The sequence below is a fragment of the Girardinichthys multiradiatus genome, chromosome 9 (assembly GCF_021462225.1).
Source record: "Girardinichthys multiradiatus isolate DD_20200921_A chromosome 9, DD_fGirMul_XY1, whole genome shotgun sequence".
NCBI lineage: Eukaryota > Metazoa > Chordata > Actinopteri > Cyprinodontiformes > Goodeidae > Girardinichthys > Girardinichthys multiradiatus.
Genome location: NC_061802.1, coordinates 19,739,544 through 19,883,722, shown reverse-complemented (window position 1 = coordinate 19,883,722; position 144,179 = coordinate 19,739,544). Strand labels below are relative to the sequence as shown.

The window sequence follows — 144,179 nt, the reverse complement described above, 5'->3', positions numbered from 1 at the left end:
TGCTCTTCACAGATGAAAGGAGGTTCACACTGAGCACATCTGACAGACGTGACAGAGTCTGGAGACACTGTGGAGAGAGATCTGAAAAGATAAATGAACAAGGACATAACAAAAATAAACAGAAATAAAATTCTGATGGACCAGGACAACCATACATTTTTATGCAATTTTTTATTGTAATATAAGGAATATGTTGAAATCTCTCAGTGCTCCTTTTGTGGGTAGTGATCTAGAGTATTTTACTTTGCTAGAGCAAGATATGGTGTGGAGCATAAAATGAATAAAATAAAATAAATTTTAATTGCTTTCTGCAGGTGAATTTATTTTGTTTTTCTTAGAATTTAGAAAAAATATAAAAAAAAATAATAATAAACCCAGTTTGAATTTTTGTTAATCAATTTTCATATGACAGCTTTGGGAGGATATAATAAAAAAAGGAAAATACTTGTTCTTTTGTTTTGTCATTACTGGTTTCTGATGGCTAAATCCAATTTACTAAACATTCACTGACAGGTTCCAACTTTGTACTAGAATTATCATCGTTTTCATGAAGACGATTAGGAAAAAGTGAATTTGTAAACCATTCATCCATCCATATTGTATACCCGCTTCTTCCGTACAGGGTCGCAGGGGAGCTGGTGCCTATCTCCAGCGGTATATGGGCGAGAGGTGTGGTACACCCTGGACAAGTCGCCAGGGAATTTGTAAACCATTATTAAAGAATCAAATCAATGTATTCATTAAAATGCAGATTGAATGCAGAGATAGCAAAAACAAAAAAAACAAGAAAGTGTTTCTTTGTTTCTTTCTGATTTTAATGTTGCAGTATCATTTCCTTGGTGGGAGGACTTCAAAAAATTCACGGAGAGGTTGTGAGGAGTCTCCAATGTTAATCACTCTGTTGTTCCTGCACTGGCTCCGAAACAAGTACAGGAAAGCAGATACAGTCCAATGACCTTCTTACCTCCCCTCACTATCCTCTGCAGGACCCTCCCTTCTGCCAAATTGCAGCTGGACTACCATGTTGAGATGCGGTACATCAACGCAATCTCCACCACAGCTCGATAGAATGTTTTTGTCGTGCTGAAAGAGAGTGATGTTTGTTAAAGTTTCCTCATAAGTTCAGTCTCTGCTGGGCCTGTTTCACGATCCCAGTGGCTTTCTTCTGCCAGGTAAGATAACTGGAGATCTGTACTAAGAAGAATTTAATGTTATCCACCCTCTGCCAATGCTAAGTGTGTGTGTGGTCAGTTTATGATTTCTGGAAGTTGATCATCATCTCACCTTTCTTTTGTAGATTTGTTTGGTCCTGATAATGCTGTCATTCACCATTACATACGTTCCTAATAGTCAAAGAGCAAAAGGTTTAAGACTCTTTACATATTATTGTACAATGTGGCTGTAATAAGTCCTGCTATACCTAACCTATCTTCAGATAGTATCTCCAATATCTACCTGAAAACTGAAAGAAAATATTTCAATGATTGAATCATGCTACAGGGAAGGCATTGGAAAGGTCAACATTTTATAGAATTAGACCATATAGTCTTGTTGGGTTCAAACTGACCTATATTCCTAGACCCAGGAAACTGCAAAAGCCAGCACAAACTTGTTGGGACCCCATCCATGGGTTGCAACACGGATGAACATGGACTCTGGACTATACATAAGGAGTCATAGCTGACTCCCTGCAACGTCACTGTTTCAACAAATACACCGTGTTCCAACATGGCGGCCTCTACCATATGGAGAACCGGATGGAGGGACACAATGCGCGAATGTCTCCTTGCCAGTGAGCAGACATTACTCTTCAACCTGGATCCAAAAGTGACTACAATCACACTGATCGTAAGCAAATCAGCATTTCATTCATAAAAAGGGTGTAATAAGATCAGACTTTTCTTCTGAGGTTTCCAGAAGCAGCCCTAATTGAAGTGGATATTCCCCACGGCCTGGAGAAGAAGGCATTAGGGTCGCAGCATCGCACGCCTTCCTACGTGTATGTCCAGATAGCGAGAGCTAAGTTGCCGCGACATGCCTTTGTTGTACAGTTCAGTCCATACGTGGATGACCGGACAGGTGAATGAAATGATCTAAATAATGTTCGTTTAATGACATTTGTTCTTTTGTTTGTGTTGAGAAAACTCAGCTAAGTGCTAGCAGACTAGCTCCTCATCTAATGATGTGTTCTGTTTTTAAAGTTAAGATCAACTTTAGGTACAAGGTGGATTTTAAACACAGATCACGTAGGCTATAGGCTTCCATTTTGTTAGCTGAAACCGCAAATGGCTAAGGCTAAACACATGACACATGCTGTCTTATGAATCCATTAGGAATCACTTATTCTGAAAGGCTGTTAGTTTCTATTCTAGGAAAATAATATTTCCCTAAATATTATTTTACTAAATAAAAGGCAGCTAATTAAACACCATTCAGAATCTGCCATCTAAAAGGTTGATTTACTCAGCAAATCATTCTTGGAAATATTATTTTATTAAACTAAGATTTTATATGATGTTGCTGTGTGATTGGTGGTTTAAAGGTACCAATTACTACATAAGTTAGTTCCAAGACTAACTTAACCCCATTTCCTGTTTCCTCAAGGTAATCATAGTTTCTCAAATATGAATAAGATTGAATAGTAATGTGTGTAATCTTTGATTCACTTGTTCATATTGTATATAGAGTTCATTGATCTTCCTTATTCTTTCATTTTGCTTAGTAGTTTTAGTTGCATTGTTCTAGGATAGAAAATAGTTTGTTTGTTGAAATATGTTTGACTTTGCGTTGACTTATTTTTGTTAATAAATTCTTGTATTTTAGGAAACTGTAAATCTATTCCGTGTATGTTCAGAGTTCTGCTGTTCAATAATGTCAGAGCTTTGCGCACCCCTTTCACTACTGTCCTAATGCCGTTATTGGGCTGGTATTCACAGGACAACACTTAACAGACCGAATTATTATTTGATCAAATATTTAAATGTTAATATCAAATATTAAATAATATAACCATGATAATGATCACAACAAGCTGGTCAAGCAGTCCAATCCCAAACATGTTTTGCGGCCTATTGATCATGATCCAATACGATCTGGTGTTAATTCCCTGGTGAAAGCCACCCAGTCAGGCCAGCGATTACTGAAAACTACAAGGTTAACATGAACAAGCTCTGCTCCAGAGGAGAACCCAGGAACTAGGCCGGTAATAACAGACCTCTGGAAAAAAAAAAGAAAAAGAAAGAGTTTGACCAAAAGAGAGGGTAGGGAATAGACACTCACCCCATTCACACAGTCATTTTTCTTTCTTGCAGGTTTTGGGAGAAAGCTGAACATGTTTCATGTACAGCTATGTAGTATCAATTACACCCTACATTTTTTATGGCCGGGGTCATCTAGCCTTGCTGTCTATTTATTCTACAGGTCAGTTGCTACATTAGGCTTTATTTCAGGGCCAAGAGAGGAAACGAGGAACAAAATCTAAAAAGAAGGAGCTGAATTGGTAGCAAACAAAAAGCTTCCAAACTGCCCCTTGGTCCTTATGCGTTTCACGTGCGATGGACTCACTGTACTCCAAGACGTGCCGACTGGTTGTCTCTGAAATAATATTTCAACAGTGGTTACAGACGCTAAACCGGCGCCATCTCTCAGCTTGGGTTATTCCCACTAAAGTACCACATAAGGGATTTAGATTTTTTTTTTTTCCTAGAAATGATAATACGTTTTAGTGGTGATCAGAAGGTGAATAGAGACTCATGACTAATAGGCTTCAGGTTTGACTTCTGCTTTGATCATTTCTGATGGTGTGAAAATGAAAAAATAAACAGTTAAAAAGCCTGTGAGGGTTGTAAGGCCCTGAAACAATGGTCACATTTTCATAAGAAACAATTTGAAAACGCACCTACTGATAATGAAAAACAATTTACCAATATTATAGTGACTCAGGTCAGCCATTTTTGAAGAACAAATTTTCTTAATGTTTGAGATTAGTGCTTCAAAGATGCTTTCGTTGAGGATGAACTTCGTTTCTGCTGCAACTGAACTCTGAATGATGAGTTTGACCATCTAATTTCCATTTAAATGGCTCAATGGAGTCCCATTTGCTCTCTACATTCCTGCAGCCAAACAGGCTCAATAAAAACCAATGAGCTGATACAAACAGGAAAATCTAGTTGTTTTCTTATACAAACAGCATATGGTTTACTCAGAGTGGCTGCACACGGAAGCACTCCTCAACTTCATTTCCTTCTTGGCATCAAGTTTGTCCTCTGGCCATCTGCACTACTAATGTTGCGTCTAACTTTCTTTTGTGGCCAAGTTTCTTTTTATCAGTTCTTCAGATACCTCATTCAATAGTCATCCGTGGCATTTATGTAGAGGTTGTTGTTAGTTAAACAGTACATTTGAAAATTGCATGTCCATCATACACTTATTTTGAGCTTATTATGTGTCCTTCATGTTCTGCACATAGTTTTTTTTTTCCTTTGAAGATTGTGGGTGTGAAATGGAGGGCATGTTTCAAATTGCAAGTCTGTTATCATAGCAGCCACCTCTGGAACCAAATATCACATTTAGCGAAATGATGCTTTGCTAAATTATGTTAAAGTAAATCAATCAGTCCCATTTGACTACAAAGAAGAAATACACAAACCAAACATGAGCACTAACAAAGAGGAACAAGGCTATTTAGTTATGTCCAAAAGGTGATCAACCCTCTGTCACTTGGTTGGTGGTTCTTGTACTTGATGATATTCAATCAAGCATGGAGGAGGGGAAATAATGGTCTCATGATTGCAGGTGTTTTGACCATTTCAAACATTTAATCATTCAATTGAATAAAAGAGACAGGTTTCCATTCAAAGTCTGACACGTTAACAGGAAATACTGAAATTTATGGTCAATTAAGAATTATTTAAAATCTTTCGAGGTTTATAAATTTGCCCAATATATTACCCTCAGTATAATATCTGAAGTGAGAATTATTTCATTTCAGTTCTTTGGAAACTATTCAAAGTGATCTGGAAAATGATAGCTCCTATATGTGAAAGGTGACATCCAAGGTGTGTGCGTGTGGACCACACACATTAAATATTACCTTCTGCATATTTGTCTTCAACACATTTTCAGTAAAGGTGCTTTTGAGCCCCCAAAAAAGATAATGATATGATCAGCAGTTGTGAACCTTGAAGTCAGGACTCTGTAGTTCCTTAAGGAAATGCCCCCTTCCCCAAGGCAAAGTGAAATTAATAATTAATCTATTTATAAATGCCGATCATGCAGATCATGCAAAGCACAACAGCTTTGAGGAAGCAATGTCTTTTTTTTATTTCAGACAGTAAATCTATGGCTTTTCCTGTGGCTAACCAAGACCACAAAGGTACAATCATGAAGACAATACATTAAGTGTATATACAGTCAGTCAGTCATTTTCTACCGCTTAATCCATTGTGGGTCGCGGGGAAGCTGGTGCCTATCTCCAGCAGTCTACGGGCGAGAGGCAGGGTACACCCTGGACAGGTCGCCAGTCCATCGCAGGTGTATATACTGTTTAACACTAAATAGTAACTGGCTGTCAAGATTCTGCAAACAACAGACTTTTACCTAAAGAGAGAGAAAGGTTTCTCTCTCTTTAGGTAAAACACTTTACATCTAATATTGCAGGCTATTGCATTTAAGTTTAAAGTTCCATGTTAGAAAACTGCAAATGAAACAACCCAGAGTTGACACCAGAAATGTGTTTCTTATAGATACAACATTCACAATTATCTAAAGAACTAATTCATAACTATCATTGGATGCTGCTATGTACACCCAATAAAGAAAAATGTGATTTCACTTTCTCTTCATTTATGCCATGACTGCAGACTATAGGGTCCATTGAGTAATATCTCTGATCTGTGGTTGCTGAAATCTGATGTTTGTCTGTTGTTTTGAAGTGGAACGTTCTCCTAGCTTTACTCTCTATCCACGCCAGTGAGTTATTAAAGATGCAAGCTTTTGTCATTTTAGAAGTTGGGAAAGTGTGATTATGTTCAGTAAGGTCAGGAATCACATTTAAACAGGTTTTTAAGTCATTAAAACTAAACACCTCAAAGTTCTCTTTATTGAATCATATTTTCTACACAATGAAACCAATGCTTTAGAGACGTGGGTAAGAGGTTTGGCCTCAAGCTCACAATGCTAGTTCATCCTCTCAGGCTCATTCTTAGTAAATGATGCTGTGTGAAGACTGTCATTTCTCTATGAGTTTTTGAAAGGGAAAGTTTGGGTGTGAAGTTAAATATGACTCATGCATGCATGAATCAAATCTCCCTCTGAGAATGTGATACAAAAAGCTCTTTGTATTCATTAAAATCCTTCCAAAATTTTGTTGTAGAAAGATTGATGTTTGACACATGGGCCTCTTCCATTATGGAGCCAAGCCAAAGCAGCTCTGCTGCCTATTCATGATTGTTTGGCAGATCAAACAAAATAAGTCAGGAAGTCTATATCCATTTCTATGAATATGTCTGATTGCTTCCATTGTGAATTAACAGGAGAGATGATGGCAGTAATCTCAGGTTATTGAGGTCCATTCCTAACCTTAGATCCATAGTGGTGATGTTCACAACGTCACCACTAGGAGACCTAAGACTAAGAAAGAATATGCACCATTTTCATATTCTATTGACACTTCTAAAATGCAAGTTGGCTCATATTTAAGACATCATTTGATGTAAGATCACTGCATTTCAAATTTTTGTTGTTAGTGTTTATATATATATTTCAAAGCACATTTTCAGGATTTAGATGATGTGAGACTGAGCATCACATAACAGACTCCTTTTTAGGGGTTACTGTAGCCATCCTGTTGTGCTTGTTTGCAAACATTCACTCAAAGTAAATTAAGCTGATCCATTAAGGAAACAACTAGAACAACCAAGATTTAAGAGATCATCACTGAGATTTTTCACGTCATAGCTGATCAGCACTTACTATTAAGTGTGTTGCTGCCCTCTGCCTGATGAATGCCGTTACTACACATGCTCGCCAATTTCAATCGTAATAGGATTTTAAAACAATAAAATAGTCTGAAAGACAATATATTTTATTTCAATTGTGAGATCAAATATATCAAAAGAAAAGCACAAAGCTGTAAAAAGGGTCACATATGAAAGAAACTAATAGTAGCATTGATGAGTTCTTTCAAATTAATAAACGCCCTTGGAATTAAAGACAGGATGGAAATTGTTAATTTAAAAAAAGCAGCTGACAATGAGAGTACTAACATCTACAATGTGATACTAACACAAAGACTTGTATGTGGTTTACAGCTTTAGTATAAACCAAATGCTTATATTGAAAAAAGCTGTTTTTTTTGCAGTGCAGCCCCATAATTTAACTACTAAACCATAAGTAGATTTAAAGGACTAGATTCCTTTTAACACCAAAATAAACATCAGCACCAAATCATTTCAATATAGGAATGAATGGTTCAGATTTGACCTTTTACTAGACTGAAAAACATAAGGAGGACATAAAAGAACAAAATCTGCACGGCCATTGTCCTACATTATGTGTGCAATCTTTCCCTTTACAAGACTTGAAACTTTGCACTGACGCACAAATGATAGAGAAGTGACACTAAGTGAAATTAAAATTATTGGTCATAAATATTTTCAAAGGATGATGAGTCTGGAAAAACAATGCAAAGCTTTTTAACAGCATGTTGTCTGGTTTGTACCAGCTTTTGAGAATCCACAGTGAAGGATGATGCTGACATATTGTTATCATCTATAGACCCAGCAGTGTGTGAACACAGGTTTGAAAAGAGATGATCTATACAACTTGTGTACATGATCTGCTTATTAAATATGTCAGACATGTTTTACAAATTTGGTGGTTCAGTCACTTTCTGATGATTCAGTAGATGATGAAGAAGAAGAAGAGGAGGATTTGTGTTTCCTTATTCTCTCTTTCTTTTTGTGATGTTTCCCATGCTCCTTTTTGTTCTTTTTGCTTTTCTTCTTGTGACTTTGTTTCTTTTTCTTTCTCCTGTCCTCCTCATCTGACGAGGAGCTCGATCTGCTGCGCTTCTTTCTCTTTTTTGGTTCTTCATCACTTAATGATGAGGATCTAGGAAAAACAAAAACACATTAAGGACTGAATGAAATAGGTAGCAGGTAACAGTTTAATTATTATTCTAGTACTGTATGTACTTAAATAATCTTACAAAATATTGTTGTGGAAATACAGGTACATTTAAAAAAATTACGATATTGCAAAAAAAGTGCAATATCTTTGTCAGTCATCTCTGAAAGTGAAACTCATATTAAATAGAATCATGTGACATATCCCAAGCCTTTGTTTCTTTTAATTTTGATGATTCTGGCTTACAGGTAAAGAAAACCCAAAAAATCTGTGTCTCAGAAAATTAGAATACTACATTAGAGCAGTCAAAAAAGGATGTTTTAAGCACAAATGTCAGGATTTGGAAAATAATGCCCATTTCTATGCACTCAATACTCAGTTGGACATCCTGTTACATAAATTATTGCATGAATGCGCCGTGACATGGAGGTGATCAGCCTGTGGTACTGAGTAGGTGTAATGGAAGCCCAGATTGCTTTGATAGCTGCTTTCAAGTCATCTGCCTTGTTGGGTCTGCTGTCTCTCATCTCCTTGACAACAGCCCATGGATTCTCTATGGGGTTCAGGTCAGGGGAGTTTGATGGCCAATCAAGAACAGGAACGCTATGGTCACTGAAGCAGCTTTTGGTACCTTTGGCAATGTGGACAGGTGCCAAGTCTTGCTGGAAAATAAAATCAGCATCTCCATACAGCTTGTCAGCTGAGAGAAGCATGGAGTGCTCTAGAATGTCCTGGTGGATAGCTGCGTTGACCTTGGACCTCAGAAAACACAGTGGACCAACACCAGCAGATGACATGGCACCCCAAACCATCACTGACTGTTGAAGCTTCACACTGGACTTCAAGCAACGTAGTTTCTGTGTCTCTCCACTCTTCCTCCAGACTCTGGGACCTTGATTTCCAAATGAAATGCAGAATTTACCTTCATCTGAAAACAGGACTTTAGACAATTGAGCAACAGTCCAGTTCGTTTTCTCCTTAGCCAAGGTGAGATGCTTCCGACGTAGTCTCTGGTTCGGTTAGTGGCTTGACATGAGGAATAGTTCAATCCACGTGAAGCTCCCCCACATTCTTGAATGAATTTCACTTGACAATCCTCTCAAGGCTGCGGTTCTCCCTGTTGCACCTTTTCCTTCCACTCAATTTTCAGTTAATATGCTTGGATACAGAACTTTGTGAACAACCAGCTTCTTCAGCAATGACATTTTGTGGCCTACCCTCCTTGTGAAGGGTGTCTTCTGGACATCTGTCAAGTCAGCAGTTTTCCCCATGATTGTGTAGCCTTCGGACCCAGAGTGAGAGATCGTTAAACGTTCAGGTGTTATGAGTTGATTAATTTATACACCATTAGTGTCCAATAATACATTTTTCACAGTATTCTAATTTTCTGAGACATTAGATTTAGGCATTTCTTTACCTGTAACCCAAAATCATCCAAATTAAAGAGAAACAATGGCTTGGAATATATCACTTTATGTGTTATGACTATGTAATATATGAGTTTCACTTTCTGAGATGACTGGCAAAAAATATTGCACTTTTACGCAATATTCAAATTTTTTTACATGTACTTGAATACCACTGCATCTTTCTACCATCAAACTAAGAGAATTTAAGTTAAGATTTTAGGCTAATTGAAACTGAAAAGTGATTTTTAAAACAAAGCTTACCTTTTTCTTGATTTTCTATCTTTACTCTTCTTTAGCTTACGTCTCTTTTTTCTGTCATCTTCACCGTGAGAATCTAAAACATATGAAGATTGTGCTGAGAAAAACTCTGTGCTGGGAAAAAGTTCATCGTCTAAGTAACAGAGCGACTGTATTTCAGAAGGACGACTCACGGAGGAACATTTTACTATTAAAAGCATTTATGATACAAGACTCGCCATAACTCCTGTTGATTTAACTGGCCAAACTGTACATTAATTAAGGTTCAATGGTGTTTTCATTTTTGTGATCCAATAATAAAACCTCAACAAATACACTAAAATGTCATTTAAAATTACAATACTAACAGTGTGGATTATTTGCATATTTTTCTTTAAAAAATCTATATGAGTTTGTACTTTAAATATGTTGGTTACATGCAATCTGACCTTTACGGCGCTGTGCACTTCGACCTAGTTTCTCGTTGTGCTGAGAAGCAGGCACGTCGTCTTCACTCTCCTCGCTGCTGGTGCTGCTCACATCCAGAACAATGTCTTTCTGGGGGTCAACTCGGACAAAATTTCGGCACTCGAATGTTAAGTGTCCCGCTGCAAAACAGATGAACAGAGCACTAGCATTAATGAACAACTGGCCTCACAACCCAGAATTATTTTACAACCAACTTTAAGGTTCCCCACATGCAAGTTTAAAAAAAAAAACTGAAAAAATTGTTATACTGTGCTACCAAAGCAAGTACCAGTCTACTATTTCTAATAAATTTATGGATTCAGCACAAAAAGTCAATAACAAAGGATCATCTTCAAAAATCGATGTTGTACAGAACCATATTTTGGGTATTTATCAAATGAGATTCAAATCATTAGAAGTGGAAGTTGCTAATTCTAACTTTAGAGGTCGTTTCTCTTTGTTTTATGGCTTAAAAGGTGGAAATTCTGACTTCCGCATACAAATGATACCTTTTGGTATCGAAACAAATTAGGTTTTCTAAAGATAAATATTGCCCAATTTTATAATTTAAATGGTAAAACTCTGAAGCCACCATACAAATGTGATGATCAGTGTTGAGAAAATTTGTAAAAACAATGTTTCTGCAAATAAAGATGCAAAAGTAAAATCTGAAACAGCTCTTAGCTTTAAAAAAACTACTACATCAAAACCAGATTACGGTTTTAAAATAGCAAACAGAGCTCAATCATTTAGAAATAGTTAGAATATTTGCAGGCAGCAAGACGTGGTTTCAAAACAGAACACAAAAATTGACTAAACAAGAGTGACACGAAATGAATAAGACCTGCACAATTTGTCAACTGCATCTTCATGATCATCAAAACCCTGCTGCAGCGAGCCTGCAACACATTTAATACAGAAAACGTGTTCTGTAATTTGTGGCTTGAAGCTTTACTTACGATATCCACATTTCTTACATCCAGCTCTTATGTTGTCCTTATTAGGGCCTGTAAAAAAAAATACAAGTTAAAGAAATGAATACAGACCAGTGGTCTTTAGCATCATTAGGTGACGATGTAATATATTGACATACTATAGTGTACCAGTGGAACTACGAACAAAACGTTTCCAGCAAAAATTTTATTTTTTATTTATTTTTTTTGGTTGGTTGGTTCATTTATAAACTTATACAGGACAGATACCAGTGCGCAAATAGAAACAGTGCTGTTTAGGGGGAAAAAAACCTATCCTGTCAGGAATAAATTATGATGTTTAACTATTTGGTCCCTAATATTAACAAGGATATCTTAAGGTTAGCAACAATTTGATTAACTGTATTGTTATTTTCCAAGCCTTTACCTAATATCACTTCATAGTACTAAAAAAAGAATTTACATAAATGAAGTACATACCGGGGACCGCCATTACGCTGTCTGCGATAAACTCCAAACGGTAGAAAAATTAATGTTGTTTAAGCGCGAATTCTACTATCGAGAAGTCCGAGGCCAAAATACAATCGATCGGAAACACTGTTCTAGAAACTACTGAGTTCCTCTGTCTTCTTCTTCTTGGCCTTCTACATCGGTAGCTGACAACGTCGTGCACTACCGCCACCCCCTGGTCCGTGTTGATTATGCCATGGTTTAAAGTCTACATGTACCTTGCATGCAAGCCAGGAAAAAAATAATAAAAATAAACAATAATACTGTGGTATGTACTACTCTGGTTGTACTTAAAAAGTCCAAACTTTTGAGTTTTACACTTATAACCTCTTCTTTAGACCCTATTATTGTTTTTTCATATTGTTCTTATGGGTCAGTTTTTATGTAAACTTGATATAACACAGCTGACATTTTAATATTCCATCCTCAAACGCCATTTTTAATTTTTTTGAGCCTTCCCTGTGATAGACAATAGTTTATTGTTATTTGGAATGTGGCTGAATCTTAAATAAATGTATCTCTTTATAATACAAATACAACCTCTACAGATACTATTTCGCATTTGTATTTCCTTATTACTTTTGCTTATGACTCCCACTACATATTTGCTCTTTCAAGATATTATATATATCCAGTCCCATGGTTCCCAGATTATTGTACAAGTACCACTGTTGTTACTTAGGCTGAGTTTAGTGATACTCTGAAGAAAAGTTAGTATTAATTATTTGCAAGATGAACTGTAATTTAGAGCTAACGATCACCTACAAAGTAAGAAGGTTGAGCAGGCACATTGATCAAAAGAGAAGTGTAGTGGGGAAAATTTCAAGAACCTTCAATGTGAAAGAAGGCGGGCGTTTATCAGGAACAAGTCCTGCAATCGGAACTTGGATCTTGGAATGACATGTAATCCAAATGAATTTTGCTCATGTTTCAATCCAGAAAACCCGTGGGTTAAGTTATTAATGTGTTTAGAGAGAAGGCAAACTACTTTTAGCAATACTGTCATGATTCTAGGTAAGATTTGACCCACATGCAGACATACACTAAGGAGATCACAGGAGTGATTATGGCGAGAGAACCAGGACCGGTAGATCACCAATTGCACAGAGAAGGGGAGAAGAAGTAAGTCCAGAGTGATGATATGAATATTGTTACTAAAGTAATATGTGTCTCTTACAGGAAGAGATGACTGAACCGCCAGGGGGAAAGAGAGATGTAGAGTCTGGGAGCACAGGACTGGAGATGACTGAGGAGGTAAGTTAATCCAAGGTAAGTTGGTCTACGGATACTTGAAGGTGGTTCTCGGGAAGTCAGGTCAAGCACAGTCCATGGTGTATGAGATGGTGGTGTGGAGCGCCGGTTGGAGGTACTTGCACGAGAGCACGTTGGAGGGTGAACAGGGTTCGCTTATGATTGAGGCCGGTTGATCGCGGAGCGAGGAAGCTGCCAGCTTGACGTTTGTCTGGAGAAGGTAACTGGAGGCTTGAATCTAGATCCAAAAGGTTCTTAATCCAGAAGTCAGGAATCAAACTGGAAACTGAGCCAGGGCTTAAAAGCAACCACTGTTGGCTAACACTCAGGCAGTGAATTGCTGGCAGCTTCCTGCTTAAATACTCCCAGTAACAATCAGCAGATGCGGAATACCTGTCACCTCAGTACCCATGAGGTCCAACGCCATCTATCGATAGCAGGTAAAAGCAAAGCAAACAGAAACTCCCAGACCCCGACAAATACAAGATTATAAATGTCTATTTGTTAACATTTTACACATTCAAACACAGTGGTAACATGTTCACAGAATGAGGTTATGTAGTGCCATGTGAATTAACAAATTAATATTTTACTGCAGCTGTCACTAAGCTTTGCAGTCATGAAAAAAATAAGGACACTCCATTTTTTATTAAGAAATGTGAACATATAAACATCTAAGCTTGTGTTTATTTGTTTTTATGAATGAAAGTAATTTAATTGCAGGTAAACACTTCAGATGGTCTCACACTTTCTATTTTCTGATAGATGGTAGAAATCATAGTGTATTCCATGATGGTGAGTTGGCTAGGTCCTGCTGTAGCAAAGCATCATAAAACAATGATACTCCAGCTCCATGTTTCACAGCTGACATAAGGTTATTTTCCCAAAATGCTTTATTTGGTTCACACCAAATATGTCCTCTGTCCTGCTGTCAAAACAATTCTGTTTTATGCAATGAGATTTTAGTGGTTTTGGTGGCTTCTTTTAGCATCATTTGGTCAGCTGTTGGTTTAAACTTGATTTGATTGACAGACATAACAGTTTTTTTCATGACTATATGTGAATGGCAGCCATATTGGATTCTCAGGTCTGGAGGAGGTGAGAAGCCTTTGACTTTCCTAATCCAAATTTTAACTTATGTAGTCAAAAACTGAACATATAATTAGTTACATCACTAATGGATCAGAACTTCTTTATGTGGTGGGTTGGTTTATGAATGATATGACACACCAAACTGAAAAGATATGAGTTCAGTTGCAACATTGTTTTAAAATGTCAGGATTTAGGTACTTGGATAACTGTTAATAAACTTAGGTTGAACTTGTTATAAAAACGAATGTTTGAGATCTATTGCTCTAGTCTTAGCCCTCTTTGCATAATAATCTCAGTGTATTTCCAAAATATTTCATGACTTAGTATCCAAACAAACCTCCTTCCATTGTAAAGTCAAAGCTAGTGCTGTAGTTCCTGCAGTAAAAATAAATTAACTGGTTTGCATTTCTTGCTGAAAACATTACACCAAACTTGAGAACCACATATTCAACTGACAATTTACAAGTCCCTGCCTTCCTTCAGCCATCTGCAAATAGTTGCAGATAATTTAGTAATCTCAAATATACCTTGTAGTCAGTTTTCCAGAGCCTACATCTTATTTACAATTGACAAATCTACATCTGGATAAGGAAACAACCCTGGTGGTCCTTTCTTTGCAGGTCATACACAGGGGTTTGAAAAACAAACATCCAGAGTGTGACAGAATCTCCTGCAGTTCTTTTAAAAATAAAAAGACAGGAACTTTCAAAAGTTGGAAACTTTGCAGTCAAACCTAAATCTAACAATGTAGGTCAATATGCTAAGTTCATGTTTTGAGTTTGATGAGTGTTTTAAGGTACCAGGTGGGTAGGGGTCGACATCAGGACAACGTGCCAAAGACTTCAAACGTAAGATAAACAGTATTAGTTTTATAATGCCTAATCACTATACACAGTAAAATGATTTTTTTAGCAATCACTGCACCTTTTCATGATTGATTTGTAAGAAGAGCCCAGTTGTGGTTTTTTGTCAGGGGTTAATCGACGACTGCCAGTCTGGCAGATGGAAAATGCTGACAGATGTGGGTCTCCTAGACATGCTCTCATCATTATGTCTGTGGCTGTGACACAAATTTACAGACACACACACACACACCCACCCACACACACACACACACACACACACACACACACACACAATTTCAACCTTAGCCAGATGTTTATACAAAAGCTAATAATTGATTTCAGCTGTAAGAAAAAGGGAAATCATTAGTGTCCATAAATCCTTTGACTTCTAACAAACTGCATCCTATCTCCTAAGATTAGCTCAGCCAAAGAACTTTGATCCTTTACATTTTATCTTTTCTTGTGCTCATAGACTTATAAAAATAAACATATCCGAGTTTCACAATTGTTTTCATTCAAATGCTTCATTCAAATACTTGAATATAGAAAACTATGTTTCACTTTTTAGTAACTTTGTCTTCTTTCACTAGCTCTTTTTTATCCTGAAGTCTTTAGATGCACCACATGAATGGCACACCATTTTTGTATTTAGTTTGAAGTTGAGTGTTTGGTTTTATTGATCCTCATATTAACATAACATTTTGGGTCATGCTACATAAAGGTAGGGTGTGGTTTGAATCAAGCATTTCTTTGAAGAGTTACTTCAATTTTAATCTTACATCTTTATTCTTTGTATAGAAGTTCATTAAACAAACTCGGACACAGTTCAAAAGTACATGCTTTATCTCTCCTGATTTACTGCCTTGGATGAGAGATTAAAGCAGCAACCATTAGTCAGAAACATACAGATGTTTTCCGAGATTGGCTTTGTTTGTGTGGAGCTGTGTGGAGAAAGGTTGCAGCAAATTCGTTCTCTATTACTAGAAAGTGCACAGAATATTTTGTAAGATGCTAGAAACTATTTCAGGTTAAAATCCTGAAAACATTGTCTGACTAGTACAAGATAATTAGAATTATCAAAGCAAATGATTAGAAAGTAGAATGAAGGGAACAATAAAATATGGATTCACTGTTTAAATCTGACAAAAAACAATATATTTTCTATGTCAGAACATTTGATGAAATGCAAAGAATATTTCTGAAAGGGATGATGGTACTCGTTGGGACCCCAGCCATGGGTACAACATGATAAGACATGTTGTACCCAAACTGACCTCTTCCAAGCAGGTCCCCAGAGGAACTGGACTGAGGGACACAGCGCGCTAATGTCTCTTTGCTGGCAAATAGATATAACTCTTCAAACTGGATCCGAGAGTGTCATACGATCACGCGGTCATTTGCACTAAGTTAAGTAGGAATGAATTACTGTTTGTGTATCCGGTATTCATTCATGAACGGGGGTAATTAAGGTACAAGCATTGCTTGACTTTTCTCTCTGAGGTCTACAGAAGCAAACTGTGTTCCAGAGAGTTCCCAGCAGAGACCCTGTCTCTACAACGCCAAATGGAGCAGTTTTCCCAGTCTGAAGGAAGGACAACGGGACCGCATCACCGTGGTTACAGCTGTAACGTGCAGTTCGGCCGGCCGACAGAAAGAGCCGCCCCACCCCACAGCTACGGAGGTTAGCTACAGTTAACTCTTTGTTCTCTGTGGATACTTTCTTCAACTTCGTCGCCTCGGACAACTTTTCCTCTGCACGGTTCACGTAAGAGGTTGTGTTTTGGGCAGAGAGAGTAGTTTAGAGTGAAATTACCTAAACATTTTTTGTTTTATGACGTTTGGTTTTGTTTATGTTGAAAGCTCAACTATCTTAGTGCTAGCAGATTATCTGCTCAGCACATGTGCTCAGTTTGTGTATTCTGTGTTTGTGTTTTTTTTTTTACTTAAGACAAACTTTATTTAAAGGGTGATTTTAAACACAGAAGATCGGCCACAATGTGCCATCCACGCTTATGCATTTTAACCCTTCTATGAATGGTATTTTAAAGGTATGTGTTTGATTCTGATGATAAGCTATAAGCTTCTTTTGTTAGCTTCAACCGCTTACAACTAAGAACATGTGTTTGCCTGCTAAAGATCATTTACCCAAAAAGGTTGTTAGTTTTCAATCTAGGAAATAATATTTCCCTAAACATTATTTTACTAAACTTGAAAACTAAGTAAACACCATTAAGCCCCATTTCTCCAGAAAGATTTGGTTCTTGTTCAGAATAATATTTCCTTAAATATTATTTTAATAAATTAAGGCAGCTAATTAAACACGGTTGAGAATTGGTCATCCAGAAGGTTGGTTTTATTCAGCAAATCATTCTGAAAATATAATTTTATTAAAATAATAGTTTATCTGATCTTGCATTGTGAATGGTTGTCTAAAGGTATGCCAATTATTGCCTAAGTTAGTTCCAAGACTAACTTAACTTCAATTCCAGATTCTTCAAGATAATCCTTGGTTCTGAGACATAAATAACATTGCATGGTAATGCTGCATCACTCTTTCGGTCATGGCTTTCAACCTTCTTTGATCAACTTGTTTATATTGTACATAGCCCATTAGTCTTCCTTATTCTTTCATTCTGCTTGGTAGTTTAGCTGGGTTGTTTTAGCATAGTAAAGAGTTTGTTGACTGAAATATGTTTGACTTGAGTTGACTTATTTTTGTTAATAAATTCTTGAATTTTAAAAAATTGTGTGAATTCATCCCATGTGTGTGCAGAGTTTTGCTGTTCAATAATGTCAAAACTTGGCTCATCCCTTTCTATTTTGTCCTAATACCACCGCCTTATTGGGCTGGTATTCACAGGACAACCATTAACAGACCGAAATATTATTTAATAAATATTAAAGTATTAATATTAAATATTTTATAATATATTCATATTCATAATTACAACATACTGCTGAATACTGAGTATTACCTTAACTTTACCATGGCTACTCTTTAATGCACAATGAATACGACATGTCTTTACATTTTCTCAGTAGTATATATATTTTTTTCTTCATACCTTTATATCAATCATATCATTAACTATTTACTTTGTAAAGAGTTATTCTGCTTGCTTTAAGCCAGGGGTATCCAGACAAACAATTGTAGCAAATGATTCTTTACATAATAGTATCAGACCTAAAATACATAGGCTTCACAATAAAGTCAAATTAATAAAAGATACTTTAATAAAAGCAATTTTATTAGGTATCAAACCAGTAGGTGACACTGTTTCCAAATAGGTCGTTATAAACAGAAATGTTTTTGTCTAATTCAATCTGACTGAAGACCACAAACTTGCTTTGCATTGAAGAACATTCATATATGTTATTATGATGAGGCAAACTGATCTTCCTTAGATATGGTGATCTAGTTCAATATAAAATTCTTTAAAAAGTAAATGTTCCTTTAAAAATATGTTTTACTTCTGACAGGCTTCTTGCTCTTGTCCAGTTTTTAGCACAATAGATTCTAAGATTCTACTCTAAGATCTAAGATACTCTAAGATTTATAATAAGGCACAACACACTTCAACTTTGATTGTTAAAAGTGTGCACAGCTTCTATTAAAACATTTAAGCTTTCTGAACCTTAGAAAGCTTTGGACATAATTTTTCATGTTTAACATGACATATCCTCTACAATTCAACTGAAGGAAAAAAGAAAGATAGAACTGGTTAGGGGAAAAATATAAGAATGACAAAAGATGCAATAAACCTGTTTCCATAAGAGTGGACACCCTTAAATTAATAATTACAAAACACCTATTGATACGTAATTTCAGATTTTAGTCCTCTTTAGTAAATACCTATCAGTTAAAGCGAAACAAGTTAAATAAAGTTCAGTTTTTAATGTGGGATTTTTCTAAGTAGTTTCAATTCAACTTCCACCTCCGGGAGAGCTTTGACCGGATTCCGAGGGATATTGGAGACATAGAGTCCGAGTGGACCATGTTCTCTGCATCTATTGTCGATGCTGCTGCCCGTAGATGCGGCCGTAAGGTCTGCAGTACCTGTCACGGTGGGAATCCCCGAAACCGGTGGTGGGCACAGGCAATAAGGGACGCTGTCAAGCTGAAGAAGGAGTCTATCAGCTGTGGTCGGCTTGTGGGACTCCTGAGGAGGCTGACGGGTACTGTGAGGCCAAGCGTGCCACGGCACAGGCTGTGGCAGAGGCAAAAACTCGGGCCTGAGAGGAGTTCGGTGAGGCCAGGGAGAAGGACTACCGGTTGGCCTCAAAGCGATTTTGACAAACCATCCGGTGCCTCAGGAGGAGGAAGCAGTGCTTCGCCAACACTGTTTACAGTGGGGGTGGGAGGCTGCTGACCTTGACTGGGGACATTATAGGGCGGTGGAATGAGTACTTCGAGGATCTCCTCAATCCTGCCATCATGCATTCCCTGGTGGAAACAGAGGCTGGGGATTAGATTCTTTCATGACTAAGGCTGAAGTTACCGAGGTGGTTAAAAAGCTCCGTGGTGGCAGGGTTTCGGGGTGGATAAGATCCGCCCTGAGTACCTCAAGTCTCTGGATGTTGTGCGGCTGTCATGGTTGACATGCCTCTTCAACATTGCGTGGCAGTCGGGGACAGTGTCTCTGGACTGGCAGACTAGGGTGGTGGTCCCCCTTCATAAGAAAGGTGACCGGAGGGTGTGTTCCAACTACAGGGGGATCACACTCTTTAGCCTCCCTGGTAAGTTCTACGCCAGGGTATTGGAGAGGGGAGTCTGGCCGATAGTCGAACCTCGGCTTCAGGAGGAGCAGTGTGGTTTTCGTCCCGCCCGTGGAACGCTGGACCAGCTCTATACCCTCTACAGTGTACTCAAGGGATCATGGGAGTTTGCCTAACAGGTCCACATGTGTTTTGTGAACCTGGAGAAGCTGGGGCAGTTTGCAGCTGAATGTGAAGCGGCTGGGATGAGGATCAGCTCCTCCAAATCCGAGGCCATGGTTCTCGTCCGGAAAAAGGTGGCTTGTCCTCTTCAGGTTGGAGGGGAGTACCTGCCTCAAGTGGAGGAGTTCAAGTATCTCGGGGTCTTGTTCATGAGTGAGGGAAGAATGGAGCGGGAAATCGACAGATGGATCGCTGCGGCTGCCACAATAATGGGGGGCGCTGTGCCGGTCCGTTGTGATGAAGAGAGAGCTGAGCTGAAAAGCAAAGCTCTCGATTTACCAGTCGGTCTACGTTCCTACCCTCACCTATGGCCATGAACTATGGGTCATGACTGAAAGAACGAGATCCTGGATACAAGCGGCTGAAATGAGGTTCCTCCGTAGGGTGGCCGGGCATTCCCTTAGAGATAGGGTGAGGAGCTCCGCCATCTGGGAGGGGCTCGGAGTAGAGCTGCTGCTCCTCCACATCGAGAGGAGCCAGCGGAGGTGGCTCGGGCATCTACAGGTCCTTCTCAAAATATTAGCATATTGTGATACAGTTCATTATTTTCCATAATGTCATGATGAAAATTTAACATTCATATATTTTAGATTCATTGCACACTAACTGAAATATTTCAGGTCTTTTATTGTCTTAATATGGAGGATTTTGGCATACAGCTCATGAAAACCCAAAATTCCTATCTCACAAAATTAGCATATTTCATCCGACCAATAAAAGAAAAGTGTTTTTAATACAAAAAACGTCAACCTTCAAATAATAATGTACAGTTATGCACTCAATACTTTGTTGGGAATCCTTTTGCAGAAATGACTGCTTCAATGCGGCGTGGCATGGAGGCAATCAGCCTGTGGCACTGCTGAGGTCTTATGGAGGCCCAGGATGCTTCGATAGCGACCTTTAGCTCATCCAGAGTGTTGGGTCTTGAGTCTCTCAACGTTCTCTTCACAATATCCCACAGATTCTCTATGGGGTTCAGGTCAGGAGAGTTGGCAGGCCAATTGAGCACTGTGATACCATGGTCAGTAAACCATTTACCAGTGGTTTTGGTACTGTGAGCAGGTGCCAGGTCGTGCTGAAAAATGAAATCTTCATCTCCATAAAGCTTTTCAGCAGATGGAAGCATGAAGTGCTCCAAAATCTCCTGATAGCTAGCTGCATTGACCCTGCCCTTGATAAAACACAGTGGACCAACACCAGCAGCTGACACGGCACCCCAGACCATCACTGACTCTGGGTACTTGACACTGGACGTCTGGCATTTTGGCATTTCCTTCTCCCCAGTCTTCCTCCAGACTCTGGCACCTTGATTTCCGAATGACACGCAGAATTTGCTTTCATCCGAAAAAAGTACTTTGGACCACTGAGCAACAGTCCAGTGCTGCTTCTCTGTAGCCCGGGTCAGGCGCTTCTGCCGCTGTTTCTGGTTCAAAAGTGGCTTGACCTGGGGAATGCGGAACCTGTAGCCCATTTCCTGCACACGCTTGTGCACGGTGGCTCTGGATGTTTCTACTCCAGACTCAGTCCCCGCAGGTCCCCCAAGGTCTGGAATCGGCCCTTCTCCACAATCTTCCTCCGGGTCCGGTCACCTCTTCTCGTTGTGCAGCGTTTTCTGCCACACTTTTTCCTTCCCACAGACTTCCCACTGAGGTGCCTTGATATAGCACTCTGGGAACAGCCTATTCGTTCAGAAATGTCTTTCTGTGTCTTACCCTCTTGCTTGAGGGTGTCAATAGTGGCCTTCTGGACAGCAGTCAGGTCGGCAGTCTTACCCATGATTGGGGTTTTGAGTGATGAACCAGGCTGGGAGTTTTAAAGACCTCGGGAATCTTTTGCAGGTGTTTAGAGTTAACTCGTTGATTCAGATGATTAGGTTCATAGCTTGTTTAGAGACCCTTTTAAAGATATGCTAATTTTGTGAGATAGGAATTTTGGGTTTTCATGAGCTGTATGCCAAAATCATCCGTATTAAGACAATAAAAGACTATGTCTCTCAGCTGGCCCCAGAGGAGCTGGAGGAGGTGTATAGGGAGAGGGACGTCTGGGTGTCTCTGCTGAGTCTGCTGCCCCCGCGACCCGGTTCTGCATAAAGCGGAAGACGACGAGTACGAGTTTCATTGTATAAAGACATCAGTCAGGTACAAAAAGGTACCAAAATAAAAATCCAAAGCATTATGTAAAACTATCACAGTACTGTGAACACAGTCTAACAATTAGAGGAAATTACAGACCACAGTGACAAACACTGGCCCTTTAAAAAAAAAAAACCTGGATTGAAAAATGCAAGACAGAACTAAGGTAGGCTGCCATGAGGTCAGCAGTAACACTGAAGGAGCTCCACCAGTTTCCACCAAGCACTGGTTGTGTTCTACATGTGACAACAATCTGCTGTATTCTCCATATGTCTGGAATAAGGAGTAAAAGTGAAAGACATAAGGGCTTTCTTGACACAATGTATTAATTTATCAAAAATCCATCAACTCTTCAGAAACTATCTAATAATGACATTTTGTAGAGCATTTGAAGTAAAATATAGCATTCAAACACTGTGGACACTTTTGGAACACATTCAGTTTAGAATGTATTACTGGTCTGGGAGCCAGCGTTCTGATTTATTTTTCACATCTCTGCAACGAAGACACAGCTACAAACTGTGGCTATACATAAGTAGTCTGGTGATTTCTCAAATCCCTTCTTCCCCAACTAGAATGTTATTGTTGCCCGGTTTTATGTTACTCTATCAAGCGCCTGGAGAGCTGTACTGTGAGCAGCAACATGATTAAGAATGACAGGGTTCCTTGCACCAACACAAGACAAATCCTGATACTTTGCCTGTTAGACTTTATTTAATCCCAAAAATATTTGGAGTTCCAAAATTATAATTAATTTGTCCTGTTGAAGAAATGTAAGAGTAAGCTAAATTTATTAGCAATCTATCCAGTGGCCTTTTAGTCAAAACTGAAAAGCTCTGACTTAAGGATTTATTTGGGAGCAATAAAATATCTAAACATAAATATTGAAATAGTTTTTTGGCTTACTGCTAACTTTTAAGCTTTTGTACTTCACGAAAAGTGAATGACTAATAGCTCATCCCACATAAAATGCCCACCCATCTTATTGTCTTTGAGGTAAATGTTGCTTTTTAGGCATGAAAGTAGAACAAAGGTGCTGTTGAATTTCCTGCAAAGGTTGGAAAAGTGGGTAGCATGCGTTTCAAAGCAAGATCTCATTTTAATTTATCCAACTCCTTCAGATACCAGTAAAAGAGCCTAAGTGATTCACTGAAGAAGTGAAATTAAAAAATTCTTCAGCAAAATTTCCAAACTGCATTTTCACTATAACAAAAGAGATGACGGGAGGATGTTGTTAACACCTGTTGTTAATATTATATTACACACAGGTCATCAGTAAAGTCAGCGGTTCACTTAATTACAAATATCTCCACAGTACTATGGGTGGTCCATTGTGGTTCCAACAAAAAATGTCTGCAGTATGTCTTAGCGGTAATCCATATGTGTGTGTGTGCTACTTAAATCCTCAGTTTGGAATATGAAATGAACAGCTCTGTTCTAGTTGAGTGAAGTAGGCTTTTCGTCTCACAACACCTCTACCACATTCACTGCTAACACTCTTTTAAGTCAGCACCTGGAAACTGCAGAGGATGTTTTTGGACAGAAGCTTGGCTGGGTAAATAAAGCTATGTCTGACCTCAAGCGCCAGTCACAGAGTCTCCTAACTTCACCACCTGACAAAGTGCTCCCACTTCATGCCTGGGTGGTCATAAAGGAGAGGGGAAACTACTTGGATTCTTTCAAAATGGGAAAACAAAAGATAAGAGGAAAAGAGAAAAAGACTGACTGGACTTTCGATTTATTAGGACTCATCCTTGTCATCATTTATGTCCCTTCAAGATTGCTAACAATTGAATCGTTTTCAGTTTTTTCTGTGGATTACAATGTTACGAAAATAGCATCAATATTAATTTGTTTGTTCAGTTTTTCCAGGTTCTTTTAGACCAAATAAAAATCCTTACTTCTTTCATACAATTCTTTCACACGATTCCAGGGTTTCTCTGTGGCAGTGTAACAAATGCATTTTGCATTGAAACTACAGCCTGGTGAACTTGGCTTTCCTCAGCTGCCCAGAAATCATATGCACAATTTGAAGGTGTGTGCACCAATTCTTAACTTGGAGCCTAATTCACGGGAAGCACAGGGCACACTGATCTTTAAGTTCAAGGGGCCTGAGGATAATCTTTTTTTCTTTTTTTGGGGGTGGTTGGATTACTGATTTTAGGTGCATCTTATTGTTATCCTTTTTGTTGCTATCTTAGAATCAGCTGCATCAAATACAACAGCCAGGATCCCATGATTGTAATAGCTGTGGTGCAAAAAGTTACAATAAATTAAGCAACTTGGGGCACTAGCAGCCTCCACTTTTTAAAATTCTTAAATGACAAACCCATATATGTGCATGTGGGCCATAAATAAGGGCTAAGCATCAATTTATTCTAAGACTCTTTAACACAGCAGAAATGACTAATATATGTTGCCTTTATGATAATATACCAACACAATCGTCTGCGTTCTCAAAAACTGTTGAGGAACTCTCATGCTCCATCCAGAGTAGAAGAGAGACAATGACCTCCCCATGAGCCTGTTCTAGCCCAGTGCAAAGGGAGCCTTGATGATCCCTGTAGCCAACAGCCTTAACCCATGTAAGCTACTGGCAGCGATGCATCCTCAATTGAAAATGAAACACACTTTCATTCAGTGCTTTGTAAAAATATAAGAGGGGCAGAGCATAAAGGAAAATGGATCTGCTTTCTGATTTTGTGAATATTTCTGACACAAACCAATTAAAAATCTTGATGTGTTTCCACAGTACTCTCCTGTCTCTCTGTTAAAACAATCAAGCTCAGAACACATATCAATTTCTCTAATTTGGAGCAAAAGACTCATGAACGCTGTTTGTAAATAGTTATTTGTACATCACATCCTCAAAATAGTTAAAAGCTTTGTAAAACGTCAGATATTTCTAGGATACCAGTTTTTGTTATGGTTTGCCAGATGCAGGACCCCAGAATGCAGACCAGAAGGCAGCATGACGGTAAGTGTAAAAGATTTAATGACAAAAAACAAAAACTCACTCACAGCAGGAGGCAGAAACAAAACAACGGACGGGCAGGCGAGACAGGCATGGCATGATCTGAAAATAAGACTTGAGCATCAAAACTTGACATGAGCATGAAAGTGAAAAATGTTTCCGCGATGACTAACTGAACAGGTGTGTATAAATGGAGCATGGTACAGGTGGAGCAAGGAGACAGATTAACTTGGACAGGTGAACCGAATAAACTTAATTGACAGAGAACACAACGTGACAGGAGCAAAACATGGCTTGAACAGAACGCAAATCCAAGGAAACAAACAGAAATATAACTAGAAAAACATGAAACAAAAGCATAACCAGATCCGAAAACCAAACTTGACAAAACATGAACAAGACGACAAAACAAAAGCATGACCAGGAAAATAACAGAAGCATGATTCAAAATCTAAGAAGAATAATAAAAGAACGAGTCAAAACCGTAACTGTGAAAAACATAAGAAGAAACCCGAAACCAAAAACCAAACAACCCTACATCATGACAGTTTTAACAAATATTTTCTTTTATATAGCCTCTACATAAAATTTAAACATGAACTGAAAGTACTTTGAGGAGTGACATTTATATCACCACCATAAACTTTATTTTTATGTTATGTTTTGTTTTTTTGTTTTTATTAAAGATATATTTGCCCCTGTGTTTTTCTGTGTCTTTTTCATGAACAAAGTTACTAATGACATTATTGGTTGAATAACTATGTATGAAGTATATTTTTCTTTCCCTCCTGACTTAGTACCCCTGACCCAGTGCTTCTGTGTATAGCTGTGTTTTTTGCTTTGTCATAGCCATTGACAGAGATATTACTGTCATTACCTATGTGGAGTTACTTTGTTTTTCTTTACTGTAAAATGTACATCTGAAACAGCAATGTGTGTGTTATTTCTGTCTCCCTCCTGTTCTCTCAAACCCTGACCAGTTGTAGCAGATGTCTGCTTATGCTGAGTTTGGTTCTGCTGACGGTTTCTTCCTGTTTAAAGGGAATGGTTAATTTCCACCGTAACCAATACTTGCTCAAGATGAGGGATTGCTAGGAAGTCAATGACTCAATGCAATTGGCTAGGCACTTTGTTACCACTTGATATTGAATGATCAAATTAATATGACTGTATCAGACTGAGTTGGACTACATGTAATTGGATCAAAAACTGATCTCTTGCTGAGTTCTTACTCTGCTCTCAGTGGAGGACACAAGTATTTTCTCTCCCTCCCTCTTGCCTGCTTCTGCATCTGTTTTTGTCTGTGTTTTTCTCAGAGCCTCACTTTACATATCTTCCAAACTTGCAAATTATGAATTTGGTCAGCTGGTCTCTCAACGCAATTGATCAAGTTTTTTCCACGGGAAGACAGTGTAAAGGAGAACCCTCTTGCCCAGCCGGTACATTCTTCTCTGGTTACACAATGGATTCCTGGCAACAGTGGAAGATTGTGTGCTTGACTACAATGTCGTTTGAGGACGCAGAAGACGTTTATATATTTGGATTTTTGATAACAGGATTTCTGCTTTTTGGAGCCGGGGTTTACCTGACTTATCGAGTGAGCAAAACGTGGGCAGCTGTTCAAAGCATCCCAAAGCTGCCTGCGATGCTTGATGGAATCTGCAGAGCAATCAATGCTCAGACTGAATTGTTAAGAGAGCTAAGCTGCAAGCTGGATACGGTTCTTGAACAGAATCATAGACTGGAAGTGGCTTTTGGACTCAGAGGTGGAAGGATTTAATCATGGAGAAGGTTGTTCGCTCGAGAACTGTGGCAATGACCCAGAAATTTGGATATTTGGATTCGCAATTGAGAGATAACAGTAAAAACTCTTAAAGTGATTGGAAATCCACCTAATTGTTTGATTTCATAAATTTTTGATAGATTTTTAATTTTTTCAGAAGGATTACCCGCAAAAACCAAAAATTTTTAGTAATAGAAAATTTGGACTATAGCTGCTCTTACACCAATGATCCAGCTTTCTTAGACTACAATGGACTGTTATTACTTAGTTCAACTTCAGTACCAGTAAAAGCAATATATTATTAGCACCTGAAAATGTGGATTATAGCTGTTTTGTACAAGTGACTCAGCTTCCTTAGAATTCAGTGGAATGATGAGACTATCAATATTATTATCTTCTTTTATGCTTTATTATTAAGAGTGGCTTGGAACCCTTTTCTACCAGTAAACCCAGAAGGATTATTAATTATTATTACTCCCAAGGATTATTAGAGTCATTTGATTTGTTTTTCTGTGTTTGATTTTCTGTATCATTGTAATTACTGTACATGCTTTTCCTCATGTACAGCGCTTTGAGTGCCTTGTTGCTGAAAAGCGCTATATAAATAAACTTGACTTGACTTGATTATATGATTTGTTTTTATTAGAATGGGACTGGACGTCCAAGGTATACTTTCTCACCTACTGAGCACTAGAGATGTGCACCAACCCCCACCAAAAACACGAATGAACTGGGACTGTTAACCTTATGCATTTTTTTGAGATAGCATTTTTGAATTTGTGCTACATAACGAAACCTAACTAAAATAACTGTTGGAAATTATTGATGTTGCCCTCTTGGCATGAAATATTTAGCTTATTTGTCCTAAATGAAGCAGCTTGTAGGTTGTTCTAAATGAAAATACTGTAGATAAATGAAAGTGAACCTAAATGGTTTAACATGCATTTATGAAGGGTTATGAAGAAAACGACAAACCCAGGCTCTTTAAATTAGGATATTCAGGTTTTTAGAAGAGGTTTTTTCATCACTTTAATCTTCTTTCTCCCTTTGACTTTTTTTTTAAAATTAGTGACATCCCTTTTCACTTGGACATATTTGGACACATGAATATTTAATATTTAGTTTAACTATGATAAGAAACTCAGCCAATATACATAAATAATAAAACTAGAATCATACACCTTTTTAAAATCTTATAGTAAAAATATATCATTTCTGGTGATGCATCAATTAGAACAACCTCACTTTTATTCCTCTAAAATAAATAAAATTACACATAAAAAAATCACATTAGATAAGCATGGCAACATTCTGAGTGTGTTGTTCCCTGTTTAAACCTCACACATTTAGTTTGGTTTGCTCCTGACTGTTGAAGTGAGAGTAAGAACCGCTGTGAGATCGAAAGAGCTGTCTGAGAAAGAAGACGGTGGCACCTTATGAGTCTGGTAAGCGATTAAAGTTATCTCAGAGAAATTTGAAATCAGTCGTTCCATTGGATGGAAAATGGTCTATAAGAGGAGGACACTCAAAACAGCCGCCAACAGTTGCCAACAGTGCCAACTATAGTTTGGGGAGCCTTTGCTGCTGCAGGACCTGGCCAGCTCACCATCATTGAATCCACCATGAATTATACCACGTATCAGAGGGGGCTTGAAGAAAACATAGCTGAAGGAAATCCACCAAGGACTTGCAGAAAATAAAGAAATGGGAAGTCCTGGATTGATTCGAAACCCTGGTCTTCATCTCGCAGAGATGTTGTGGAATGACTTGAAAATATTCAACCCACAGTAATTAAATCACTTTCTTCTCAGGATAAATAAATAGAAATATGTAAACATTTATTTTGAACAAAACTGATTGTTTAATAGGTTCCCTATTTTTTTTTACCTCATGTTTTTCATAAATACAAGTTTCTTAGCTCCAAGCAGTGCTTTATCTTTAATATGTGCCAGTTTGTTGGATAAAAACAAAATGTGGATTTTTTTTTTTATTAGAGATGTTTAAATAAACCTATTAGTTACACAAAAACAAAATATGTTGTTTCCTCATGTCCGGGATTCAGCAGATACATTTCTGCCACTCCTTTATGTTCAGCTTATGGTTATGCAGTCCTTTAATTTACTCAGTCAATTTACTTGGTCAACATACACACTAATCCACACAAGCACTGTAGCTTAATTGGAATAGCTCCATCTTTCTTTTATGACGCAAATTAAAAAATAAGAGGCCCCTTTTCAAAGTTGTGAGCGTGTTTGATGTTAAGGTAGTTGCCTTTGCTATAGCTGATGTGAGTAGGGGATGGGGTCTTGTGGTTCTTCAACTTTAAGTGCTCCTCTGCTCATTTACATGTCAGCAATACAATCTTTATGACTGTCTGTCAAAATATTCTGAAAATCTCAGTGTTTCTTATAAACATAGCTTTTTGTTTATGGTACTTCCTCTTAAAATGAGCTAAATACTGTATATTGTGCCACTGTAATGTGGATGTTATTCTAAGAATGTTTTTGGGACAAACCCGGAACAGATTACCAGCATCATTGCAGATGTAGTTCCACAAGTCCTTGCCTTGGTTTTATTCTCAGATATCTTTGTCATTTGAAAAAAAAATATTCTTAAAGTTTTCTGTTAATAGTTAAGGTAAAAGGTCTCCCTTGAAACTTTTTTTTAAACTGGGGCTGTGTGGTCTGGCCTCACCCACACTTGTAACCTTGCTTTTGACAACCTGAACCTAAATATTTCCCAGCATGAACTGTAATGTAAATGCGAACTCCAGCTAACCACTGTAATTTACACAATCTATAGTTTCAAGGAGCCTTGCATGTTACGCAGAGGGAGGGGGGGAGAGTATAGCAATTGTAAGTCCTTTCTGAGAACACAGTAACAAACAGTGACTTGAATTAAACTCAGTTTCAGTGTTAATATACTCAAAGTGTCAAATTGAAAGTGGATCAACATTCTGTAAAGTTAAACATGCCACTACATGACTGCAGAATTTTATGCTTAGGTGATTAACTCTACTGTTAGAAAATACTTTCCTTATACTTGTAACATTCTACCTAGGTAAAAATCTACTCAGCAGACACTTTGTTAGGTACACTTTGCAAGAATTTAAGCAGTTCTTTTGCCTTCAGAACTGCATAAATTCTTAGTGGCATGGAATCAGCAAGATGTTAAAAAATACTAAGATATTTTGGTCTATATTGATATTATAGTGTCACACAGTAGTCACAGATTTGTTGGCTGTGCATTTTTGATGTGAATCTCCAGTTCCAATACATCTCAAAGGCGCACTATTTGATTCAGATATAATGACTGTGGAGGCCTTTGGAGCACAGTCAACTCATTGTCATGTTCAAGAAACCAGTTTTATGTGATTTTAGCTTGTTAACACAGTGCATTACAGGTCCTTCTCAAAATATTAGCATATTGTGATAAAGTTCATTATTTTCCATAATGTCATGATGAAAATTTAACATTCATATATTTTAGATTCATTGCACACTAACTGAAATATTTCAGGTCTTTTATTGTCTTAATACGGATGATTTTGGCATACAGCTCATGAAAACCCAAAATTCCTATCTCACAAAATTAGCATATCATTAAAAGGGTCTCTAAACGAGCTATGAACCTAATCATCTGAATCAACGAGTTAACTCTAAACACCTGCAAAAGATTCCTGAGGCCTTTAAAACTCCCAGCCTGGTTCATCACTCAAAACCCCAATCATGGGTAAGACTGCCGACCTGACTGCTGTCCAGAAGGCCACTATTGACACCCTCAAGCAAGAGGGTAAGACACAGAAAGAAATTTCTGAACGAATAGGCTGTTCCCAGAGTGCTGTATCAAGGCACCTCAGTGGGAAGTCTGTGGGAAGGAAAAAGTGTGGCAGAAAACGCTGCACAACGAGAAGAGGTGATCGGACCCTGAGGAAGATTGTGGAGAAGGGCCGATCCCAGACCTTGGGGGACCTGCGGAAGCAGTGGACTGAGTCTGGAGTAGAAACATCCAGAGCCACCGTGCACAGGCGTGTGCAGGAAATGGGCTACAGGTGCCGCATTCCCCTGGTCAAGCCACTTTTGAACCAGAAACTGACCTGGGCTACAGAGAAGCAGCACTGGACTGTTGCTCAGTGGTCCAAAGTACTTTTTTCGGATGAAAGCAAATTCTGCATGTCATTCGGAAATCAAGGTGCCAGAGTCTGGAGGAAGACTGGGGAGAAGGAAATGCCAAAATGCCAGAAGTCCAGTGTCAAGTACCCACAGTCAGTGATGGTCTGGGGTGCTGTGCCAGCTGCTGGTGTTGGTCCACTGTGTTTTATCAAGGGCAGGGTCAATGCAGCTAGCTATCAGGAGATTTTGGAGCACTTCATGCTTCCATCTGCTGAAAAGCTTTATGGAGATGAAGATTTCATTTTTCAGCACGACCTGGCACCTGCTCACAGTGCCAAAACCACTGGTAAATGGTTTACTGACCATGGTATCACTGTGCTCAATTGGCCTGCCAACTCTCCTGACCTGAACCCCATAGAGAATCTGTGGGATATTGTGAAGAGAACGTTGAGAGACTCAAGACCCAACACTCTGGATGAGCTAAAGGCCGCTATCGAAGCATCCAGGGCCTCCATAAGACCTCAGCAGTGCCACAGGCTGATTGCCTCCATGCCACGCCGCATTGAAGCAGTCATTTCTGCAAAAGGATTCCCAACAAAGTATTGAGTGCATAACTGTACATTATTATTTGAAGGTTGACGTTTTTTGTATTAAAAACACTTTTCTTTTATTGGTCGGATGAAATATGCTAATTTTGTGAGATAGGAATTTTGGGTTTTTATGAGCTGTATGCCAAAATCATCCGTATTAAGACAATAAAAGACCTGAAATATTTCAGTTAGTGTGCAATGAATCTAAAATATATGAATGTTAAATTTTCATCATTACATTATGGAAAATAATGAACTTTATCACAATATGCTAATATTTTGAGAAGGACCTGTATATTGCCTGAGTGTACCACTTGTTTTTCCATATCCTGTAGCAGCATTTCAGGCATAACATATAAGGTACATGTAAGCAATCATCTTGTCTGATGATTGCTTACATGTACCAGGGCAGATTTGCTCTTCAGAAAGAATATCTCAAGACAGAATCCAAATTGTGTGATTGGCTTTATTAAATCAAAACTGGATCCAGCATCAATGTAGGCAGGCTACATTGATGTAATAGTAATCTGTGTCTTTATGATCTGTGTATCTGTGCATGTGTCTGAGTGTGTCTGTGTGTGTGTGTGTGTGTGGTGTGTATGGGGGGGGGGGGGGGGGGGGGGGGGTTGTGTAAGCATATGTATGATATGTGTGGAAATGTGTGTATTGCCCCTTTTCCACTAGCTCTTTTGAGTGGCTCCACAGAATCTGTTGTGTTTCCATGGACCAACTGACAGCTGGAGCTATTACTTGAAGCCCGCCTCCAGCCGTCAGTCCAGTGCGCTGTGCCGCTGTTAATGTTTCTGGCCGACATTGTCACATTAAAGCAATCTGCGAGAGACAATAAAAAAATAGAAAATAAAAACATAAATAAAAAAAATACAAATAATTATTGCATTATATGCAGGAATCTCTTATAAATATTTTTTCATGTATAAAATTATCCACCTTGATAATTATCTGGAACACAGCCCAGTCAAAATGAACCACAGGGTTTCTGGGGTTGGGGCAGGAAAAGCAGAGAGGAGAGAGCTGCTGTCAGGACTGGTAATACTTCAATGTTTGCCTGAATAAGTTACTTCGGCCTTCATAAAGAAGTTTTTGTCTCAGCCTTGGCAATACCAAGGACAAGGACTTTAAGGCGCAAAACTGCAGACTTTTGACAGCAGTGAAGTTAGTTTTAGGTTGGATATTTGTGCTCCGCGGATCCAGCGGGATCTTCCTCCCGTTTAAACCGATGAAGACAGTCCAATTATGGGCAGCTGCTCTTTGTCTGTTCCCTCTTTCTACAGACGGTGGTTCTCTTAAGTACCGCCAATAAATATCTGAACCAAACACGCTGTTTCATGGTGGTATAGTTTCGTGTGTTTTGCGAAAATTGTTTGAGCATATGAACAGCTGGTTTTATGTGTGATCAGCTGGTTTAGCATATTAAATACAGCTCGTTTCCTGCATGTAATTTAGAAAGCTGAGATGACGTCCTTTTTCTTTTCTTTCAGCCTTCAGGCATGGTTTACAATTTGTAAATAGTAAAATTATATTTCGAATTGGCCCACTATGGCAATTGTGGTCTTTAATATTTTTGTAGTCACTCATGAGTTTTATCAACTTTTCCGGACACTACCTCAGCGAAAATGTCATTTCTCCTGTTCCCATGGCCCGTTAGTGAACAGGATTCTGTTCCCGTCACATGAAGCCCCACTCAGCCCTCCCATATCTTTCCAGGAGCAGGGACCAAAACAATAGGTAAACGCTCACAAACCATGCCGAGTGGAGTGGAGCCGGGCTAAATGGAGCCAATGCAAAAGGGGCATTTGTGTTCAGTGGGTGTACGTGAGCGAGTTTTGTGGAGTTGTTAAAGTGGCAAGAACAGTAGAAAGCCTGCAACACACAGCACCCAAAAGCAGCAAAGGACATGTGGATTCGGCTCCGGAAGGCCACACCAGTCCCAGGCAGACAGACACAAAGCATCACCCTATAGGGCAGCCATATGACCCACACACATGTAGGTCGTCAGATAAGCACAGGAGCAGCAGCCCTGAGGCCAAAGAGGGTGAGCCTTAGGGCACTTAGCCCCCACGACCCGGCCACACTGCTGTCTCCAGTTGCGCATACCAAGCCTGGGACCTATGCCTGCAAGGTCCATCGTCTCACACATTAAGACCCTACTGATGTGTCGTTTTGCATATGTTAGAGAGGGGGGGGTGGGCACCAAGGTGCCAGCACAAATCCCCCTGGGAGGTAGTTCCCAAACTGGCCTCTCTCTAGTCCCGCCCACACACATGCAAATACCGAGGCCAGGGACCCCCAAGATCACTAAGAACACCAGGAAGGCGTCCCCACAGAGCGGCCTTTCCCAGGGCAGGAGCAGTCTGGGAGAACCAGGGCCAGCTAAGTGAAGCGAATACATCACCAAGTGATGTATTTAACTATTGGAGACCAAACCAATTCCAATTTCTTCCTTTGTTTTTTTCTTACAAGCAGACATTCTCTCCATAAAAACAAAACCTGATTACAAACGTAATGATATTTTAGACTGTGTATCACTGCCCAGGATGGTCATTTTGTACTAAGGGGCCCAAAGTGTGAAAATATGCCTTACACCACCACCACCAGCCAGAATTCCTGGCCCAAGGCAGGATGGATCCATGGATGTTGTTTATTCATATTCATATTTCAGCAAGATGTTTTAATCATGTGAATGGCAGACTTGCTATTTGAATAAACAAGCAATTGAACAGGTGTACATAATAAAGTGGCAGGTGAGTGTAGAAAAGTCATCTCAGACACTTCAGATCTAAAATCCAGAAATCTGTTGAAAAAGAAAAGGTGTCATGGATTCAGATAACAGGAAAAATAGTAAAGATAAAATGTATACAAAGCAATATGTGTTTTAGATTTAACATTAGAAAAACATGGAGATCATAATCTCTACTAACTCTTTTGCAGTTTTATCCCACTGCAACCTAATGCTTCATGCAAAAATCCTTCTAAAAACTGAAGCTTTTATTTCTCATCCTCTGAAATAAAAAGTAAACTTTTAGAGGTTAAACTCTTTGTATTTAATTTGAATTTGTGATTTTTCAACCCTATTTATCAGCATAAAAAAAGGATGCAATAGTTTACATATCATGAAAGTGTGGCCTGTATGTTGTTAGAGTTTAAAACAAATCAATTCTGTTCAGTCTTAGAACTTAAAGGTTTGTTTTGGCTCATTCTTTTCATGCTGCATTCAAAAATCTAGTCACCATATAAAACACAGTTTTAGCAATAGTCTGCATCAGTTTTCATGCCAGAAAAATAATTACCCTTATGGGGGCAATATTTCTTACACATATGGACATGTGCTGCTTGTGCTATAAAGAACAGGAAGCTTACCTAAACCTGCTCCAGTTTGGAGGAAAGCTTCCTTCTGTCCAGTTTCTGCTGATTTGTGGTCTCAGTCAGTAGTGAACACAAGTCACCATCTGCTATGCTATAAATATACTCTCAGTCTTCACCAGGAGCCAAGTTAAATAATCATAATTTCTCTACTTTGTGTAAATAAATCACAGTTTCTGCAATAGAAAAATCATCTTTTGAAGATAGCAAGTCAAAAATAACAAAAAGTTAAGAAAATGTTACAGATTTAGGATGCTGTTTTGGTGTTTTACTCTGTTTTAAAAATCTTGTTTTTTTTCCTGCTTCTTTTTAGGCTTGCCATTTACAGTTGAAGCCAGATGTTTACACACTGTATGAAAACAACTCACAGACAGTAGACTAAAAGTTCCTTGTTTTGAGAAAAAACACCAAAACTGTTTCTATTTCCTAAAAGCCAGAATTCTGAGAAATATTATTTCATCTATTTTTGACTCTGAAGTGTACATCCATTCCACTGGTATGTGGTGGAATTGCCTTTCAAACTGTTTGACTTGGGTCAGACATTTTGGGTTTGCCAGTATTTTGCTGGGGTCTTGGTTTATTTCTTCTGACAGAACGAGTGTAACTGAGTCACATTATGTCTTTCTTGCACACACCATTTCAGCTCTGTCCACAAAGTTTCTGTGGAACTGAGATTAGGGCTTTGTGATGGCCACTTAAACACCAAAAACATTGATTTTGTAGTCCTTAAGCCATTTTAATAAAATCGTCACTGAGAGCAAAGTGTACCAGAGTCAAATTCCTTGTTTGTCTGTAAAACTTGGCAGTAAAGCTGATTATGATTCTGATCATCCATTGAGAAGATCCATTTGTGATAGTGTTCTCGCGCTTGAACGCTCTGTTTTTGGTCATAATGGCCAAATACAGGACATTTCTCAGAATTTGAATGGCTTTGTCCCTGTGTTTGCAAAAGTATTTTTGTGTGTGTGAACGTCTGGCTTTGTGGAAATAATTTAAAAACCTGTCATGATTATGGCATTTAGCAAATAGAAATAATGTTGGCAATTCTAAGTGAACTAAAACTGTAAAAATTTAGTCCGATTTTTTTCAGACAGTAAGAAATATTTTTTTTTTCTCAGTGTATGTAAATGTCTGGTTTCATCTGTATGCAGCCAACAAAGGCACCACAGCGACTTTTGTTACTGACAACAAAAATAGCCCCCAGATATTTACACTTGTCATAAAGGAAACAAACTTTTACAACATATTCTATACTTTCTCTGTGTGACAGAGCTGTATAACAAATGAATAGACAAACTGAAAACCAGGCCTGTTCAGTTTGCGTGCTGTGGGCAACATCACATAAGGTCAATTCAGCCCAATCGCTTGTATGATTTTACTGCAGCCTTGATTAGACACATGTGACTGACTGGAAACCCCTGCTGGCAATACATGACTGGCTGGAGAAAAGTATCTTCCAGAGCTCTGAAACGTAACAAAGATTGAACCTTGTGGGTTCACGAGGCAAAAAGGCATTCACCAGGAATTTGATTCCCCCTTGCTGTGTGGAACAAGTTTGGCTTAGCTCACCTCATTTCATACATTAACTGCTGTGTTTGTGTAGAAGAGAAGACATTTTTGTTTTTGCAAGTGAGCTCAACTACCTCACAGAATAAAAATGCTTCACTTCCCACAGAAAAAACCAACCAAGATGAGTTGGTAAGGGGAAGATTTTGGGGTGTTTTACACAGCACAAGAATTCAAAGAGGGGGATAAATGGAAATGTGACCGACTGACATAAAAACACAGCGCATCAGGATATTCTCTAGAATAGCTTGGACATCCCCCCCCCCTCTTTTTTTCTTTGGACTCTTTTTCCAGGGAATGGGGGCAAGAAACTGAAAGAGTCCAGTTAGGATTTAAATCATGCCGACATAAGCTGGGTGCCCAATTTTTCTTTTCCAGTGAGATAGATTACTGCATGCTAGAATATTTGGACTTTTACCACATCAGAAGGCCATTCAGATCTCTATCATACATAGAGTAGGAAACCAGAGAATGTAGGGAAACCACAATTAATTCAATACTCAAAAACAGTTAAGAAGAGCTCGGGCATTTCTGGAAATCAGCATGAACCGAGGGTCTTAGATGGCACATAGATCTTGTGTGGTCCCAAATTTTCCAATTCTTTTTCTGTCTCTCCTCTGTCTCTTCCTCCTTCTCTTACATTTCACCGCCCTCCTTCCTTTTTTTTCATGGCTCTGAGCCTATGAGCTGGCGCAGGCCCTTCCTTGTTACACACCCCAGCGGGGCTTTATAAAGCAAGGCCTGAGGTCTCAGGAGCCACACAGTCTCTGCCTGTACCTCTGCCTTTTGGTCTTTTTCTTCTCCAGTTTCCAGGTTGGACCAGTGATGCCAATGGAACGCTGCAGGACCAACAGATTTCAGGTTATACTTTTGGGCCCCATCATTATGGCTGGCCTGGTCACTATGGACAGCCAAGGTGAGAAGATGACAGGGTCAGGATATTGTTAGTGTTTTATTGGCAGACTAAAGCATACAAGCAGGTAACCACAACCTGGAAAGTGTTGGTTTGTGACGCAGACATGTTGTTAAGGCATGATCACAGCTCAGGTGTGTGGGTGTCATGGAAAGTCTGAGAAAATGAACAAAACCTTGTGTGAGAATATTTATGCCTGTGTCAACCTGTTTATGTTAATTGTGGGACTTGATGTTTGTCTTTCCGTTGTTCTTTTTTTAACTTCACTGACTTTAATCTTCTCAGTGAGAATGAATGGGCAGTATAGATATTTACTGTCCATGCATTTATTTCATTCTTAGCCTTTGTATTTATTTCTGTTTTTGGAGCAGTGTTGCATGAACTTGAGAAGGACCCATCCTACTGGGATGCAAAAGCAAAGGCAACACTAGATGCTGCGCTGAAACTCTGTCCTCGAGAACACCGGGCTAAAAATGTTATTCTGTTTCTTGGTGATGGTAGGTAAATGCTTCAGTTCTTAAATGAAATGAATTAACTGATTTTGTGCTAAAGCAATGTCAAATGCATTAGGTATTGCTCTGACCTGGTGTATTATATAAGAATTATATACTGGATGTATGCAAAAACAGTGTTATCAAACATTTAATACTGTTCAATTAGATATAAATGCTGATAAAAGACCAATTTGTAGCTTCTGTACTGTTCAAAACCAAGAATATCATGTGAAACATTATTTAGACTTATTGAAAGCATACTTTTTATGAATAATTAGTTTTGACCACCACTGAAAGCTCCCTTTGTACTGATAATAGCGTAATTGTTTCATAACCTCAAGGTAATTGAACTTGACATTTCTCAGTGTAGTGGACTAATACAATAAGGTTAAGATTTTTTCATGATTATTACAAATAATTTTGAAACCACAACAAAACCAAAACGTTCCTCAGTGTTCAGAGAACATATAATATTGCATGGTAATTTAACACATACAGTTGCGTGTTTTCACCTACTGTCTTTGAACATTAAGTGGCTCTCAACAGGTCAGATGTTTCTAAAATGTTGTACAAAGGTATCAGTGAAGAGAAGGGTACAAAAAATACAAATCAATATATTTGTACCATGGAAAATAATTTGAAAAACTGGAGAAAACATGGGACAGCAGGAACACTACAAAAAATGGGTATTTCTCAAAAGGTGAAAACCTGCAAAGAGCCTGTCACTAACAATAAACGAGCTGCAGTGTAGAGCTCCATACAAAAGCATGGTATTTCAAATAAAATGTCTAGGCAGGGCTGAAACCTCCCAAAACCTTGTTGCAGAAATGGTCGGATGAAACCAAACTTGACATTTGGGACACAATTTCAAAAAGTAAGTTTGACACAAAATTAACATCATCACCAAAATAACACAATATCCACAGTTAAAAATGATTGTGACACCCTCATGATCTGAGGTTAGTTTCCTTCAGGTGGAAGTGGGTTTTTTGTCAAGGTGGATGAAAATATGAAAATGACCAAATATCAGTCAGTTTTAAAGAAAAACCTTGAGGTTTCTGTTTTTAAATGCTGCATAGATTTTTCTTTTTTAAACATATTTGCAAAGCAATTCGCAATTTGGGTACATTTGTTTTGTTTTTGGTACTTTGCTACATTTCTTGGCAACATTTACTGCTGATTAGCTGTGAAGTAAAGAGTATGAAGGTCTTAGCAACAACTCCTTTTGCGTGTGCATGAACGTTTCCTTAATATTGAGTGATTTATAAACGAAGTTGCGTCATAAAGTTTTATAGTTTCCAGCTTAACAGGGCACCTTTGTGCTGTGTTTTCTGACTTGTATAGCCAGTGGTGAGATGTTAGCCTTGTCCTCCAGCATTCCACAGTCAGTAGAGACAGCTTCACCCAAAGGGAGACCGTTTACATCTGGAATGGATAGAAATCCTTACTGTGTGCTTATATTTACAGCCGGCAAGGCATTAAATTGATCTTTGCAGGAGAAGCTGCTTAAAGGCATATGGATTAAAGAACAGTTTTCCAGTTAACTACTTCAGTATCTGTTTTTAATCAAATCCACTTAGTCACATTTCCGGGTGGTCGGTGTTCAGTTTTCTTTGTGCATCTCCCGTATGCCGTGCCCAGAGCCTGTTCTTAGTTTTACGACTGTGATTTTTGATTTATATTTGCTTCAGCTGCCTCAGCAATAATATCTTTCTTTTAAAGTGAGGGGCAAAGATAAAGCACGTCCATTAACTGTTTCCCATACATCACTAAGGGGATATTTGTTTCATCACAACAGAAATTAAATATATCTTTTTCCCTGAACTAAATATTTCTCAAGTGTTTTTCTGCCCTGGAAATACACCTATAATGTGAATTCAGATTTTATTAATTGCACATTTTTCCTAGAAATCCACAGCTTCATATATTCTGCCTTTTCATACCGAAACTTGTGTTTCATATTAACAAATGGGGAACAGCTAATTTGCCAGGAATGTGTTGTGACCTTATGTAACCTCAGTAGGCGATGAAAACAGATGTGTGAAAAACTGCTTGCTAAATATGTGATTTATTATGTAATTGTTTTGAGATAGCAAAGACGAGAAAAGCAGATGGAACATAAAAGTGAACTTTATCTTTCATCCTTTCGACAGGGATGGGCGTATCCACGGTTTCAGCAGCACGTATCCTGCGAGGTCAGAATGAGGGCGGGTCAGGTGAAGAAACAATGCTGGCCATGGACACCTTCCCATATGTTGCCTTCTCTAAGGTAACAATACAAAGCAGGACTGCTGACATCCTGGTTATCATCCAAGAAATTATCAAAGCTTCATAAAATTTCAGTTTAAGCATGTTTGGGAGGTATGATCACCAATCTGTGATGTCATCAATATTTGTAAGTGAGTTGGGAGACCCATTTCTAAGAGAAAGTAATTAATGGTCTTGATGATTTTGACCTTCTATCTTAATGTTCTTTTTGTAGGCTGAAACTTTGTTTTTAGTTTCAAAGTAATTTTACACATCCTCGTAAAGGAAATTAACAATCTTAATGGATTTCTTTCCTGGTAAAAATAAGGTTAAATAAATAAATACATGTGCAGCACATTGAACCTTTTGGAGAGTTGGGATGGAAAGATGGAATGAGTCATTCTTTAGGATTTAGGAAAAGCCACCAAACTCCCAAAGGAATCTTCTGGCAATTACAGTAGGCTGTGAGGTGTTTACTGAACTTACAGCTGTTCCAAAAATGATTTACAAAGCACTTTTTTTCTAAATATTTTTAGCCTATTTGGTAGTTCAGTAAGTTCAGTAAGGGAGTGGAAATGTATTGTTTAAGCAGATCATTCACACTCACTCAGTCCTTATTTTTATTAAGTGTCCCTGTTTAGAAGGTTGAAAATAACCAGGAGCTCCTTTGGAATTTCCAATAGCAAGAAACGCTAGTATTTCCTTTCATAACACAGACCATTGGCTTCTGAAGAAACCATCAAAGCTCAATCAATTCCTATTATTGCTGTTATTTAACCATTTTGGGGTTGTTTCATTCATATTTCTCTGCAAAAATTTTATTTGAAAGTAATTCTGCATCAAGCTCTTTGGCCAGCACTTTCTAAGTACCAAGTAGAAAGAAGCGTACAGTGTAGCCTAAATAAGAATAAAATCATGATTTCTACTAACACACATTTCACCAATGCTGTGGAAGATTGGCCACTTTGTTGGCACACACCTTAATTGTCCAGAGATATTATTTGTGAGCTGGCTGGAAAATCGTAGCCGCACAACGTTTCCAGAGTGACTGCTTTGTTAGCATTCTCATTTTCCTCTCCTCTGAAACATTTTCAGAAAACTGCAAGACTGCTAGAAGGTATGCATGCAGAAGTAAATTTCATCAAGTACCATTTCACTCATTTATTTAGATTATGTTTGATTTAGTCAGCAATTCTTTTCATAGAATACTAATCACTTTAACACAAAGGAAATAGTAAAACTATAGCTACACAAACAATAAATATTAACTTGTCTCACAGATCTCTGTCACCTTTTAACTTATTTACCATAACGGACACACACAACATGAGACTGCATATAGAAAGCAGTACTAAATTTAAAGCTCACACATACATGCATTTAAATCTTTCAAATCTACTTGTGGCTGCTTGGTAAATTGGCACTGTTCATTGTAAATAGAGACCAAAGGTGAAAAACAGAATGAGCACTTTGCTTTCCATCTGCGTGTTGCATCTTGTCCTTTAATAAACACCCACTGCAACCTATGTTCTTAAACCACAGAACTAAATGAGATTTAAAGGATTTTTTTAAACCCACCCTTTAGTTAAAATGCTGACAAAAAACTGTAAGTAGAGAACACAAATGTTGGGTCCCACAAAAGTTTCTGGGCAACCGTAATCTCTAAATTATTGTAACTTGAGCATTATGGAAAGGGTAAGTATTTATTTATTGTAGTTTTTAATATTTTTTATTTGCTAGACGTTGGAGATCTTTACCGAGAAAGTTTAACATTTTCTTACTGTGAGAGCCTGGGGTCTAAACAAGGTGTTGCCATTGCTTTTACATTGACATTTTAAGAATCTATATTATGATTATTTAAATTAAAATAATTTGCAAACTGCAATACAGAGAAATCGGAACAATGTATAAAATACAAATCACAGAAATATTTATGCAGGTCAGAGAAACAAATGACAAACAAGATGACAAAAAAAAAAACATGCAAATTATTCAAAGGCAAATCTGTGGAGAAGGAAGATACTGAATGTGTAAAGAATCTTTGGAAAGTGTTCACATGTAAAGATGGCCCTTTATGGTTTTACACATTACACATGCTTGTAAGAAAACAAGGGAAAATGTAACTCTGAAAACCCTTTGAGTTGATGAGATTTAAACTTAAATACAAATCGTATAAGGATGTATTTTTTAGACTGAATCCACCTTAGGTTTATTTCTTCAATTGTATTCCCTTTCTGCAGACCTACAGTGTGGATAAGCAGGTTGCAGACAGCGCCAGCACTGCCACAGCCTATCACTGTGGTGTGAAGGCCAACGCCAAGACACTGGGACTCAGTGCTAAAGCAGTGGCTTATGAGTGCAACACTACTTTTGGCAATGAGGTCTACTCAGTGCTACGACGTGCTAAAGCCCAAGGTACACGCAGAAGACGGCTGCCAGTAGTGGGTGTGCTCCAACCAGTTGAAGCTGCATCCTTATCTCAATATGTACAGGGGTTGGACAATGAAACTGAAACACCTGTCATTTTAGTGTGGGAGGTTTCATGGCTAAATTGGACCAGCCTGGTAGCCAGTCTTCACTGATTGCACATTGCACCAGTAAGAGCAGAGTGTGAAGGTTCAATTAGCAGGGTAAGAGCACAGTTTTGCTCAAAATATTGAAATGCACACAACATTATGGGTGACATACTAGAGTTCAAAAGAGGACAAATTGTTGGTGCACGTCTTGCTGGCGCATCTGTGACCAAGACAGCAAGTCTTTGTGATGTATCAAGAGCCACGGTACCCAGGGTAATGTCAGCATACCACCAAGAAGGACGAACCACATCCAACAGTATTAACTGTGGACGCAAGAGGAAGCTGTCTGAAAGGGATGTTCGGGTGCTAACCCGGATTGTATCCAAAAAACATAAAACCATGGCTGCCCAAATCACGGCAGAATTAAATGTGCACCTCAACTCTCCTGTTTCCACCAGAACTGTCCGTCGGGAGCTCCACAGGGTCAATATACACAGCCGGGCTGCTATAGCCAAACCTTTGGTCACTCATGCCAATGCCAAACGTCAGTTTCAATCAGAATCAGAATCAGAATCAGAAAAGCTTTATTGCCAAGTACGTTTTTGGACATACAAGGAATTTGTTTTGGCGTAGTCGGTGCAATACAATACAAATTAAACAGTATAAACATATCTACAATATAATATAAATATATGTGCACTGTTTTAAGTGAGTGAGAGTAAGTATAGAGTAGAATAAGATGCAAGAGCAATACAACCGTGCAGATGATCAGTGTGCAAGTATGGCAGTGCAAGTAAAGCAGGAGTCCAAGCTGAGCGTTAATGTAACACATAGAGTTACAGTTTACAAGTGTCCTGTCAGCAAAAAAAGGGGGGGGGGGGGGGGGGTGGGGGGAGGAGTGTCAGTGTGGTTTCCGGGCTTTGTTAACAAGGCTGGTGGCAGATGGGAAAAAACTGTTCTTGTGGCGTGAGGTTTTGGTCCGGATGGACCGCAGCCTCCTGCCAGAGGGGAGAGTCTCAAAGAGTCTGTGACCGGGGTGGGAGGGATCAGCCAGAATCTTCCCTGCCCGCTTCAGGGTCCTGTAGGTGTACAGTTCCTGGAGCGACAGTAGACTGCAGCCAATCACCTTCTCAGCAGACCGAATGACACGCTGCAGCCTGCCCTTATCCTTGGCTGTAGCAGCGGCGTACCAGATGGTGATGGAGGAGGTGAGGATGGACTCAATGATGGCTGTGTAGAAGTCCACCATCATAGTCTTTGGCAGGTTGAATTTCTTCAGCTGCCGCAGGAAGAACATCCTCTGCTGGGCTTTCTTGATGAGGGAGCTGATGTTTGGCTCCCACTTGAGATCCTGGGAGATGATGGTTCCCAGGAAGTGGAAAGATTCCACAGTGTCAATTGTGGAGTCACAGAGGGTGATGGGGGCAGGTGGGGCTGGGTTCTGCCTGAAGACCACAACCATCTCCACTGTCTTTAGAGCGTTGAGCTCAAGGTTGTTCTGGCTGTACCAGTCCAACAGATGGTCCACCTCCCATCTGTACGCGGACTCGTCACCATCAGAGATGAGTCCGATCAGGGTGGTGTCGTCCGCAAACTTCAGAAGCTTGACAGACTGGTGACTGGAGGTGCAGCTGTTGGTGTACAGGGAGAAGAGCAGAGGAGAGAGAACACAGCCTTGGGGGGAACCGGTGCTGATGGTCAGGGAGTCAGAGACGTGCTTCCCCAGCCTCACGCGCTGCTTTCTGTCAGACAGGAAGTCAGTTATCCACCTACAGGTGGAGTCGGGCACACTCAGCTGGGAGAGTTTCTCCTGGAACAGAGCTGGGACAATGGTGTTGAAGGCAGAGCTGAAATCCACAAACAGGATCCTTGTATAGGTTCCTGTGGAGTCCAGGTGCCGGAGGATGAAGTGAAGGGCTAGGTTGACTGCATCATCTACAGACCTGTTGGCTCTGTAGGCAAACTGCAGGGGGCCCAGGGGGGGGGGGTCGGTGATGTCTTTTAGGTGTGAGAGCACAAGGCGCTCAAAGGACTTCATCACCACAGAGGTCAGGGCGACGTCTCCAGTGAGGTGTTAAAAATGTCTGTGAAGACTGGAGACAGCTGATCAGCGCAGTGCTTCAGGCTGGCTGGTGAGACAGAATCCGGACCAGCAGCTTTCCGGGGGTTCTGTCTCCTGAAGAGTTTGTTTACGTCCCTCTCCTGGATGGAAAGAGGCGTCCTCGGCGTGGGTAGGGGGCTGGTGGGGGGGAACTTCAGGGTGGGGGTTGGAGGTGCCAAGGCCCCTCTTGAGGTTGGAGAGATGGGGGTGGTGGATTGTGGCTGCAGCTGTTGGGGGGCGTCGTGGGGGATGGTTGCAGGACTGTCCCTTTGTCTTTCAAAGTGGCAGTAGAACTCGTTCAGGTCGTTGGTGAGGCGTCGGTCGTTAATGGAGTGGGGGGCTTTCGGCTTGTAGTTGGTGATTTGCTTGAGCCCTTTCCAGACAGACGCAGAGTCGTTGGCTGAGAACTGGTTTTGGAGCTTCTCAGAGTACAATCGTTTGGCCTCTTTCACTGCCTTGCCAAACTTGTACTTTGCCTCTCTGTATATGTCTTTGTCCCCATTCCTGAAGGCCTTTTCCTTATCCAGTCTTAACCTTCTAAGTTTAGCTGTGAACCAGGGTTTGTCGTTGTTGTAACTCACCCTGGTGCATGATGGTACACAGCTGTCCTCACAGAAGCTGATGTAGGAAGTCACAGCCTCTGTGTACTCGTCCAGACTGTTGGTAGTAGTCCTGAACACATCCCAGTCTATACAGCTTAAACACGCCTGGAGATTCTCCACAGCCTCACTGCTCCACTTCCTTGTCGTCCTCACAACAGGTTTGCAGAGCTTTAGTTTCTGCCTGTATGCAGGAATCAGGTGGACCATGATGTGGTCGGATTGGCCCAGTGCAGCACGTGGGACGGCGTGATAAGCGTCTCTGATGGTGGTGTAACAGTGATCCAGAATGTTGTCCTCTCTGGTCGGACATTTTATAAACTGTCTATATTTGGGGAGTTCGTGGGTCAGATTACCTTTGTTAAAGTCACCAGCGACGATTACTAAGGAGTCCGGGTTGGTCCGCTCCACACTCAGTATCTGGTCGGCGAGCATGCGCTGTGCGACCTGCACGTTAGCTTGCGGCGGGATGTAAACACCGACCAGGAGGAACGAAGCGAACTCACGGGGGGAATAGAAAGGCTTACAGTTTATGATGAAGGCTTCCAGGTCTGGAGAACAGTGCTGCTGAATCACTGTCGCGTCGTTGCACCAACCACTGTTGAGGTAGAAACAGATTCTTCCACCTTTCGCTTTGCCGGAGAGTTCCGTGTCTCTGTCCGCTCTGTAGAGCTGGATTCCTGCCAGCTGCAGCGCAGAGTCCGGTATTAATCCACACAGCCAGGTCTCCGTGAAGCACAAAACTGCCGATGAATAAAAGTCCCTGTTTTTCCCCAACAGCAGTTGTAGTTCCTCAATTTTGTTGGGAAGTGAGCACACGTTAGAGAGAAATATTCCAGGTAACGGTGTTTGTAGTCGAAGTCGTACCACCACCCCAGCCCGTTTCCCTCTCTTCCGGCGTTTCACCGCGTGAACAAAGGTGAGCGCACCTTTGACCAGAATGTCCAAAAATTCCAGAGCAGTAGGCAGAAAAGTGGGAAATAACTCCTCTGGTGTAGTAGCCCTGATGTTCATGAGTTCTTCTCCGGTGAGAGAGCCCCGGGTACCATCACAGAAGACCGTTTTAAAGCAAAAAACAAAACAAAACAATGCGCACCAACATGCCGAGGCGACCATCTGCGGCGCCATCTTGGAGCAAGGAGCGCAAATTTTGGGCTGTGGACAATGTGAAACATGTATTGTTCTCTGATGAGTCCACCTTTACTGTGTTCCCCACATCCGGGAGAGTTATGGTGTGGGGAAGCCCCAAAGAAGCGTACCACTCAGACTGTTGCATGCCCAGAGTGAAGCATGGGGGTGGATTAGTGATGGATTGGGCTGCCATATCATGGCATTCCCTTGGCCCAATACTTGTGCTAGATGGGCGCATCACTGCCAAGGACTACCGGACCATTCATGAGGACCATGTGCATCCAATGGTTCAAACATTGTATCCTGAAGGCGGTGCCGTGTATCAGGATGACAATGCACCAATACACACAGCAAGACTGGTGAAAGATTGGTTTGATGAACATGAAAGTGAAGTTGAACATCACCCATGGCCTGCACAGTCACCAGATCTAAATATTATTGAGTGGTGTTTTGGAGGAGCGAGTCAGGAAACGTTTTCCTCCACCAGTATCACATAGTGACCTGGCCACTATCCTGCAAGAAGAATGGCTTAAAATCCCTCTGACCACAGTGCAGGACTTGTATATGTCATTCCCAAGACGAATTGACGCTGTATTGGCCGCAAAAGGAGGCCCTACACCATACCAATAAATTATTGTGGTCTAAAACCAGGAGTTTCAGTTTCATTGTCCAACCCCTGTAGATTAACCATACTTTTCTAGGATAAAAATGTGTGGAGAAAATCAATCCCCTGATAGGTGCATGCAGCATACAGAAACAACTGCAGTGGTCCACTTTTGTAGTGGTCATTTTGTTTATTTATGAAAAACACATCTAGTTCTGACTTGAATGTGTGCCTCTGTGTTGTCCAGGTAAATCAGTGGGTATAGTGACCACCACACGTGTCCAGCATGCCTCGCCAGCTGCAGCCTACGCCCACTCTGTCAGCCGCAGCTGGTACAGTGACGCAGATCTTCCATCCAGTGCTCAAAGACATGGCTGTGTGGATATTGCCACCCAACTGGTGACCAACTTCGACATTGATGTATGAAAGAACAATCTTTTTGCCACCATTTCCAAACCTGCAAAGATATTCTATGATCCATTCATTATGGTAACATGTAAAACTCTTATATGCCTGAAATTCACATAAGATAAGCTTGGATACAACCATTTTTTAGGATTCTATTAAAATTTAGAATAGCAATTCAGCCATTTAATCTGACACATACAGTTAAATTCAGATATTTACATATATGGTTTAAAAGGTATAATACCTTTTTCTCTTACACTCTGGCATTAAATGTTTCCTCTTATGTCTGTTCGATTCCAGAATAATGAGAGAATTTTGTTTAAATGTTCTTTCAGACATCTGCTAACATTTCCTTTGTATTTGGAATTGGCTTTTAAACAAAGACTTGTGTCAAGGGGTTTAGATATCTTTCCACAAGCGTCTCACAATAGTTTGCTGGAGTGTTTCTTCATTCCTTCTGACAGAACTGGTGTCTCTGAGTTAGGGTTGTAGGCCACCTTGTTCTTACACAACTTCTCGGCTCTGCCTATATATTGTCTGTGGGACTGAGATCAGGGCTTGTGATGGCCACTCCATGTTTTCCGTAAGTCACTTTGTAACAAATTTGCAGATATGCTTAGGGTCACTGTCTATTTGGGAGACTGATTTGTGCCCAAACTTAACCTGTTTGACCAATGTCTTGAGATGTTGCTTTAACATTTTCACAAAATGTTCTTTCCTCATGAAGTTATCTATTTTGTTAAGTGTGCCCAAAATGTCTGAAGCAAAACACCCAAGGAGATGCTGCAACGCCCATACACCCCTGTGTTCACAGGCTTATAAAATTCCTGAGTGCATTTGAAAAATGTAATATGGCTTTTTGTGTTGCTTTTGGAGTCATGGCTTCTTCTTTTCTGAGTGGTCTTTCAGCCCATGTCAGTACAGAACTCATTTGACTGTGGATAAGACACTCTCTTTAGCCAATGGCTTCCCAACCTCTTTCGATTTTGTTTTGGGTATAATACTTACATTTTGCACCAGAAAACTCTGGGGCACAGACTCTGTCTCTTTCAGGAACAGTTTAATAGCTAGTCATGTATAATAACCAGATATGCGGAAGTCCATAGTTCTGTTTCCTAATATCTCTCCTTGATTACTTGCTTATATACTCTGAAGTATGAGATCCACAGAACCGCTGGGCATGTAGTGAAGTTCATTTTTCATATTTCGGACCAGATCTTTACACCTCTAATAATGACTATAACTACCTCATATACATTTTAAAAATTAAAGCTGAAGCTACTCATTCTCTTCAAGTTTCAATTTGATTCTGCAGATTTTTAGACCTAAAAGATTCCCGCTTAGAGCATGCACACGGTGAACGTTGTACATTTTGCATTCCTGAAACCTATCCAGATGAATTTTGTAGTGAAAGCCTGCACCAACATTCTGCCATGTGTCTTTTTAAGGTGATTCTAGGTGGAGGCAGGATGTACATGACACCAAAAGGCACTCCAGATCCTGAGTATCCTACCTCTAGTTCTCGCAAGGGAAACCGCAAAGACAAGAAAAACCTTATTGATGTGTGGTTGAATGCTAAACCGGTAGGGTTAATGAGCATTCGGTTGAAATATTATCTCCTATTTTATGGACCTTTGCTACTAACAGAAATGTGTGACCTTGGATTGTGTTTCAGAACAAGAAATCATTCTATGTCTGGCATAAGAAGGAGTTTGATGAGATAAATGTGAAAACTACAGATCGTCTTATGGGTGGGTGTTCAAGTAATCTATGATGTCTTTATCTTTATGTATCGCCTTATATGTTTACAGCATTGTAAAACCACTCTGTGCTGTTGTGTAAATTTACTTATGACTAGCATGATTAGGTTCAGCTACAGAGACAAAGGTTCAAGGGTGCATTTTTTGCTGTGTTGATCCACATAACAGTCGCAGCTACCAGAAGTAAACAGTCTTTGAATTGAATTGAATTTATTATCTTACTGTCTCTTGCACTTTCACATGGGTTCTATTTTTAATTTTTTTTCTGTAGTCTCTCCTTTCACAAACTTATTGCTCCTAAATGTAGCTGAATCTTAGTTTTCTCCTGCTGCATATCCTATAATGCTGATATTTCATACCCTTCTATTTGTGGCTTTAGGCCTTTTTGAACCCAAGGACATGAGATTCGACATTTTCCGAAATATAACACGAGATCCGTCCATTGTGGAGATGACCGAAAAAGCCATTCATATCCTCAGGAAGAATCCAAAAGGATACTTCTTGTTTGTGGAAGATAAGTACCACGGTATCATCGTTGAATATAAAATCACAACAAGCGCACTTCCAGCCTTGTACAAAGATTTACTTATTTGCAACGTTACATGTAAAATAACACTGAATCCTGATGCATGTTATCATTTGAAAAAGACACAATAACTAATATTTATCCGCTATTGAAGTATATCCTTTCTTGTGCTGTTTTACGAGGGAGAATTGACCATGGCCACCATGATGGCATCGCTAACCTGGCACTAACTGAAGCTGAGATGTTTGATCGTGCCATTGAGCGGGCTGCGCAGATCACCAGGGAATCTGACACACTGACAGTGGTAACTGCGGACCACTCTCATGTCTTTACCTTTGGTGGTAACACACCTCGTGGGAACCCGATTTTTGGTAAGAATATAAGAATTGCTACTTTAAGGCTTTAAGTCCACATTAAAAGTTGTGTGAAAATATAAAGAACATGTAAGACCATGTTTTCAGTTTTTGACTGAAAACAAGAAAATGTTGACCTAGTCTTAAATTTTTTAACTTTAGAAAGTTATAAATAAAGGCGAATTAAGTTATTTGTTTTCTGCTTTCATTATTATAGCAAAGCGTATATAAATATCTAGGAATACTTTGCATGACAAATACGATTAAATTTCCCACACCATGTTTCAGGTCTGGCGCCAAAGAATGCCGATGACGAAATGCCTTTCACCAGCATCCTTTATGCCAATGGCCCCGGTTATGTACATGTAAATGGAACCAGAGCAAACATCTCAACGGTGGATTACTGTGAGTCCAGGCTAATGTTTTTCAGATGCAGTCACTTGTTTGTACTGATCTGTGTAGAGACAGCTTTATCTGATGTGGTTATGGCTGACTCATGCCTGTATTTGTCTGAAAAACAAAGATGAATCATGATGCGTTCTTTGCGTTTAGATCTGTTTTCTTATTTCAACAGAATCCTTTGTATTCATGCAACTGAATTTTTAAAGGCATTTGCATGTCTTTGTTAAACATTAAAATGCAGCGACGAGTTGGAAAAGTTGGAAATGTTTATACCATTTAAATTATTTACCTTTATAACCCCCAATTTCCCACCCCTCTTAAACGGACCAGCATTATGTTTTTTGGAACCAGTTTTTGTGTCTAATAACTGTACACTCAATCCAGCTCTGTATGGAATTATCCATCTGGGAAGGCAGAGAGAATTGCAAAAGTAATACATGTACACTTTAATGCTTTAAATTCTAGCAACAAGAGACTAAAGGGATTCAGGGTGCTTTTCCAACAATCTGCCCACATTATGGAAAAATTACTTTATCTGGAATGCAGAAAAGATTGTAATATTTTTAATTGTAATCATTTCAAAATACTTTATCTTATTTCCTGTTTAACATGTGCTTGTTTTATTTTAAAAGTCAGCTGTTATTTCTGTAATTTACATCAAAAGAATTTCAACTCCCTTCTGGGATTTGAAAGACTGTAATTAGCTTTATTTAAGTAAATTATGGAAGCTTTGGTAAACCATATATTATGGGCCAAAGTACTTTTAAAAACATCTATGAGGCAAATGTAATTATAGTATTAGTCCAAAAACAGTAACATCTAACAACAAAAGTAAGAGGAGTACAGGTATCACTCTGGTTTTCTTAACATTTTGTTGAATTATATTTTCTTTACAATGGGAAAATACTTGTAGAAAATGTTAACATTCTTCTGAAAATATAGTCATACTATGTAAATTAAAATATTATCAAAAGTTCATTTATATCAGCTACTTGATTCACTAACTGAAGCACATTACATTTACACACAGACTGAGGCTTTATTTCTGTGAATTATTATAATTTTCCACTTACATCTACTGAAAACAAGACATTTAAGATCAGAATATTACATCAGACCAATAAAAAACATTTTTTTATACAGAAATCTCAGCTTAATGAGTATGTTTAATATGGTGACTTGCAAAAGTATTCACACCCTTGGCATTTTTCATGATTTGTTGCTTCACAACCTGGAATTAAAATGAACTGTTTGAGAGTTTGCACCATTTAATTTACAGAACATGCCTACAACTTTGAAGTTGTATTAATTGTTTTTATTGTGAAGCAAACAACAAATATTACAAAATAACAGAAAACTGCAGTGTGCGTATACAGGTCCTTCTCAAAATATTAGCATATTGTGATAAAGTTCATTATTTTCCATAATGTCATGATGAAAATTTAACATTCATATATTTTAGATTCATTGCACACTAACTGAAATATTTCAGGTCTTTTATTGTCTTAATACGGATGATTTTGGCATACAGCTCATCAAAACCCAAAATTCCTATCTCACAAAATTAGCATATCATTAAAAGGGTCTCTAAACGAGCTATGAACCTAATCATCTGAATCAACGAGTTAACTCTAAAGACCTGCAAAAGATTCCTGGGGCCTTTAAAACTCCCAGCCTGGTTCATCACTCAAAACCCCAATCATGGGTAAGACTGCCGACCTGACTGCTGTCCAGAAGGCCACTATTGACACCCTCAAGCAAGAGGGTAAGACACAGAAAGAAATTTCTGAACGAATAGGCTGTATAGGCTGAAGATTTCATTTTTCAGCACGACCTGGCACCTGCTCACAGTGCCAAAACCACTGGTAAATGGTTTACTGACCATGGTATCACTGTGCTCAATTGGCCTGCCAACTCTCCTGACCTGAACCCCATAGAGAATCTGTGGGATATTGTGAAGAGAACGTTGAGAGACTCAAGACCAAACACTCTGGATGAGCTAAAGGCCGCTATCGAAGCATCCTGGGCCTCCATAAGACCTCAGCAGTGCCACAGGTTGATTGCCTCCATGCCACGCCGCATTGAAGCAGTCATTTCTGCAAAAGGATTCCCGACCAAGTATTGAGTGCATAACTGTACATGATTATTTGAAGGTTGACGTTTTTTGTATTAAAAACACTTTTCTTTTATTGGTCGGATGAAATATGCTAATTTTGTGAGATAGGAATTTTGGGTTTTCATGAGCTGTATGCCAAAATCATCCGTATTAAGACAATAAAAGACCTGAAATATTTCAGTTAGTGTGCAATGAATCTAAAATATATGAATGTTAAATTTTCATCATGACATTATGGAAAATAATGAACTTTATCACAATATGCTAATATTTTGAGAAGGACCTGTATATGGAGCAGCATTCATATTTCCCTTGACTCGGACCAGTTTCCCTCTCCCTGTTGCTGAAAAACACAGCATGATGCTACCAGGACCATATTTTACTGTGGGGATGATGTTTTTGAGGTGATGGGATGTTTTGGATTTTTGCCAGACATTTCATTTTCCTTGATGGGAGAAAAGTTTAATTTTAGTCTCATCTGACCAGAGCACCTTCCTCCATTTATTTGGGGAGTCACCCACATGACTTTTGGCCAATTCAAAAAGTGCCTTCTTATTTTTAAAACTTAGTATGGATTTTTTTTTTTTTTTAGCCACTCTTCCATAATGCCCAGCTCTCAGGAGTGTATAGCTTATTGTGGTCCTATGGACAGATACTCCAGGAAATCTGCAACTCCTTTAAGGTTGCCTTTGGTCTCTGTGCTGCCTCTCTGATAAATTACCTCCTTGCCAGGCTTATGAGTTTTGGTGGGCATGTCTGTCTTGGCAGGTTTGTTGTGGCACCATGTGCTTTCCATTTGAAGATGATGGATTTGATGGTGCTCCAGAGGAACCTCAAAGATTTGGATATTTTTTTTAATAACCCCACCCTGACTTGTTCTCAACAACTTTGTTCCTGGCTTATTTGAAGAGCTCCTTGGTCTTCATGGTGTGATGCCTTTTCCTTAGAGGTTTTGCAGCCTCTGGGGCCTTTTAGAAAAAGTGTTTATACTGACAAATTATTTGACACTTAGATTACACACAGGTGGACTTCATTTCACATGTTATGTGACTTTTGAAGGTAACTGGTTGCACCAGAACTTTTTAGGGGCTTGATGGCGAAGGGGGTGGATACATATGCACATGCCAATTTTTAGTTTTTCCTTTTTTTATTGTTTTTTTATATCTATTTTTCTCATTTCATTTCATAAACTTAGACTATTTTGTGAAGATCCATCACATAAAGTAAGATTAAAACCATTTAAATTATAGGTTGGAATCTAACAAAATAGGTAAAAAGTCAAGGCAGGTGAATAATTTTACAAGGCATTGTACCTGCCTAAAGGTTGTCATTTTCAAAAGGTACTTTAAATCGGACTAATGAGCCTCATCAGAACACACATTGTTATGTTTTGTATATGATTGTATTTCTAATTGGGCAATTAACATAACATTTACTCCAGATAACCACCTAAGAGATCCACACATGCAAAAAAATAAAAACAAAAATGTGTTAAAATACTAAATCAAGTTATGTTAAATAAAGTGGAATGAGTATTGAGCACATATACTGAAAGGTGTTTAGTTCTTAGTAGAAAGGTTTGTTTTTTTCTTAGTTTTTTTTTTTTCTTAGTAATGACTATTTCAGTACGTCTCCTGTATGGAGAAGCTAACTGCATGCGCTGCCCATGTGTGATTTTGTTTCAGGTATGAACCTTAAAATGTTGCTCTTGTATACTCTCTGATCTTCAGTTTTTTCCATGGATTTTCAGTTGGATTTAACTGAGGTGACTGACTTTATTTTATTACTTTGAAACCATTTGATAGTTTCTTTACTGTGTATTTGGGATCATTTGCTAGCAGAAAAATATAATTCTAATTAAGAATGTGCTAGTATTTTCTCCATTCATTCTTTCTTCAGTTATATAAAGTCTGCCAGTACCGTGTGCTGAGAAATAGCCCCTCCCCATGCTGTTCACTCCTCCAAACCTTACTTTTAGTAAAGTACTTTTAGTTAGGTGTTCTTTGGGGTAATGTGCAGTACAGTTTCTCATACATATATGTTGCAAGCAGTGATATCCAAAGAAATTAAGTTTGGTCTCATCTGACCAGACTATATTTTCTCTGTATTAAATGGGCTTGTTTAAACTTTGTGTAGCATTCATTTAACAAGTTTCAATACACTATTTTACTCGGCAGTGGAGTTTTGTGCAGTGAGTTTTTGTGCTGTTGCGATTCAGCGCATTAGGTATTGTTTTCATGGAAAAACTGTAACCGTTAATTCTAGGAATCCATAATGCTCTCCACCGGTGGCCAACAGTTAGGACTAAACTAGTTGATATGACTTTGTACTAATAGGGAGCAGTTTAGCTTTGCAAACACTGACAGATTCCAACTGTTTTCCTGTTGTACCTATTTTTTTTTTTCATATGTTCAATACTTATGTCCTGTGTCACTCCAGTTTATTATTCATAACCTAATTTATAATATAAATTGTTTTGATTTCTTTATATATGTGGAATATGGTGGGTTGTAACAGAAATATGGTGTGGATACCATGCTAATATGACCATTAGAAATATATTTTGGGAGAAAAGATGTTCATGCGTTGAATACCTCTGTCCCCCACTGTATCTTATTGTCATAAAACAGTTGTTGGACCAATATGCAGACAAGGGTGATGAAGTCACATCTTTAATAATAATACCTGCATGCAGGGTTACAGACAAGGAGCAGATAGCAAACAGGAGGAACCAGTGGTGAGCAATGAAAACCAGAGGGTATAAATACAGAGGTAGGGTGGAGTATGGAGCAATAAACAAAGTTGGCTAATCAGTTGAAATATGGAGCAGCTTGTGACAGGGAGAATGCATGGAGACTGAGATTACAATGAGTAATTTACAAAGATGAGCAGGGAGTCCAGGGAAGTAACAGAAACATCTAAATCCAAGCATGAATCACAAATTTACAATGAATGAACTAACATTACAGCATTTGAACAGTTTAAACACAAAAGCTTATACAGAAGAATCATGACACTTATAAATTCTTGTTTGCTAGTAAAGGTATCAAGTTTTATTCATATTAATTTATGTGTTTTTGCACTGCACTTGTCTCCTTGTAGTGGATCAGGAGTACATGCAGCAGGCAGCTGTCCCATTAGATGCAGAGACACATGGGGGAGAAGATGTAGCCATCTACGCCAAAGGTCCAATGGCTCACCTGTTTCATGGAGTGAAGGAGCAGAACTACATAGCACACGTAATGGCTTACGCTGCCTGTTTGGAACCATACAAAAACTGCCCTCCTCACCATCACAGCCATTCCTCAGCTGTGTGTTCAAACAGACATTTAGGCCTTTTGCTCAGCATGCTTGTCCTTCTCTGTTTTTTAAGATGACCTACACACACACACACACACACACACACACACAAATAAGCAGACATTTATACTGTTAAATTTATTTGCATGCAGTAAAGCAAAGACTATGGACTAAGTGCTCCCAGTTAAACAAACAAACAAACATGTCCGTTCTGTTATTGGTCTAGAAAATCAAAATGCACAGACAAACATTAATAGTACTGTATTTATTACCAGAAGACTCCTTGCATCACCTGGTATTAATCCACACATTATTGTGTCTTGAAATACAATTCAAATGCAAGTTAAAGCATGCAAGTGCTAACTCATCTCAGCTGCTTAGCAATAAAAAGGCTAGCACTGACAGCTTGTACACTTGCAAATATGCAAAGATTAACTGTTATTCCTTTGTAAACAGTTTTCCAAGAGAGACAATTTAAGAGTAACTCATTCAACTTTCCAATTAAACAATGTACAACTTCAAAGAGACTACAGACTTGCACTGACTTGTAAATTCATCATTTAGTAAGATGTTTTCACAGTTCTTTATTCTATGTCACAGATTCACATGAAGTGAAAATTTTCTGTGTTCATAAAATGTAAGTTTTCCCCTGAATAACTTGAAGCCAACAACCACGCTTGGCGCCCATTTTGCTGTGTCTGGACTCTATAGGTGCCAAAAAGGTGTTTTTATCTTCTTTATATTAGAAATCTACCGGCTTCCAGCTATAGATGATTTTGATTCAGTTGTTACAACATATTACAATTGTTTTTATTGTAAATAAATATAATTTGTTTGCAAATTGTTAATGTATTTTTATACTGTTCTGAAAATGCTTCTGAAAATGTATCAAATGTATGAAACATTACTTTTATTGTGGTCTCTTGTGTTTATTTAATACTTTCTACTTTTTTTTTGCTCCTCTTGTTGTCTTTAAGACTAATTCATTGGATTATTATTAAGGTGTAGTACAGTATAGTATTTCTTGATTCATTTTAAATATCTGCCTATTCCTTGCAGGGTTGTGTTGCCTATTTCCAATAGTCAATGGGAGAGAGGACCATTATAACAGACATGTAGCCAGTGAATTAAACTGTAACAAAATACAGACTTATATGAAACAAACATTCATGCAAACACTCTAGAAACTCTATCTTTTGGACTATAGATGGAAATTTGAAAACTTAACCATAGTTAAACATGCAAACGCCACACAGACATACACAGACCGGACAAGATTTAAACCCAGAACCTTCCAGGTTTGGGGAACCCCAAAGTTCTAGTCATCTAACCACAGTGGTGTTCTCTAATCTGGGCAATATGGCTTTCTGCCCCAGACAGCACATCACAAGGGGAAGCCATGAGGCAAAAAACTGATCTGTGATTTGCACATCAAACAGGTTTTCTGTCGCTTATGTGCATCTCCAGTCAATGGCAAAGCACTATAATCTGTGGTTTGAACAATATAAATACTGTAAAAAAATGCTGCCATTTACTAGGGGTGAGTGGTAGTTGGTATCTGTCTGATTAAAGGTTCTTTCTGCACTGACTCACTGTACACTGACTACATGCTGTATCTGACTCTGTCTCTCTAAATATCAGAACAGCATTTCATAACTTTAAATCTTTCTGAAAAGTTTGATAAAGTGTTTTTGATTGCAGAATTGGGTTTGTTGAGAGGTGTTGGTGTGTGTGTTTGGTTGTGATTGTTAGGGAGCAAAAATAAGGGCCGGCTCAGGGCAATGTTCATGCATGAAAGGTCACCATAATCTATTGTTACACTGTGCTGCCACAGCATAATAATTCTCTAGATGTCGTTATGTGGTCATACTATGATGTTTTACTATAAACATCAAAGACTAATAGTGGGTTAAAATTCACCAGGGTTTTTTTGCTGAATGAACCTGAGATTACCAGGAACATATACATATATATATATATATACACACATACACACACACACACATATACAGAGATTAATAACATGTAATACATTTATTGGATCCAGTGGCAGATGCTGGTCTTTCAAGGAGAGGAAGCTCAATTTCAAGATCGCTGATTCGCTGATTTCGCTGTCAATCAAAAAGGGATTCAGCCTCAGACAGATCATCATGCAGAAGTTGAGCATCCGGGCCAGCCGAGGCCCGCCCACTGCCCCATAGACCCCCAGAGACACTGAGCGTCCGATGGGCGGGACAAAGCCCAGCATTTTTGCTTTGCTATTGAAGTCACTGTTTGAAGCACTGTGAAGCTGCGGGAATGAATGAGAGGAAAGCTGCGTTGTTACCAGTGATATGAAGCTGATTCTGAACAAAAGTTGAGCGCATGTTTAGTCTATGACATCACACAACAGTAAATATTTGATCACTTATTTAACATTATAAGGGAAACTGAGCTTCCCTTTCAGTCTTGGAGCAATTGCGACTGATTGGACCCCATATAGGATTAATACTATCCTTGTTATTTTGCTATACATCTGACCCACATACAGAGAACACTCCGGAGAACAGAATAAGTAAAGGATGTTTATTGTGACAAAGATAATCAGGAACGTAACGGATGATTCTCCAACTGTATGGGAAGAAGGGAAGAGCACTGGTGAAAAATAATGAATAATAATGAATGAATAATGTCGAACTAAGAACAAGGAATTAATGCAAACAAGAGAATAGCTTACTAAATAGGCGTGGTCAGGTCACCAGGGGAAGGAGCATTCAGGATCCAGGTTTGTAGAAGTTTCTTTAGGTGCTGTTCAGTGTGAGCTCGGAGCAAACAGGAATGAGTTCGGTGTGCAGATGCTTACATTGGAGGGTGGCTAGGGTACGCTTACAGCTTGGTCCAGGAGGCGAAGGTAGCAGGAAACTGCCAGCTAGATGCGAATCCAAACGAAGACAGTAGATAGGAAATGAAATCCTCTGAACGTAGATAGCTTTGATCATCCAGAAAGACTTCCGGACACGTAGTCAGTATTCAGTGACATAAACCCAGGGTTCAGGTTTACTTAGCCTGTGAAGGTGCATAAACAAAATTACAACGAGGTTGAAGAACAAAGCATAGCTTTAGTGTTTGGCTTGAGCTTGTTACCACTGTGGGCAAAACACTCTGGCATCGAAGTGCTGGCAGCCTCCTGCTTAAGTACTCCTCAAAGTAATCAGTAGAATAAGTTGCACCTGTCACCCAGCACACCTGAGAACTTCAGCATCGTCTGAGAACACTGAACACATGTAGCAAGCACAAAAACACAAACACAACCCAGATCCTGACAATCCAATTTTTTTTGTGTCCTCCATTTGAGCTAAAATTATTAATGTTATTGATTTCCAAGTATTAAGCACATTTTAAATGAAACCTGCAACTCTGTAAAGATTCAGAGAGAAAAAAACTCAAAATAATAAAAAAATCATCTCGATAAACTGAAAGCAGGATGGCGACACTATTCTGTACAAAAGCACATAAAAATGCAACAACTGCTGTGTGTGTGTGTGTGTGTGTGTGTGTGTGTGTGTGTGTGTGTGTGTGTGTGTGTGGTTGTAATGCATAATGTCATTCTTATATCACACAGCATGTTCATGTGCCCTTTGCTCATTCTGCAGCTATAAAGGGACTTGAGCGAAGTCACACAAGCACAGTTTTGTCAATTTACCTGCAGCCAGCACAATGGCAAAGACACAGAATCTAATTCTTACAGGATTATTAATATTCATCTCAGCTCATTGGGCTTTGTGTGTTATAGGTAAGAATCTATCAAATAATTCTGTTAACAAATATCAATGTGGACAAAAAAACACTACTTTAAGAAGAAACATGTATTTCAAAGACAACTGTAGACATTTAGCACAATTATGAACTCATTAGCTTGTAATTAAGAAAAAGAACAACAAGGCATTTAATATTGTTACATCTGTACTGCACACCATTTTTAGCGCAGAATATAATGTCAGTGTTATTTCCATTTGGAATTTTGTGTGCAAAGAATGTAAATCATTTAAATGTAAGAACTGAGCAAGGTAATTTATTTGACTTCTAAATTTGTTCATTTTCATAATTCCCTCATATGATCTCTGTCAGTGTGCTTGAACTTCCATCGTTATCCATTTTATAAAGAAAGACTTGATAAATGAACTCACATATTAAATGTCAACTCACCAGCTTTATGTGTTTGTCCTAATTGTAGAAGAAGAACTTCATGCTGATTACTGGAACAACAAAGCGAGAGAAGCTCTTCATGCTGCTCTAAATGTTCAGCCTAACGTGCACCAAGCCAAAAACCTCATCCTCTTTCTGGGTGATGGTGAGTCTTTTCTATCAGTATAGAACTTTTCTGGATCATTTAGTTTGGTTCTTTTTACCATTATTTTACTTCTTTTTACTTTACTTGTATCTTTGTTTATTCAGGCTCAACAATGTTAGCTGAACTTTATAGTTGAACCATTTTTTCATGTGCCTTTAACTGATGACAATGAAAACAAAGTGATGCCATAAAGTGTTTTTGAGAAGTCCACCATATTCAGATGATGTGACACCATGTAGGGTTCCTCTAATAGGTGACACATTTGTGTTAAACATTACTTAAGACATCTAAAAACAAATTGACTGTCCTTTTCTGGTGAAATAAAACTAGATTTCAACCGTCATATCAAGACCATCATTATTACTCAGCACATATTGCAAATTTACAGCAGTATTATGGAGTTCTGATTATAACAGAATCCACTTCATCTGGAAGAAATGCTGATTCAGTGACTCAAGTTCAGGGCTTTATCTGTGTTTGAGATTGATCAATAACACTTCATTACCCTGTGATTTGGCATGTTTATGACAACAAATCACAGTTCTTGTTGTAATGACCAGATGGCAACACTGATTAAAGCGGGAACATAAGAAGGTTATAGTATGATTTCAGTAAATGCAAAGTTTATTGCATTTTTTAAATACAGAGAAAAAGAATTACAAATACGTTTACCATTGTCAATCAGCTCTAGGAGCTAAACATCTTAAAAAGGATAATATAGTTTTTGACAGTGACTGTTAAACAAAAAATGTATTAGTTTTAATTGATACAATAAAGTTTTTAGCTCTGAAAGAAGGGTGAATAATAGTGTATTACTCCACACGTGTCCTGTTTTCTGTGATTGTAAATTACTTCTCTGTCTTTTACAGTCATGTAAATTTCCACATCAGCAGAGTCTTATGAGGTTCACAGAGTACAATCTCTCTGATTCTGCTTTCAGGAATGGGTATACCAACAGTGACGGCTGCCCGTATCCTCAAAGGCCAGCTGGAAGGAAATTCGGGAGAGGAAGGAAGTTTGGTTATGGATACGTTTCCTCACCTGGCACTGTCTAAGGTCAGCTCTCTTTGACTGCACATTTTGATTGCTCATGTCTGAAATAATAGGAAACACATTATTTTATGGTGAAAGCTAACTCTCAGTAATAAAAATAATAATTTATTTATTTTAAACAGAGACAATATACTGTATACATTAACCACTAGAGGAGAGATGCACTGTATCAGGTTATAGCTGTAAGTGCTAATTTCCACCTGTAGTCCCTGAGCCCAGCTATACAAACAAAACAAAATATAAATAAATACATAAAAACAAACAGATGCTATTCAGTATGAAATGCAACAAAAAAAAACACTAACACATTAACATGACTCCATTTAACAAAATATAATACACAATGTCAGGCAGATAAACACAATGTCTATACAACAAGTTATCACATCCATACTCTTAAAATCTCAAAACAGGCAGCTCCACTCACATCAGTTCACATTGTGTGAACAGGTCTGATTTAAAAGAAGCTGTTTTTTGTCATGTGTGAGAACTTATGAAAGTCTGTACATTGCAATACAACTAATAATAACCATTATTTTTGACAAAATAGCATATTGAGCAAACAGAAGCATATAAGATAGATATCAAAAGAAATGTGTTCACCACATTGTTCTTATCTTTTAAAATTTGGAACCAACAAACAAATCTAGCTTATTAAACTGTTATATACTCATACACTTACTATGTTAATATTTTAACAATAGTTTTGAGGGGACAGTTTAATTGTAGCTACATCCTTTTTTTTTATTATACATGGTGTGTTCTGTAGCATTATCCTACATAATGCTTAGAGGTGTTGAGATGGATTTGGTCTCAACCATGAGCTTAGCAAATAACAGTCAATCTGTTCAGATTTTGCAAAATCGAGTTAGAATTGCACCCATAGATAAATGTCATTATTATTCATATTTTCCTTTCTCAGTTGGTAGTGTATTTGACCTTCAGTGTGACGGATTCATCTGTTTGTTAAGTAATCAACTGTCATGACAGAAGGGACCAAGGTTGTCGAAATTGCAACCTGAAGTTAACCTGTTTCCCTGCCCAATACACAAGGTTTTTTGGTAATTACTAAGCCACGGCAAACACAAATATTTCCCCCAATTTGGATATTACACACTTCAAATTTGAGAAAGAGTTCTCTAACAACATGGTCTGACCAAAATTATGTGGCCTTCTGAGCCAGTGCAAAACACTTAATTTGAATTTCGACAGACAATTTCTATTTTTAAGAGTTTTTCTTTGGAAAAAGCAAAGCTAGTCTTTCAGGATTGCAATGCTTTTGTTAGAAATTCCAGCTTTATTTAATTGTGATTCTAAGTTCATGTTACAATCTTTGTTGCAATACTTTGAATGTTTGTGTTGCTTTTGAACTTTGAACAGTTTTTTTGCTATATTTGATGCTCGCAGACCTACAATGTAGACCAACAGATGCCAGACAGTGCTGGCACAGCGACCGCATACTTATGTGGAGTGAAAGCCAACTATGGGACCATTGGAGTCACTGCTGCCACTCCATTGGGTAAATGTAGTGCTGTTGCTGGCAATGAAGTCACATCTATTCTGCACCGTGCGAAGAAGGCAGGTAGGCACCATTATCACCAACATACCTGCTCTTTTCTTCTTTCTTCTTTTAGTATATATAATAGTATAAGACAGCACAGAAGGCTTTTGGGGAAATCATTTTCACTGTAGATTCATTTCATAGAAATTTAGACAAAATGTTAAGAATATTGTTGTTATATCAGCCTGACAACCACAATATTTGTTTTAGGAAAATCCGTTGGAATTGTCACAACAACGAGAGTTCAGCATGCTTCCCCCTCTGCAAGCTACGCTCACTCTGCTGACAGAGAGTGGTATTCTGACAATGAACTCCCCACTGAAGCTGTCCAAAATGGCTGCCGCGACATTGCTTACCAACTAGTTCACAACACAGAGATAGATGTGAGTCTTAATTTATGCATCACTTTCTTGTAACAATGTCCATTGAGTGAATAAATGCAATGTGGCTTGGTGGATCAAACTTCAGCAAAGCTTTCTGAAATATTACTGACTTTTTTTAAAAATACACTACATTCGTTGATCTTCTCCCTCCATTATCATTCTGGTCATAATATATAACTCAGATCAGTTCCATTCATTTTATTTATACGTATAACACCAATTGAAAACAAATGTTTTCTTAAGGCCCTTCACAAAACAAACTGATCTGAATTATTTAGAGAAAAATCTGGTCAGTCTAATCATATAGACAGATTCAAAATCTCTTACATTCAGTACATTCCATTTCTCAACCCTAGTTTTAAAACAGTGCAGTTAAGTTTAATATGCCAACTGTTAAAAAGGAAGGAAATCAAGCCGATTGCATCAAGTAATTTATCTTGCAGGAAATTTTTCCTCTTTAACGAGGATCTGGCGACAGTGGGGAGTGTATTGCAGAGTGATTTACTTCACAGCAGTCCCTCATACTTTAAATGCATGTGGCTACAGTGGAAAGGAAAGACTCCCTTTTAACAAAAAGAAACCATTTAGCAGAGTGCTATCTATGTTAAACAAATGTTAAAGAGGTAATGGCAGTACTACCCTTTTTGATGGCTTTATCAAAGAGAGAAACACAGCTAAACAGATTAGCTCTGAGCACAAACTACAGTCTGAGAGGAGAGTGCTCTGTTGGGAACTTATACATCAATCACATCTCTAAAATATGACGAGCTTGGTTATTAAGGGCTTAGAATATTATTGAAAAGTAAATTTTTTTAGTAGCTTAATTCACTAAATGAAACACATGAATGTACTACATAAAGGCTGATGTTTTCAAGTCTTTATTTCTGTTAATTATGATGAATTTCCACTTACAGCAAATGAAAACACAACACTTGAGATTAGAATATTACATCAGACATATAAAAAAACCTTTTTAATACAGAAATTCAAGTTTAATGAAAAGTATGTTTAATACCTGCTTAAAGGTTATTTTCAAAAGGTTTTTTTAATCTGAAAAAGGAACCTCGTCAGAAGGCATAGTATAATTTAATGATTATGACTGTAGACTAGATTTACAAATGAGACAAAAGAGAAAAGCTAAAATGGAAGAAATATAATCTCTCCTTTTAATTTTTATCAGAGCTCTTGTTGCTTTAGAAAATAACCTTTCACATACATTACACGGTGGTGCAGTTGGTAGCACTGTTGCCTTGCAGCAAGAAGGTCCTGGGTTCAATTCCCAGCCTGGGGTCTTTCTGCATGGAGTTTGCATGTTCTCCCCGTGCATGTGTGGGTTCTCACTGGGTACTCTGGCTTCCTCCCACAGTCCAAAGACATGCCTGTTAGGTTAATTAGTCACTCTAAATTGCCCTTAGGTGTATGAATGAGTGTGTGCATGGTTGTTTGTGTGTTGCCCTGTGATGGACTGGCGACCTGTCCAGGGTGTACCCTGCCTCTTGCCCATAGACTGCTGGAGATAGGCACCAGCTACCCTGTGACCCACTATGGAATAAGTGGTAGAAAATGACTGACATACATTACAGTATCAGAGCAAAGGGACAGTATACTTGCATAGGACTTAACAATTTAATAAACATGCAAACTTTTATCATCTTTTTCAATGCAGGTCATTCTCGGTGGAGGTCGTCAGTATATGTTACCCAGAGAAGTATCAGATCCTGAGTATCCGACTGAGACCGGATCCCGGAAGGACGGAAAGAATCTTATTCTTGAATGGGCTCAGAACAAAACAGTAAATTTCATGTTTATGTCCATAATGCTTGGTTTGAAGTATTCTATAATACTGTATGTATTTCTGGATTTTAAACATGAGCTTATATCCTTTTTAATTTTACACGTTTTTTTACTGTGACTTGCAGGGTGCTAAGTATGTTTGGAATAAAAGTGAGTTTGATGCTGTCAATCCTCGGAAAACAAACTTCCTTCTAGGTAAACTGGTATTCAATATTCTAAAACAAAATAGGATAAAATAACTGCATGACTTGCTTAAAAGGTCTTCTTCCAGCAGTTTTTCTTTCACGAGAACAAAAATAAAAAATAACAGAAACAAATAAAATGACCATTTATCTAAAGTTTTAGATTTGGATAAAATTAAATATGTCAAAAACACTTTTTGTTTTAATCACATTTTCAGCTGGTTGGTGAAAATGCTCATCCTTGCCATAAATAGAAAATTATGTTGCAGGAGGACAAAACTATACATGACTTGATCTGTCACATCTCCTGATTTTGAAGCAGCACCCCTCCATTACCAGTGCCAATTCAGGTTTTAGCTCAGAGATGCGCCACAAATCGATGTTACACAGGTAAACAGGCTGCGAACGTACTTGCAGATGTAAACAATTTGTCCTGTTTTCCTCAGAATAAACATAATGGTGAGTTGACACAAAGATGCATAAGCAGGGAAAATGAAGTGCTTTCTCTAAAGTGACTGGCTAACTGCTACAGTATGTTGTTCAGTAAATGTATTTACAATCACTCCATTTATTCTTATTATAGTAACTGACACAGAACAATAACAATTCCCAATCCATTTCTGTTTGATGTTTAACCAGAAAGGTCAGAGTTCAGGAGCTTGCATTGAACACCACGGCTTAACAAGGGTGATTCAAGTTTGAAGTTCACATTAACATGAATTTATGAAAAATATTAACTGAAATAATGTATCTGCTAAACAGCTGGTCTAATCCCAAAAACAAATTTTACTACAAATGACACAACATACCAATTAAGGTCGCCCAGGTGGTTGGCTGCTCTTTTCAGCTGCTCAGCGAGCTCAATGTTGTGGCTCATTCCCCCCCTCATCTGTTCAGACTACAACACTAACCGCTTCCTTATCCCTTCCAGTCTGTCTCCAGAAGAAATCCTGGCAGTAACCTGGCTGTAGATCCCCTTATTTCTATCTTTATATCATAAAGCCATTGAGCTGCAGAATTCCCACTAGGCTGTAATGTGCTGCGGACCTGAAGCGAGTCGTCTGCGACTTCCCATGTCCTTGACATTTTTTTGTCAGTTTGTTTTTATAAAACCAGTGCACTAACTATTTAACTAGTGTCAAAATTGTACTCTTAGGTAGGAAATACACAAAACCTTTAAAGAGGTGCATAATGGTGAGATGATCTATGAGGTTCAGAAAAATAGAGTTTGGAGTTTGGTGTTCATCAGGTTACATGGAGCAATATAGGAAGAACTCCTTTAACTTAAAAAATTACATATTTAGAAAGAAATCCAGTCTATCTTAGCTTAAAAATAAAAACATTTCAAATTCTCTCTGCATTCAGGTTTGTTTGAAACAAAAGACTGTCGCTATGAGCTGGAGCGGGATTCGTCCATGGACCCTTCGCTTACGGAGATGACAGAGAAGGCAATCAAGATTCTCCGTAAGAATCCCAAAGGATTTTTTCTGTTTGTGGAAGATAAGTATAATTATACACACCCAGAATTTAAAGCCCTTTTCTGTTTGTGTTGCTTTTGAAGTTTGTAAAACTGGCATTTCTTTTGTTGCATAGATTTATATTTTAATGTTCCATATTTTCTATGTTTTGTCTTGTTCATCTTGTGTTTATCTCATGTTTTTGAATAAACACAATATCAAATACTCTGCAATTAAACTTTCAAACACAAATGATTCAGCATGAAACATTATTCAGTTTTATTAAGTGAGCCATCGTTTACTGAAAGGGATAGTTAAGAATTGTTCGTGGGAAGTTCTGTTAAAACAAAATCAGGAGGTAATTTTATACCTGCAGTAAATACCTTTTTCCGGCAACACTTAGTGTCCATTTTCATAGCATCTCAAGAAGCTCAATGCTGTTTATACAAGTTCAATTTTATGAGCCTTTAAACAGCCACCATGTTTGCATTAGATGGGTATTTACAAAGTAGCCAATGATAATTTTGACAGGGAGCTAATGTTGGAGTTGGTGCGCCACCAATACCATGTGTTTCAAACATGCAGGTCCCTTACTAAGAAGGGAATGTGTAAAGGGTCTCAAGTCACAGTATTGGTCTGATACAACAGTAAAACAGTGTAAATATATATTATATCATGCAGTTAGTATGACTGTATATGCTTTACTTGTGCTGTTCTCTGTATGTGTCTCACACAGAAAGATTATTGGCAGCGAAAAACCAACTGCCTTCAATTCCTGTGTGAATAGTCATTGGCCTTTTAGCAAATCCCAGCATAATGCAAATGTGTCAATAGTCTAAAGGTTTTTAAAAGTACATGTTCATAAATCACTGTGATATTTTTTAGATCAAGGTAGAGATGGTAGATGTCTACTTTTGTCGTGGGCCCTTTCAGACTAGCAGTTAGTTTCAGACTCTAGGACTAACTAATCTGGATTCAAACTAAATAAAGATGCTAAGAAAGTTATGTGCAGCATGTAGAACCCTGATTGTGTCTAACATTTTAACAGAAACCTACTACAAAATATTTCAAACTATTCCTTTAACAGATGGGCTTGTGGCGCTTATGGGTCAGTGTTCTTCTCTTGAACCTTAAGGGGGAGAATTGATCATGCTCACCATGGCACCCAGGCCAAAAAGGCTCTCCATGAAGCTGTAGAGTTTGACCGTGCAATTGGGCGAGCAGCTGAACTCACCAGTGAACTGGACACACTGACTGTAGTCACTGCTGACCACTCCCATGTCTTTGCCTTTGGAGGATATTCTGCCAGAGGAAACTCCGTTGTTGGTAAGAAGGACTATGAGAAAATGACTCGCAGAACATATACAGAAGTTAAAGTAATTTCATGTTGTCTAAATGTGTAAGTTTAAACAAAAACACCTATTTGTTCTGTTATCCAAAGGAGTGTCTCGTTCATTGGCCAAGGACAAGAAGCATTTTACCACTGCTGTGTATGGCAATGGGCCAGGATATCAGATTGTTAATGGAACTCGGCCTGATATGAATGAGTCAATTTCATGTAAGTACATGCTGATGATCTTTGTAAAAAAATGAAAAGGAGGCAGCTCCACCCAATGGTGTGACATGATTCTTTCTGCATATACTCAACATGAAAGTAAGATACTGTTTTATTGCAATGGCCTAATAAAACATTAAAAAAAAAACGTTGTGTAGATAGCTGTGACATGTTTGTCACTGATAGATAATATTTTATTTCCAAGGGAGTTGTCTGAGACTTCAAAAATTCCCACTCACAAGCTAACAGTAGGTTTTCAAATTCTGTGCAAGAAAGCAATGAGAAAACCAAAACATGTCCTCCTCTGCTATTTCTCCCACAGCGATGAATGACTACCAGCAGCAGTCTCCTGTCCCTCTTGAGTCAGAGACCCATGGTATAGAAGACGTGGCCATCTTCGCCAAAGGACCAATGTCTCATCTTTTTCACAGTGTTCAGGAACAGAATTATATTCCACATGTCATGGCTTATGCTGCCTGCATAGAACCCTATGAAAACTGCAATCTCCCAGGCAACAGTGGAGGAATTCACCCCAGCCTGCTTCTCCTTCTGATGGGCCTTCTGCTTACCCTCTGCTCTGCCTGAGATTAAAATCCCAACAGGATTTTAAACTTTTATTTTGGCTTAAACATAAATTATTGTTGACATAGTCCTGTACATACTTTAAATGCTTTGCTAATGCTCAACTTTAACCTTCGCAGCCATTGAGAGTAATTAATTTTGTTCAGCATTGAGATGAAAAACGTTTTCTTTTAATGCTGAAAATAAGAGCTTTACACTATAACACTGAAATAGGATTGTAATTTTTCTAATGTACTATTTAAAATAACTAACTTTGATTTCCCTAATAGATTATCAGCTTGTTTAACATGTCCTACTGCCATGAATAAATATAAGCTGGAAATAAAATAAAATAAAATAAAAACTGTTATAATAAAACATTAGAGTGTGTAGGTTTTAAATTGCTGTTATTTTATTTATTTATTGTTAACCGCTGTCTTCGTATGTGTCATGGTATTCTCGACTTTAATATGTTTAACAAAACTTGTGTTGGACACAGTTATGGAAATTATGCTCAAGCTGGAAGCTGATGTTAAGCTTTCTTTAAGTCCTTTAAGGGAAGGACTAAGAAAAAATCCCATCGCTTTGCAATCAGAAAGGCAGACTTTTGGGGGGCAATTCACTATTTGAGCATTTGCTCATTTTACAGGTGATCATTATGCACAGAAACCAACCACACTGAAACCAGTTAAAGTTTTGCAAATTCTCTTTATTGTTACTGTTTGCGTCGGCTTTGCTATTGAAGGCAGCATCAATAATGGGTTGGGCCACATGAGTTTATACATGATAAAGTTTGAATGGTTCAGAATCTGTTGAAATCAAAAGTCACTGGCATTACTGTAACGTTTAACAATGATAGCTAATCAGCTTGACTTTTGCGCCTCTTGTGATGTCATGAATACAGACACAGAGTAGAAAAAGCCTTTTTCTGAAGAGTGCTTTTTAAAAACTTTATATTTTTTGCTGAAATCCTCCATTTGAAATCTATACATTGTTATCCAGTTATCTTTTTTATTGTCATTGTACATTTGTTAGTAAATAACATACACCAAGAGAGTTTCTTTAAGGTTTTAGTCAACAACTTGATGATAAACCATTATCAAAAAGACTTTCACCTTCCTCAGTGTTTGAAATACTGTTTTAACGGTGCAATATTGAATAAGTGACATTCTGCGATATAGTATAGCCCAATATATCACAGACATTTGCCTAGCTTTAAACACTGGGAGACCACTCTATTTCCAAGAGCCACCTAATCGATGGCAAGTTGTCCAATCAGAGGAGCGTGTGGGCGGGTCTTCCGCCTTCTCGTTTGGAGGGAAGTTTAACCATCAAAACAGTAAACGCAGCTTAATCGGATCTGTGGGTAAGCTTTAATTTCAATTTTATTTAACACCTTTTGGTTAAAGGACAAGCGATAAAAGGAGTCTGTCTGCTAACAGCATAAAACATGTAGCGGAACATGTACCTGCAACGTGAAGTTGCTTTAGCAGAATTAGCTCTGTTAGCTAATTTCGGCTGAAAGTTATCCGCTTTCTGTTTGATTCTATCATGAACTAAGCAGACAGACGTCGCAAATAGCTTCGTATAGTTTTATGTAAACATCGGTGGTCATGGATCGCAACAAGAGGAGGCTGGCAAGTCAGTTGTGCGCCGCGGTAAACGATGGAGATACCAGGTAGGCAACAAACATCCAGACTTTTCTTTGTATGAAAGAGATGCGTCAGACAACGGACGCTCTATCTTCATCTTTTAATAAAGAGACCTTCCCTCTTGTATATGTTTGGTCCAGCTGTAGTGTAATAATCGCTTATGTGCACTTATGTGGTCACCTCAGAGATGTAAGATTAGACACAAAAAGTAATAAGTGTCATGGTTGTGCAGCTAAATAGTAGCATGCTCTGTTTTGTGCCAAACAGAGAATACAATGGTAATGGCTGATTTTAGAATGACTGAAGTGATCTAAAGCTTCTGCACTAATTTATCAGCAACTTAAGTACTACTTTAAGTATCTGCTCCACTTTACAGGACTGTGCACATCTCTTGCATAGATATGTTTATGACCATGCTTTTGTTAAATATGCAGCACATTGTTTGCAGATCTGTGCAGCTCTACCTTTCCAAGGGTGCAAGCCCTAACCTAGTGGGTAGTAAAGGTGTGGCTGCAATACACTTGGCAGTCGGTAAGGAAACAGAGAAAAACATACGCTGCTTGAAAATGTTGCTGCAGAATGGAGCTGACCCCAATATCAGGTATAGTTTTATATTGTGAAATTAAAGCATTTTGTTTTATCAGTTTACAGATAACGGTTGAATTTAGCTGATCTTTTTAATGATTTGTAAAATTATCTGTATTTCTCTTAGCTCTTCTGAAGGCCTGACTCCTCTTCATGTTGCTGCTCTTTGGGGATGTTATCAGAATCTCAAGCTGCTCTTAATGAATGGCGGGGACCCAAATATAAAAGATAATGTAAGTCCTAATGGTTAAATCAGCTGTGATTGAGCTGTCTAATACAGAGATATGGGCCAAGTATATGCCTGGAATTGCATTGTTTAATATTTGAAGTGGATGTTGAGTGACCACTTGTGATTGAAACTTGTTTTACCTAGTTTGTATGACAATAAAAATGCAGCCTCTGCACTTACAGCCAGCTGTGATACCAGCAAGTGAGCGTACTATTTCCTCTAATTTTTATATTAAGTTCCACAGCTGTTTCATTCATTACAGGTTATTTATATAGTATCTATTTAGAAAAAATGTCATCTCAAAGCACGTTCAGAGAAACTGAGAATTGCACCATCAGTATCCAGTTCTATTAAATCCTGTTACATATAGAGTTATATCACAATCAGATTTGTTCATCACAAAATAATCCAGTTGTACAGTCAGTTAAGATCGTTTAACACACAGTCGACTTTGTAAAAAAGTACAATTTACAGGAATATCCCCTTTATGTCTCTAAAGTTAGTGGCTAGTTGGATAGAACCTGTGAAGCATTCTAAAAGAAGCTTTCTTTTGTTGGTCACAAATAACTTTTTGTGATAAAAGCCAGCAGATATTTTCCACAAAGCTGGACGCAACGCTCCGTTCTACTGCGGTACAAATCAATGCAGGAAAATGTTCATTAGCTGACAGCTCAGGCGGCTACTAAACAGCGAAGCAACGGAACAAACCGGTGTGCTCCCCCCTTCGTTACTCCTCGTTTACTTATAAAGGCATTTTAATCTATGGTGGAACCAGACTGAACCTGACAATTACAGCAGAAAAAGTAGGAATCGGTAGCAGCCTACCCTGCTGCTGCAGTTGATCATTAAAGAAAGGTTTGTGCAAAATGATCTGAAAGACAGATTGTAGAGGGCTGCTACTGAATACTTTTGCATAGATTACATTTGCGTTGTTTACATTGTAAATAACATGTTTTGTTTGCACTAGATCCATATTTGTTTTGAAACAATTTGTTTTAGTATAGAATGATTATTTCTCCCACAGTGGTAACATTTATACGTATCCGCATCAAACTGGCAGGCAAATGGAAGCACGCAGTGGCACATGATAAAGATAAGCAAGTATAACAAAATAATTGCACAACTGAATCAAAGGTACTTCCATAAAGGATATTTACACTTTTACTATGTGTTATCTTGTCTACTGTTTTGCCAAACAGGGAATGACACTTTAAATTATATAATTTTTATAAGGGCGAACTGTCCCCTACTTATTGGTTTTAATCCATTTTTTTCTCTTAACCATGTTCCTTCAAAACGTTTATTTATCTTCTGTAATATTCTAACTTTCTGAGTCACTGAATTTTGGGTTTACATTAGCGGTAAGTCGTAATCATCAAATTTACAAGAAAAAAACAGCTTGACATATTCCACTCTGTGTAATGAATCTATTTAATAAATCAGTTTCACTTTCTGAAATGAGCCTTTTCACAATATTCACATTTTTTTGGATGTCCCTGTATCTACTAGGTTTAAATTCTTCTATGGAGTTACATCAGGGAAATGGTGCTTCACTGTGACTCTTGCAAATTCATTTGGAGATGCCTAAAAGTGTCCTTAGGGATCCACGACTACTTCAGAATGTGGTCAGAATTTTACATTTGCTCACTCCTTCTCTGAGAGGTGTATGCTTACAACCAGCTCACATATGATGAATGTTCATGCCAGGGTCCTTAAGGCTTTAGAGCAGAGGTTCCAAAACTTTTTTGACTTGTGTAACCCCTGAGCCATTTTGTTATGCCATGGGTACCCCCTCAGTCAAACGTGTTGGCAAAAATAGAATGTACAACAACTGATTATTAAATGAAAAATCATTTTATTTAATCTCCTTAACTTGAACATTTTGTCCTTAGGCATTTTATTCTTTTCAGCTCAAATTAAACATAGAGATGACCCTGTTGCCGTGAAAGTGAATAATCTAAATAAATGCAAAATCAACATAAATAATAAACCTGCTTTTGCTATGACAAAAACTGGAGCTCTTTCAAATAAGTCCCCAATAAACAGACATTTAAACTTTAAAAATCAGGAACAGAACACTTAACAAAAATAATATGAGGGCTTACTATATTAGTTTTGCTTTGTTTTCAACATTTAACTGAGTTTTAATGAGACACCTAAGCTTGCTTGTTTCTCTCTCTATAGCAGAGCATCGTCCAGATGAACAGCCTTGACACCCCTGCGCTAGTCTTGTTGGGAATCACTGCTTTAGAGAATCCCTTTTTGCTGAGCTGTAATGATTGTTTTATCTAATTTTGCCATTGTTACCTCTTTGTTGGTGCAGGAAGGGAACACACCAGCACACCTAGCAGAGCAAGAAGACAACAGAAGATGTGCCAGTCTTCTTCAAGAATACCAGTCCAGCTCAGCTAACTCAGAAGAACAAGACTTTCCTCAGTTTAAATACTGTAAGATATGTTTTTTGTACAGTTGTCTATCTGTAAACTGCTCCAAACATTGTTTTGAGATAGTTGCCTCCATGTAAAAAAAGTACATTCTCCCACATTTATAATGCATTATGTAACCACTTGACTGATTTTTGTAATCAAATAGGATGATGAAAATATTACACAAAAAGGTTCTGAAGTAGCCCAATAACATACTGGGATGCTACTGACCACAAACACATGTTGTAAGGCAGAATAAATGCATTTAGGTCATTGTTAACAACAACGAACAAACAAATACAATTTCTTATAAATCTCCGAGGAGATCTGAGAGTCCCCAGTTCCCATTAACTCAGCAGGCATGGGTAACACTTCATAAGAAGGTTCTTGTGTCAAGGGTAGCACGCCATCATGGATTTAGCAGCAGAAAGATATCATCCCAAAACAATCTGACCTATAGTTCAACACTTCAAATTTAAATGACCAAAGCAAATGTTTTTTTTTTCTTTTAGCTATAACTTCTGTCATTTTTCCAAAAAAAACCAAAACAACAACAAATATGTTGAAACAGCAACTATTTTCCATATTAACAAAACAAATCTCACAAAATGGTTAAATTGAACAACCCGTGGTTTGTTAATTAGTCCAAAGGTTGTTTGTTTTAGGGCCCTGGGTACTTGTAGTATTGCTGGGCTATCACAGTTAGCTTTATAGCTAGCAGCAAAAGACAAGTTTGAAAATGTAATTTATAAAATTGGTTAAAATGGTCAAATCAATGAGAGGCTTTGTTAAATACTACTGAACACAATAAACTCACAGCTGATAGTGAGAATGAAATTCTTTGTCTAACAGCTTCTCAAACAGCTCTGTATCAAACCAACAGAGGACGACTTGCTGTGACTCATTGTATAAACTAAATAACTGATAGAATGCAGTTTGGAACCAGGTATAGAAACTGAGCTCTGGATTACATTTATGTACAAAGAAAAACAGATCTTGTTCATTGTGGTAATCGTCATCTAAAAATAGGTTAATATAACGGATGAAGATCAGCACATGCACATCTCTATAAGTCATTATTTATTTGATTTAAAAATAAAAAATAAAAGCCAAACTTGATGAACAAAGGTATAGCAATTATAATGAAAATAAGAACAAAGGTAGTAGCGTGTTTTGTTTTAAAGTAATTGCAGTGTTTACCGATCCTTTGCAACTTTAAACAAATTCACAAAAGAAAAAGTGTTTTGCCGTTTATTGTTGCCTGTAAATCAAGGAGGAGTAATAATTTCATTATAGAGTAGTAATAGAGTGAGATAAATAATTCATTCAGTGTATTGTGATGAAGTCAGTTGCAATTGTTCTTCTGAAGAGGATGTACCAGCAGATCACCTAAGGTAGACAAAAAGTAAGTAAACTCAAGAGCTGCAACTCTGTCCATGCTTTAGTTAGTTTGATCAAATGTTAAGGGTTTTCACAGAACAATTACAGAATGACAAAAGCAGCATTGCTTGTTGGAAAGGGTTGCCAGGAGAAAGCCTCCTTCTGCTAAAAATTAAATAGCAGTATGGCTGAGATTTACTAAGTTGGTTGGTGTTACATGAAAGCTGCAAAATGTATAAAGTGCAAATGTGCACAGCTTGGCTATATTTAAGGAGCTACCACTGGTGTAAAAGAAACATCTGTTTTCTCATCCTAGCTGTGTACTCATACCAGGCCGACACGTCCAGCTATCCTGAATCAGACTACAGCTTCAGTTCCCGCTCGTCCATGATCAGTGATTTTGGTGAAGCCCCGCTGAGCAGCACAAGGCTTTCATCCTTTTCAAACTTGTCTAACATTAACGGAAGACAAAGTTGCAGGGGAGTATCATTTAATCGGCCTTCTGTCCTGTCAAGCACTCGCATTTCTGCAGCAGGACCTGCAGCTACAACGGCAGCTCCAAAAGAAGATGCCTCATGTTTTGAAGATGCCCTAATGACAAAAGATGATGAAAACGTGGTTTCAACAAATGGTACAAAATCTCCTTCCAGGAGCAATGCTCCTCCAGAGTTTTTCTCCAGACGAGCAAGTCGAAAGAGTGTTAGCTTCAGAAATATAGATGAATTTTTCCCTGTTTTTAGCCCAGAATTATCCAAACAGAGCATTGGCGGTAAAATCAACCAGTGCATGGACACTTTACCCTTTGACATGTCTGAATACTCAGACTTTCTAGATTCGGGACGCTTGGCCACTGTTTTACCACAGCAGGGGATCGACGTCACATCACCGGACCATGTGTTTGTCTACTCTAGAGAAAGCAGTGAGAGCACAGAGGAGGACTTGGAGAAAACAGTTGTTAGTCACTGTGCTCTCAAACTGAGCGATGATGAAACAGAGGGGCAGAACAACAAAGAACCTCCTGTGGATTCCTCTAAACGACAAGAGCAGCCCCACGTGGGCAGCAGCAGCAGCAGCAGTGGGACTAGTAACAGTCATTACAGTAGCTGTGAGAGTGACCATTACATCAGCTGTCTGGATGCTCCCGTACCCACAAGACATCCTGCATTCTCTCTTGGGGCTGAATTTGACAAAAAGACCAAACAGGCTTTTACAGACTCTGAAAATGAACTTCTAAAGGAAGATAAAAATATTCAAGCAGAACCCAAGACACAATCAAAACCTGAAACTATACAGCCTTTATCTGGTTTGCTTGATAAACTGATCTTGTCTGAAGAACAACACTCAGAGAAGGATGTATTGGAAGCTTGTAGCGGTTCTTTTTTAAGCACTGCAAGAAGACTAGATGTGGTCAGGGAAGATGCTAAGACATCAGAAGAAAATACTGAACTTAAATTTAAACACAGCCCCTTTGTGACCAGCAGGACGCGTTCTAGATTGAGCCGCTGCTCGATGAGAGCAAGCAGAACCCCTGAGAGCCTGTTAATCACATCATCTTTGTTTGAGGATACATTGCCAACGCCAGTTCGGACGTTCCGGCAGACGCCAAGGTCTCAGGGCAGTGGACACTGCTTTAACTCCCCTAACACACCTAGTCATACGTCAGACTCTTCGGAGAGATGTACCGAAGGAGATTTAGTACCCGAGGAGAGCCAGGACATGCAGTCCAGCACTCTTAGAGGTCCAAGCATCAGCAACAGCCAAGCTGATACTCTTATTCTACACAAGAGCGTAACTGACTCTGCTGAGGGATCACAGTCTTTGAATGACACGGTCATGTTGGACAAGATCCAGGATGACTCAGTCGATGCTTATGAAAGAAATCTTGCTGAGATTATTCTTGCTGTGCGAGGACCGAACAGGGATCTTTCTAAAGATGGGCAATTTCTAACGGATGATTTGACTAGTTCAGACGAGGCAAAAGTAGAGGATCCAACAGCTGGACAACTGGTAGATGATTTTAAAAACCACAATGTTTGGGTTACTGAAGACTACAGCTCAGGCTCCAACTCTGCGTCCTCTTCATCCACCTCCAGCTGTTTTTCTCCAAGGAGATCCACGGAGGACTCGGACCCTTCCTGTACTCCAGGTACAGGATGCACCCCGAGGTACAGCATGAGCCGACTGTCAAGCAGCCGTCGACCTCTTCGCCTGGCAGACCTGTCTTTCACCCCCGGTGGGCGTCCAGTCATTCAGGACCCGGATGAACCGGTGGAGTATCTCTACACTGATACAGAACAGGGCCACAAGCTCATTGAGACACACATACCACCGACATCAGACACCTCGCTCACCTCCAGCACCAGCTTCAGTGATGAGACAGTTCTGTACGACTGGTGCTCCTTGCAAACTGAAATAAAGACCAACAAAGGGAAAGAGAACCAGCAACCTGACATGCTGCCTCAGGAAGAGGAACATGATAAATCTGAGAGCAATCTGTTGCCAGAAACCAGAGGAATGACTGACAAAGAGCTGAGACTGAGGCTGGTGGAGCTAGGAGTGAGCCCAGGTCCTATCAGCAGCCGCACCAGGCCCACTTACCTAAAAAGGCTCTGCCGCCTGTTGCAGGAGGAAAATTGCAACACCCAGCATCACAAGAAGCAGTCAGACCACCCCCACAAAGGTAATGTTTATTTATTGATATTAAGTTGCTCTTAATGAAGAACTATTTGTGAAATTTAGGTGAGTAATGTTGTACCCTCTTATGGCATTCACAGATGTTTTCTCCTTTAACTTTACTAGATTTAGGGTATAGTCCAGAACTGTGTCGGGTCCTAACTAAATTCCAACTCCCCAACTCCCACGCTGATGAGCAGGCATTGAGCCAGCAGTTTGACCAACCAGATCAAAACAGGAAGTGGAGGGAGGGCATAATCAAGTCCAGCTTCAACTACCTGCTGCTTGACCCCAGGTTCGGTATCTTTCTGTCAGATTTTGTTTTTACTTTTTTTTTATTTCTGCTGCACCGTCTTTCCACTTTTTTTTATTTTAGCATTATTTCATGTTAATTTACTTAACTCTCTTTTTACCCAGTTTTTGCTAAGTATTTTAGTTGTTTTACATAAAGTAAACTCCTAAAGCTCTTTTGCTATGATTGTTTTTATGATTTTGAGTTGCTTATTTATACCAGAAAATCAATATTAAAGAAAATAAATAAAAAATAAATGGTCACAATATGATAAACTTGAGTGAAAATAAAACGGTTTTACGGTATTTACAAAAAAATAAATAAAACAAAATGTATAAATGATTTAATTGCTTTTTAATTAAAAAAAACGCATCAATTATCCCTTCTGCTGCTAAAGTATTATAACTTATTGAGTATTACGGTTATATTTAGGGGGATGCCTGACATATCGGCATTAACATCAGTATCGGCCGATGTTAGTCAATTTTAAACATATCGGTATCGGTCCAATAAGTAAATCTGGACCGATATTAATAATAGAGATGCACCGTATTAGAAAACCTTGAAATGACAATAATTTTGGTGTGAAGGCCTTCTTTCAGCCATCTAACTAGCTGTGCACATACAGTAAATACAATGTCTAAACAAAGTATTCATCCCCCTTGGATGCTGCTTCCCTTTTAGCTTTTAGAAATTAAATCATGATCAATGTCAGCTTCTTTAATATCAAAGTGAAAAGCGAATTTTACAAACTAACATCGGGTAATAAAACATTCATGGTGATAAATAGGTGTCTCCATATATATTCAACCCCTTTTAAAGTAATTGACCTAACTCCTAACAGAGGTTTGGCTAGTTGATGCCAACTGAATATTATTGCAATAATTTAACTTGTATCGTTATAATGAATTCATTTTCTATTGTACAAATCTGTTTTCACTTTGACCTTAAAGAGTTTTTCTTGCACTTTCTTGTTTATAAAGGCAAACAATAATGAGCGTGATTTAATTTTTGAAAGCAGTAAACGAGTGAAACATCCACAGGAGGTGAATACTTTTGAAGCATTGCGGGGAGGGGAGGGGAAATGCTCTTTTTTCCATACAGCCGGAGAAAACTGCTCATTCCATCACTTTCTCTAACATCCCATTAAGAGGACTTTAAACTATTGGACAGGTATGACAGAACATGTTTTGAAATAGTAAGCTTTTACAATCTTATTGTACCTTAATACCAGTAACCTGCCCCTGCTTATACGTTACACTAAAAGCAGTAATTGTAACAATGTATTATTTAATGCTGATAAAATTATGTTGATTTGTAACTAAATGCCTCTGAAGCTTATTGATTTCGCTGCACAAAATTCTTGCCCCTTTTTCAATAAGGCCCTATTTGAATAGATCAATGTCCCCAAGGAAAGATCTAAACTTAAATATGAAATATTTGTTTTTAACTTTGAGATCAAGTAATTCTTCATCAGGCATTAGTTTAATTAAAACTGACCGTCCAAAGTGGTTTTAATAATTGGTTTGGGATTTAATAAACAAAGAAACCTTTAATGCTGATGAATTGCTTCAACAATTTAAAAAAGTAGTTACACACTTTTTCTTTTTCCCCAATTAGAGTCACAAAAAACCTCCCGTTCCGCAGTCACAGTCACACCATGACTCCTCAGGAGTGTTTTCAGACTTTTATCCACGCCATATTTTACGTGGGCAAAGGAAAACGCTCCCGCCCCTACAGTCACCTTTATGAAGCCTTAGAGTACTACCGAGGGGAGAAGACCGCCAAGGTAAGGCTGCCCAGACAGGACTATCCTGTAAAATTAAAAGGAAGTTAAACTAAGTTGATATTAATATGTAACAAGGCTGCTTTTCTTGCCTTTGACAGAAACTCTGTCCAAAGGTGCAGCAGATCCTGCAAGTGTGGACCGCCGGGCAGGGAGTCATCTCTCTGCACTGTTTTCAGAACGTCATTCCGGTGGAAGCTTACACAAGAGAGGCCTGCTTGGTGGAGGCCATCGGTGAGTAAGAAGGAGCTGGAGCTCGTTGCTGATTATTATACGGGAGGCATATGATGTCAGTGTAAGAAAGTGTTTATTGTGACATCCCATGCCTCCATTTGCAAATCTGAACAACTCAGTGAAGATGGAGTCATACCTGATTAAAAATAATCTAGCTGTAGATTTTTTGGAGAGCTTTTGAGTTGTTAGTGGTTTACTGGGCTGGACTTTAGCAGTGGCCTACCTGGGCAGGTGCAATGTGTCCATATAATGTTTTTTTAAGTAAAAGGAAACCTTTCAATAGAAAACATAGAAACATGAATTTTATCCACTTTTGTTTCATTGGAAACAAATATTTCACATCACTGTCGCAGTATTAATGTAGCTCTCTACATCAACACCTATGTTAAATTGACAGATCCAAAAAAAAGAAGGGAAAAAAAATTATATTTTGCTAAAAGTTGTTTGCCTCGACTTCTACCCACCGCTTTTCTTCGTCTGTCTCGCTCAGGTTTTATCTTAGGTTTGAGGGAATTAGAGAGAAATATTAGATGGACTGAAAATTTGACAATGTAGAAATTTAGAAATGAGAGGAGAAACAGGTGAGGAAGGGTTAGTATTGGAGCTCACTAATATTGGAATTTTACAGTGAAATAAAGAAATATTAGCTCAAAATATTTTTCCCTATACTTGATAGAAGACATGATTTAAGGAAAAACACCAGCAATGTAAGTTGTCGTTTCTCATATAGACACCGTTATGTCTTATGGAAGTGGTTTGACAGCCTTGTTTAGTTTGTCTGAAATGATTTGAGTGCAACATTTTTAGACCAAACTGTCCTTTTTCTAGGGCTGAAAATGCTGACAAATCAGAAGCGAGGAGATTTCTATGGCGTGGTCTCCAACTGGGAGATGAAACGGAAACGGGAGCTTGGGATCCACCTGTTATACCGAGCCTTGCAGATCTTCCTGGCTGAGGGTGAGAGACAGCTCAGACCAGTAGACATCAGGCAGTAGAGACATCCCCCCCCGGAGCAGAGCATGGAGGTGGGGGACGCACAATGCCAACTCTTACGGAGTGAAATACCACTATATTGATAAACAAAGGATTGGTGATATTAACCATATCAACTGCTTTAAAACTCTTATTCAGCTAAAGTAAAAAATGTAAAAGGTGACATAAGGGATGGGACTCTGTCCTAAAATCAGTGCAGTTATCATTTATAAGACAGGCTGAACATACATCCTCAGGAACAAAACTCAAAAAAGAGTTTTCAGGATTCAGCACTGAAGACGAGGCAACTTCCTGTGCGAAAGTATTCATGAGTCAAATTTATCATAGTCAGTGTAACTGCCCTGTCATCATTGCCATACACCATTTAACCTAATATGGACCCAATCCGTTCTGTATACCCATGGAGTCATCAAAAACATGTTTGTTGAAATCATTTAGTTTGTGTCCTGTATTTGTAACTATTTGCTTTTTTCAATGCATTTTCTCAGGTTAATTTGTGAAAATTATTCTCATGACAAAGTTATGGCTTTCTCAAATATGGTGTGTTTCAGCTTCAAAGAATGATGCTGCATCTCTTTAAAAAAATATTTCCTCTGAAGTTCAAACCCTGCTTTGACTTGTGGGGCAGTCCTTTTAAAGACGTCCATGTTAAAGGTTTCAAAGTAATTTACATTTCCTAAATTGTGACAAAAAAACATTTCACATAGCTGAGTTATCATAGCTTGTATTAGTTTAGTTCTGTTTAACAAAAAAGACGATAGCTAGTTGATGTATAGCGATGTTAGTGAGCATATAAATAGTTTAAAAGGAGATTATCATGAGATGTTTCTATTCATTAGCAGAACTAGTTTTAACTTTGTTCCTGTGTGACGGGTCTTTAGCTTGCATGCTGGATCTCTGGGGTTACAGCTGTTACTTGTCATGATCTCCATAATTTTACCATCTCATTTACTACACATCAGTGACCAGAGCAGTGAGCATCCAAAGCACTCATTATCTCCGCAGGGAATTACGATTGATGAGCTCTCCGAGAGTTTCGCTTTGCAAAAAAAAAGCATTAGCACTGACAAATGCAGACTTTGTGTTTTTATAATGTTTTCTTTGCATCCCGATTAAAGCTAAATTAAACGATTGCGTCTTTAGTAAAACATCTCAAACACAGCGTTAAGATTCAGGTTTTTTTAAAGGATTTGTTTAAATAATTGTTAAACGGTCACTATTAAGCTCTTGGTGGCATGAAAAAAATTTGTGCATTGTTTCTGATTTATCTTAGAGTTTAAAAATAAAGCTCACCAATATTATCTCAACTGATATTTTTCTTTCATTTTAAGAATGTGTTTTTGTACAGTTAATGAAATCGGTCTTTCGTTCTGTTTACACTGTCTATCACTGTGTTAGTCCTGTATTCTCTTTACATTTGTTGGTTTTCGTGACACAGGAAAAATGTAGAAGCTCTCACATTAAACTGGAAGCTGCTCAGTTTTTAGTCTTTATATCCTGTTGTTTGGGCTCCCTCTAGTGGACAAAGAGTGTCAATGATTTCTTTCCCCAATTCATTATCATCATAGGACCTGCTGATCATGATGCGAATTTGAGACAATGCTTGTGAGGTTTTTTGTATTTATTTATTAATTAATTAACAAATATATTTTACAACTCTGTTTGCTTTTACAAGTATTTAACACTATCTCTGCAGGGTCTTTAACATATTTAATTGACTAATCTCAAGTGTAGGCCTTAAAATGTCTTAATTTGACCAAATTTTGGATGTTATGTGTTTAATTGTGGTCTTGATTGGCCTTAATGCTCATACGAGTTCCGTGGTAAGGCAATTAAAATCAAAATCTGCTTGCTACCCTACACACTGCATCTTAGCATGGTTTTGCCAGAGGAAAACAGGGATTTTAAAACCTTTCATCAGTAACTTATGCGACTGAATACAGTCATATTCAGTAAATTAGAGTATTATTGAAAAGTTCCATTCATTTCAGTAACTGGATTCTCTAAGTGAAACACATTATATAGATTAATTCCACACAGACCGATGTTTTCAAGCCCTTATTTCTGTTAAGCATGAGGATTTATTGCTTGCAGCTAAAAAAAGACATTTAAGATTATAATATTACATCAGACCAATAAAAATACATTTTTAATACAGAAACATGGGCTTAATGAAGAATATGTATGATACTTGCTTAATGGGTGTTATTTTAAAAGGGTGCTTTTAATCTGACAAACAAGCCTCGTCTGAACCCATATTCTAATTTAGTAAATACAACTGTATACTTTAAGAACAAGTTGGAAGTTAGGTAACCTACATGTATAGGCACTAAAGACATTTGCTAGAGTTGAAAAACATCAAACTAATAATTTTTCTTTTTACTTGTATACCTGGCTTAAGTTCTTAGGTAAATTAAATATTTTTAAGTTATTAGGTTTTCCTTTTTAATCTATATAGGTCTTAAATTTAAATTAGAAGTCTTTAATTTAATACATCTTGCAGAAACCCTGGGCTTTGGTTGCCTTGTTCCTACAACAGTAGATAAAAGAGGACAGAAATTAACAATGTACATCCACTTAGTTACGTAAGATGGTTTATCCTTAATCAAATGTGACTCCTGTTTTTGCAAGAATTGCCTTTCTTTACTGTTAACGTGACTCATTCAGTTTCAGCTGCAGTTTCTTGGTAATGGTTAGGCATCATTTTCTTACCAGCATCATCATCATCATTTTCTCCGTATCACCACAGGTCTTTTCTTTAAGGCTGTTGCTAATCCTAAAGCAGTGACCTGAATGACGCATTATATAAACTAGTGGAGAGAGGGCTGCAGATCTTGTCAGAGTTGCTGCCTACTGCACTTCATCAAATCAGATTTAAGATTTTTTTTAATGATCATGGGAAAATGTGAAAAGCGTCTAAAAACGGTGAAGTGCAGGCAGTGTAATTATCAGTAGAAAATTACTATGAAAGTCTAAAAACATTTCTAGCAGTCTTGACCTCTGTGTTGCACTAAAGTAAAAGGGACAGTTAGCATTTGTGGTCAAGATGTGGTTTTATTTTAGAAATAACGCCCTTCGGTTTTTTTCAGCAGGTTCTTTCCTGATTGAATAGTACTGTGGTCTGTGGGGGGAAACAAAAGGCAGCTATATCACCCAGCACTGCATCTCAAATGTTGTGTATATGAAGAAAGTGGACACAAAGAAACAGCTAAATACACACACAAAGTTTAGACTTTGTATTGTGCTCTTATAAAAATAAACATGTCATGTAAAATAAAATTTAATATTGTTTTTCTTTAAAAAGGTTTAGACCTATAAGACTAAAAAAAGTCATGTTACACTTTTGAAGAGGGTGTTGTGGTGTGTTTCAACAACATTAAATGCATATTTGCTTGTATTTAACATTTATGAAGGAACTAGGGTCTATACTAGGGGCTATCCCACTTTTTCCCAAAAATATGGCTTAACAGTGAAACATCCAGAATACGAAATCTCTTGTGTTTTACCGTTTAAATTGCAGTGCCTCAACACCAACAAAATATCAGGTTTTGTGATGTAAACAAACAAACGAGTAAATGATAAATTATTTTTAAACCCTTTCCTCCTTTAATTATGATATTTATCCTGTTCCACTCAATATGAAACCAACCTATCAGGAGAGGAAATGTAAAAAAAATAAAAATAAAAAAGGTCAAAGCTCAATAACCCAGTTGCAAAACTGTGGAACAATCTTTAGGTTTAATCAATAAATCACTAGACATAAAAACTATTTTTGTTGTTTCATGTCCAGTGTTTTAAACCTCTTCAAGAAGTCTACCATTCACTGGATGTCTAAATGAAGCTTTAGCATTCAGTTTTATTTCTAAGGAAGATGCTGGAATTTCTACCAAGCACTGGTTGTAGGTTTACATGTGACCAAAATGTCCTATTTTCTCCATATGTCTGGACAATGGAGAAGAGCTTTAAAGTAGGTTATTTTTTCACAGAAATATCCACGTCCTATCTTGGGATAAATTGAATGTTTGGCCCCAATTTCACAAGGTACGTTTGACACAAAAACAACTGTGAACATTACCAGAAGAACAGTGCCTTAAGTGAAACACTGGTTGCTGCATTGTGCTCTGGGGTTGCTGTTCTGCAGACAGAACTCGAGCTTTTGTTGACCTGGAAGGAAATATAAACGGTTCTAAGTACCAGTTTTGACTGGAGTCTAGAACTAAATCATCATCATAAATAATCAACTATATTTATAAAGCGGTCTAAGACCAGCCAGAGCTGAAACAAAGTGCTGAACATCAAAAGTAATAAAATAATAAGGGACAAAATAGGAAAACTGAACAGACTAAATGCAAAATGAGATATATGGTGCTGTAAATAACACGTCCTCACCATCACTTTGAAGAACTTTAGCAAGGTAGTGTGCAAATATTGTCAAGTATAATTTCGCATGACTATACTAAAGAATATTACTATTAGTATAAAAGCATGTACACTTATGCAACCGGGTTATCGGGACTTTATTTTCTCCTAAACAATCTATTTTACTTGAGCTGTAAAGGGCAAATGTGAAATTAAATGTGGAAAAAGTTTTGGAATGATTTATTATGCTCTCACGGTTTTACACAAATTTGCATCTGGTATTTTAACAGGGATGTGCATTTACTGCGTTTTATAATCTGTCAAACAAAATGTGTCGAAGTCTATAAAATCTGAACAGTAAGACGAATTCTTGACAACTGCTTCCACAGTTTTTTTCATTTACATCTTGGCTTGGGATGCTTTGATCAGTGGGATGTGCATATTGCAGATAGCTTTTGGCTTTATTCATGTTTCAGAAGAGAAGCTTTGACTGTGTTACATCCAACATCATCAATTTCACATGTTCTCCTGGCAAACCAGCAAGTAACATAAAAGACCAACAACTTCATTGAGAACTTAACAGTGATGATTTATTGAAATTGATCAAAGATGGCACATACCATCTGTTAACAATTAGAAACACACAATAAATTTAAATATTGTAACACCTTCATTCCTAGAAACATTATAGAAATGAAGACCATCCAATTTATATCTTCTTTTATATACAAACTAGTCCAAATACCACATGTCCAAAAAAAGATTAAAACTTCATTTAATTCAGTTTGCAACCAAATCATGTCTAACATTTCGTGGCTAAACTGTAGTTCAGTTGTTATTTACTCTGTTTGCTCAACGCGAAACTGTCGAGAAGCCAGGTCACACCACCCGCGTCGCTGTAGCTCAGGGAGGGAGACAGATGAAATAAATGATGCCATCATCAGTGCTTTGTGACAACATTCCTTGTGATGGTCGGATGAAATCTGGGACACAGTTGCATTCATCGTTCAGTGAGCTCTACCACACAGCTAAACCCACCGACAGCAATGAATGTTGATTGTGACCTTTGGTGTGATTTAGAGAGCTGGAAGTATGTCCGGATTATTTTCTTTCCAAAGGAATCATCAGCCATTCCCGTTGTTCCTCTGATTCATATGGTGGGACTTTATTTTCATCTCTCTTTAAAACATTTAGTGACCAAACTCTCCACAGGGTACAGTCAACGGTCGATGGTTTTTGTTAAGTTAAGCCCAAACTCACCGACAGCGTTGAATGTTCACTGGGGCAAGCACGGATTTGACGGTGACCTGAGGTGACAGCCTGCTTAGAAATGAGTAGGAAGCGTGTCTGCTCTGTGGGAGGAGAAACTTTTAACTCTCACATTCATGAACTAAATCTTTCTTTCATTTATTCAAGGGAACTTTGCCAATCTATGGTAACACAGTCCTGCACAATTAATCCTTATTTGCAAACTAATGTTTGAACTGATTACAGTTAAGCTCAAAATGATTAATTCCTGTGGCAGATTTTCATGTAAAATTTGTTTCATTCGACCAAGAGAAAATGACAAACTTTTGTTTAGACAAATGCAAAAGAGAATTCAGAAAAAAAACTATTAGTTTTAAAAACATTTAAAAAAAGGTCATGTTGATAACTATTAAGCCCTTCTCAATAATCAATTTAACAAATTTCTTTTTTTAGCATTAAAGCAATCAAAACATTCTTTTTTGTGTTGCCACTGGTATTTTGATTATTTATCTTTCGTAATAAGCTCTAAGACTTTGAAGTTGGAAGGCCTCCTTACCATCACCCTAATCTTCAGTTCCCTCAATAGTTTTCCTATCAGATTCAAGTTGGGACTCAACAGTCAAAAGAAACGTGTAGGTATAATTTAAAGATCACTTTAACCCTAAATCTGCTAGTTGTATGAATAATTTTAGGCCTAACTTTATATTACTGGTTCTCTTCCCAGTTACGTGACAGAAAATAAATCTAGCAAACAATAAATCAACACCATTTTGATAATTCCGATAATTATACACACACAAAAAAAAAAAATACCCAAAACATTTCAAGGATGCAATTTTGCAAAGATTCTTCCTCCTCCAGTAGTTTCTTCCTCCACAGCCTCTGAAAAAGAGAGACAACTTTGACTCACCTTTTGCTTTAAATTTTAGAAACCAAGCAGCGATGCGAGCATAATTTTACTTCCATGACACACGGTCATAATTGCAGCGAGCGTGAGTTCATGGGAACGCATCTTTTTTTTGCTGAAAGTAGCAGTTACACAAAGGAAGTCATCTTGAAACTCCTGACTCATAGTAGCTTTTGGTAAACACGGCACCTGGGCAGAGGCCACAGTTGGCTGTTTTTTTTTTTCTTTGCTGTTTTTGAAGCACAGCTGCTCGACCTCTAGAGGTGCATCGACATTTAAGGCTTCAGCACATGTTTAAGGACAAAGAAAAGACCGGGTATGAAACTGTCGACTCACCCTAATCGGTAGCGCTTTATGTTTCGTTATGATGTGGTCCCTTGAGTCTGAGCACCGAAAGACTTAAATGTGCTTTACTTTTCTTTCCTCTCTTTGCACTAATACCAAGAGAGAAACTGTCCGCCATCTTACACAGTGCTGAATCATTGCTCGTCTTGGGAAGGAAAAAAAATGTACAGATAATAAGTAGCATGAAACTCAAATGCCACAGAGCTGCTGTAGTAATTAGACGTGACGTGACGGCAACTACGCCAGTGAGTCAAGATGCGTTTGGGTGATAAATACCATGCTGGAATGCTTTAACAAAGCAGGATAAGGAGTGACTAAGGCAATCTGGTTGAGTGTGTCATCGCCTGCCAAACCCCTTCCTAAATACTCCTTCAACTCATACAACTTTAACTTAAAAATAACAGTACTAGCTGTCTTTACTACAAAGCGCATTAAGACCTCTGGAGAGGAGTGTACCACCTGTTTTTCTCCTTCACATCTCATGTCTCTGCCATGTCATTTTTTTGTATCTGAAAATCTTTTCGCTTCAAAGCAAAGAAGAGCTTCAAATACTTGAGTTCTAAAAGCCTGTTTGTCAGCTGATGAACATCACCAAAGCTTTTATATATATATATATATATATATATATATATATATATAAATATAAACAAGTCCTTGCTGTGACGAATCCAACACTGTCGCTGTGAGTGACAGTGTTACAATTGACAGAAGTGGATGAGAGGGAATGTAGCTCTATAAGGTCTTCTCTGGCCGCGGGACGGGGCGGCTGACAGTGGGAAGAAAGATTCGGGACACGAAACTAAAGAGAGAAGAGCCCTGAGCTGACAATGTGGCCTTAATCTGAATGACAAGTCCTGTAGATCAGCCCTTAAACCAGCCTGGGTTGGAGCAAAGGAGAGGGGGTGCTGGATGATGTTGGAGCTAAAGGGGGGAGGAGGGGGACATGAAGAGACAGAGAAAGAAGGAGGGGACGGTGTCCTTCCTTCAAACACGCTGGCCTTAATGGCACAGACAGCTCTGACATTTAACCACTGAATCATTTTTAGATAAGTGGACGGGGTGGGGGAGCTGAGATTTGGGCTAAACATAGGGAGCTTTGAAAAAGATAATCAAAACTTTACCGTAAAAGTTTAAATAACAGGTAAAATACCAGCAGTGTGGAACACCAGGTCTTAATTGAGTACAAATTCAGATTAGCTGAAGTTTTTAAAATAAGGGTTGCTTTAGGGAGCTAGAAATCCACTTTGCTCTTGGCCCCTCTCGGATAGAAGTTAACATGCCAAGGGCCAAGTAATCTGGAATTATACCGAATGAAGACACCAAGCAAGTTATTTACAGCAGGTAAAACATTAACTGCTTATAACCTTTTAACAGAACCTCACTTCAAAAATCATAAACTTTTCCCTCCAAGAAGAAACCTTTGTCATCAATACACTGTACAGTTGGTTCAGTGCATCTGCTTGGTGACAAGCAGCAGGAGCAAAACTGCTGAAGATTTTTCTTAATGTTGAGTAGTGAAGTAAGTGATACATATCAACACTGATAATGGCCATGTTTACTCAGCAGACTGCGCCAGAAAGGACAGAAAGAGAAAAAAACTACAAAAGGGAGCCCTGACAATGCTCTGAGAAAATTGCAAGGCAGGTTTGTGTAATGAGCACTGTCAGCATTTTACAATTAGTACCGCGGACTCTGTCAGAACAGTCTAGTAATTCCAGACCTACAAATCATACAGGAGATAATTAAATGCTTCACAAACTCTGCTCCATTTGACAAGCCTGTGAACACACTGTTCCATTTTTTTGTCCTTTCATTAGATGAGTTTTACAGGAGAATGTAGGGACAGAAAGGTGCTCTACCAAAACATGTAACGTCTGCAAGGATTTTGCACCTTTTTTTCTCCCACCGCTGTCAATCTGATTCCTTCGCTTCATTTCATCACGGGAGCTAATTTTAGGCTTGCAAGTGTGAACTCTTGCCTGGAGGGAGAATATGCATAAAATTTTAAAATAACATCCAAGATGAGGTTTCTATAATAAAAAAGGAAAATAAAAGTGAAAAACAAATATTTCTATCAAAAAGTAAAAATTATGTTTTTGTGGGCAATTAGCCTCACTACATGCTTTCGGTTGTTTTCAATCTTTAAAAATAATTTTTTTTTAAACTACATGCACACATTAAGTGAATATCAATGGATTTTCTTTTTTATTATTAACTGCAGCAATTTCGAAAAAACGTAGCTTTAAAGAAAAATAGCGGAAGCCCTGCTTTACACCCGCCTTTTACCTTCAACCCGCCCTCCTCCCAGGAGTGGGAGGAAATTCCTGGCGAGGGTGTTTCGAGTTGCCGCTTTCAGCCTGCAGGTACAGACCGGCCTCCTCTGTCTGCCTGTCTGCAGATATCACATTGCGACGTGATCTGTTTAGCGCCCTGACTTAATGCTCACCTGTTTGTGCTCAGCCCCCTCCCCCCATGTGTGTGCAAGTGTGTCTGTGTGTGCAGTGTTTATTGTGACCGTGTGTACAGGACTCCTTCTCAGCTGGAATGGCGTCTCCTTTATCTGGTGCACTGCAATTATATGCACACACGCACACAAAATGATAGATGGATTTTTACTGCAAGGACAAGATATTTTGGGTATAAATTCAATCCCCTACACATAAAAAAGGACTTAAAAGTTCAGAAGTAACCAACAAAAGAAACGGGGAAAACATGGACATGAAACGTGCAATAATATTTAACAGCTGATTTAAAAGTATTACAGTAAATAACTAAAATCTAAAAACAAAAATTTTGAAATGAGCTTGAAGCATTCATTTCTGTGTTTTGCATGGACAGTTTGTCATATCCCCCCGAGGTTGTCACCGCGTTGACAGATACAAACTGACTTGTACAACCACACTCACAAAACACACACCAAGACACCTGAGCAGGGGGCTGAGTCCAGCTGGAGGTGGTCTCCTGCCAAACCTGCGGGGAGGCTGACTATTCATATTCATCACATGCACACAATGATTAGAACTGACAGGACATCCACACCCACACATATTCCCACACAAACACACGTTCCCACACACACACACACAGTAAGGTTGAAAAAAAATCTTCTGTCGAGTGATTCAATAGGTCGGCTATACATGTGCCAAGGCTAAAAACAAGTTTTGGATTGTTAAAATTTTTTGTCTTTCTGTTCCTGGGGTTTAGAGCCCCTTTAATGGGATCCCAGAGAAAGTGCTGGAGTATTCTTCGACTGTATAATGCATAGAGTAATTGTGCTGTCCCGAGCACTGAAAGAAAGCTACTGTACTTTACAAGAAAGACACATTTGGCTGTTTGGAAATATTTCTGTCATGTTGTGAGTTCCACGCAGTCCTGATACTATTTTAGAAATAGAGCTGTCAAGCTCTGTTCGTTAGCAGCTAACGAGCAGATAGTCAGCTAATATTAGCCTATTATACTTGTGTAACTACTACTAAATTTAGTGGGTGTTTTATTTTTCTATAAATGTGCTAATGTATCAAAATCAAAATAACCATAAATACATTTCGTATCAAACATAATTATAACTATGATAACAAATTGGTTTCTTTTTGCAGTGGAAATAGCTCGTACCTTTCTGGCTCAAATTAAACCAGTCATGTCATGTTTTACAGTTTTGTTTTGAATTTTTGTGTGGAAACCGCAATGCAAAGAAACAGTTTTTTTAAACAAACTTATCATAACCTGAGAATCTCATACAGGCCCGTGCCCTGTCTTCAATGCAACTCTTTTCTTTGCTTTCCCTATTATGTTTGACTTTTTTACCCATTTTTTGGGGGTTATTTTACCCACTATTACAAATAATATGCACAGTGGATTAAAAATATGGACAGTTTAGAAAAGGAAAATGAGGTGTTTATGGTAAAGAGACAGCCATGATTGGATGAAGAGCAGCAACAGTAAGTAATGTCATGCGTGGTGTGGGCTGGGGGAGAAAAAGCGAGAAGTTAATAATAGCCAATGGGCTGGGAAGGCAACATCATTGAGAGACATGGAGGATGAGTACCACTCCTCTCTCTCTTTCTCAAATACACACACACACACACAAAGGCAGAAAAAAGAGGCTCCATGGGGCGCCGAATAATAACCTTCCTTGTCATTATCATCGCCAAACCAAACTGCTCTCCTCTCCACTCCTCCACCACCACCTTCCATCTTCAACACAATCATTGCCCTATCGTTTACAGTGTGCCGCCAAATGGGAACATCAATAGACACATCCATTAGCAGCGTGAGTTCTTTCCTCTCTGATTTTCAAGTGCTTTAATAGTTGCCGCACACACACACACACACACACACACACACACCCTCGACCGACTGTTAACCAAGCTGGCCTCGTGGAGGAAAAAAGTTGAACTGATGTAGTGTATCATTAAAGCTCGACTGACACGGAAGCTGTGAGGTTGGCGTCGTCAGTTTAACCCAAAAAAATTATCAGTGCAGCTTTCTCGTCTGAGTAACTAGTACTTTAGCATTTTTAATTCAGTGTCAGTTTTAAATCTGTATAATTAGCTCCAGTTTGATAACGCTGGCGGTCTTAGCTCTTGACGACTAATTTATTTGCAGAAAACTGGATGCCACTGGATAACAATTAAAAATCAGAATGCAATGCTGAAGTATACACGTTCATTTTTTTCCCCCATACAAAGCCAGAGCAGCTGTAGCCTCTTCACAGCAGTCCGTTCTGAGTGTCTCAATGTGATAACATGAAGATACATTAAAAATTATTTCAAAGCTAATTATTTGTATGCTAATTAGAAGTGTTCATTTTACATTTCTTTTCTCTCCTCTAAAAATTAAAACAAACTAATTATCAACCCCTCATTCCATTTACTCACACAAAATTCAACCATGTCTTCCTCTTTTGCAAAAAAAACCAAAACACTATATATACATATTTAAAAAAAAAAACTTATTTAATTTCCTTTCTTATATAATTTATATTTTTAAATGTCTCCATTGAGGGCAAAATGGAACTGAAGTTCATTTTCTAGTTGGTGTGCACAAACTTAGCAAATAAAGCTGATATTGACTCTACAACAGTCTAATTTACAATAAAATGGGCTGCGCTCAAAATCAAGAGAAACCCAACGAGGAACAGATAAGGAGGGGAGAAAAATGCAGCGGTGCAAAAGAGGGATGGGTTTCCCACAGGGCCGCACTGTAATTTCGGCTCGAAGGATTTATTTTAGAGGGTGAGCTCGGCAGGATGCTGGGAAGCCTGGGAGGGGCACAGGGCGGGTTATGCGGTTCGGTTACTGAGGTGTAGTGGGATCTGTGGTGGGGCTGTTAAACTTGTACGAATAGGTTTTGATGGACGGAAATAATGGGGATAAAAATGGACATACCCTTCCCTGACGCATGCACACACAGGAACATTAACACATTATATATATGGCATATTTGAAATAATTTAAAACGTCTAGAACCAAAAGCAGAAATTCAATTTAAACAAAGACAAAACTCTTCTAGTTTGTTTTTACTATATTTTGCTATCAGTATTTTTTTCATTTAAAAATGAAATGTAAAATTAATAATGAATGGCTTTAAGGTTAAAGAAGAAAACACCAATAGATAACACCAGCTACTATTATCATCCAGACTCGGTGGTCTCTTGATCCTTACTGTGACAGGCTTTGTGTACGACTGTGTGTGTGTGTGTGTGTGCAGTAGGGTGGTGGTAGACCGCAGACAGCCTCTAGGTGCCATTGCACTAGGTTTCTGGGGATGCTTGCGTGCCTCCTTCATGTCTGGACCTGGGCAGAAAACAAACAGAGGAGGAAAAAAAAGCAGTACAAGGTAAATTTAAGTTGTCGTCTGGTTAAAGCATGTTAATGTTATACGCAGACATTCATCACAGTGCGCACACATACTAAAAAAGGGCCGCATGCACTTAAAAAAGACAAGATACAGAACACTGACTCCAATTTGCTATGTGTGTGTTAAAGTTAGTGGTAAAAAAAGGTTTCAAAATCCCAATTTAAATTATTAAACAACAGATGATGTACAAAATATATTTGCTTCAACACTGCCAATGTACGTGCATGAATTTATGTGTGCAAAAAGCCCACTCTGAAGTGTACCAGATCCTATCAACACCTTGGGTGGTCCAAGCGAGCACAGAGAAGGAGCTGCTGGGTGTGTACATTAACCCCTGATTTAGCAACAAAGGCACCTCACTCTGAGAAACATCTGAAATCAGCATCTTTGGAGTATGTATAATACAAGAGCTTGATAAAAAACAGACGACAAATTGCACATTGAAGTGGCAGATTTATCTCCTTTAACAGAGCTGCTGTGGAAACTGTATCTTTTTTATGTGGTCCTCTACACAAACTGAAAAATTTCAGGATTATGAGGGCACTAGCTATAATGTATTATATAATGTGGCGCTGCGTGTGATGCTGAAACAACAGGATGAGACCTAAAGCGAATATGTGGAAAGACAGAATAAATTGATCAACAAAAGAATTTCTCAGGCTAAAGTCTGCAGCTGACCAGCAGGGACAGAGGAATGAAACAATTTTGGTGCAACAGGGAGTGTTTTAAGTTACCCCTTATGTATACTACTAAACTATATAGAATATATTTTATGGGTTTATTGATCCGCTTTAAAGAATATGTTTTAAAAAGTTAAATTTTTTGAGAACAGATTTTTTTCTAATTATCAAATGCTATTTTTAGCTTCTTTTTTTGGTAATTAAAAAAACAACATTTTTCAAACTGAATTTTTTTTTTTAATATGTTTCTAGTTGCATCATTTCCTGCTGCTTACTTTCACTCAACTGTCATTTTGCCTTCTATGGTTACAGATAACATGGTACCATGCGCTGACGGTTTTTTTGTGGTCAGTAAAGCACATCACAGTTCCCTTGGAAGTCATATTCATTAATGTTTTTTCAAGCTACTTTAGCCGCGTTAATGATTTCTTCAAGCGCCCCACTGCTTATCGTTTTAAGTAGTCCCTTAGAGTCCTTCTAAACTTCCATCTTTTTTGGTTTGGGATCATTTCTGCCCTTTGGCAAAAACCAAAGCAACTATATATATATATATAATTATATATGGCAAGTGCAAGCACTCGTTATTAAATATATCTAGAAGTCAGAATATTATGTATATCTCCATTGCTTCATTCTGCGTTATATAAACATCACTAAGTGTGTTGCAAAATTAACACACTTGTATTGTAGCAATCCTTATCCTCATACCAAACTAAGTTTTATTTAGAATTCTTTGCTGAGTTGGAAAGTATTATTTAAAAAAAGAGGTGAGCTTTACAAAAAAAAACACTTTACAACGTAAGACCAGAGCTGTAATAAATGGGCCAGAAAATTCCACGTAATTAAATCTACAATACAAGAAAAATCAAACTCGGAATGAAAAACATACAAAAATGAGAAATTCTTTAAATATCTGCATAAAAAGGTGTTTAAAGGTTGGCTTACTGAAATAAGCGTGAAACAGGCCGATCTACATTCTCAGGGGGAGAACAATGACTGACCTTGACGTATGAAAAAATGCCTCAATTGTTCATACTTTTCTTTGATGTTAAATACAAAGAAAGAGGGCAGCATAGGAGAGCTGCTCGCTACAAAGGAAAAATTAAACATTTTATGCCAACCAAGAGCTTCCGCCCTCAGTTCACAATAAGAAAAGAAAAATCATCTCTGTTTAGGCACAATGTGGTTACCTGTATCAAGGTACAGGGGTTGGACAATGAAACTGAAACAGCTGTCATTTTATTATGGGAGGTTTCATGGCTAAATTGGACGGTGCCGTGTATCAGGATGACAATGCACCAATACACACAGCAAGACTGGTGAAAGATTGGTTTGATGAACATGAAAGTGAAGTTGAACATCTCCCATGGCCTGCACAGTCACCAGATCTAAATATTATTGAGCCACTTTGGGGTGTTTTGGAGGAGCGAGTCAGGAAACGTTTTCCTCCACCAGTATCACGTAGTGACCTGGCCACTAACCTGCAAGAAGAATTACTTAAAATCCCTCTGACCAATGTGCAGGACTTGTATATGTCATTCCCAAGATGAATTGATGTTGTATTGGCCGCAAAAGGAGGCCCTACACCATACTAATAAATTATTGTGGTCTAAAACCAGGTGTTTCAGTTTCATTGTCCAACCCCTGTATATGAAAGGTTTAAAAAGCTACAGAGGGCCGAGCTGCTCTTACCCCACCTGTACCCCACATACTGCACTTTTTTCCGCTTACAAAAACGGCAAATACTTCTGTTTAGAAATATTTTCAGTTGCAAATAACATGATAATTCCTAGTTTGGAAAGTAAAAGGACAGCCACAAATTCCTCTCACTAAGGTAACGTTTAGATGTATACTTGGCAGACAACAGTGTGTCTGCTAAGCAGCAGACTGCAAGACTTAAGGGAGCAGATATCCTTACTCATTAATAAGCTGATATAAGCCTGATATGCTTGCAGTATTTCATAGTTTGATAAATACATACTTGGAAAACTACTATTAAATTAAGCAGGTTATTCTATATTCTATATTTCTTCTTCGGTTTATGGATCAGAATAAACAGATATATTTTATAAAAACCATAATTATATTCTTAACTGTAATCAATGTTATAATCCATAATTGTTTAGGTTTTTGGGTTTCTTTTATGTTTTTTTTATTCATTTAGCTGTTGTTTATGTTCTCTAAGGTGTTGACATAGTAGTTCATTACCTTTTGTGTTCTGTTCTTTGTAAATTAGGAACTATATCAGATTTATCTTAGTCTTTTGCATCTTAGTTCAGCTCCATCCATGTTAATTAGTCCCTCCCTCAACCCCAATTTACACAACGTCTGTCACCGCTCCGCCACAGTACGATCTCCGCAGTAATTCCGCACCCTTTATAGTCAATGAGCGTGTTTACACTGTTCCCACAGAGTGGGGCAGGGCACACGGCCATCCAGCAAAATTAGACATAATTCTATTTTTGCTGAATGCCGGAGTCAGGTTGGAGTCAATCTACACGGATCACCTCGCACCACAAGGAAACTGAACAAGCACAACATCCATATTTTCAAAACAATTCAAGACAGATTTTCTTAAAGGCTTTTTGCTATATTGATAAAACATATGCGCATATATGTGCATATTAGCAATTGCATACATTAGATCAATTACTGGGCTATGCACATTAACCTAATCAAAACATTTAAACATTAAATGCACCAAAATAATCAAAAAATATAGCTTCTCTACTCAGTGTACTCATCCAGTAGAGCAACACTTGTGAAAATAACAGTTTTAACTTCCACAGAATTTTTGACTTTCGCATTTATGACTGGCATTTATTGCACGATCTGCACATGCTTGAAAGAGCACCTCTGGGCTTAGCAGCGGAGCAGAGCGCCTCCATTGGAACGAATGGAGGTGGAGGGCAAAGAGGAGATGGACACAGTGTAAATACAGGGTCAGTCTCTATATTTTCCCTTTGCCTCAGCTGCTCCACATTATCCCCTGATTAACACAACAGCATTTTGTCATTGTCCACTCTTCCCTCAGTATATAAGCTTACTGGTTGTCATTGCTGGATTCTCAAGTTACGCTGCCTGTTTCCTAGTTGTAGTCTTGTGCTTTTCCTGTAGGCATGCCTCTTTTTGATTATTAAACCCATTTACCATGCTACTTCCAGACTCCTATATGCATTTTGGACCTTCTGTAAATTCACAATTCTTGACCAGGAGTGAGTTTATTTTAGCAACTGTAAGAATACTTGTTTATTTTATTTTTTCAATCGAATCAGGATTTACTGTGTAAACATCATTATGAAATAAAATTGGGGTCTTTTAACACAATATAAATGCATTTTTTAATTTACCATTTCTGTAAAGGAGAAGTGGTGCATGCATCCTTCAGTTGTGCTTTTTCTAACAACTTCCTGCATCATTTCTCACTGAGCTCTTTCTTTTTTTTCTTCTGTCTCCTACTGTTCAATGTTTTTGTCTCTATGCCTGCTGAGAACAAGGAGGTGTACTACCATCATTAAAGCCCCAGCATACTCACCAATGTAAACCCTTTAGTACATTTAAAAGAATGGGACCACCCAAGTGTTTGCAAAATAAAATGTAACCGGAAAAATCCATGTTTACCCTGCTGGCCAAAGAAGCCACTAGGTATAATGGGGGAAAAAGCTGCAAATTAAGATATTTGAGCATTTGATGGTACACAGGAAGGTTTTTTTTGTTTTTGTTTTGTTAAAAAGGAGAGAACACTATGAATCAGTAAAGAGCTAGTAAAGCTCTTGTGTGTCTATCTAGCATTCCACTTTTTATTAAGTAAATGTGTCAAAATGTAATTATTACAAAGTAATCAATGTACTGAAACATTTTAAACTGCACTACTAAGAAGCTTTATCATGCAGGCAAAGGCTTCCTTTTAATATTAATGTTTTCATTTATTGGTTATGTGGTTATGTTCGTGTTGCAATAATACAGTCATGCAGTCACAAGATGCCTAAACCTCCTGTTGCCCCATGTAACATTTTTGTGCTGTTTCACTTCATAGTAAATGTGGTCCAAAGTGGTTCAATGAGTGGAGAACAACACAGGAAGATTCAAGAGTTCCTCTTGTAATGGGCCACCCAGGTTTGAAATGTACAATATGTGAGAATGTGAGATGTTAATGACAGAAAAATTCTGCCATTTTGTCACAGCATCTTTGGGCTACAAGAGGGCTTTAAGAACATAAACCCATTTCAAAGACCAGAGAAGCATTTGTGGGTTTTATCGTAAGTTTACACAGATAAATGTAACCCTTCAGTTTTGGATCATCTGGCTTCTTTTCAGAGGCTAATTACGGGTTTAGATGGAGGCTAAAGTTAGCTCACGATGAAATGCAGAGGAGGTGCATATTTACAGTTGTTCTTGGTAATGCAAAGCAGTAATGTTTAGGTGCCCATCTATGAATGACAGTGCTGCTTTCATCAGTTGCGCTGCACAGCGTCCAAACAATCGGAGAAGGTAGTGCAGCAGGAAATGTATAACATGGCTGTTTTTCAGCGTTACGTTTACGTCGCACCATGTCACTAATCTGCTTTGTCCGTGTGTATGTGTTCTTACCATGTTGTGCCTGTTTGCAATAAAACTAGCAGAGACAGGTAGAGCTAGACCACCCAGAGAAGTTACCCAAACACCCTCCCTGAAGAAACGCACTAGTCTTAATTATATCCATCTTCTGGGCGTGACTTTTAACTCAAAACACACATTGGAGCCACCCCTCGGTTGATAGGCCACAAACCTCATGACGAAGCTTTATGGAAAGAACTTTCTGGTCATCGCACTGACTTTGGATGGAAACACACAAGATAAGTGCAGCATTGGCAAATGATTTTATTAATATTATAATTATTTTTAAGGTAATTGGAATTTATATTCATTACATCTTGTAAAATGAGATGTGTAGACAATCCAGGATTAAGTGAATCAAAAAATTTAAAGTAAAGGGATGACAGCTCACAGCAATAAACACCTGTGCACTTCATTAACAGAAGGAAAGACATGGCAGCTTATACATGTGAACCCAAACCACATTACAAAAACAACTGCTGAAAGAGGAGGCTGTTTTGACTGACCCATTCCTGTTCGTGATCTCTAATTTTCATGTTAGGAATGTGAGGGGACAACTGTTTTGGTTGGGCACGTAGAGACATAAAAAAGAAACAAGAAGACACAAGAGGGGAGAGAGTCTAAGCAGGCAAGACCTCGGTGACTATCTGCCAGACAAATCCTCCTTGCGCTTTGATCCGCTGCCCACTTCTCCCCCTGGGGTTTTTGTCTTCAAGCACATAGCTGTGATGTTTAGCTGAAATGCAGCAAGATTCCGAAGCTTGACTACTGTGAAAACGTATTAAAAATCAATGCTAACACATAACAATGCTAAAATAAAAGATAATCATTAAGATACTATTTTGCTACTACTTGACTATTTAAAAGAAAAACACATTTTAAATATATACTAAGGGGATCAAGGGGTTAATCTCTTCTTGTTGTAGTTTGGCTGAGATGCTATCTAAAGCCATTTGTTCCAAGTAGCGAGGCTAATGACCCTGATCTGACTCTTGGCGTTAGGCAGGGAGCAAAGGAAGGTAAGTAACCTCATATTTTCTCAGGGGGCCAAGATAATGAGTGGGAATGGGAATAAGAGCTACGGTTCATCATCTACTTAGAATCTAGACAGCAGCGCTATCATACCGCTCCTTCCCACCCCCAACCAAACCTCGACAAGGCACACAAACACAACTCTTCTTCCCCACCTAATTTTACTCCTGTCTTGTTAAGTATATGTAGTATGTGTTGCATTCAATCATCAATAAGTCAATAGCCCATTAACTCTGAGATATTGGTATTATTGCTGTAAACAAGGAGTTCCATCATCAGGATAGCATGCCGCTTCTTTTTGCATTTTCTTTTGTTTAACTGCTTGGTTGGCACTGTCTGGTCTGCTGGGTCATTTTGCTTTCTAGACCTACTTTACACCACACAGATTGGCTGGAATTTTAAACAGAAAAACAAATATGCAAGAAATTTTGGCAACTGACTGCTGTTAAGTACTTAACACCATTATAACATATACCCTGAAAAAGTATATTTTCTATTTTTTTCTCTGGCAACAAAACAATCAAATGTGAACGACCAGACTTACTCAGACTTTGTAATAACCTAACACAAATAATTATCTTTAATAAAAGCAATTAAGGGTAAAGTTTTTTTATTTAACTATGTTTTTGGTTCAATTCAAGTTCTATTTTTTGACAAGTCTGACTTGGTTTTCCACAATCCCAGCATACTAACCTTTTTAAATAAATACTGAGGTTCATGTTTGGATAAAAAATAAAACCCTCTACATACGAGGACTGGGCTCACGTAGCTACCAAAATCAGGTAACCAAAGAAATCGGCTTTAAAATATAGTACTTTCTTTTCAAAATAAAATCCTTATTTTCGGATTTTCTATGTAGAATTAAGTCAATTTCTGTGTTTGATTTCCAGTTTTCATGCGGTAGGACCAAAAATATCAAAATGGCAGGTAGTGGCCCACAGGCTATAAAATGCCATTGTTTACTTTAATGTTTCATCCTACAATTTTCTGTTGCAAGTGTCTAATTGAGGAGCTTCATTCTGTTTTTCTTTTGTTAGAAATTAGTGTTTTACACTTTCTCATTTTATTAAAAAAGTTTAAATACTACAGACATTGGTAATTCTGCAGAAATGTTTTTTTTCTGCAGAGTTTATTCAAAGTTAAACTAAACAAGTCTAAAGGAATTACAACAATGGCTTAGATTAGTTTTTAAATGGCGCTGGTTCTTTCGCCTCTTGAGATTTTTCATTTTGTACCTGAGAAAGTTGAGTGTGGGATGTTTCACAACCATGCTCAATTCATAGCGACCGCAGCAATGTTTTCTATTCACTTTGACAATGGATGATTCAAGTAATTATCTATATTCTATTCACAGTTTACTATAGAAAATGGGGTAACTCAAATAAATAACATGTAGCAGCAGGACCAAAATGATAGTTATTTTAGTATAGTTTGATTAGGGGTCACAATCTTTCATAAGTCCAAATGGGGCTCAGAACCACATTCAATGGAAAAGGGACGTAACATAAAACATATATAAGTATTAAATGTATAACTAAATTACATATAATATTTGAGTATGTGTGTATTTTCATCTCCATAATTCATAAAAATATTTAACCATAAGAGAATTGAAATGATAAATCTGCGCCGTGGCTTTATACATAGGAAGGAAAAGCTGTTTACAGGTACAACATAAAAAATAGGTTGGGAAGAAATGGCAACATTGGAAAGCAAGTGGTGGTATGAATAGGCAAAGACACAAACAGACCTAAAGTTGGTTTTGTGCAAGTTCTTAATATAAATTCAAATATAAAAAAATCATTTACACTGTCTTTTAATGTCTTTGAGAACGTCACAGTTCTTATCAATTGCTGCTTAACGACTGTTTAAAAGTTGCTGCGATACATGAAGAAGCCGAAACATATGAATAGACATCGTATAGCCGGGCATGGATGTTCCCACTATATGAAGCAGAGAGAATTCAGCTGTGATGGGAAAACAGTGGGGGCTCCACTCCTCAGCTTTTATTCGATTTGAGTGAAGCATGGCTGCCCCTTTAACTTCTGGCATGCACATGGATATTTTACATGTGTGTTTATGTGGAAAAGAGAACAGAACCCCAGAATAAGTACCTACTGCACTCCGTGTATGCGTGTTTGGAAATGTGTTTGTGCGCGTCAGTAATACCTCCTATGGCAGGCTAATGATAGGTCTTATCGACACCCAGCAGTGAATGCAGGCCTTTGTCTCCTCTCGGGACGCATTATGAAAAGCTTAGGGGGCTGCCTTTGACTCCTCTTTCATTTGTTCACCCACTGATAAAACTGGGTACAAAAAAAAAACAACTCTTATATGGGTCCTATAGCGCTGCGAGGTTGGTTACAATAAAAACCCCCAAGCCCTGTGTGCTCATCAACAATATAAGCAAAACGTTAGAGCCACAGCTGAAAAACTCATAAGTCGCACACAAAAGATGAAGATTAAGACTAGAATTTACATTTTGCAAAACAAAATCACAACCAGGAGTGAATAGAATGGACAGAGGAAAACAACACGAATGAGCTTGAAGCATAGTTTATTTTATTTTATTTTTTCAGTAATACTTGTGACAGTACAAAAATATTCTGCAATCATAACAGATTTAAAAATCCTTCTTGGTTGGCATTTCGTGATTCTATCTGTATGACCAACACCAGTCCAGAAGACTTTTCTTTCTGGGCAATTTTAACATCGATAACATGTGTAAACATGTATTGAAATTAAATTGAAAATTTCCCAATGCAGCTTGTTTTCTGTTTTTTAAGACACCAACCTCTCTATTTCATGCTCCACCAAGATTGATGGCATTTTCAGCCCGATGAACTGAAACTGTCACTACTCGAAGCACTTTTTACCAACAATGGTTCCTCCAAGTACGCCAGTACTTATCCAGTTTAGTTTATATTTTAGAGACAAGTTTAAAGTGTATGTGTGTACGAAGATGAGATAGAGGAAACTAAATATTTTCTTATTTGAAAGCTATGCTCATCTCTGTGCTTGCATGTGGGTTGGAATATTGGGGCTCGGTTCTTCAGACAAGCAGTTTGTGACATGAAAATGTTTTCTTTTCCAATGATGTCAAACATTGCTTCTCAAACGCTCAGTGTACAGCCCCCTTGGGGGAGCCTAGTCATTTTCCTGCTAAGGGAGTAAAGATTTTTGCTCGATCTACAATCTCATTTTGCTTTTATTAGAAACTGTTGAGACAGGGTTTGGATTGTACCTTGTGTGGATAACCCTCTGTCAGTTTTCATTCAGCTTTACCTTTGACATTACAACAATTCCTCTGAATCTTGCTTCTTAACCTAAATGTTAAATGTAAATTTCCTTGCTTCGCTGCTCTTCCTCTGTGTTGGTGTTTTCAAAATGGTGGCGAATAATGAATCACCCCAATAAGCTGCACGGAGAGGAAATGGAGGCTTCATTTACTAGCCACATAGTGTTGAGACTCCCCCTTCCTATTCTTCACAGCAATTAGAGAAAGGCCAGGAAGTGCATTGCTTTTATGATCTTATAAAGACATTAGGGAACCCACTGCACAGTCCCTCAGCACTTCTAGATTTACTAGCTCCACATTATACATTCTGTCTTTTAAATATCTCGAAAGCTAACTTAGAAACTCAGTGGCCTGCATGTCCCTCTCTCTTTGTTGTTGATCCCCCGATCAGTATATTCTTGTCTGCAAAACCGCTTATTCTGCCTTTCTGAGAATATTTCACTGATACCTCCAGTTTCAAACTGCATGAAAGCCATCTGTGCAAACACAAATGTTATCTAGTCTTCCACCTGTCCTTTACGTTTTCATGCTTGTTCCCCAGCTGTCTTGTCCATGACCATTGTGGACCATTGTGCATCATTTGCCTTTTTCTTGCGCAAGCATGAATCTGACGATTACCCACTGCATCCCTCCAAAATCCTCCACTGACTCAATACGACATGACAGAGCAACTCATCTGCCTGCCATCTTCCCATACATTTACATCTGTAAAATGAAACCTTCTGACACACTGCGGCCTGAGCCTTTTTAACCTCGCCTCTCTCCATCCAAATGGACACCAATGGAGATCCACACTGCTATTTAAGTCAAAGCTAACTTAGATAGACTCGTGTGCGGCTGGAAAACATCACATCTATAGGGGGATAAAAAGGGAGGGCGAAGAGGAAAAGGCAGTAGCATGTCTGAATATTTTTTTACATCCTCCACCTTTATCCTTCCTTTCTTCCCAAGACAACTTATGCATCCTTTGACAAGTCCCTAAAACAATGGGATTGTTTATCACGGCACAATTTATGTTTCCACTAATCCCAGGTGGATGATACATGGTACATCCATCAAAAGAATGATGAAAGAAGGCATTTCTGCCTCAAAGGAGTTCTACGTAAACCACTTCTATTTAAAAATATTTTTTTCTTGTCTTGCCCTTATGATTTAGACAGACACAACCATCGCTCAACTTCGCATAACCCTGCCAAACCATTTCATCATCTCCTGTTTTTTTTCCTGGTTGTGGATAATAAAAAAAAAAAACCTATGCCACTTTATGAGTCCACTGCCATAAAGCAATAATGTAATACAGGTATGTAAATAGAGATGAATGCTGGTTTCATATGCATGAAACAAATATAACATATTGATGAGAAAATAAAAAAATATAAAAGAAAGAACTGAAGGGAGCATAAAATCAGTTTAGACGCACAGTACAAAATAAGTGCAAGACATGAGGAGCAAGAAGAAAGACATGAGTGGATCTGTACTGGTGTGATATGAAATGAGTTAACCTGAAATGAAATGGACAGAACGTGGAATTGAATTCACTCTGTCTTCTGCAGAGCATGTGTGTAAGCTGCAGTTCAGATTGAAAGTTGTAGATGTAATACCTGAAGGTGAAAAGCTGACATATGTAGTGGATGAATGTAACTCAGAGAAAAAATCATCTTGGAAAAAAACTCGGAAAAATATTTGTTGAATTTATTAAAGATAAATTTATGCTATAACAACAAAGACATAACTAGTTTTTATACTTTTAGAAAACTAGAGCATGAAATAGAGAATAACAAATTGACCTTTGGTGTTAAAAACTAAAACCCCTTAAAAGCTTTGAAGAAAAATCCTATCATTGCTGTTGTAACCTATGGGTGGAAGGTTGTGGTGGAACAGTGTTTCATCAGAAGGGAGGATGACAAGTACTGAGAAAAACAACATTGTCTTCTGCCTCTTGCTAGATCTCCTCTTTAACCATCCCCCCATCTGTGTACGCTGGTGGCTGTTCTGTCCATGCCTGCATGGAGGAAAATGATTTACTGCTGCTTTCAGCTTCACACAGAGAGTGAGAAGATTACTCACCGAGACGGCACTCACTTTGGGAACCGCTGAAACACAGTTACGACAATAAGGTGGCTCATCTGCCAGGTTCATTCCTCTGGTTTACCTTGTGGGTATGCTCCAAGGGGATGATTTATTTCTTCTTCTCTACATCCCATCATTGTTAGTCTTTTCATACTCTAATGGAGGTCGGAAGAAAACTTTTAACTATATGAAATTACTTCTCTGATCACACAGGTGGAGTTCACAAGCAGTGTGTTACATTATTAAGAATACTGGCTCTTAAAAATTACCCCTGATTAAGATATTTCCTTACAGGAAAACATTTTGTGCTCACTTTCTTAATTAAGTATCCATGACCATGGGCCACTTCAAATAGAAGTATTTTGTAATTTTCATGGAATTTTCTGTCAGTGTGGATTTAAAATTAATCTCCTGGCATTGATTAAACCACAAAAAAAAAATATTTCTGTTCCTCAAAATTCCTTATCTACCGTTTTTGCCGATGAAAATAATCCCCTCATGACTTAAAACAGCTTAGATGTACTTCAACACCTTCCCCTCATTTATAATGTGTGGATGTATGAATATGCAAATCGGTCTACACCTCCACAGCTTTCCTAAAGATCGCGTTTACCTGCTGACTTAAACTCTTCTCAAAACTTTGGTTATATAAGTGAAGGAGGGTGATGCCTTCAAGTCAAGTTAAATTTTAATATCTCCAGTTAACAAATTAGGAGTGAAAATATGTCTAACAAACCAGCAAATGTTCAAGACATAGGGTATACTCAGCTCAATTTGGTCAAAAAGTGAAAGCTATGCTGAGCTGTAGATGTATTTATTAACATTAATCCAATGTTGAATTTAGCCAAATATTTATGGAAACGGATGAGAATAAACAAGCCTATTATATATAAAGCCCCGGCTACAGGACCCCGGATATTTGGGATTGCGACCACAAATGCTGTAATGCATCAGCAGAAGGCAGAAACCTAGATGTTAACAATAAAAAAATAAAAAAAGTTATTTTGCTTTCATTTCAAACTTAATAGAAACAGAGTCGGCAAACGTGACACACTTGTCGTAATTTCTAGCTCAGGGCTTTTTAGCTTCTGCAACATCATTTTTTTTTTTTTACAAATTTCCAGATATGGGGTCTACAGGAGTATGCTACAGCGACGTTTTTAGAATTGTCAACTTTTGGAAGCCTCTTCAAAAAAAGTCTGTAGCTGGATATTCTTACCTTGCAAAATTTACATGATCATGTGAACATTGCCTTAAATTTAAAATATATGTTTAAAAGGGGTTCTTGTTTCCAAGTGACAATATATTCTTTAGATACACTGAAAATAAATACAGACATGCATGTATGATTTCCTGACATCCTCTTATCAGTCTCTATAGTTCTGTGTTTTATGAAAAATTAAATAAAACTACTTGTGCTTTTTTTTTTTTTTAAATCTGTCACAACTTGCTTTCTTTGGCTATAAGAGGGTGGGTGAAAAAGGCTCAACCTTGTCAATTAGTACAAAATTTTTAGTCTGTGTACTCTGAAAGTTTAGTGTAATGTAGAGACTAAGGTTCTCAACTTACTTTTGTCAGTCACTTGTACAATATTTCAATTTTTCAAAAATACAACTCCACAATACTTCAAATGCCAATCATCCTATCAATGTGCATAATTTTTAAACTACACAGGACTCTTGAGATGACATATGCATTTGCAATAATTGGTAAGGTTGATGGACTTTCACTGATGCTAATGGCCACACCTGATGTAAACATTATTGGCTGAGATGCTAAAGCTCCCAGGAAAATGCAGGAGAAAGAGAAAAAAGTGACTTAAGTTCAGCGCAACAGATATCTGTCTGTGTTATTTGACAAAATTATTGCAATTGTGTGTTTTTCAAAAAGTGTGCAACTCTATTTAGTATGAAAAGACAGCTTAGGCAAAATATGGTTGACATTATGCTGCAGCTTTTCAGAACAAAATAATGCCTCCCCTAGACTAAACATAAAAAGCACACCTTCCTGCTTCACAGGCTTTAATAGTGTTATGGAATGGAAATTACCCTTTTTAATTTTCTTGATATTACATTTTTATTTTGTACAATGCTATGGGAATTTATAATAGGAAAAAGGGTTTGAGTAAAGTTCAGATTTTAAAAAACACAATGTTAAAATGTAGATGACAACACATCATGAAATAAACTTTTATCTTGAAGGAAATCCTCAAACCGAGATGCAAAGACAGTAGATAGTAGAGATAGTGACTTAGACACAATATGTTATTCACCTGTTGGTTGTGGGATGGACATACAAACCAAGACATGCTCAGTTAGGGACTTAAATAGAAACATGCACACAGGCAAACATCAAACCTACCCCAGCCGAACACCTGACTCGGGCAACCAGGTGAAAAAGACAGCAGAGAAAAATGCTGTGAAACAAGGCACAAACTAAGCTCTCACCTTGTTGTCTTCTCCTCATAGCTCATTGCTTGAGTTGGGGGATGGGTTCTGCTTCCCCTTCTCGCCTCTTTGGTGAAGGTCAACGCTGTGAATTCTCTTCAGCTTCTTTCTCTCGTTTCAGCTCCTTTCATGACCTGATGCAGAAAAGGTACCAAAAGAGGAAACTGAATCATTAAGAAGTTATTCTCTAAGAAATGAGACTCTTAGGTGAAATGCAGGGAGGTCAACGAGCACCCTTTATCAAGAAAAAAAAAAAATAAACACATAAAACTGCCTGCTTAAAGAGATGGGCCTAAATATAACCCTTGTATGTCCAATCCATTTGCCCTTCATAAAATAAATGCAAGATAGGTAGAAACAATTACAAATTGATGCTAATCCAGGTGTTTTATTTGCTTACAAAACAAAAAGCTAGAATTCCTGTCAGCAGACACTGACTGGTGGTCTATGGTAAAGAAAGGACATGTACTGAAGGATTGAGGCATCAATCAATATGTGTTATTTATAGTCTACATAACTGTTCTGACTTGTTACGCGGTGCTTTTCTTCTTTTTTTTTCTTGCTTAAACTGTGCTGACATGCGCAGTTTGGGCAATTTTCTCATGGCTGTAACTGCTTCGAAATATTTGACACGGTTTGTTTTGCAAGCGTGCGTGCAGGGGGGCGTCTTACAGTGCACTGATGAAATTGCTAACAGCTGTGACAGCCGCCATTGAGCACACAAACCCTCCTTTTCACCCTCTCATTTGTAGCGTACAGCTGCACAGATAAAGCACGAGGGTTAAGCAAATAATGCACAATAGCCAGAAAACAATGTCCCTCCTCTATCACTCGCTCGCACACACTCGCTCCAAGTGTTAGCACTGCTGCAAAAGAGCGTGCCAGCTGCAAGCGCGGAAAAATGACTGACACTGCTTGTCCTCTTTATTACTGGGAGCAGTGCAGATACCCCTGCTATCCTTCCATTCATTCAAATCTCTTTTCCTTAATGATAAACCCTCCCCAAGTTACACTCTCTCCTCGCCTGCACCCCTCTAACCGCACCCCTCCAGCCCGGTGTCGACCCTCGAACAAGGCAGCAACAGTGCTCCTTTGTCTGTCCTCCTCCCCTTCTCTCTCTCCTTGCCCTCTCACCCTGCACTGAGTGATGCTGGTTGGTGGGGACAGAGGCATGCCTTGACAGGAACGCCAGAGGAGAGGAAGGGAGGGAATGCAGGAGGAAAAATATAGGTGGAGGAAGGTCAGTGGGGGGAAGAAAAAAAGTCAGGGTCTAACAGTCAATTTCTGTCATTCTTTCTCTCCTCTCTCTACTTTTCAGCTATTTATTCAGACCGAGATGAGTGCGAGCTCAGAAAGCATTTGTGGGTAAAAAAAGAAGGTGGGTTTCAAGTGACCACACCCTCAGTGAACCCTTCGACTCCAGGCTTACCATCACAGAAAGTAATTTCCAAAAGGAGCACAGCTGGTTTGGACAGAGAAGCTAATTTAAACTCTAAAGCAAAGATGGAAAAGACGAGGGAGAAAAATAAATATTAGGACTTTTTTCTTCTCTTTGAAAATCATTGGCTTTCACGGTTAAAAAAATAATGTGTGCAATATTCCAACAGGAAATTCATAAAAATAGCCACAAGTACACAACGTATAATTTCCCATTTATGCAAAGAAAAATACCAGGTCCAGGTCCACCGAGGTTAGTCAGGACATAATTTTAGCAGATTCATTCTGATACCAAGGTTGCTGCAAACTCAGCTCCTTAACAGCATAAATACTGGTCTTTTAGTTGTGCCTGGGGAATGTCTCATTTGGTAGCAAGGGAGACAAAGAGGTAGAGCAACACCTTTTTAGCTAAAACACACCCACACTGTGGCAACTTGGAGGAAATCGGACCATTAATCCCAACTAATCTATAAACAATTTTTGTTTTTTTTGTAAACACACTCCCAGCTATGTAGGGGGTGGGCCAAGATATGTTAATGCACTCTGAGCTCGAGGACAGAGGATATGATGTATAAGTGAGCCGCGACAAAGCACAAACCACATCTCTCGGTTTCCATGTACATGTGTGTGTCATAGCTGTCTGTGTGTGGAACATGTGCTGTGATAGACAGAGAGAAGATGTCACAGACAGTGACAGTGTGTGTGAATGTCTGTGTGTTTGTGTGGCAAGACTACAGTGGTGCAGTTCTGCGCCTTGATCTAGACTCCTGCCTGTATGTGACACCCGCTGCGCCTGCTTCATTAATCAATAGGACAGATGAAGACAGACTCCTGCAGCGCCATGACGGAGAATGGTGGCTCGCATTCCCAACTGTATTTCTGCATGCACACAGACTCCAATGCCCCCGGGTTTATCGTGGCAGACATGATGCAGACCTTCAAGGCTTCCTGCCCACACAGATCATCTGCATTGCATTTGCCTTCTTGTACTTCCAGAAAAAAAAAAGAAAACATCTTTGTTTATTTGATGATTTAAATAGGCTTGTGTTTGCTACTGTTAATAACCGGAATGTCCTGAAGCCTCGAAGTCTTCAAAAGCCGAAAAGTGGTGGAATTTACCTTTTGTGTTTAGGTTCTCTTTTACATAATTTTGCCATCATCTCACTTTCTGAAGTGTCTGATAGCGAACCTTTCAATAAAAATAAAAATAAACACCAAAATTACAGCAATGTGGAGGCTCCAACTATTGTTCCTCGTTTTCAGGGTGATACAGGTCCTTGAGAAGAGGAATCAACATTTTTCATTTTAGTTTCATCCTCGTTTTCAAGTACACAGACACACAGGTGTAATTACCTGTTCTTTGAAACACACACACACACACACTCTTGTTTTACTATATGTAGTGAGGACCATGTGTTGACTCCCATTGACTTCCATTGATTTTCAGTCATTTTCAACCTTTTCTATGCCCTAACCCTGACAATAACCCTAAACCTAACTATTACCAGTGCATGCCTAACCCTAACCTTAACCTAAAGTCAATTCACACCTTAGTCCTAAACCTAACCGTTAGCAAATAGGTCGTGAGGACCAGCAAAATGTCCTCACTTTGGTACAAATGGTCCTCAATTTGATGGTGAAATCGGGAAATTGGTTCTCACTGCGATGCCAAGACAGGAACACACACACACACACAGTCTTGCTCTGTTTATTTAAACTTTAAAAAACCCGAGCTAAATAGAGAAAGTGCCTAAGGGGCTTACTGAGAAAACCTTTGTGTTTATTAGTTTATTATACCCCTCAGTACAGTCAGACCATGTGAAAATTACATCAAAACAAAAATAAACTTCCCCTTTCAAGTCAGACCAAGGAAATAAATGTCTCATAATTTCATGTTTTTAAGTATTTTGGTTGCTTTAAAACACTTCGAACCAAATCTCAGCCATACTTGCAGAGTGTGGCAAAAATACAAGAATGGCGTAATTTACAAAAACTGAAATGTATTACAACTTGACTATGTAAAACTTTTACAATCCTACAAGTAAAAATGTTTTAGCAGGTTTAACAGCACTGCCAGTTTCATCTTTACATCAATGTAAGCAACAAATTGGGAAAATATTTACCGTATGCAACCTGTGAGAAGAAAGCTTTAAATCATAGGTATGTTTTTTGTGAGTCCAAGCGAAGAGTTACTTTTATTTGAACAAAGCTGTACTAAGAAAACAGCTTTTGGGATGAAGATAAATGAAAGACTGTTATGATACATGCTAGATAGGATCAGTGAGATGGAATAAGGTTAGGGGGAAACTTTGATGTGATTTAATTATACCCTTCTCCCACCTCATGATGCACACTGCCAGTCAGCTGACTTAATTAAGGCTTCTAAACATTCACCGTGCTTACAAGAAAGTCAGGGTTGGCTGTTTGGAAGCACTTACATTTTTACAGTTGCAAAATACAGATAGCCATGCTTTGGAAACTGAAGAAACACCACCCATCACTCTTACTAAAGTAACACCATTTTAGAACTACAGTTGGCTAGCTATGAACCACGTCTGTGAAACAAGCAGGCTACCAGAGCAGAGAGCCTGACTTATTACCCAGATAACATCAGTTTTGTATACGTCTGTTACTCTGTAAAAGCAGAATAAAAGCATTATACCCAACACTTGAAAACTACTAAATTTAGCAGGTGTTTATATTTTTTAAAGTCTTTCAAATTCGTAATAAATGCTAATAATAATTATAATCATGGTTAAATTTTATTAAAAAGCAGTAGTAATAGCAGTTGCTTTTCTATTTTAAATAAGAATAAATATATCATGTTATATATTTTTGTTTTACATTTTTACTTAAATACCATGATATATATTTGCTCAAGGTTATTCTACTGTGAGAATATTCATACCAACCCATGGCTATAATGTATCAGTGTTTATATTTTTCAGAAATCTAAAGACTAGTATTACACAAAGCAAATAACCTGTGCTACATTGCATTTTATTGTGGAAATACAGGCAAGTCGTATCTAAATCTTTATGACACACCCTCCTGTATTTGATCTTTTAAGTTCTTTAAAAACTATGCAACACCAAAATATGAATAATTTACTAAATAATACATTCAATGACTATAAAACTTTTAGCATAATCATGCAGAAAGTTTGTGATTTACATTCAAGTATATTCTGGTAACTGGGAAAGAGGAATGTGTGTAATTTCCTGGGGCTCTAAATGACTTGAATGCAACGCCACTGAGGCCATTTTCTTCCACAGAAGCTAAATCTTGCAAAACGGTTATCAGTCATTCAGAGTTTTTTTTGCCTGCTGAGTGTACTGCTAGACCGTTTTGTGTGCATTCAATATAACTTGTGATACTTGGCCAGATCTCAGTAACCTCTTTGTTAGCTATTGTGCAGTGATGAATGAATCCTTCTTCCAAATTTCATACAGAGTTGCTCTGTGTAGAACCATAGAGTCCTCTGAGACCAGTAATCTGATGTGCAGATGATATATGTAGCCACCCAGAAAAGGAATATTAACCAACATAAAGTGGTTAATAGCGATTGATTTAGAGTATATACAATAAAATTAGATCACTTCATAGTTCTCTATAATGACTAAACCCTAATTAGCTATTTAAGTTTGATCTAGTCTAGTATTTCCTAGTATATTATTTTTTATACAAGTCAAAATAGGTTAGTGTAAGTTAAAATACTAGTTTGTTTTTTTCAATCCTTTTTGTCAGATTCACAACAAAGTTAGACTGAAAAGAAATTGTTTTTGATTTATTCAAGAAACTATTAAGATGTTTGATTTATCTCCTACTGGCAGTAATACATTAGCTGTAAATATGTGACAGCAAATCATTTCGGTTTATTGAACAGTACCTCTTCTGTCTGTATGTGATGGATTTTCCTTTTCATAAGAGCTAGGCATGAGTGCAACGCTGCGTAGTTTGTTGATTTTTAGTGACTCATATCAAAACCCTTTGTTTACTCATTGGAAGAAAATCATCCGGTAAAAACATTCTAAGAATACATTTCTTGTGTATTTGGAATGTATTTTACTGAAGAGCCAGTAATGCTATAAGAAATGTGATGCTGCCCTGAACTGAAAAAAGTTCTTCAAAACAATAAATAGAGAGAATAACATACAAAAGTAAGATGTGCAAAAGTAAAAAAATTTAAACAAGGAAAAAAGACTTAAGAAAAATTCCTGTACATTTACAAAAACCAAATCCTGTTGTTGCTTCTTAACCCAAGGTACCCTCATTGGATAGGCACATTGTGTGTTTTGACATTGTTGGCCTGACATTCAGACAATGGGCGGCAATGTAGGCCTCAAGAGGGCAGATGACAAACACTCCTAAACCATAGCCAGACAACGCCCCCCCTCACACACCCACAATAAAATACCACAACAAACACAGGGAGGAGGTGGACTTATTCAGAACATATTAGGGAGGTGAAGGGGGCCAGGCACAGAGGGACCCTCTTCTCTCAGCTGTCCTAATCGTCTGAGACAGCCCCTCCAGAGGCAGATCTTCCCACCCCTCCCCCCAAAGGCATGTCCCAGACACATCCAAGAGTGTTTACAAGGGCAGGCGGCCATGAAGTGGGGAAGCTGACCAGAAATGAACAGCCCCCCTGGGAGATGTTTAATTGTCCATATTCTTGGTCCAAATTAAGCAAGCTCGAGAACGTTCAAGTATCCATAGACTTACACGCTCCACCCACCATCACCACCCTGCTTTTATACAGACTGGCACGTTCCACAGATAATGCCACTGATGCAGAATGATGAGCGAGACCCCATTGTCTCGTTATATTGTCTTCAATTAGTGAAGAGATGATGGGAGACAATGAGAGGAGCATTTGTAATCATGAGCCTCCCCAACTCACGCTGGGAAACAGAACTTCATTATGCCCAATGGTCCCTCATTGACGATAAAACTGAGAAAATATGCTGTTCATCCTTAGGACGTTTTCAAGCATAAATGGCTCGGAAAGAAATGAGTCACCATGAAAAACTGTAGGGGGTTTTGAAACCTAAGATAACAACATACATGTACTGAGGCCAATCGCCTTCTTTTATCTGAACTGCAATAGAACAACAGATTGCAATCTATGAAATCATATTCAATATATCTTCTCTTCTACTCTTACCATGTAAGCTTACATTTTCATATTGATGTTTTTAAAAATAAAGAAAATTTTGAGGAGCAGGGAGTGGATAAAAATCTGTAAAAAAATGGTTGATAATCCTTTTAAGAAGTACAAGAAGCTCAAAGCTTCTCATTTGCGTTTTCCAGAGATGAATATAAAAGGCATAAAATGTTCCTCTGATGTCTTTTCAACTCCACCCAGCAAATGCTATACATGCTAAGCCTGTGAACAGAAGCTGTGGCAGCACTGGTGTCACAGCCATCAGTAAAACTAAGTCTTCTTTAAGAAAAAAGAAACTTGAGAACGCATTACCTGCAGTCACCTGGAGAGCGTTCAGCTGAGTAATGACTCTAACCTGACATATTGCCGGCATTGTAGCTTACCATGTCATTTAAAAATCACGTTCCACTGTGGCTGCCGGGCTTTGATAGACCCATCCAACCGGACAAATACTGCTTTCAGAAAATTGTGCAAATTATTTTTTCAACTGGAATTGGGGGTGTATTGTGCCCACCCTCCTCTCCCATTGATTCACTTCGCTTTTCCCTCTCTCGTGGCACAAAGAGCTAATCTGAGACAAACACTCGTGTTGGCTCGAACTGTCAGTGCAAAAACTTGATTTTATTTTTTTTTAAATCACATAAAGTGACAATTGAGGTGACATCCTCCATCATTGGAGGGCAACGCAGAGCTTAGAGAAAAGTTGCTCCATGTTACACAATGCTGGGATTATATACCATGTTTTATTTTATTCATCCAATCGTTCAGCCACTCTTTTACATGTACAGTATTAACAAGACACCAAATAGATCCCAATTTTTTTTGGCTTTGCCCATTTGCTGATGAAATCAGTCAGTAGTGGGTGCCAGTGAAAGGGATATCCACAAATTCAAGCTGCCCCGGAGCTAAACATCCTTTACTCCAAAGCCCCTTATCTGATTTCACCAAATGGGGCAAGACTAAGGCGATGCCAACCATAGCCGTTCCTTTTTTTTTAAAAATATATTCCTCTGCCTTTACACTGCTTTATTGATCACCGACAGACCTCATTTTGTTCCTCTGCTTCCAAAACGCTCTATTTGTAACATGATCACCCAGAAGAGGATGACAGAGAGACGGACAGATCCTAATCCTCTTCTTTTTTTTTTCCTCCCCTGTCTGAAGCATTGTGATATTTTGCGGATCATCCCCGTCAAGATCGGCATTATCTGAGGCTCCTGAGGTCAGTATACAATCCAAGCTTGGGAGTTAATTTATGTTTATAGCAATTATTCATTTTTATCCACTCGCAAAATCAGTCTGGTTAGTGCTCCTGTCAATTCAGAAGCATTGATTTTCAGTTCACTCTTGGATGTTTCTGACCAGGAGCCAAATGTTAAATATGCTCATTGACCTCTGAGGACTTGACACATTCCTCCATGTTGAACAACGCAGTGCAGCATAGGGAAGCATCTGCCTCGTCACTCCACCCAGATGGCAGCAGAAAGTATGTAAATTGGTTCATTAACCTTAGAGTGTGTTAACCAGTGGGCTATGCAAAGGGATTATTCAATCTGGGCTTTTTTGAATTTTATTAACGCCCATTAAAATCACGAAGAAACTTTTGCTAATAGCCTGAGGTAGTTTTCTGTGGATTTATCAAACACTGTAGTAATTATACATGACATCCCTCTGATTAACACTTCTGTGATTATTACACCATGTAAAAATCACATTTATTCCTCTTTTAAAAGACAATTATCCATCTTCTTGGTTGGAGGAAAAACAGTATGGCAGCACTCACCCCATTCCCACAAGCAGGTTTGGATCTTTAACACCAGACAATAGAGTAGCATGAAGAAAAAGAAGGGGGGTGGGGGGGTTGAAAAATATGAAAGGGAGCCGCATTTTCATGTGGCGTTTTCCCCCTGCGTGCAGTGTGTGAGGAATTGGCTCGTACTGAGTGTCTGTGTGCGAGCTGCCAGCAGTGAGGGCTTGCACCTGGAGCAGGGAGGAGCAAGCGAGGGGCCAAGGGTCACCTCGTGGGCCAAACAGGATTGGAGTTCTCCGTCTTCCCAAGGAGGCCAGACGGCCCCCGCGGCTGCATCGCACAAGCGAGTCTTTCACGCCCCCTTCCTTCCTTTTCCAACTTCTCTCCTTCCTCTCTTGGACACCTCCTTTTCATTTCTCCTTTGGAAAAGGCATAGTAATCCATAACCCACTCAACTCATCAGCAGCTCAATTATCCCTCCTGTTCCTCTATTTTCTCCCCTCGGATAGAGATTCAAAAACAATTAACCTCTTCACGGCTGGGGACTTTTCCCAGGAAAGGGCATGATTGTAATTGAATGACACCATTTACATTCCTGACCATGACTTCACTCCTTCATGCATAAATCTGGTTACCAAAATCCTAATCTGTGGCTTTGTGATCGTTCAAAGTTATTACCATAGATGTTGTGTTATCAAGCTGTGAAGATAGTTTCTACCATAGGCATGATTAAACCACACAAATTGCTTACAAAACAGCTAATGACCTCTCTAGATTTTAATAAATTATAGATTTTTTGGGTGGTGGGGGGTGGTGGGTATCTGCAAGAAAAAAAATATTTTGTGTGATGGAAACATTTTAACAAGTTCAATTGAAAGTACTTTCTGAAAATGGCACTGACAATTTCACACAAAGTGTCTACAAGCTATAATACACCTCCTCCTCTCTTTTCCTCCTTCGATACAGAGGGGCCTCCTATTCATCTCCAGGTAGAGAGTCTCAATGTCTAGGAGGGAGGAACAGATTGTTGCACCCATTGAGTTTTTTATTACTTCCCGCTTCAAAGGGTGGTGGCAGAAGAAGAGACAGGCCCCATGCCTCAAGAGTTTCAGAAAACAAACACAAAACAAGAGCGAGGATTGTGACTGTTGCTCGATGACAGATTTTACAGACACTTGTTCTTGAAAACATCCCATTTGAGAAGATGATGTTATTATTGATGCACAGCGAGACACACACCCCCCATCCCCGACCCAACACCCTCCAGCTGTTCGGGGATAATCCTCTCAAAAAAACAAGTTTATCAAAAATGGTCAAATTCGAGAAAAACAACTGGTGGCCTTCTAAAAATATCTTCTTGTTCAACGACTGTCTATAAACGACCCTGGCCAGCCATTTTCTGCGAGGCAAGCTAGCTTCATGTCTAACTTACCAATCAGAAATGGAGTGATGCAATGCTCACCCAACAAAGAGGCAAAAACAAAGAGGTGTCTAATGGGAAAAGCTTTGAAGATAAATCTGTCAAAAAAAAGTATGCCCACCAACTTTAATCTTAACATAATTAAGTGTTTGTACTTTATATATTTAGATTTCAAATGCCACAAGACCTTAACCATCAACTTAAAGATGTTCCATCTTTAGCCATCTTTTTTAAGGCTATTTCAGGTTGAACAGTCCTCGTCTTTGTTTACCAGTAAATTTAATGTTGAAAATAGTTTTTTTTTTTTTTAGCTTAGTCTCTTTCCAATTTAACCCAAACAAAGACGCTCAATACAAATTTACCTTTTAAACACATTGAAACATCAACTAAGGTCTTTATATGGATGTCTGTAATTCTTCAACCAGATTTACATTAACATTTATAAAGAGAAGACAATATCATCTTTTCTATGTCTATTCAATAAACTTTTCCTCAGGACAGGCCACTGTAAGACCTTTACTGTGACATAAATCAGTCTTTGTTCAAGAGAAGGAGTATTCATCTAAAACCTAAAAAAAACACTAAGGTTTGGTTTTTGAGTAATCAGATACTGGTGTTTTACACACCATATTTCTTCTAAACAAAATCAACATTAAATACCCCAACCAGCCATTTTCTGCAAGGCAAACTATTTTAATATGTAGCGAAGCTGTCAGAAACCCAATGACAAAATCTCAACCAACAAACATGTTGGTTACGATTGGAAAAGACTGATGAAGGTAAATCTTTCAAAGAAAAAGTATATCCACCAACTTTGATCTTATAATAAATTTATTTCGTAATTTATTTTGCATTTATTTTCATTTCAGGTGCTAAAAGATCTTCATCAAAAAAGAAAGACCGCTTCCACCAAACACTTCATATTTATGGACATCTCATTACGACTATTTAAGGTTGACCAGTCCTTGTCTTTATTTAGAAAAGAAAGATTTAAAATTCGACATTTTTATGTCATATGTCCCATTCAGCTTTAATAAGGACTAGGCTTAGTTGGCCTATTTGATCAATCCCCATCACCCTTTAACCACATTTACACATCAATGGCATATTTAGGTGGATATCTTTTGACCTTTTATTTTTCAACTACATTTACGTATTTAGATGCAAAGCAATGATATCTTTGCTATATCTCTTCAATAAAATTTTACTTACATGGTGGGCCATTGTCTGAGCCTCACTGCGACACAAATCAGCCTTTGTTCAAGAGATAGAGCACTCAGTTGACACTTAAAAAACTATGTAACTGTGGTCTCATAATAATAATAATAATAATAATATACTGTTTAATGGAACATATTTCTTCTGGACAAGATGGATATTTATGAACTTAGCTAGCCATTTTCTTCAATATGGCTAGTAGCTAAACAGTAAGAAACAAAATGATGTAATCCACATCCAACCCACATCGAGAAAACAAAGATGTTCAAGTGGAAAAGCTGTTCCAAGATAAACCTGTTAAAGAAACGTATCTCTGCCAGTTTGGATCTTCACATAAATATGTTTAGAACTCGGATGCTAAAAGACCTTAAACATTAACTTATAGGCAAACACTGGATATCTATAGACATATATTTTATGGCCAATTTTCGTCTTTTTATCTTCAAAAAATATGTTGGAAATATTACGCTTTGTAGCTCATAGGTCCCATCTAAATTTTGCCTACAAAAAGACATTGAAAGCCAGACCTGGTTCACCCATTTGATTAATTTGAATCATCTTTCATACAAATTTAGACCAAAAAATATATGTCTTCATGAAGATGTCTTTTTACGTTTCACTTCTCAATCACATTTACATGGGTTTTTGAGATGGAAGGCAATGTAGTTTTTTCCATGACTATACAACAGAATTTTGCTCAGGGCCGGCTATTGTAAGGGCTTCTCTGCACCATCAATCAGTCTTTGTTCAAGAGATGGAGTACTCAACTGAGACTTAAAACAGACATAACTTTACTTTATGAATAATGATATTCTGGTGTTTTGTGGACCATATCCCATAACATTTAAAACTGCCAAAAAAGCAAGGACTTAAAAATTCTAAAAAACACAAGTAGAATCTGCCTAAGACGCGCTCACACAATAGAAGACAGAAGAAGTCTTTGATGTTTCCTCATGAGTGTGTATTTGTGTGTGTGTGTCTGCTGCAGCTCTGTGAGTCACCCACATTCATCCAAAATCCATATAGGCTGCACGGCGACAGCAGCACAGTAGCACTGAAACTGCAACCCTTGTGCATGCAAAATACAAACTCACAAACAACATAGCATGTCTTGATTTAGGGTTGAGAAGCGAGAACGGGCATAGTAAGCCAGGCCAGCAGGAGAACAGGAGTGGGAAAAAAGTGGGAGGAGAAGATGAAAACCTAAAACAACTGGCTGTACTTCAGAGAGACCGAAACTTCTCTTGATCATTATGTCTAGCCTTCAGGTGTCTGGGGTCGGCGTACTGTAGGCGATAGTTAGGTTGGAGGGTTGGTGGGAGGATGGGTTGTGTGAGAGTGGATAAGACAGCAGCTAGACAAAGAAGGGAAAAAGAAGTGCTGCCTAAATACCATCAGCATCAAGAAACAGAGTGTGGGAGTCAAGGGAGGAACAACAAGAAGAAAAAGAGGGTTATAAAAATTTGATTAAACGATCCTCCACTGAAGTGACTTTCTGTGTCAGGTTTGCTTTTCTTTCTTTTTTCTTTTTTTCCCCTTCTTCTCTCCTCTTCCCCATTCCCCTCCCTTTCTTGCTTCTCCAGACCGCTGCCTGAGAGAGCAGGGCAGACAGATTTTATAGGTCCTAATTAAAGCCATCTGAAGCCTTTCAAAACATCAAATGGCCCCAGTCCCCCGCTCTTTCTCACTGATTGTGCGGTAGGTACAAAAAAAAGGAAAAAAATCAGAGCATCTATTTTTTGCTTTGACTCCTGAGTGTACATAAATTTTGCACTCCCCTCTCCCTCCCATGACCCCCTGCACCCTCTAATTTTCAATCAATAAAAAGGTTCACTGAGTAACATGACCCCATAAGCAAAAGGTGAAATCCAATTCACTGAAATATTACATTTAAGTTTATAGATAGATAGATAGATAGATAGATAGATAGATAGATAGATAGATAGATAGATAGATAGATAGATAAAAGACTGATAGTTCACCTTCATCTCCGTCAGGTGGCATGAAGTGAAGTGCAGACCTGTTTCAGTGCACCTCAAATACCCCATTTATTTCTCCTGTCGGCCCCCCTAATTGTCCTCATTGAGCCGTTTGGACCGGCTGCACAGTCTGTCTGCCTGCATGACTGGGGTCAACGGGTTTACTGTGTGCTTTTTATCTATATTTCATTCTATGGCGCTGCGCGGAGACAGCCACACATTCACAATGAGGACATTCACAGAGACACACACAAAGAATGCCGATAGCAGAGACAGGAACGAATAAACTGAGATTACCGGAACATCAACTGAAGTCAAATGTGTTATCATATACCCGCACATGAATAGTCTTTTTAAGGTTTAAATCTCAATTTAAATGACAACTAATAAGAACACAACGCATTCCGTCCAAAAGTGAAACAAGTGGTACATTTGAAAATGAAATCGATTACAGAATATCACTTTTGCGATTAAAAGCAATCATAAAAAAGGAAAATATTATATCTCGACACTTACAATTTATTTCAATAACTTCTGGGTGTTATTGTATCGCCGCCTGCCTTTCCCCGGTTTGGACACAAAAAAAAAAGTCTCTTCCAGCGGCAAAATCGGCGCTCATCCTCGGGCGGCAGGACCGCTTTATCAGGCTCGTCGGAAGGAGATAAAGTTCGTCTATGATGAACACCTGGTCAATCGGTTACAGGGAGAGGAGAGGAGAGGAAAAAGCGGACGTCCGATTTCCTCCGATGTCAGGTCTTCAGTGATGCCGGCACTCGCCGGGATTGAGCGCCTGAAAGGACCGGAGATCGCTCGGAAAGGCGTCATGTGAGCAGAAGAGCGCTGCGCCATTGGCCAGCCGGGTAGAAGTATGACAAGGCTGCGCTGCGCGCCATTGGCCCAGGACGAACGCGGAGGCGCCTCCTCGCTTGGCTGTGTGCAAGAATGTGAGTGCGAATCTGAGTGTTCATAATTTTCAACATGGCAAGAGCGGGTCGGGGGTTGGCGGTAGGAGAGCATAAGTAACAAATTGGTATTGAGATGTTATGCTTTTTTTATCCACTGGTTTGCTTTTTTGGTCATGGGCGAAAGAAGTAGCATTTACACCCTGCATTTCCTGCCTGGTTTTCTTGAGAAGTCCACATGTTAATTCTAAAACGTTCATAGTATTACAACAAAGAAAGAAAAAAATCAATCTATTACATTTTTATTGCTTTATTTTCACCTCAGTATAACGTTTAGCAGTTGTGTTTTTTGGATGAATGGCAACCTGGGCAAATCTCTGCTTTTCCACCTTGTTAATACAGTTTTGGAAAAGATTAAAAAGCCACATCAAAGTTTAAAGTTACTGTAATTTTACTATGTATTTAGTTGAGTAAATTGATTTTTTCCCCATAAAATACTACTTGCTTCTGAATGAAACATTCATTTTGAACATTTATTTGCAGAAAATAATAAAAATATTGTCCAAAACAAAAACAAACAAACACCCAAATGACTTATTTTCAGACCTCAAATAGCCCAAAGAAGTTGGTATTAAACAAAACAAAAATACTAATGTCAGTCAGTCAGTCATTTTCTACCGCTTATTCCATAGTGGGTCGCGGGGGAGCTGGTGCCTATCTCCAGCAGTCTATGGGCGAGAGGCGGGGTACACCCTGGACAGGTCGTCAAAATACTAATGTTTTAACTCTCAATCAGTCTCTCACATCTTTGGGTTCAGATGAACCCCTTAATCAGTTTCACCTTAAGTAGAATGAGGTAAGAACGAAACTGTTGTGGATTTTAGGAAAAAACAAAAATCCCAGGAGAACATGAAAAATCGATGATGTTGGATGTAACACAGTCAAAGATCCTCCTCTTAAACACAAACACATGCACACCTACATACACACATACTCCTCAACCACTCATCATGACAGCAATTCTGAGCATCTGGATATGCTGAATATGACGCACTGAAGTTCAAATCAAGCATCAGAATGGGGAAGAAAAGGGCATCTAATTGACTTTGAACATGACATATTGTAGTTATTGGTTCCAGACAGGCTGGGCTGATTTTTCAGGAATTCACAACCATCTCTGAGGATGACAAAGAATAGTCTGATCAAATTGAAGATTTCTAGTGAGCGTTAGTTGTGTGGGTGAAAATGCTTTGAAGATGTCATAGGTCAAAGAAGAATGGGCCGCAACAGCAGCTCAAATAAAGACTTGTTACAGTCATTGTAAACATAATACCATCTCTGAATGCACAGCACGTCAAACACTGAGGCATATGAGCTACAGCAGCAGAAGATCACATCAGGAGCAAGCTAATAACAGGAAATTGTGTCTACAATTCACACCCACTCATCACAATTGGACAATAACAGACTGCTCAAAAACATTGACAAGTCCAATGAGTTTCAATTTTGAGTGACATTTAGATTTTGTATGTACGAACTTGGCAATAAAGCTGATTCTGATTCTGATTCTGAATTTTAGGGTCAGAATTTGGGATAAACATCATAAAACTCCCATCCTGCCTTGTATCATCGGTTTAGGCCGGTGGCAGTAGTGTTATGGTGTGTGGAATATTTTCTTGGCACACTTGAACCCCTTAGCGCCAATTTAGAATTGTTTAATTGTCCCCCTGAGTGTTGCTGCTGACCATGTTCCTCCCTTCATGACCACTGTGTGCTCATCTTCTGATGGCTACGTTCATCAAGATAATGCACCATATCACAAAGCTCAGATCATTGTCAGCTGGTGTTCTGAACGTGTTGATGACTTCACTGTACCCCACAGGCACCAGGTCTTAATCCAATAAAGCATTGCTGAGACTCAATTTTTGGGAACAGGAGAGGTGCTTTATGAGTGAACAGCCGACAGATTTACAGCTACTGTAAGATGCTGTCGTGTAAATATTGACCAAACTCTCTGATCGGTGTTTGGTGCACCTTGTTCAATCAATTCTACAAAGAATTAAGAAGGTTGTGGCGAAAATGGAGGTCCGACCTGGTGTAAAGTGTTAATACTTAGTTATTGTTGGTACGCTGTGAGCGCTGGAAACCAAAGTCAAATTACTTTTTGTACACACAAATGTGGCCAATAAAGCTAATTCTAAGAAAGTGGGACATAGTAGTTTTTACACTTGTCTTAATCAAGAGGGGAAATAATGATACCAAAAAAGTATTACAAATGCCCAACTTAACTTAGCTCCGAAGTAAGGAAATTTGGTTGATTTCTCTTTCTTTGTTGCAACACTGCTTCATGGCAATAAATCTTAAACCATTGTAAATGCCTGTTTATTTCCTTTTTATTAGTTATTGCTTTAAATAAAATGCATTTGTAGACTGAGCAGCAGGGTTGAGTATGTTGGTTGCACCCAGGGCTGCACAATATCAAACAAATATTTCATTGACATACTCTTGCTAAAAAATTGAAAAACAAAATATTCAATTCAATTCAATTTATTTATATTGGGCAAATTCACGAAACGCGTTGTCTCAAGGCACTGTACAAAGTCAATTCAATCGAATCATACAGGTTTCAAGTCGGGTACATACATTCCAATTGATCCTAACTATGAAACAATGCAGTCAGATTCAGTTTATTATTCAAATTGGTTAAAACATTTTTCTATCTAAGGAAACCCAGCAGACTGCATCGAGTCAGTGACTTGCAGCATTCACTCCATACTTTGATGATAGTTAACCCACATTTTCCTGACAGTGTCTTTACTACTAAACAATGTCTTCACCAATTTTCAGTTGTTTTAGCATCTCAGCCACTAAAGATATACATCAGTGTTGACATAAAGGGCATTAAGTACATTCCCATGCCAAAATACATTACCAATATGCTGGTGAATACAAGACACCTGAAATATAGTATCCTACAAAATATTGCAAAAATCCCTTCCAGTTTAGGTTTGAACAGTCTAAGGATTGCATATTTTGAACTGGAAATGATTAAAGGTAGTCCAGATTCCTCAACAAAAATAATAAACTAGTCCTGGAGTTTAACACAAATCTCTGAATTTAGAGAACAACCTCAGCATTAAGAAATCTGTCAAAGATGGCTATTTTTCTCAAAGTACACCCAACAAATACCTTTTTTTTTATCAGTGCTTGTGCCACTGAGTGGTGAGACATTCTGGCCATATCAAAAACCACCTGTACTCCCCACCTATTATCTATAGGGAAACATAGCCCTGTGAAGTCTGCTCACTTTTTTATGAGTCTGATTTGTCTTTGATGTAGCATGAAAAGTGAAAGCTTCATTAAGAATAAGAACATTTCTACACAACGCAATTTGTGACTTCATCTGCAGAATAGTTTTCATGGATAATTTGCTCATCAATGAACCCATGGCGGCTTATCAATAATTGTTTTAAGAAATGTGATGCAATCATCTCCTGTAGAGTCCAAAGATGACTTATTTTCACAAACATGATAATAAATACTAAAAAAAAGGCATGAGGAATTTCCTACATATACATCTCACAGTTAATGACACATTTTCATTCTTACTTCTAAGAGAACTAAAGGGTAATTAAAAACAATTCCTGTTGCTTTACTACTAATGCTTGGAAAGATCTACACCGATCTTTGCTATAGTTTTTTTCATCCTGATAAGCTCCCAAGCTCATTTATTATTTAGGTGAAGTGGAAATAATTAAAAGAGAGGAAGGCAACCTATAGATGAGCAGGTTACTACCAGAAAAAATGCCTTTTTTGTATTCTCTTTGAAATACCTCAAATTAGCATAAAAATGTTCCTCCTATTTGTGTTCTCCTGCAGTTTTCTTTATTTCTGCATTAATTCTTTACACAGTTGGACTTCACACAGGGAAACGGCACATAAAAGAGCATCCTCTCACTGTCTCTCTGTGGTCCTCCAGAGTGTGGAGACAGAGGAGCTCAAGGATCCTGTATGGGTGGGAAATAGAGCGCATGTAATCTGGAGCACGCATCTTCCCCCTGCTCAGGCTGCAGCGTTAAATCGATATTCCGCAAAGCTTTCCCTTGTTTTCACATTCACTTGACTGCTGCCGTAATGCGCCGCGAGGGTCGAGCAGCCTCACCCTGATTTTTGTGGCACTTGGCTCCATACCGCCCCCCACCCACACCCCACACACCCCCAAACTCTCCACTTCCATTTTTGCCTCCTCCACCTCCTCCTTCACTTTGGTTCACTTCACTCCATTGCAGACACCCTCATTTGGATGGCTTCAAGGCGATGATCCTGTTCCGTTTTTCTTCTGCGTTAACGCGAGCCGGCAGGAATAAGGCAAGGCGTTATCTCAGTACAAAACATTATCTCCGCTTTGCTCCTCCAACACCGTGAAACAGTGATTATTAACTGCTCAAGGAGCATGTTTAAGGGTTTTGAGGCTTGTGGTCACACTTAATAAACATAAAATATAATGCACACACCACATGCAGTGTATCTTTGCATTTTTTGTCACAGATCGTAATGCTTCCTCTTTTTTTCACTTCTTGTTACCACTTTTGGTTCTGTCTTGCCCAAAACCTCAGGGTAGTATGGCTAAAGGCATTATTACTGGGCATAAGACAGGAGCATGCATCAAAAGAAACCAACCTTTGATTTCCTTTTTAAGATTTAAAAGCTTGTTGTGCAGCAGCATTCCGGCGCAAGAATACACCATTTACGCATTCATACACTGGCGCATTCCCTCACGCTCCGCTGTTATGAAAGCAAAGCCCTGCCTCTGCAAAATGGGTCACATACACTGCAGTGACTTTATTTCAGCAAATGTATTGTGCTCGGATGAATGTGTGAGCGGTAGACATGTGAATGTGCGATTGCACATCAAAGGCAAAAAACCGCAGTATTAGAGAATGGGTGTCTTCGCTGAAACAGGACTTGAGCAAAGTCAAGCCAGTGAATGTTTTCATCGGATACAAGCTTCTGTGATTAGAGCTTGCCCACAGATCTTAAATGTCACTCTCGCTTTAATACCTTCAAACAGCCAAGAGGAAGATGCTCACACACAAAAAATAAACTCCAGTGGCAACATTCTTATTCTGCTGTAGTCACCCAGAAAGGCTAAAGCTACAACAGGTCAAAACATTGGAGCACATGAGAGTTTCTCCAAAGCCAGTTAACATTTAACTTTTTTTAGCTGTGGGATTCAAAGCATTGCCAATCAAAAAGAAAGAGAGGTGTGTGCTGCCGTATTAAACGCCACCCATCACTGTACAGGCTAATCTACAATGAGCTACATGCCTATATTTAGACCAATGTTTTGTGAACACAGCATAATTTGCAGAGATGTGAACTGCATCTCTGTAAATCTGTATATAGGTTTTCACACATGCATTCCAAAACACCTGTTCTCATTTTCATTGCCATAGAAAAATAAACCAGGTCCGTGAGGAAGTTGTTTATTACGATTGGCAATGATGGTGCGATGTTTCACCGAGATTATACGGCCATTAATTATTCCAAGGACAAGAGACAGCTGATCATCTGCTCTTTAGAGTTTCAGTATTATCTGAAATCAAAACCAAACACGATTGTTATGCAACAATAGGTTTGTTTTGGCTATGCCAAGGGCAATTATTTATAAAGTTAGTAATTTTATTCAAAATTACCAAGTTGGGACATCACCTGATTATCAGGAAATTATAGCCAAACACCTCTCAGTCTCTGTTGTTTTATACCTGCCTGGTGTGGTAACAGAGAACAATAGATGAAGGAATAAATTTAATAACAAAACACTTTAACTAGTATAGTAACATTCAACTAAACTACTTAGTAAAAATACGAATTTGGAAAAGAATACGTGAAACTAATAAACTGGAACAAATAAGAACAAAACTGAAACCAATACCAAATTAAATGCAGTAAAAGCACAGTTCAGTGTGAATATGTATGTTTAAAAACCAAGGTTTGTTTTGAGGAATTTGGAATGAGGCCAAATCAGCTTTAAAATCTTACAAAGAACAACAACTGCTATATGTTCAAACAACCAACAAATAAAACACAATTTTAATAAAATAATAAAATCCATCCATCCAGTTTCTATACCCACTTCTTCCATACAGAGTTGTAGCAGAATTGATGCAATTTTCAGGCAAGAGGCGAGGTATGCCCTGAACAGTTCACCAGTCCATTGCAGGGCAACACACAGACACACAGAACAAACAACTATGCACACACCCATTTATACCTAAGGGCAATTTAGAGAAATCAGTTAACCCAACAGTCATATTTGTGGACTGTGGAACGTAACCAGGATACCTGGAGAGAACCCACACATGCATCGGGAGAACATGCAAAGTATATGAAGGCCGGGAGTTGAACTGAGGACCTTCTTGCTGCAAGGCAATAGTGATGCCAACTGCACCACCATGCAGCCCCTAAAAATGAAAGGAGTATTTCAAAACTACAAACCTAACAAGACATGGCTGTCTACCTAAACTGACATGTCAGGCAAGATGGCATTATTTAGAGAAGCAGCCAAGAGGGCCACGGTAACTCTGGAGGAGCTGGAGAGATCTGAAGACAGGAGAAAGCCATTGTTAAAGACAACCATCATAGGTTCAGCATTTATGTGGTTTAAACTTGCCAGAATGTCAAAAAAAAAAAACAAGGGGACTCAATACTTCTGGAGGGCACACCACATTATGGTTATTCTCATCTCTTTCTTTTCATAATCTAACATCTCAGTGACTTCATAGAATGTAAAGAACATTACGCTTAGTTAATATACAGCCATATTTTATACTACGCTGATGAAATGTGTGTGAGTACCAAATGCTCTGAACGGGTCCAGGTGGGATAGTCGCTCATACTAAGAGCTTGTACCTCCATCTGCTGTGTGGTCTGCACAACCGCACACATTTACACACAGATGCACAGACAGGCAAGATCGACTGGTTCAAATGCCTATCCCTTAAGCATTATATGCTATATTCTTTCGCCACACAAACACGCCACGCCGGGGGTCTGCATGGCATCTGCCGACTTGCTCTCAAAGCCAAGGCTAGGGGCCGAGGGAAGGGCCTGGGGCGAAGATAAGCTTTTCCTCTCCTGGTCACCGCTACGCCGTGGGGACAGGACAGGCCTGGAGCATCAGCTGAGCACGGCTGATAGTATCCACCGGAGTGTACGTGCATGTGCAGTTGGATAAGTGTGGGTTTTATGTGCAACAAGAAGCTTGGTTTTGGGCATTTATGTGTGTGTGTGTATGTGTATCCACAGCTGCACACGCTTTTGCACATTTGTGGAAATGCAAAAATATGATGAAGAAGACAAATACTTTGTTCCCCAAAGTAATAAAAGTTGTGCAGTTTAGCAGTAAATGTAAACAGAGGTTTTTACAGAATGTTTCTTCTTGAGGTAAGCTTTTGCTTTCTGGAATCTACAAAAAAAAGTCAGACTAAAGAAGACACAAAAAACTACTTCTTTGCAAATATGTCATTATTAATGTAGAAACTAAATGATATCACAATTTTGCCAAGGCATAGGCATTACTGTGCTGCATTTAGGGGCATTACATTTATACACACATGAGCATGAAACATCTGTCAGGCATGGGAACACTCAGCTTGTAATATGTGCAGGACATTACACTAAACACATCTGGCAATGACTAAACACGACTTCAATGAAGCTTCTCATTGTATTTTATCAGCCTTTGTGTTTTCCTCTTGCCTGATTCACAATGTGAGATTCATTTTGTTGCTAACTTCAAATCAATCTGTTCTCATTCACTTGCTCCAGTTCATTGCTAATTGAACACGAGTGCAACCTCCTCCCGTGTCAATTTCTGGAAAATGAACTCTCTTTGTTCAACAGCACTGACCTTATCATTTTTACATGTCATATTGGAATACTCATTTTTTCTTCATGCTTAGAGTCACACCACCTAATAAGGCGAGGATAGCAAACTGAATTAATTTGGGGCTACTTTTAATTTTGTTGACATCTGTGCATGCCAAAATAGTCTGGGTGATGAAATATAAAAAGAGGAATGATAGTTTTTAAAATATTAAAACGTAAATTTATTGAAATATGGTAATTAAATGAGATTTCAAAAGAAGAATATTGGGAGTGATCTTGTGCACTGCATGATATTAAAAAGAACAGCTGTAATAACCATAAACCATCTATTAAATGTGATGTGGGTATTATTTTAACCACAGTTAATCATTGCCATGTTGATTTTAGGAAGGGAATCTAATAATTTATTGGATAGCTAGAACTAAATTTGCTGCAGCGGAAATCAGAAGCAACTGTTGTGCATTTAAGATTTTGTGTCCTCAAATCAATTTACTTGAAAATTTTAAAACTCTTATAAAGCGACAAACAGGAGTGGGTCAGCTTAATTTTTATTGCAAACAGAGCTGAAGCTTTTAATTGGAGTGAATTAATAAGATTACTTCAGCTTGTTTCTCATCTTTGCAAAGCAACCAGGGTGGAAAAACACTGATTGAGAGAGCTCTGTTTTCTTTATGTTGGGAAGCAGTAAAAGTTATGGGTAAAATGGTTATATTTCAGAAGCACTGGCAATACCAAGGACTATGATATGCAAAGATAAGCTTTGGGAGTCTTAATGCATCATTACTGTCTTATTATCCATGTCATTCATGTCCCTGTAGCAATTGCATTCATTACATTTTTGACAGTTTTTCTTTGATGCCATTGGGTCTGGAGATCTAATTTGTTTAATTGTCATGTCCTTTTTGTGAATCTAGTGTGAGACATTTGCTGTCATCTTATACTTCATACTGTCTCTGCCTAAGGTGACACCTTCCATTGGATATGCACATAGTCTTCTCTGATATGGAACAAGCACCACATCCAATGAAGTGTATTTGACTGATAAATGGCTTGTTAAGTTTGCACAAGGGTAGGCAAGTAGCCAAAAGGAGGATTAGGAAGACTCAAGCTACATACTAGTTTTTTTTTTTGTTTGTTTTTAAGCAAATGATTATTGATTTACCTCTTTTGTTTGTCTCTTACACCTTTTGGTTTTCCAGTTTTGTTCCTACTGTTTGGTTAGGATTGGGACTCAAAACAACATCCTTTTACAATGTTATTTCAGCATTTTTCAAAGCAATTCCCCAGGCAACACAAAAATAAGTAGTTAATGTGTTATAGGCCATAGAGATACTACAGGTGTTGACCTCCTTTGCGTCTTTCAAATTTGGCTTGTCGGAAGAAAGTTGAGAAAAACACAGAATGAAACCTGTATTAGCATCACCCATCATTCTCATTAAGGTAATGCTGTTTGAAAACTACGATTGGCATGCTACTTGCAGCATGTCTGTTAAGCAACTGGCTGGTTATCTGTGCAGATATCCAGTCTAATTGACCAGCAAATATTAGCTTGTTATGCTCGTGTTAAAACGCAAAGCAGTAGGCATAGATCCAATGATAAGAATATGCAAGAAAGGGTATTTGAGTTACTTTAAATGTGGCATCATTGTTGGTGTTAAGTTGGCTGGTCTGAGTACTTCAGACAATTCTGATATACTGGTAAGTTCATCTCAACCATATCTTGGATTTCCAGAGAATGTTCAGAAATAAACCCAAATATTTTTGCTACACTCTGGGCCACTGAGTATTGTTTAAACCTCAAAGCCTACTTCAGTATTGCTGCTGACCATGTCCATGCCTTTATGACCACAGTTTAAATGTTATAACAGTTATGACTCATGCAGTTTTGAAGGCAAATGAGGATCCAATTTGGTACTGACAAGGTTTAACTATTCGGAGAGTGTATTATTTAAACAGTAGTAATAATTGTTGGACGTTTAGCAGAAAGAACTGGACTTTTTCAGATAGTTGCGGCTGAGGATTGTAGACAATAATTACATTGAAAACTGTTTGATATTAGTATATCACTGAATATAGTTTAAAGCTGTGGAATGTTTTTTTTTTTTTTTTTACTTGTCAATAAGCACAAGGACCATGTTTGGTTCCTTGATTGGGAAGCTTGGCCTACTGAAAGAAAAATAGACAGCATGTATTACACATTGTTATGCGTGTAGTCTTTGGAGTTTAAGTCGGCACATGCTTTGACAGAGGGAGCTAGGGCGAAATATACATAAAGACAAATATCCAGAGATTCAGGTCAGCTGTGTGGCCTCAGCTGGAGTGGAAGGCTACACCTGTCAACGCTCGGGGGCCTCTCCCTCTCTTTCTCTGTCCAGCTGGACGTGTAGAGGCTCTCCACCCCTCCACCCAGCCTCTACCTCACAGATCCAGGCCAGTTCAGCCCAGTCATGCGTGGCCATCTTTGGGAATTTATTCCGGATGCTTTCTGTTCCTTACATACACTCTTCTCTCGTGAACAGTTCTTTCCCAGTCAGTCTCTACCTTCCATGGCTTACTACTTAACTATCTGTCCCGTAACTCTTCTCTATTTTATCATATACATGTCAAAACCTTACACTTTTCTATCTTTTTCATAGATTCCAAGTTATAAAGAAAAACACAATCCTGGACAAAAGAAAAATCAAAAACAGACAGAACATTTTGGCAACAATTATCACTCTTCTAGAGTCTGATTCAAATAAACCACATGCTTTTGGAATTTACGTATATTACACACTGAATTCCAAAAGATTTAAACTAATAGACTATCCAATATAGATATATCCAATAAGTCACAGGCAACTTTACCTGTCCTTCTTGCACTTTCTATGACAGAAAAGATTACAGCACAGGCACCCAAAGTTTCCCTTTCATTGTTGAGTTTCAGCAGGAACCACTAAGGAGCAGAACACATTCCACCAACTCTAGTCTCCTGCTGTGCATCCAATGCTTCCTCCCAGCACAATCAGCAGAGGCGGCAGCTGGAACCACTAAAATCTTACTACAAGCATCCGATATTGTGTCTGTAGCCTGTTTTTTCCCAAAGTGTGCCAGCACTGTAAAAATACAAAACACTATTTCTGCAGTGTTAACTACAGTATGAAGTGTCAGTTGAGTACAAGCAAAAAAACAGTGTTTTAACTTTTTATATGTATTTGTGTCTGTGCTATATATTTGCACGGAAACTGTCAATATCACAAAACAGTGATAAAGACAATTTCAATAGCCAAGCTCAATCTTTCAATACAAGAGAACAGAAGCACCCAAAACAAATTTGATTGTATGTCTCTAAGGTTGGCTAGATGCCTGGCTAAATCATCCCTAAACCATGTCAGAAAATGTGTCACAGTCTGACAAAACCAAACGAACGTTTGGTCATGATTTCAAAAGGTAAGTTTGGCACAAAAACAACACAGCCTATGAACAAAGAAAACTATACCCACAGTAAAACACAGTGGTGACAGAACCATGCACTGGGAATACGTTTCTTCAGACGAACTAGATTGTTCTTGTCTAGATCGGTGAAACCATGAACGTTTCTAATTACCACTCCATTTCTGACCCCAAACAGTTAGTGTCTGCTGAGGGTCAGAAGGCATGATTAACTGAGGTCATCTTAATTCCCCAGTTTAAGATGATGAGGGATTCTATTTTCAAAATGCTTTCACCTGAAGAAAGTTAAAGTTTTGGAATGATCCAGCAAGAGTCTAGAATTGAAAATGGGAAGAACATGTGCAAGGCAGCGAGGGAAAAGTCAAGATATGCAATGCTGACATTGTCTTATCAGAGAATTCTGAGTGCTGTAATTGGCTTAAAATGTGCTTCAGCAAAGTGTTATTTTAAGGGTGTGCACACCTATTCTATCAGATTACTGCAGCTCTTTTATTTTTCATGTTCCTCCCATTAACAAATGTTTTTTTTAGTTGAACTGAACAGGACGAATATCATGTTAAAAGTAGAAAAAATGGGAATGATTTTTTATCATGTCATTGTTTTTACTTTGCAAAAATCTGACACTTTAACAGGGGTGTGTAGAACTTTTGTATCAAATATAATTGTCCTGTCAACAGATTGTCTAAACTAAGCTGTTGATTTCTGCAGCTCCCAGTTACCACGGGCCTCTTGGCTGCTTCCATGTCATGGTAAGGTTGCAGTTGTGACATGTTCTTTCCGGGGTTACTACACACTTTTCATTTAATATGGTTACACTTTTCCAGGCAAAACCTTTCAAAGTTTCTTTGCTGAACATTCCATAAAAATAAAAATAAAGAAATACTTAAATTCACTTTCAGTGATCCCAGTGTGCGGGCTTTTCATATGACACCTGTGAAAAAAAAGGAGAAAGGAAGGATTTAAAGATGCATTGAAGGGAAGTGACAAGGAAAGACTTAAGAAATAGAGTGCAGCGTAAAAAAAGAAAGAAAGAAAAATAGAAAGAAAGAAAGAAAGAAATGATAAAAAAAGGAAAGACATGAGGAAACATGAAAGGTAGAACACAAGGTGAAAAAAGAATGAAAGAAGGAAATACACAAGGAAAAAAGAAAGAAGTTAAGATAAAAGGTTAGAAGGAGGAAGGAAAGAAGGTAGGGTAAAAATACACAAGAAGGAAAAGAAGGAAAGACGTAAGGGCACAAGTAAGAAAGGATGGAAAGACAGGAAGAAACTGAAAAAGGGACGAAGGTCAGATGTATGGAATGAAAGAAGGATACAAGGTAGAAAGAAAGGACATGAGAAGGAAGGAAGGAAGGAAGAAAGGAAGAAAGGAAGAATACATTTAAGAAATGTATTATAATATTTATAATGTTTTATTATACACATCCTGAAATGGGCTGCACGGTGGCGCAGTCAGTAGCACTGTTGCCTTGCAGCAAGAAGGTTCTGGGTTTGACTCCTGGCCGGGGGTCTTTCTGCATGGAGTTTGCATGTTCTCCCCGTGCATGTGTGGGTTTTCACCAGGTACTCTGGCTTCCTCCCATAGTCCAAAGACATGCCTGTTAGGTTAACTGGTCTCTCTAAATTGCCCTTATGTGTGTGAATGAGTGTGTGCATGGTTGTTTGTGTGTTGCCCTGTGATGGACTGGCGACCTGTCCAGGGTGTATCCCGCCTCCCGCCCATAGACTGCTGGAGATAGACACCAGCTCCCCTGCAACCCACTGTGGAAGAAGTGGTATAGAAAATGGCTGACGGACATCCAGACCTGAAATTACATGCCACTGAAAATAAATTCCAGATGTTTCAGACTGCATAACAACTCTTTTTTTAGATGATTGATTAAACAGCGTTTAACACTTCAGTTATTGTTTTATAACTTAACCCTACTTTGAACTGCTCCACAACCTTCTCCCTGACCTGTCTTCTGTGTTCTTAAGTATGCATGATCTTGTTTGTTCACTAATGATCTCTAACACATTCCCTGGCTTTTACTGAATATTGACTAATTAAGTAACTTTTCTAGGCAGTTCACGGCAGCATTTTCTGCTTAGAGGAATCAGAATAAAGGGGGCTGAATACAAAGCATGACACACTTTTCAGATTTTTACTTGTATATATAAAAACGAATACCATGTAACATTTTGCTTTGACTATACAGTTATGTTTAACTTTGTGTTGGTCTGTCACATACAATTACAGTAAAATATATTGAAGTCTGTGTGTAGCATGACAAAAAAAAAAAAAAAAAAAACACTGGCCGGACCCAATATTAAATATTTTACATCCAATAGGAGTACAATATCATTCTAATAGCGTTTATGAACAAATGAATACACTAAAACTGATACTTTCCCTCAGTTTTGGATTCAGTGAAGAGAAGCTCTATAACCAGCACTGACTATCCTCTGCCAAATCTCGTTGGTTATATCTGTGGCGAATGGAAAAGACAGCTTTCATTCTGCCCCAATTTCGTCTCCCTGTAAAAGAACGCCAGCTGAATTTATGCCTCATTTAAGCATTTTATGTTGTGAAAGCCACAGAAAAACAGGGTTGCAATAGGTTTTTCTAGGTTTCACTTTTCCCACTGTTATCAGGCAAAAATGATCACCTTTTCAGGATCGGAATATTTAGCCATTATAGGTTTTATGTCATTTTTGAGAAGCATGAAGATAAAGAAGCATCAAATATATATACACCTATTATAATTTAGATTACAGCAGCTGAATTTAATTTAATCTGGTTTACACTTATTTCTAAGTCATTCATAAATCTAAAAGATTCCTAAAAAAGGTATAAAAGAAAATAAATACACAGCAATGCTAACATTTACTTATCTCTCTTCCTCTTATGTGCAGATTCCTTTTTACACATACAGTTTGCAGTTTTCCCCCACCTAATGTAGAGAGTCTAAGATGATATGGTATCCATAGATAAAAATAATGGATTTGGTCAGGAGGAAAATCAGTCATATCTCCATGTGTAACATGCTGAAGTCTGAAATTCTGGGCATAGCTGGATGCTGTATAGCTTGCTCTGTGCTTGAATTGATTATCACATAAGTGGTTTGCCGATGACAAGAACTGGCATCAAAAATAAAACACCACCCAGCTGCTGTCTGTCTAGCGTAAACTAAAACATTGATGTATTTTTTTTTTCTTTCTGCTGGATACTTGACAAGTATCTCTGGTAGCTCAGATCTGGAACAAACTAGGGCAAACTCTGATATTTAACCTTGCTAAATCTCAATTTTGTCCTGCAGCAAGATGAAGCTGAGAGTTGAATAACAGTGGGCTTATTCTCCCGCTGCACTCACACCACATCCTACCCAACATGCCATCTGCTGAAATATTTAACTGTTTGTACCTGTGAGGCATGCAGACCCTGTTAAGGGCTGCCCGGTATGATCTATAATTAAATATAATGCAACATGAAAGTGCATAAGTCATGAGTTTAGGGTTTGGACAAGACAGCAAGACTTCCTCCAATTTATCCGTTTTGTGTAATTTTATCTGCAGCTGTTTTAATCTTTTGAAAATCTTTTTTTTTTTGCTTTCTGCAAACAGTAATGGCAATGCACTCTTTTGCCTGGGTTCACTTTGTTTGCCACTACCGATTGAGATCAGGGGGGCAATAAGACGGTGTCATGTTTGATTATACGGCTACTGTCTGACACACAGCTTTACCCCCAATAGTACTGCCGGTTTTAACAGTATGTTTGTTTTGATTCCCCTTGCAGCTCAATCACAGGGCCTTTCATAGCTTGCACTCAACAACAGTCCTGCTGTGCAATTAGAAATTTGAGCATAACAAAACCATTTATGAGCTCTCAAAATTGGCCATTTGGGATACATAAACCTCAGCAAGCATCTATTGTTCTCAGCAAGTGCCCAATTCTCTCTTAATGTTGACACAAACTGTTTTTAGTTGCCTACATCGGGGTGCAAATTGAAATGCCCCACAAGAAAATAGCAAACATTTGAAATTTTGCTTTGAATTTGTTTTTCTAGAAAACATAATATTTGTATTAAACAATCATAGACAATAAAAATATGAAATTCTCAGAGATGGCTGAACGTCTAAAGTATGCACACATATACACACACGATGCAAAAGGATCTCCGCATCTGTCCAAATGTGAGCAGCAATATCTTCACCTTGCAGGCGGCTGTGGGGAGGAAAGGCTTAGCGGCTTGCTCACTTTCTTCCTTCACTGGCTGTGAAGTGGAGTCTGAGGTGTCAGGAGTTTTTTTTATATTTTCCTCCCTCCCCATTTCTCTACTCTTTCTCTCATTTTTTTTTTTCCACAGCAAGTATGTCTCTATAGTGGTTGAGTTTGAGCTTTAAAGGGAACGCTGCAAGGGTGTGATAAGAAGCTAAAAGCTAGATATATACATCCCAGAGTGAGCTGCAGAAACACACCCAGTGAGACAGTAAACAGATCACACGCACTATGTTTCTTGGATTTACACACAGCATATGATATGGCGGTGCTAGCATGAGGTGAACGTAAAAAGTTCTTTGCGCCTAAAATGTATTGTGAGACACCAAGAAATAATATTTGCATCCCCTTCTTCCATACATCAGATTAAATTGCCCAAAAAAGGAGATAAACTTAATATTCAACAACAGTTCATATAAATACAGCAAGTGTATATTCCCTTTAGCCTCTATTCTGGGAGCTTTTGGAAAATGCCCCCCCCCCCCCCGTTCAAGCTTTTAGTTCATCCCCTTTTATAAAGACCAAGCAATTACTCTGGTTTGCTGACACCCTGAATACCAATACAACAATGCCTCTTCTTTCTCCACAGGACACCCCCAACAACATCACTAGAACCATGAATACACACACACATACACACACTGATTTCACTGCCACTCTCCCCACCCAAAATCCCCTTCACTCCGCCCTGCTCCCCTGCTAAAATACAAGTTGCAGCTGGTTGCTATGACTACAACAAGAGTTCATAAATCCAACCACAGAGGGACTCTTCATTCCTTAAAAATTATCAGCAGGATTTTTTTTGAGTGGAGGGCAGAAAGTGTAGGGGTGGGGTTGGGGGATAGTTTGGGCTGTGGCACACAGGGAGAAGGCTTTGGATAAAGACGGTTGTGGCGATAGAGCACATGGAGGAAGCCCATCCTGTCCCTCCACCATGTGTCCTGCTGAAGCAGATGGTGCCTTGTGGCTCTGCCATGCCACTGCGGTCGCCTTGTGAGCACTGCTACCATAAGGAGGCGGGTTAGTGGGAGATTTGGGGTGACAGTGTTTGGCAGGGGCTACAAAGTGAAGATGTAGGGAGGGGAGAAAGCACTTGGTGCCTTGGGCTGACACCAAGGTAAGCTGCTGTTGTGTTTCTGTCTCTCTGATTTAGTGCCCAAGTGGTGAAAGAAAAGGGAAGGCTAAGGGTAGCTTTAGGTTTAGGGTTTAAGCATGTCAGGCCACATCATGGTACATTTGGTTTATTATGTAAATGTCCTCACTGGTTCTGCCATTTACAGATCAAAGTCATTTTTCCTACATTATAAAAAAGGTAATACAAAGAGGGCACCACAAAGAATACAGTTTAAACGCCAGTGCAAATAAAGAGTCACTGGATTCAGGTTGCTTTGCAAAACAAGCAATCTCATGGTGAAAATGAAAGAAAAAATAAATGATTTACTTTATTCCAGACTTTAATCCTCCGCATTTTTGTCACCCTTGATCAAGACATGTACAAGCCCATAAAATCAGTTCCCTCACAATGAACAATTTGCAGCAGTTACTTCACTTAACTTTGGAGATTATATTTTACATCCCTTACTACCCTCCTTAATGTGTGTGGTAGCAAAGTCAATTTGTGCCTGTGTCCAGCCTTGTTTGTTATTTGTGGTTCTTTTAAACGTTTAAATTATTGCTAGATATGGAGAACTTTAGGTGAGAAGCAATTCGATTGTAGCTATATCTGGATTTAATTAATGCACATCAACACACTCAGCAAGCCTTACTTGACTTTAGCATTTTGAAGAGAGGCTAAGAGAAACAGGCCTCTGTGACATGTCATAGTTATATATATTTTTAATTAGAAAGTAATGGATTTGTTTTCCACTGAATAAATATACTTAAATTAGGTGTGATTTTTTTCTAAAAACCTTTAATGTGACATGTGCTACTGCAAAAAAAAAAAAAAAGTTTTTTAAGGATTATTTTTAAAAATGTCTACCAAGAAAACAAAAAAATATGGAAAGTACTGCAAAGCTGTATACTTTCTTCTACATGTCTTGTAGTTGTACAGGTATTTTAATTTAATTCCTGAGCAGAACTATATTCAGTGCACCTTAGCATTAAAACACAAATTTATCATAAACAAAAAGGTTGTTTTCAGGTTTATTTTGTAAGCTTAATGTATAACTGATATGGAAAGCAGAGTGATATCTACCTGCTGTGAGCATTTAAAAAAATTATCTTTTGGAGATCCATGGGCAAAAGAACATGGAGGATGTTCTTCTAAAAACCAATTTAAAGGGGATTACTCCAAAACATGTGCCACAACCAATCTGGAACAGTTGTATGGGCAAAGCAACCCAAGGTGAGAACATTTCAATACTGGACATCAGTGTAGTTGCCTGTCAAAAAAAAAATAATTTCATTTAGAAGTACAAAATTGTAAACACATTAAAACAGTGGAAATTATATCATCATAAGGCTACTTAGTTGCATCATTGGAGGCACTAAATGTATCAAAACAAACAAAATACAAGAATAAAGAGCAGGATTGTTTAAGTCTTGCTGTATATCTTGAATCCTAATGCAATACTAATACCCAAAGCACTCAACAGCAAATAGCCCTACACAACTGTTATGAACTTCAAAGTAGTGGGCCCAAAATCCGTGAATGGTGGTATTTTGCTTTCAGGCTAGCTAGGAACATTGTGTACAAGCCTGATCACAGCGAGATGAAGTGGAAGAGTTTGAGGTTGGGGCACATCGAGGTGAGATGGTGCTCTGGATTGGACAGGGGATGAGAGGTGGTGGAAGAAGGTCATCTGCCTGAATACTCCTGCACACATCCTGACATGCTCTATCTGCAAATAGTTATGTGCACATTAGCCTTCCGCTTGGATAAAGTCCATCTGCAGTCTATGCCTTGACCACAAATGCTAACGGTGTAATCACTAGAAAAACATGAAACACACAACTGCTTCCTTTAATCCACTGTGCTCACGCATGCGCGCACACACACACACACACACACACATGCATCCTAGCATGCTCATTACACTGAATGCACCGTTGCACTCTTACACACACAGAATCACACAGACACATCAACCTTCTCAGTCTATGGCATGGAAGAATGAAGCCAGTGTGTGTGAGGCCGCTATTCCAGACAAGGGCAGGGCACAGGGTTTTTCAGGGGCATGCATGTGTGTGTGTGAGAGAGTGTGAAAGAGTGTGTGTCGGGGCTTTGGAAATGTGGGTTGGTTTTGGGAGGGGCCTTGGCCAATACATTTGAAATGCATTTAAGTAAATAGACAGGGACACAAATAGAATCGGAGACGTTCTGGGAGTCGCAATGTGACAAACTGGTAGATCTGTGGGCACATTTGATGTACAAAGCCCTTGAAGGATGTGAAAGTTGATCTTTACAAGCTAGTTTGGGAACAAATGATTAAAATTATAAATGTTTCTGTGCTAAATTTAGAAGCTTCTCTAAAAAGAGAACACAAAGGATTTGAAAAAAAAAAAGAAGAAATGCAGCACAAATGTTTCTGTTTGCACACCTATTTGCTAGCTGCATTTTTTTTACTAAACTACTTAGCAAAGGTAGTTATACTAAATACATGGTAGTCTATAAAAAAGCAAAGGATATACATCTGCATAGGATTTCTGGGTTTAGTTGACAGTTTTTTTTTTTAGAAAACCGAACTAGAATGAAAATACAAAGAGAGAACATATTCTAAGATCTGACAAATGGTACCTGAGTGTATAATAAATTCTGCTGCTTTCAGTCATCTTCAGAAGCAGCTCTTCATAACTGCCAAAGATCTACTGCAACATTTTAAGTGACTTAATGTGTGGTATATGTTAATATTTTGCTCAAGAACACTTCAGCATAATATTCTGCTGTATTTCTCTCGGATGTGAAACATACTGTTTCTGTAATGGTGTCTTCTCAATAAACTCTCCTTAATCCTAGTGCCCACTGCCTCATTTTTTCCCCTTTATTACTAAGTAGAGTGTCACATTTAACTAATTTCCCTCATCATTGAGTATGCTAATATAATTTTACATAACATAAAAATGAATGATGAACATTTGATGCATTTTTTGACATTAGTATAATCTACCATTAAGTTATGAACAATAGGAGCAAAAGAGGCAATGCACTACTATTAGTGGATTAGGAAGAAAAGAACATCTAAGGTCACATCTTACAGTAAAAAAAAAGAAATGCAACCATTTCTGCAAAACCCCCGCCCCCACATACCTACGAATAGTCTTACTGAACTTGCACAGCGAGGGGTTTTAATGTTGTGGAAAACTTCAAAGTCCAGGAGACCCATATAGTTGGTTCCAGTTCAAGAAATAAAACCACCAAAACTACAGGTGTTCTCTACTCAGCAGCTGAGTTGTACAACACTTGTGAGACATTGCTGGGTACTTCTCTCATTCAAGCTGAGATTGCTGCATTTATGCCTACGTTTCTTTACTACTGTGTTATTTTGAATGCACAAAGTTGTTGGAATTCGATTAATCACCACAAGGGGAGAGAAACGGAATACCAGATGAATTATTCAAACATAAAGTTTCCAAATTTATTCCCTGGTGATTATTTTATCTCTATTTTGAAGCATATTATTTAAAATTATTGTTCACCAAAGGACATACATTGATGTACGCTTTTGCAAGACTGTAATTACATCTTGTCAAATTTTATATTGTGCTTTAGAAGATGTATTTCATGTTACATAAATGTTGCAGATAGATTTAGCTTATATTTCACATAGATATTTGTTTTTTGTTTTGAGAAACAGTGTCAGATGAATTAAAGCAGCAGCTTCTAGTCATCAACTCCTCTGTCATTAGGCCACATTGTTTCACTCATTGCACTTTTTGTTCTTTTCACTCATCATTTTCTTTTCAGAGCAGCAGATGTGAATGAGTCTGCGTATGTGCAAGCAAGTTTTGCGGTTCCGAATGTGAATGTGTGTGTGCGCACGAGTGTGTGTTTTAGAAAGAGTGTGAGGGAAGTTAGCCAACGAGTCTTTTCTTTTGAAACCCAGAGGGCCTGTGACTGACTCCAGTCCCCAACATGGTCGCCGTAAATCAGAGGGAGAAAGAGCTCAGTTAATTGCACAGGCGTTTATGAAGGAGAGAGCCTTGATTTACTCCAAAAGCTTTACATCTCCCCTGCGGATGTGGAGTGATGAAAGGAGTGGAGTCAGAGAGAAGGGTAAGGGGGGTTATTGCAGAGAGGACAAGGATAGAACATGTGGGGTGTGAACAAAGTTCACTCACAGCACATTAGATTAGATGATTGGTAAACCAGATTATGAGAAGATATGCATCTCTTGCCTTGGGAATAATTACTGAAAAGTTAGGATAAAGGAACTTTCTCTTTATAGAGGCAAAACTTAATAAAGTCAATGTTCAGATGCTTTTCTTTATTCATAATTTTAAGGGACTCTTTAGAACTGGACTGAAAGAACCTTGAACTGTTTGGACCCTCCTAGTTTGATGAATAAATAAGAAAATATAGTGTATGGCATGTATTCATAGCCCTTGAATGTGTTCACATTTTGTCATGTGAAAACCAAAACCAAAACAAATTTTTATGATTTTCAATTAGATTTTTTATGATATACCAACTTAAAGCAGTGCACAAATGTGCTGTATATAAGTATTCACCCCATTACACTACTTTCCCTAAAACAAATGTCAAAATGCAAGTAATTAGAATCCCACCTGTGTGTTATTTAATTTCAATATGAAAACAGCTGTTCTACAAAGACCACAGTGGTTTGTTAGGGAACATTATTGAACAAACAGCATCGTGAAGAACAAGGAACATACAAATATAGGTCTAGGATAAACCTGAGTGGATGTTTAAAGCTATGTTAGATTATAAAACAACTTGCAAAGCTTGAACTACTCTTTAATCCTTAATCTGAAATTGTAGAGAATCACACAAATCTAATATCAACATGGCGTGCATGTAAACTAACAAACCGAGCAAGGAGAGCATTAATAAAAAAAACTCGCTAAGAGGCCCATGGAGGGGCTGCAGAGATCCACAGCTCAGGTGGGAGCATCTGTTCAGAAAATACCTATTGGTGGTGCACTCCACAAATCTATCCTCTATGGAATGGTAAAACAAAGAACGGTATTGTTGAAAGAAAGTCATTTAGAAGTGTTATTTGCATTTTCTTCTTTTAAGCCATCTAGATGACATAGCAAACATGTGGGTAAAGTCACTCTGGTCAGATGAAACCAAAACTTGACCTTTTGACCTTTAAGCAAAATTATATATGTAGGGAAAAACTAACATTGCATATGAGCATCATTGTGTGGGGATGCTTTTCTTTAATAGGGCCAAGGAAAATAGTCAGAGTTGGTGTGAAGATGGAAGGAGCTAAATTCAGAGCAATCCTGGAAGAACCCTGTTAGAGGCCTCAAAGAGACTTGAGACTGGAACAAGGGTTTACCTTCCAGCAATACAAAGACCATAAACATACATCCAAAGCTACAATGGAATAGTTTACATAGAATCATAATTTTGTGTTAATAGTCCAATCATAAATCTAGTTATAATCTGTGACATGAGTTGTAAATTGATGTTCACATGCCCTTGCTATCTAGTCTGACTGAGTCTGAGCGTGGCTGCTTCTCAGATCATGAATGTACCAAAATTTCAGTCTGTAGAGGTGTAAAGTTGGTGGAGACATAACCCAAAAGGAAGTTGACTCAACAAACTATATTCTTAGAGGGCATACATACAAATATACACCATGGGATTTCTTAGACTTTTATTAGTAAAAGTTTTTGTGACCCACGTATCAGTTTCCTTCCACATATGTTACAATATGTTTTTCTATTACATAAAATCCCAGTGAAATACATGGTAGTTGTTACCTAGCAAATGTAAAAAACAGAAGTGGTATTAATTTTGTTGCATGGTA

At 38.4% G+C, this 144,179-nt stretch overlaps 4 protein-coding genes and 1 long non-coding RNA gene across 9 annotated transcripts; 3 read left to right on the top strand and 2 right to left on the bottom strand.

Annotated features, from left to right (window-relative positions):
• Positions 1–7,068: 7,068 nt before the first annotated feature.
• Positions 7,069–11,810, bottom strand: srek1ip1 (SREK1-interacting protein 1). The gene is made up of 5 exons (XM_047375315.1): positions 11,654–11,810; positions 11,201–11,248; positions 10,223–10,381; positions 9,798–9,870; positions 7,069–8,112 (listed from the first exon to the last, which is right to left on the bottom strand). The coding sequence occupies exons 1-5, from the start codon at positions 11,664–11,666 to the stop codon at positions 7,881–7,883; spliced, it is 525 nt and encodes a 174-aa protein (XP_047231271.1). The 5' UTR covers positions 11,667–11,810; the 3' UTR covers positions 7,069–7,880.
• Positions 11,811–37,118: 25,308 nt separating this feature from the next.
• Positions 37,119–56,730, top strand: alpi.1 (alkaline phosphatase, intestinal, tandem duplicate 1). Its single transcript, XM_047373978.1, has 11 exons — positions 37,119–37,263; positions 37,632–37,757; positions 39,908–40,023; positions 42,242–42,416; positions 47,200–47,372; positions 48,809–48,943; positions 49,036–49,111; positions 49,500–49,634; positions 49,826–50,017; positions 50,288–50,404; positions 55,620–56,730. Exons 1-11 carry the CDS (start codon positions 37,173–37,175, stop codon positions 55,892–55,894), a joined length of 1,611 nt encoding a protein of 536 aa, XP_047229934.1. The 5' UTR covers positions 37,119–37,172; the 3' UTR covers positions 55,895–56,730.
• Positions 56,731–59,471: 2,741 nt separating this feature from the next.
• alpi.2 (alkaline phosphatase, intestinal, tandem duplicate 2) lies at positions 59,472–69,076 on the top strand. Its single transcript, XM_047374034.1, has 11 exons — positions 59,472–59,589; positions 60,031–60,147; positions 61,088–61,203; positions 62,608–62,782; positions 62,972–63,144; positions 64,811–64,936; positions 65,064–65,133; positions 66,486–66,620; positions 67,712–67,903; positions 68,019–68,135; positions 68,455–69,076. Exons 1-11 carry the CDS (start codon positions 59,514–59,516, stop codon positions 68,715–68,717), a joined length of 1,560 nt encoding a protein of 519 aa, XP_047229990.1. The 5' UTR covers positions 59,472–59,513; the 3' UTR covers positions 68,718–69,076.
• An 880-nt stretch (positions 69,077–69,956) lies between these two features.
• On the top strand, positions 69,957–82,436 carry ankle1 (ankyrin repeat and LEM domain containing 1). 3 transcript variants are annotated; one of them, XM_047375978.1, is made up of 9 exons: positions 69,957–70,059; positions 70,794–70,946; positions 71,058–71,163; positions 73,483–73,606; positions 75,282–77,645; positions 77,765–77,933; positions 79,551–79,719; positions 79,818–79,950; positions 80,779–82,436. In XM_047375978.1, exons 2-9 carry the CDS (start codon positions 70,912–70,914, stop codon positions 80,943–80,945), a joined length of 3,267 nt encoding a protein of 1,088 aa, XP_047231934.1. In that variant the 5' UTR covers positions 69,957–70,059; positions 70,794–70,911; the 3' UTR covers positions 80,946–82,436. The 3 variants fall into 3 exon arrangements, with proteins under 3 accessions (XP_047231934.1, XP_047231931.1, XP_047231933.1); XM_047375975.1 differs by having other exon boundaries at positions 69,974–70,371; XM_047375977.1 differs by having other exon boundaries at positions 69,975–70,371; positions 70,780–70,946.
• A 10,871-nt stretch (positions 82,437–93,307) lies between these two features.
• Positions 93,308–121,659, bottom strand: LOC124873435. Of its 3 annotated transcripts, XR_007039527.1 has the most exons (4): positions 121,272–121,659; positions 107,785–107,918; positions 105,350–105,492; positions 102,510–105,269 (listed from the first exon to the last, which is right to left on the bottom strand). It is a non-coding gene; the product is annotated as an uncharacterized LOC124873435 (long non-coding RNA). The 3 variants fall into 3 exon arrangements; XR_007039525.1 differs by lacking the exons at positions 102,510–105,269; positions 105,350–105,492 and adding an exon at positions 93,308–93,597 and having other exon boundaries at positions 121,272–121,656; XR_007039526.1 differs by having other exon boundaries at positions 102,510–105,492.
• Positions 121,660–144,179: the final 22,520 nt, after the last annotated feature.

What these genes read in the sequence shown, in the direction of transcription:
- srek1ip1 (XM_047375315.1), bottom strand. An exon ending in AAGTGCACAGCGCCGTAAAG is followed by an intron (nt 9,871 to 10,222) that starts GTCAGATTGCAT and finishes CATATGTTTTAG; the next exon opens with ATTCTCACGGTGAAGATGAC. An exon ending in GATAGAAAATCAAGAAAAAG is followed by an intron (nt 8,113 to 9,797) that starts GTAAGCTTTGTT and finishes TGTTTTTCCTAG; the next exon opens with ATCCTCATCATTAAGTGATG.
- alpi.1 (XM_047373978.1), top strand. Translation starts at nt 37,173, where the DNA reads ATGCCAATGGAACGCTGCAGGACCAACAGATTTCAGGTTATACTTTTG. An exon ending in ACGACGTGCTAAAGCCCAAG is followed by an intron (nt 42,417 to 47,199) that starts GTACACGCAGAA and finishes TGTGTTGTCCAG; the next exon opens with GTAAATCAGTGGGTATAGTG. An exon ending in CATCTCAACGGTGGATTACT is followed by an intron (nt 50,405 to 55,619) that starts GTGAGTCCAGGC and finishes GTCTCCTTGTAG; the next exon opens with TGGATCAGGAGTACATGCAG.
- alpi.2 (XM_047374034.1), top strand. Translation starts at nt 59,514, where the DNA reads ATGGCAAAGACACAGAATCTAATTCTTACAGGATTATTAATATTCATC. An exon ending in TTGGGCTTTGTGTGTTATAG is followed by an intron (nt 59,590 to 60,030) that starts GTAAGAATCTAT and finishes TCCTAATTGTAG; the next exon opens with AAGAAGAACTTCATGCTGAT. An exon ending in TATGAATGAGTCAATTTCAT is followed by an intron (nt 68,136 to 68,454) that starts GTAAGTACATGC and finishes TTTCTCCCACAG; the next exon opens with CGATGAATGACTACCAGCAG.
- ankle1 (XM_047375975.1), top strand. Translation starts at nt 70,307, where the DNA reads ATGGATCGCAACAAGAGGAGGCTGGCAAGTCAGTTGTGCGCCGCGGTA. An exon ending in GGAGCTGACCCCAATATCAG is followed by an intron (nt 70,947 to 71,057) that starts GTATAGTTTTAT and finishes TATTTCTCTTAG; the next exon opens with CTCTTCTGAAGGCCTGACTC. An exon ending in TACCTGCTGCTTGACCCCAG is followed by an intron (nt 77,934 to 79,550) that starts GTTCGGTATCTT and finishes TTCCCCAATTAG; the next exon opens with AGTCACAAAAAACCTCCCGT.